Here is a 144,179-nt window from a genome sequence, read left to right on the forward strand (position 1 = left end):
GTAAAATAATAAGACATTCTTGCTAAATATGGCATGGGTTGTTTCAGGCCCAATTTAATTTCTGATTACTCTGCAGATGCTCACTTGAAAAAATCAGAATGCCGTTATTGATAATGATATTCTGTCCTGTGATAAAATGTTACCTTAGGCAAAAATAAACTGAATTACCATGCAGCTGCCAGCAGGGACAGCTTAATCTCTGCTCTCAGCAGCATTGCCCGCAGCATAAAACCCAAACTCCTGAGCTTGGAATTCAAGGATCTTTGTAGTGAAATCACAACCTAAATTTCTGATTGGGCTCCTGCTTTTCCTCTCCATTCACCCCATGCCCATTGGCACACCTCCATGGCTGTGCCGACGTCCTGTGTAGTCCAGAGCACTCCTTACCCGAGCCCCAATCCCCTGCCCGGGTCACAAAGCCACAATGCAGCTCTAGCATAGCAGACAGTGCCCCAGTCCTGAAGTCAGAAGGACTGCTCTGCCATTGTCCAACTTTAAGGGCCTGACCTGAGGTTATCCCCAAGGTCATTGAAGCTCTCATCTTGGGGTGATTTTCTGAAAAATAGGGTAATCATCATAATTCACCCCAGAGAGTTATGATAAAGATTAAGTAAGGCATGGAAACAGTCACAAAACGTACATTTTCTAAAACCACAAACTGCTTTGCAGGTGTGCTTCAAAACCGACCCTTCTTTTTCACCTTCAAGGCCATTTTCTTGAAAACAGGGGGCCAAATCTTGTCCATGTGTTTAGTCAAAGCACTGATAAGAGTGTCTGGTATGTAATAAAGCTCAATACGTGCTGAGTGGATTCATCAGAGAAAGTGAACTTTTAGGGGAAACAAGAGGAAAGGAGGCTCTCATGAGAGTAGACAGCTGACTTCTCCAGATTCTTACCCCTTCTGTCTCCCCTTCCTCCTCTTATTTCTCTTTCCTCTTTTTGCCTTGTCTCTCTGACCTCTTTCTCTCCTCCACTAAGAGAATAATAAAAGAAGGCTGACTCCTCACCACTATGTCCCCCTTCCTCAGAGAGGCCTTCACTGGTGCCACCTATGGGTCTCATTTTTATAAGCTCAGTGCCCAGCACAATGCCCAGCACACAGAAGGCACAACCCAAACACGTAAACCAATGAGTCCAATGCCAACACACGTGAGGCCGTGCCTTTCTCTGGTAACCTGGCAGGCATCTTTCTCTGCAGAGACTCGGCCCTCAGAACCTCCCTAACTGAGCACTCCAGGCAGTCACTGCTGTCCAGCAGAAATAACATGGAAATAAAACCAATTTCCCATCTCTGTGACAGCAACTGTTGATTTAATTGCAGTAATTGTCACTAAGGGTTGAATGACCAAGAGGTTTAAGGAAGGCGAGGGATGCAGAAAGGACGTTAACATCTGTATTTCAGAAGAAACGTTTCTTGTTTTCCATTTAGTAGAAATAAAAGATGGGAAATAGCATGTACTCTGTGGTAAGTACATCATTATTCTGCATAAGCTTCATAATCCCAGGATGTAAAATCCAATTTTACAGATGAAGAATGGAGATTGAGGTTAACTACCTGAGCCAATCAAAAACTACCAGCAAATGATGCAACGGGCATTTGACTCAAATCTGTTTAGCCCCGAGCAATTGCTGATTACAGATAAAAACTAGTCAAGAGACAAAGTTGAAAAGGAGGCTCCTTATCAGGTGTTGTTACAAACAATGATATGGTCTGCCCTTTCTTGGAGACACTGCCCTATCCTTGTTTGGCGTAGCTCCATCAGGGACACTAATCCATCTGTTTGCTTCTCTAACCATCTGGCATTACCTAGGGGACATGCTTTTCTTGCCATTTTACCACAAATGACTGTGTGATGGAGTCGCAGGAACTAAGAATCACAGACTGATCACAGGACGGGTACTTTAGAAGCTGTGAGAAGCCCAAGGGGTATGGAATCTTTGTCTAATGTATAACCATCTTGCAGACATAGGCATAAAGCCAATATGAAGGCTTAAAAGGTACCCAGTGGGCAAGGATCAAGAATGCCTTTCTATTCAATGCTCAGAGCGTCACTGATTCCTTTACCTAGGAAAGGCCCACCCAGCCAGCTGGTTTAGACCTAATGTTGGGGCTGACAAGTATTAGTTCAGAGAATGAATGTGTGTCTGACATTCCATGGCTAACTGTCCAACTGTTCTGAAGCCTCTTCTCTCCTGCCACCTCCACAGAACCTGGAAATGCCGATACCCCTTGGCCTAACCTCCCTTTCATGGGTGACCTTGTGATCTAGTACTAGCCACTGAGACATAAAAGGAAGTAGACAGATTTCCTTCCCTGATGAAAGGGAAGAAGGGCTTCCACAGGTGGACCCTTTCTACTCCTTTCCACTTTGTACAAGGGCATGAGGTCTGGGGCTACAGTCGCCATTTGTGACCATGAAGCAACAAGCCTGAAGATGAAACACAACATGCAAAAGATGGCAAGGCATTAAGATAAGAAAATCCTACTGACCAGCCATGATGGGGAGGCAGGGCCATGTGCCCATATCAGGCCCTATGCTTGGTACTGGTAGGATCAGAGTGAGGAAGACAGAGACTCTATTTTCTTGAATTCTTACTTCTCAGGAGGATTTGAGCGTGGTCCAATACTGAACCATCAGAGATGCTGAAAGGCTGAGCACAAAGCACTGAAGCGTGCAACTACTTCCTATATGTGAGATGTTTAACACATCACAGAGACTGGGACCTTGGCTTGGTCTAACCCAGGGTCTAGAAACACAACCAAGAAGTTGAGGCTTTCTCTAGAGGTACTAGATTTATGCAGAGGCAGGAACAAGAGCAATGTCATCGTCAAGTACCATATACACCTCGAATACTGTAGAAACTGCAGATACGCCTGAATACAGTGTTGTATACATTCCTTTGCAAGTAGGGGTCAGACTCATGCAGCAGTTGGGTTCTCCTGGCCCTGTCAGCAGCAGGGGAAACAGAAGCAAACTTGCTTACCATAACTTAAAAATCAGTGTCGGCGTGGGACTGGCGTATTCTAATATGCTGTTCTGTTGCTGAGCAAAAGTCTGCCTGAAAAATATTGACTGGAAGAGAAAAGTCTCTCTTATGTTACCAGAGTAAAAAGGAAACATGAGAGAAGTAGGACATGACTTTTGGCTCACTGAACACCATCTATGGCTACTGAAGGATCAGAAAGCTTTTTTTATACTCTCAACTATTTTGTTTATCTTCTGTATCTTTTTAAAGTTTTTTATAATTAAAAAAAAAAAAGCTTTACTTTCTTTTCTAATTACAAAGGTATACATGCAATGTCCCCTCAGGGACTGGCCTCACTCATAGACAGTGGAGAGCAACGTGATCCAGATGAGGTGATGAGTAGGAATAATATTCTGGTGGCAGCATAAGGGTTGGCTTAGGGCAGTCCAGTCCAGGTAGTTCAAGAAGAGAGGAATTTATCAGAGGAAGTATGCTACAAGGGCTATAGAAACCAGAGGGAAGTTACGTAAAGAAGATCCCAGACACCAGGAAGCTGCCACAAACCTGTACAGTGCCCACATGCCTGCACTCACTGATTGGAGACAGCTGGAGACACCAATTCCCACTCCTGCCGCCTCTGGAGCCACCCAAACTGCTGGGACGCAGTCAACTGTGGTGGCCTGAAACTGCCATTCCAGGAGACGAACAGAATGGCTCCTTTGCCAGCTAATCTCCCACCAGTGTCTCCAGCCAGCTGACAAGCGTGTTTGAGGAATGTGGTTTCTAGGCATCCTCCCCCTGCCTCACAGAGAAAAGCACGGAGGACACGGACGGATCTGAATGCCAAATCTTGCAAAAGAGGGGACCCGGGAGAGTGTTAAAAGCCGGGATATGGTTCTCCCTGGAGGAAGGAGGCTGCTGTTGTACTGTGTCCTCTCCAAGGCAGTCTAGCATAGTGATTCAGGGCATAAACTTTGTGTCCTCATATGCAAAGTGGGAAATAACACCTACCTCAAAGGATTGTTATGAGGGTTAAATAGGTCACTGTAGGTAAAGTATTTAGGACAGTGCCTGGAGTATAGTTCCATTCAATAAAGGATAGCTATTGTCATGTTACTTTCACTCTGATTTCAATTTTGCCATCTGTAAAGAAAACTTAAGAAGGAGGGGGTTAAATCATCTTCGCTGCTCTCTAACCAACCGGAGGAAAGGGGAACTAATAGTTACACTCAATCTGATCCTGATGCAGGGCTGGAGTTTGGAGACGCAGAGAAAAATAATATCCCTGCCTTCAAAGAGCTCACGGTTTGATGAGAAGGCAGAAGAAAATCACTGATTCAAGTTAAAATGTGCACAGTGGTAGAATGTATACAGGGAAAGGTCTAGAAGAGTACAGAGATGGGTATTGTAGCATAATGGAAAGATTTATACAGACTCCACTTTAAACCCAAAATTATTCTCTTGTGACGCTGGGCAATTCACTTAGTCATCCCTGCCTCAGTTTCCTTGTCTGTAAAAGTGGAGATAATGAAAGAACTTCCCTCACTAAGCCATTGTGAACATTAAGGGAGCTGTACATACAGCTGTAGTACCTAGCACAGAAATGCGTTCAAAAGTGATCATTATTATGATTCCCACGGTCCACGAGAAGTGTACAAGGGTTCAGGCACAAGTCCTGAACTAAAGAAATGGAAATGGAAGGAGGAAAGGGCGTCTAAAGAGGGACTCATCCTTATAGGATCGCGTGATTATTGTGTATAAAGTTAGAGAAACTGGCGAGGCACCCACCCCAGGTGGCGCGCTGGCGCTCTGCCTCGGCGTCCTCGTTGCCCGTGGCAACCGGCAGTCCATCGCTCTGGCCCGGTAGGCCCTGCGCAGGGGCAGCAAGATGGCTGTGAGCTCCTGGTCCTCAGAGCTGGGGTTCGGCAGCGAGAAGGCGCTGCAGGCGGCCGCTGTCTCCACGGGCCCCTCCCTGGAATTATGCACCTTCCCCTCCACCCTGGGCTCCTCGGTCGCGGCTGTCGCCCTGAAGCAGCTCTTTGTTGTCGGTGAGAGGCCCGTGGGCTCCCGGAGGGACGTCATCTCGGAGGTGGCGCCTAGGCGGCATTAAGCGGGAACCTTCGTGGGGACCCTCCTCCCAGAACTCAGGGCATCCCTGGTAGGGCAGAACCTTCTCCAGCTCCTTGGGGGAGAGGGGGGCGAAAGAGTGGGACCCAGGGCTCAGCTCTGTGGCTTGGCCCAACTCACACTAGTAGCTGGTGACAAATTGCGGACAAATCCCTGGACTCCCAGGCCACTGCTGTTTGCCTGTGATTGGAGTGCCCACCTGCATTTAGAGTATGTATTTAATTTCATCTTGTCCCTTCTTGCCTTTTCTTTGCAAGTTAATTTCCTCCAACACTTTGGCATGGCAAACTGGAGGATTTAACAGGTAAATAAGAAAGGAAGAAACACCTGTTGCATTAGGCAAGGAATTGTGCATTAGGCACAAATACTTTTTCTGCTAATAATTTCTTGACGCTCAGAAAGTTTGTCATAGGAAAAAAATTCATTATGCTTTCTTGCCCTGAGTGTGAGTCGTAAAGTGTGTAGCTCTCCAGCCCATTTGCAAGTGGGACTACGCTTGTGCTTATTCATTCCATAGAAAAAAGGAAAAGAGACAGCAGGCAATCCCTGTCCCTCCCTAGCACACACTTGCTTGGAAACTCAGTAACTGATTTTTCACTTGGTTTGAGAGCTTAGTTCATTAAGAGAATCCAAGTTTTCAGGAACTGAGGGCAGAAATTGCTATTTACTCTTCTGAGAGTTGAGGATGGCCACTCAGGGCATGGACTCTGGAGTCACACCATTTGTGTCTGAATCCAGACCTCTTATAAGTGATGGGCTCTGTGACCTTGCGCACATGACATGACCTCAAAAGTCTTAGATTTCTCACCTCTGAGATGGGAATCATCATGAAGTTATAAGAATCAACTTAGATTATACATACATGTGAAACATTAAACACATCAAACTCATCCCACACATGTGGATACAGGCCTGGAATCCATTTAGACAGAATCTGTATAATGGAATGGTGACAGAGCCAAGGTGAGTAGAGCTTCCTCTGTTCTCTCTCCTCTTCCTTTTATATTTTATTTTTCCTTCCTTCTTCCCATTCTGCATGTATCTTGTCTTCCTTTGCCTACCAACATTTTCCAAGCCTCTTTTCCCATGTGATTTCAACTTACAGTGTGTGAGAGAAAAGGCGCTATCTTTCATATGTCAATGAATGAAAAGGGTTAGAAACTCTATCTACCTCACACCTACCAGTTTTACAAATACTCTCATCCCATGATTAAAATATTGGCATGGAAGTGAAAATGACATAATGAATTTTTAAAGAATTAAATAAGTGTTGTTTTGTAAAAGATTACGTTTAGGATATACGTATACAAATTTATATGAAGACATTCTTAAACCTACACTATGGGCGTGTTATATTTATCCCTTTTATAAATATATATGGAATTTTTTTGTCTTGTCCTATACAGATTCCTTCTTTCTACCATAAGTGTTACAAAAATAGAATCTTAAGAGGAGTTTGTCCTCAAGAAACATAAAGTATATACCTAAATTAGTACACTGTAAAATAAGAAATAACAAGTACAAAAGAGATTCATATGATGTACTATAGAAATTCAAAGATAGAAGATGTAATTTTCAGCTGAGTAAGATTTGAGTTGGATGTTAAAGGTTAAACAGGATTTGGGTAGATAAATAAGAGATCTTAATTTTCTAATTTTTTTTTTAGAACAATCACTGCAAAGTGACTACTTTAAATGCAATGAAGAAGCTAAGACCTTTCTTAAGGACATTGCTATTGCTGTTAAGAAATTGGTATTGTATTATCTATAAGAGCTACTTTTTCAATCTTTCACTTATTTCTTCATCAAACTTTAATTTAGCACCAGCTCTGTTCAACATACTTCAGTAGATGAATAGGGAAAATATTTGCCCTGAATGAAAATATCTCTCAGTTTCCTAAGCATTTGCACCAGTATGGATCAGTAGTGGATTGGTGCCCGACTTCCCATGCAGAGCACTGAATTAAGGACCTGTGCTATGGATGAGGGCAAGACAGCTCAAGAGAAGAGACCCTGCTGATAACAGGGCTCAGTTAAGGGGTGGGCCACATGGGCAAATGCTTGTGACATCAATATGTGAGCATTGCTTAAAACCAGCAAACAGCCTCTGGGATAAACTGCATGCATAGTGCCAATTTCCTCAGGTCTCCATAAGCAATTCCTCACAAAACTGGTGAAAGATTACTTGGCACCTACTCCACTGACACACAGTGCTTTTCAGTGAAAAGAAATGGGTTCTCTTTCAGTTATACTAACTTGGCCCCATCAAAGAAATACTTAAATAATTTCCTCTTGAAGTGTCACAGAAGTGTCTCTGTTTGGCCCTGGTCCTGAGTGATGTTTCAGAATGGCAATGTCTCCTCATTTGATTTAAAAATATTGAATAAGAATCTACTACCTATCAAATATCTAAAAATGTAGAAATATGGCTATAAAGTTAATGAGCTTGAGTCTACAGACTGCTGAGAAAAGTTAATCTTATTACTTTATAATTATATTTTTATGTAATTATATATAGTTCTGTAGGTATACTACAGAATTATAGTTTATAATCCCAGTTAAGTACATATATGTAAACACTGAGAGTTTGTGTGTGTTGTACTGCACTGTGGTCCTGTGGAAACCCTTTCCTCTGTTTCGTTCTTTTAGTTATGTCTTTCTCCAGGATTTGAAGTGTTCAAAATAATTATTGTGGCTTATTAAAGTATCTAGTATGTCTCCATTTAATATCTGAGCTGTGAAATCTCTTAAATAGAGATAAATCCTCCCATTTTTTAAAGTAACAGATTTTCACTATTATAGAAGCATTGCGTGTTTGTTTATTCTGGAAAATTTAGAAAAAAATAGACAAGCAAAAGGAAGAATGTAAAAACCAACATGATCCCACCCTAAAACAATCACGATTGACTCTTTGTTGAATGTCTTGACTACTTTCAGGATATAGATGATTCCTGTATTGAATTTTATTTTTTACAGAAAAGTGGTCTTACTAAATATACAATTATGCAACCTGCTTTTTTATTATTCATAAAATACAATGGCAGTTTCTCAGGTCATAAAGTAACTATAGCCATTATGACCGTTTATTTTAGAGGTGATTTATCTGTTCTTTCCACTAGCAGATTTTTCAATGTGTTTTCCTTTTTGAAACTAGCCCCATATATATATATATATCTCCAAACAAATAGGCAGGGAGATATTTTTAGGTAGGTATAAGAAGACCACTGTTCTTTTTATACCTAAGCATAGTTTTATAGGCATTTTCCATTTTTAAATTAAGTAGCTTCCTTTCCTTCTCTTTTTTTTTTTTTTTTTTTTTTGCCTCTTGGCATGTGGGATCTTAGTTCCCTGACCGGGGATCAAACCCGCACCCCTGCAGTGGAAGCACAGTATCTTAACCACTGGATCACCAGGGAAGTCCCAAGAAGCTTCCTTTCTCAATGTCACCCTTTTGTTGGAGTCTTTCCTTTTAAATTTATTGAAACTGCATACAAGGGACACGCACACATAGCGAAAGATAATTTCTGAGTAGAAGAAAATCAGCAGAAATTAAAAGATAAATTAACAATGACACATTAAAAACTCATTGAAGAACAATTATTTTTCCCACTTGCTATTCCAAATAAAAATAATGGCAAAAGGTACTTACTGAAAAGCAAATTTTGATCTCTGAAAACATTTACAGGGCCTTGTTTAGGAAATCAATCTTATTATTTTAATGTCTTAACTTTTTAACTATGTGATTTACATTTTCAGGAAGAAATGAGAAAATCCACAATTGATCTTCTGGAAATTGAAAGCATGGAACTCAGCAGACTATATTTTCTACTGGAAACTCTTCCCACTAGTGTTAGCAGAGAATTCGAAGGTACTGTGAGGTTATCAACTGTAGAAATTTAGTTTATCTTATAAGAAAATAGAGCCTAGTACTTGTAACAAGATGAGTTTAATAGTTATTTCATATCAAAAAATAGCCAGAAAGAGTATACAACACAAATATAGTGAGATCCATAATAAGTTTCCCTTACTTTTTAAGTGGAAATAATATATATGACTTGAATTTATATAATTATTGTAAATAGACTAAAGACAATATTGGTCCTTTTGTGACTGGCTTATTTCACCTGGCATGTCTTTGGGGTTAATCCATGTTGTAGCATGTGCCAGAATTTCCTTTCCTTTTAAGGCTGAACAATATTCCATTGTGTGTATATACCATGTTTTGTTTATCCATTCATCCATCAATGGACCCTTGCATTGTTTCCACCTTTTGGCTGTTGTAAATAATGCTGTTACAAAATAATAATAATAACAATGAAATAGTAAATAATAATGCTATTACAAACATGGGTGTGGAAATAGCTATTCAAGGCTCTGCTTCCAATTCTTTTGGGTATAAATGCAGAAGGGAATTGCTGGATTGTATGGTAATATAGTAATTTTATGTTTAATTTTTTGAGAAGCTCCCATACTGTTTTCCACAGTGGCTTCACCATTTTACCACCCCTTGCACAATGCACAAGCATTCCAATTTCTCTACATTCTTGCCAGCACTTGATATTTTCTGTTTTTGTTTTGTTTTAAATAACAGCCATCCTAATGGATAAGAATTGGTATCTCATTGTGGTTTGCACTTCCCTAATAATTAGTGATGAGCATTTTTAGTTGAGCATAATTAGTTAAGCATTTTTCATGTGCTTATTGGCCATTGGTATATCTTCTTTGGAGGAATGTCTGTTCAGACCCTTTGCCCATCTTTTAATCAGGTTGTTTGTTTCATTGTGGGAATTCTTTATATATTCTGGATGTTAACCCCTTATCAGATATATGATTTGCAAGTATTTTTTCCCATTCCATGGGTTACCTTATCACTCTTGTTAATAATGACTTTTGTTGCACAGAAGTTTTTAATTTTGACATAGCCCAGTTTATCTATATTTTCATTTGTTGTCTGTGCTTTTTGTGTCGTATCCAATAAATTATGGCTAAATCCAACATTATGAAGGTTTCTCCTAAGAGTTTTATAGTTTTAGCTCTGACATTTAGGTCTTTGATCCATTTTGAGTTAAATTTTGTATTTGGTGTAAGGTCAGGCTCCAACTTTATTTTTCCAGCTGCCAGGAGTGTTGGCTGAGGCTCACAGCTCAGTTCCTCTACAGGAATTGCCCTAGGCAAAAGAGAAAAGCTTCACTTGAAGTTAGACTCCCTCCCCAACTGCTGCCCACATTCAGTGATTGGTCACCAAGAGAGTACAAAGGTCTGCCTCCCTCGCTCCATGTGGAATAACTCTGAAGTGTCATCACAGCTCCAGCTCATCATTATTTAAACACTCCACCCTTGCCCAACCCTTATGTCCTCAGAGGAGATGTTCCTCAGAGCTTTACACACAAATTTTAAGATTTGTTTCCCAGGGAGCTCAACCTAAAACAGTTGTCTAAATTTAAAAAAAAACAAAACATTTTTAAAGTAGATGTTCCCTTGCAGCTCCAAGTCTACGTTCATTGTCTGCTCTGTCATAAGGGTGCTGGGGTGCTGTAAATTTCCCCTTTTGCCAGCTGGTGCAATGTTAAGCTTTGTCAGTACAGAGCACTGAAGGGTTACGGGAGGAAAAAGGGGTTGTGTTCCTGTTTTAGTGTGCTCAGCTTGGCCGACTCTTGCAGTGCAGATAGCTTCTGCCAGCAGTGTGCAACAGTCCTTGGTGTCCAGAAGCTCCCTCCAGTATCCCCTGAGTGGCTTCATGGTAGATTGCTCCCTGTGAGGCAGGTACCCTGGCACCGTTTAGGTGGTTTTGCAGTGAGTTCTGAAGTACAGCAGTTCCCTGTGGACCAGTCCCCCCAGTGCCCCCAGAAGCCATATTTCTAGTAAGTTCTGCCAGCGGAACATTTCACGAACTTCTTTGCCATCCAATGAGCCACAGACCTCTTCAATGAGGTCTAGATCTCAGGTCTGGAGGTGCTGCTTCCTACAGCCCCTGTAGGGCTGCTCCTTGTACCTAGTATTCCTAAAGTCTTCAGAGTTCTCTTTACTTTCTTAGTATTCGTCCCCTCATTACTCTACTTCTCTGCTACAGTTAATAATTCTTTATATTAAAATTTCCCTATTCAATATAAGATTTCTATCTCCCCACTAGACCCTGAGTGACATAGTTAGTTATAAAAGAATTTGCACAGTGTCAGTCTAGTTTGGCAGGGAAAATACAACAGACTCCTACATGCAGATAAAAAATAAGACTTAATCTGTGCTCAAGGCAGAATTAAGAATGTTTTTGTTTTATTTTCTTTGGTTGCCTTTTTTTTTTTTACTGTCCAGATTGGGTTACTTTTATAAGCAGGAAAAATATTTTAGAAGGAAAAAGAAATACCATGCTAGCTTGTAAGGTCCTTGATACACACTGAGTACTTAGCCAAGTAAATTTAATTGACCTTGTGTTTTAAAGCTTTTCAGCTTGAAGTATGGTCCTTGGGTCAGTAGCGTCAGCATCACCTGGGAGCTTGTTACAAAATGCAGAATCTCTAGGTCCACCTCTGACCTACTACATCAAAATCTGTATTTCAACAATATCCCCAGGTGATACATATGCATATTCAAGACAAAGTTTGAAAAGCCCTGCTACAATGAGCAATTTAACTTGCAGCCTACAAAAAAAGAATCCAACTCTCTCAGGGGAGCTACCAGCCAGTTTCTAGGGAATTTGTTGCATAGAAATGGACGGCCCAGTATCCATTTCTAAACAGCAGTGTTCAAAAATTCATGCATTTTAACCATGTATCTATCAAGCGCTGAGGTAATCCTTTGAAGTCTTATGTGATTACACTGATTTGTTATTTATTAATGAGTAATTAGTTCTTTAACACACTGGGTTCCCTTGAAAGCACAGCCAGAAGCAATGGCTTTTGCACTATTATTTTATTAGGACATACAATCCAAAGAGGAGGAGGGTGGGATAAGGAACCAAAGCAGGGAGAATGGAGAGCTAATATGGCGTGCAATATGATGTTGACTGCTGCTGACGGCAGGTAGTTGAGTGTGAGAATACACCCTCAAGACAGTGTTACCTCTTCTCAGGAACACCTAAGCAGTGGCTCCTGTCTACCATTGGTCCGATGCTTGCCACACCTCCCAAACTTTCAGTTACACATGCATGGGGGGTGTGAGTGTCTAAAGAAGTCCCATGGTAGAGGTAACAAGGAAGTCCTAGACAGGTGAGAAGTGGATAGGACAGGCAGGAATCAGGTGCTATCAGACTGCACCGCCTGAAATTGTGCAGAGCTCATAGAAAGCTGGTCACCGACCATAGCAGCGGCTGAAATAAGGGAAATAATTGATAGGTAAGATTGAGAGGGTCCAAAGGGGGTGTTTAAGAGGTGTCTGATCCAGGAACATAATTAGAAGAATATTTCAAAGAAAGACAATTTATTATTTGAAAAGTCAGTATCTACAATTGTGCAGTTCTCAAATAACTGAATAACGTTTCTTCCGCTTACTTTTAAGAATGTGTCAGGGATGCCCGAAGATTAAATCTTGTTGAGATAAATCAATTACACATGAAAATTACGAGGATAAATGATGAAATAGAGTTTCTGAAGAAGAAAATACTTGATCTGAAAAAAATTAATAAAGCTCTGGGGTAGGTTTTTTCAGGGGGTTTTTTGTTGGTTTTGTTTTTTTTTTTTTTTAGTATTTGAGGGAGTCAGGGGCTGGGGCTAAAGTGGGAAATCTTTCCTAAGGGATTGTCCTCTGGTCCGAACTGGTGCAGGGCAAGTTAAGAGGTGGAGATCACTTATAGAAGATGACTGGGCTGATGAGGGGTGTGTGATGGCTGCAGAGAGCTGGGAAGAGAGCAGAAACTCTTCTACCACCGCAGCCAGGAGACCTGTAAAATTTCAGAGGGAATTCAGCTTCCCAGCAGCAACTACTGTGTGTCAATCACACAGTGCCTCGCTCCCCACCTCCAAAGGTAGAAACACACAGTGGTTTTCATTTCATCTTTAGTAAAATTAAGTTTACAAACCTCAACCACCAAAGCAAGAAAATTTTCTGGGTATTGTGTTGCAAATATAATATCAAACCTGATATATTGTAGCTAGCTTAGTTCCTTAAAGACATTCAGTTATAATCTACTGGAGGGTTGAAAATGGGATTGGCTCTAGATTTTATCTTCACTTAAATGAGAGCTGACACCTGTTAGTTTCTTTTCTTTATTCCTCAGCTGTGTTGTTAGCACTTCCCCCTCTGTGGAAGAAGTGCTTTTCTCCATCTATAAAATGGAGATTACAAACCTTGACTTAGCCCACTGAAGAAGAGATATTCTGAAAGAAAAAAAAACAAATAAAACCCTGAAGAATAACTCAGTGCTACAAGTAAATTCTCAAAAGTAATTCTCAAACTTTCAGTTTGTTGGAGTAAGAAATACTCAAAGAGCCCTCATTATAGTGAAAAAATCTTCTTGGGAAGCTAAAAGAATCAGAAGGTTGCTTGGTGCACAAGATATCAAAGCATCAGGAATTAGGTGGGGACCTCAAGGCCCAGGGACAGGTTCCCAAAGTAGGCCCTCAGAACACCTATTCTGGGAGATGCTCCATGAAAAAGAAAGTTCATGACCATGTAAGTTTGAGAAAGACTGCATACTCTAACTCCTCTTAGGGATTCACAGTGCAGATTTGTGCATGGGGCATGCTAGCCACAATCAAAACTAGACTATCAATTTCTAAACTAATAACAAGGGAAGATAATATCCAGGCTGGAATACTCATATCAACTGACCAGCACCATCACACCCCTATAGACCAGTGATTCTTAAACTTGAGTGTACATCAGAATCACCTGGAACGCTTGTTAAATTACTGGGACCTCCACCCCAGATTTCTGATTTAGTAGATCTGGGCAACGGGGGTAAGAATTTGAATTTCTAACAAGTTCCTAGTTGCTGCTGATGCTGCTGGTCCTGACCACACTTTGAGAATCACTGCTCTAGAGAAATCTTTATGGAAAGTCAAATTACAAATGAACATAATGTGGGTTGCCTGATGAGCTAGCGTCATCAAGCTACAATCACTTGTTGCATCCATTTTTCAAAGAAAGATGTATATCAAGGTGCCCACACTCTCTGACAAGTGATCCTCTCCTGGACACTCCTCAAAAACTGGACACAGTCCTCAGAAACTGGGGATGGGGATTTCCTTGGGTCCTACATTCTGTTTCTGAGCGCTTTCCCAACCCAGCACAATACACCTAGTCAGGTGTATTAATTTGACTTGTTTTGTTTTGCTTTGCTTCCTTAAGGCCACTCAATCCTTAGTTTGCTTCATTCTTAGAAGGCTTCCTCTATTAAACCTACAAAGCACCCATTATCTGGCCCCATCTAGCCTGAGCTTCTCTCAATTGCCTTTTCTGTGGTAGAGTTGACTTCTGGAAAATAAACTTACCAACAACCTGTTTCCACTTTCCTGAGCCTTTCACACAGTCCGCCTGAGCTGGAGTGTTTAGCCTTGGAGATTAGAAAAAGAAAAAAGTCATTACATTGCAGGAGCTTTGAAAAACGGAAAATAGAGAAATGTCACCAATTGTCCTTCCTCCAAATCTTTTATTGTTAGCCCTGGGGTAGATGTTTCTCACTGTCTTAAGGTGGGTGTGGCCAGCAATGGATATGTGAGGTTAATGTCTCCTCTTGAACTCAGATTTGGCTACAGCTGTGAGAGGATAAGTGGGTTCAAATTAGATTTCAAACGCCCTCTGAGCAGTGAAGACAGACTCAGATCCCTCCTCCCCAACTCCTTTCCATCAGAGGAGGATTAGCTTTCTTCTCCTGGGCCTTCTCTGCAGGGCAATGGCATCAGAAGGTAGCTGGAAGAGTGGTGGGATGTTTATCTTTCCTTGGCTTAAACTACATATCTCAGGATGATAAGGTAGCTATGGCAATGCTACATATCAAACCATTTGTCCAGCCAGATTCCATTCACCTGTTCAAAACTGGTTTTGAATCATTGTATGTTTTAACCCAAAATATCCCATAGTTACTACCTGGTGTGTGAGAGTGGGTGGGGTGAGGCAGGACCACAAGACACTTTTGCAGTGATAAAGAGTTGCAAGGTTGACACTTGTGTTTCCTTCTGTCCTTCATCGCAACCAACTTTAGACAATCACAAATTCAACTCTAAAATAAGTATTCGTTAAATTTCCCTCTTTATGGTGGTTCATCTCATCAAGCTGACTTTAAATTTCTTCCTGGAAAGCCATCCTTTTCATGCCAAGAACGATTCTTTTTCTCCTAGTGAACAGCAAGAGAAACTAGCGAGGCATTATGAAAATGTTGTCCTGTCACTCAACCATGTGATGAAAGAAAAAGCCACTACTACTGTTTACATCAATGAGACTTATACCAAAATTAACTCAGAGAAGAAAGAACTAGAATTGCAAAAACAATATATTCAAGAAGTAGAGGAGCAAATGGAAAAAGAAAAAGCAGAATATTTGGGAAAAAAACAAAAGTTGAGTCAAGAGGTAAGTGGCATGATTTATTTTTTTAAAAAATACAGAATTGAGGGCAGGAAATGAAAAATAACTTATTTGTCCTTGATGCTAGCAAGCATGCCCGTGGTATCTTCTGCAGGAATAGAGCAGAGGCTCAAGGACACTGGAGCCTGTGGGGAAGATGTCTGATTGTGTAGCGGCATCTGAGTTCATGGGAAAGAATATGAATGACAGGAGTGGTAACACTGGGGTGGCCCCTTGCTTCTATGCAGCACTGTAGGTACTAGGAATTTGCTTCTGTGTCACTTGGTTGTCTCTGCAGACAGGATGAGTGAGTTCAGATCTGCCGGAACTGATGCCGAAACCCGAACTCTGTGCACCGTCACCACATTGAGTCTCAGAGAGAGTTTTGGGTGAAGTAGAAAAGGATAGCTTTGCCGAGAAAGGGGGGCCACAGCGGGTTAATGCCCTCAAAACTGTGTGTCCCCAGCCTGGGTGGGTGGGTTGTGAGGGGAAGGGTTGCTGATAAGGATCAGGGCGCGTGTGGGGCCTGCATCCCTTCAACCCAGAGATCATCTGGAGTCTGGTGGTCTGGTGATGGCTTCTGCAGTTGTCAAGGTTATCGAACTGTGACCTTCTCTCTGGAATGAAGAGCGCTTCAACAGGTAGTTAGCTTCTTCCATTTGGTGTGGGTTTTAATGCTGTAGAAGAGCTCAGAGATATTGTTATGTGTGTCCCTTGAGGAGGAGCCAGGACCCTGCCCCAAGGCTACACTATCGTTTCCTCACTGCTCCTCCCTTGTCTCTGGATCCCCTCCCTTCCCTGATTAGCAACTGTTTAAACCTGCTCTTTGGAACTCAGGGAAGGTCATGGAGGCTGACTAAAGCGTATTTCCTACAAACAAGAAACAGGGGACAGGGAAAGACTTTTGTGCCCAGGAGCCCCAGAGTGTACTGCTTGGTTTCAGAACTTGTGCCTCTTACTGAATGAATCCAAGAGGAGAGGCCTGCAGAGGGTCTAGGCAGAGCCAAGGGCCCTGTCGACTGAAAAAAAAAAAAAAAAAAAAGTGCAACCTAGAAGTTGTGAATTATGTTGTATTTGAGGACCTTACTGAGGACTGTAGCCTGGGAAGGCAGCCTCTCAGATAGTTCTGAGGAAGTGTTCCAAAGAGGTAATGGAGGAGCCAGGATATGTAGAAGTTTTTGCCGGGGGAAAAAACAGATAGTCCAACATCAAAAGATTATTGCTAATCACAAAAAGACAGGCATCTCAAGGTAATGATTTTAGTGCTTTTCTGTGTATGGGAAGATGCAAGCGTCTGGGCTCATTGAAAGCATTCCTTTGATAGCATCTTAACTACCTAGGTCAGTATCCTGTTTTTCTCCATCCTGAAGCCCCTCAGGGCACACCATCAGGCTGAGGCTGCAGAGTGGCTGATGGCTTGATGGTGAGTAACATTCGTTGTTTACTGAAATGGCAGGCCACATTTTTTTGTCCACAGCCCCAACAGAGAAGGGTATTTTGAGACCAGCAATTTTGTGAGGGTCAGTGGAGATAGCTACTACATCCTGAATTCTAAATAATTCACCCTCAGAATGGCTTCTGATTGATTCCTCTTTGTTCTGCTTCCGGTTGCCCCAGGGGAAGCAGGGCTATCTCCGTGCTAGGTGTTCCTAGCAGCAGCTTTCTTTTCCTCCATGCAGTGAGGGCCTAGCCCAGGATGGAAATTGCTGTTGAGCTCCTGGTGCTGCCCTCTGCATCATGGGAACTGGCATAACTATAATGCAGGAAATTGGACCTGGGCTTGCAACCCTGCTATATTAAATATGCATAAAGATATATATATGTAGAAAGAAAGAAAGAAAAGAACATTTATTAAATTGCGCTTCTTGAGTCTTAATTAAAATTTAGTAGAATACAATCTGGCAGTGATCAACATTTTGATGCAAGAGAGAGAAATATCACTCCCTGGGAAGTGCAGGCCCCTGGGACAGACTGCCAAGTGAGGGTGCTTGGCTTCGCAAAGAAAAGAATTCAAGAGTGAGACAAAGTAAAGGGAAAGCAAGTTTATTTAGCGAGATACACATTCCTTAGGCAGAATGCCGACCTGTCTCAGAAAGCTAGAGTGGCCTCAGGGTGTGCGGGTGGTTAGTTTTTATGGGCTGCGTAATTTTATACGATAACAAGTAGGAGGAATATTCTATTGCAATATTTTGGGGAAGGGGGTGAGGATTTCCAGGAATTGGGCCACTTCCCTCTTTCTGGTCTTTTATGGTCAGCCTGGGAACTGTCACGGTGCCTGTGGGTATGTCATTTAGCATATGCTAATGTATTACAATGAGTGTATAATGAGGCTTAAGGTCTACTGGAAGTCTTCCACCATCCTGGGCCTATTGATTCTAACAAGTTTTTTTTGTTTTTGTTTTTTTTTTTTTGGCTGCATTGGGTCTTTGTTGCTACGCTCGGGGCTTTCTCTAGTTGTGGTGAGCAGGGGCTACTCTTCATTGCAGTGCGTGTGCTTCTCATTGCCGTGGTTTCTCTTGTTGTGGAGCACAGGCTCTAAGGGCTCGGGTTTCAGTAGTTGTGGCATGTGGGCTCAGTAGTTGTGGTGCACGGATTTAGTTGCTCCGCGGCACGTGGGATCTTCCCGGACCAGGGCTCGAACCAGTGTCCCCTGCGTTGGCAGGGGAAGCCCCTAACCAGTTTTTAGAGTATCCTGTTTTTCTCCAATGGCTTTGTCCCCTTCCTCATTCTTTTAATGGTTTTGCCCTGCCCTCTCCCTTTGTCTCAGTTTGGTTCTTGGGATGATTGGTTTCATGATAAGACTATTCATAAGTTCCAGTCATGTCTGAGAGTCTCTATCCTTTAAAGTGCCCCTGTCTTCAGAAACAGTTTTACACTAAAACCATGGATTATTTTTCTTAAGTATAGACAGTTCAGCCCTAGTCATCCTCAGAACAGTCACTTTGTGAAGTCGCTGGCAAAGAGTCCCTTGGGCAGTCTGCAGCCACTAAACAGAATTTGTAAAAGCTGAGTTCCCTGGACCTTTTCCAGGGATGAAGGCAGCTGTTAGCCTGCATTGCAGTTAGTGGAGTCAACTGAAATTCCTGACTCTTATCGGTGGACTAGACCTTGCTTGGATTTTTTGTTATTGCAATGAAATAGAGTCAGGACAACAAGGACCTAAAGGGGTTTTCCTGTTTTCATTCTCTACCCACAACAATGATGAGAGGACTTCATTTCACCCACTGTTTCCAGCCCTCTGCTGGACTTTCTCTATGAGCAGTCTGGAAGCCCCACACTGGAGGGGTTCACTGAAGTTATAGGGGCAGAAAGTGGGATGTGTCTGCATGGACACAGGGGAGGGACGATGTGCAGGGCAGTGTAGGTTAGGAGTGGGGAGAGCCTTGTCCCTTTTCTTTACTTCCCCAGGAGCTGAAACAATGGTCAGTAGTGGCATGGGATCTGAGCTTTCCCCACCAAAAGGAAGGCTCCACCAGGCAGGGATTTTGTCTGGCTTTTTTCATTGCTAAATTCTAGCATCAGGATCAGTGCCTCTCGCATGTTGTAGGCACTCTATAATATTACTATATTGAATGATTGAGTTTCTAACTTCATTTTAAGCTAAAGGGAAGTTTCTATCCTCCCAACCCCTTCCTATTCTTTAATATAAATGTTAAAAGGAAGGAAGCCCAGAGGGGCTTCAAATTGAGAATTTGAGAACATGATAGGTTCTCCTTCCTTCTGTGAATAGTGTTTCTCAGGGATCCACAAACTTTTTCTGAAAGGGGCCAGAGAGTAATAGGGCTTTGTGGACCATATACAGTCCCTGTCACAACTACTCAACTCTGCTGTTTTAGCACAGAGAAGCCAAGAGCACTACCTAAATAAATGAACGTGGCTTCACAAAAACAGGTGCAGGCTGGATTTGGCCTACAGGTAGTAGTTTGCCTACCCCTGGTCTATCTCCCTGGAAAAGGGTTAGGATACTTTCAGATGCAAATAGCAGAAGCCCTGACTCAAACTGACTTAAATAGTAAGGACATTTCTTATCTTACACAGTAGGAATTCCCAAGGTAGGGCAGACTGCAGGACTAGCTAATTCAGTAGCTCATCCGTCCTCCATCTTTCATCTTAAGGCTGGTTTCCCTCTTCATCACAAGATGGCTGCCAGTGACAACTGGACTATGTTTCCTTTCTCAAGTAGAAAGAAGAAAACCTTTCCCAACCAAGGATATAAGTTTCTTGCTATGTCTGATCCGGCCAGGTTAAGACAGTGCCTACCCCAGAACAATAGTGGATCCTAAGGGAAAACGTGTACTAGTGGGCTAGACCAACTGGGGGTGGATATTAAGGACTCAACCACCAATGATCACTAAATGCACATCATATGCCATAGTAACAGCCTGTTAATTCCCTTTGTTTCCAATGAGAAAGGAAAAGCTGTTTACAGCTGTCAGAGTCTTCAAAACGTAAGTTCCCTTCTAACACAAAAGAGTTTTTGCTAATATTATTTCTATAATTGCAAGACCCAAGACCTTGGGAGAAGGCTTAAGCCAAAGTATGAGCACAGAATTTCAATTTTCAACAAAATTTATTATCACCAAGTTTCATTTTAATGCACCTGTGCCCTAGCGCAGAGATAACTGATAATGATCACATTCATTCAGAGTAACCACTTTGGGTGAATTGGCTGGTGGCTTTGATGGAAAGCCACACAAACATGTTTTCATAACTCTTTAATACAGTGTTAAATATACTTTCTCTGGCCTTACTATTCAGTTACCTTTTTCTTCATAATTCATTTTGCCAGACAAATCCATGATGTGTCTGATTTTGATAAGGTGACTCATTTCATTGGATCTGACAGGTAATCACAATATGTTTAATCATAGGAAAACTGTTATTTATCCTGTCAGTGAAAATAATCAATAATCAATCTGTAACAAGAATAGAAAAGTTTTTTATTTGAGCCAAACTAAGGACTAGCTCAGAAGCCATCTTCCCAGATTACTCTGAGAAGCTGCTCCAGAGAAGCATGGTTTTCAGTATAGTTTTTTTTTTTTTTTTTTGCGGTACACGGGCCTCTCACTGTTGTGGCCTCTCCCGTTGCGGAGCACAGGCTCTGGACACGCAGGCTCAGCGGCCATGGCTCATGGGCCTAGCCGCTCCACGTTCCTATATCTCAATATGTGAAAATTTCTTTTATCAATCCCCAACAGGTCAGTGACCCCCTCAATGGGTCCTTTGCCCAGTGTTGCAAATGCCAATCAAACGAAACTGGGTTCAAAATCAGAAACTCGAGTCATTGATCAAGGAGTGGAGAAGGGAGAGCTTGTGCTCTAAAAGCACCATCTCCCTGAAGGGAGGGGAATAAGGGAATTTTAAGGATTAGGAGGCGGTGGTCATCAGGGCTCTAGGAAGGGGGCAGAGATTTACAGAGGCAGCCAGAGCAGCTAGGGCATGCACAGTCTTCCATGATTCCTTGCACAGGGCATGAATTGTGCCTAGCAGAGTATAAATGCCCCCTTTGGGCAGAGACCTTAACATGGTAATGAAGCAAAGGTAACTTTCTGACACCTCTAGGCCTCATCTGCACAGGCAGAGCACTCCTGTGGTCAAGTCACAGTCAGTTCAGGGCATTTGACCACTGAATATCTCTTAAGACACAGCTGCAAAACATTTCTACCAAACACTGGGCACTTTTGAAACAAGCCCAGGTAAATGGAGATAAGGATCCTTTAGCTCTCAGGGGCTGGTATGGGTGACAAAATGGTAAGTTGTTTAGGATTGTGAGCTGCCCTATCTTCAGTGATTTTGTTTTTGGTCTGTTTTACTTCTCATGAAATAACGTGAATTTAGATTTCCAAACAATTCTTAATTCCTTCCTTTGACTCTTCTGATGTGCTTAGCGCACAGTAAATCTGGTAACAATTGCTATGATGTTTTACTAGTAAATTTTACAATGGCAGTTGCTTTTATAATTTGCTGTTAATGATCATTGTTGCATTGTTCCTCTAAATTTACTAGTTCAACATTTTATAATTACAGTTTGATCCTTGTGATTTATTATTTTTCCTCTGATGCTTCAAACTAAGCAAACCTGTTTTTTTTTTTAATTTGATAATATACTTAGATTGAATATGGTATACTTAAATATGAATTAGGTTGACAAAATTTAAAAAAAGATTTCCTAAACTGTGTTGTCCTCTTAAGCTTCTTGATTTGTTTATTATGTTTGTCACTACAGATTGATGAATATAAAAAACTCTGTGAACTAAAGAGAAAGGAGACTTACAAAAAGAAGAAAGAATTGGATAGATTAAGGCTTAAAATGACAAAAATGAGAGAAACCCTTACTACCAGCACAGTGGTAAGAAAGAATAAACTGTTTCTTCAAGCCCGACCCCAAGCACCTCAATATACGCTGCCTTGAATACAACTAATAGCAGGTGGTTTAAAAAAGGAGCTGATATTAATTAATCTTCATGCCATTCAGGGGAGAATGTTTTTGGCATGTTAATCTTTTCTGACATTTAAAGTGTCACAGGGCAATTGTGTTTTCTTCTTCTTTTTTTTTTTTTTTTTTTTTTTTTTGCGGTACGCGGGCCTCTCACTGCCACGGCCTCTCCCGTTGCGGAGCACAGGCTCCAGACAAGCAGGCTCAGCGGCCATGGCTCACGGGCCCAGCCACTCCGCGGCACGCGGGATCTTCCCGGACCGGGGCACGAACCCGCGTCCCCTGCATCGGCAGGCGGACTCTCAACCACTGCGCCACCAGGGAAGCCCTGTGTTTTCTTCTTTAGGAATATGATGGAATAAAGGAAGTTTGGAATGCTTAGGTACACATTGCATTTAATGGGCCAAAATACTGTAAAAATGTTTTTTAAAAAATACATACAGAACTGACCAAATGGATATAGAATCCTATGTAATGTTTATGTGAGATTGCTTTATTTTACATAACAAAGTGAATAAACATGGGCAGATTCCTTAATTCTGAATGTGTGATAATAAAACAGAATTTAGGCTCTCCATTTATATTGACTACATTAATATGGAAAGGAGACTATTTGTCTCTTCGAGTTAGAAAATACTTCAGAGCTCTGTACTTCTATTTTTCTTTTGTTGTTGTTGTTGCTAATTTTTTTAAAATTTTATTTATTTTTTCTTTTTCTCCTTCCCTCCCACCCTCCCTATCGCACCCCTCCAGGCGGTCACAAAGCACCGAGCTGATCTCCCTGTGCTATGCGGCTGCTTCCCACTAGCTATCTACCTTACGTTTGGTAGTGTATATATGTCCATGCCTCTCTCTCGCTTTGTCACAGTTTACCCTTCCCCCTCCCCATATCCTGAAGTCCATTCTCTAGTAAGTCTGTGTCTTTATTCCTGTTTCACCCCTAGGTTTTTCATGACATTTTTTTTTCTTAAATTCCATATATATACGTGTTAGCATATGGTATTTGTCTCTCTCTTTCTGACTTACTTCACTCTGTATGACAGACTCTAGGTCTATCCACCTCATTACAAATAGCTCAATTTCGTTTCTTTTTATGGCTGAGTAATATTCCATTGTATATATGTGCCACATCTTCTTTATTCATTCCTCCGATGATGGACACTTAGGTTGTTTCCATCTCCGGGCTATTGTAAATAGAGCTGCAATGAACATTTTGGTACATGACTCTTTCTGAATTATGGTTTTCTCAGGGTATATGCCCAGTAGTGGGATTGCTGGGACACATGGTAGTTCTATTTGTAGTTTTTTAAGGAACCTCCATACTGTTCTCCACAGTGGCTGTATCAATTTACATTCCCACCAACAGTGTAAGAGGATTCCCTTTTCTCCACATCCTCTCCAGCATTTATTGTTTATAGATTTTTTGATGATGGCCATTCTGACTGGTGTGAGATGATATCTCATTGTAGTTTTGATTTGCATTTCTCTAATGATTAATGATGTTGAGCATTCTTTCATGTGTTTGTTGGCAGTCTGTATATCTTCTTTGGAGAAATGTCTATTTAGGTCTTCTGCCCATTTTTGGATTGGGTTGTTTGTTTTTTTGTTATTAAGCTGCATGAGCTGCTTATAAATTTTGGAGATTAATCCTTTGTCAGTTGCTTCATTTGCAAATATTTTCTCCCATTCTGAGGGTTGTCTTTTGGTCTTGTTTATGGTTTCCTTTGCTGCGCAAAAGCTTTTAAGTTTCATTAGGTCCCGTTTGTTTATGTTTGTTTTTATTTCCATTTCTCGAGGAGGTGGGTCAAAAAGGACCTTGCTGTGATTTATGTCATAGAGTGTTCTGCCTATGTTTTCCTCTAAGAGTTTGATAGTTTCTGGCCTTACATTTAGGTCTTTAATCCATTTTGAGCTTATTTTTGTGTATGGTGTTAGGGAGTGATCTAATCTCATACTTTTACATGTACCTGTCCAGTTTTCCCAGCACCACTTATTGAAGAGGCTGTCCTTTCTCCACTGTACATTCCTGCCTCCTTTATCAAAGATAAGGTGACCATATGTGTGTGGGTTTATCTCTGGGCTTTCTATCCTGTTCCATTGATCTATCTTTCTGTTTCTGTGACAGTACCATACTGTCTTCATTACTGTAGCTTTGTAGTATAGTCTGAAGTCAGGAAGCCTGATTCCTCCAGCTCCGTTTTTCTTTCTCAAGACTGCTTTGGCTATTCGGGGTCTTTTGTGTTTCCATAAAAATTGTGAAATTTTTTGTTCTAGTTCTGTGAAAAATGCCAGTGGTAGTTTGATAGGGATTGCACTGAATCTGTAGATTGCTTTAGGTAGTAGAGTCATTTTCACAATGTTGATTCTCCCAATCCAAGAACATGGTATATTTCTCCATCTGTTTGTATCATCTTTAATTTCTTTCATCAGTGTCTTATAATTTGCTGCAAACAGGTCTTTTGTCTCCTTAGGTAGGTTTATTCCTAGATATTTTGTTCTTTTTGTTGTAACGGTAAATGGGAGTGTTTTCTTGATTTCACTTTCAGATTTTTCATCCGTAGTGTATAGGAATGCCAGAGATTTCTGTGCATTAATTTTGTATCCTGCTACTTTACCAAATTCATTGATTAGCTCTAGTAGTTTTCTGGTAGCATCTTTAGGATTCTCTATGTATAGTATCATGTCATCCGCAAATAGTGACAGCTTTACTTCTTCTTTTCCAATTTGGATTCCTTTTATTTCCTTTTCTTCTCTGATTGCTGTGGCTAAAACTTCCAAAACTATGTTAAATAAGAGTGGTGAGAGTGGGCAACCTTGTCTTGTTCCTGATCTTAGTGGAAGTGGTTTCAGTTTTTCACCACTGAGGATGATGTTGGCTGTGGGTTTGTCATATATGACCTTTATTATGTTGAGGAAAGTTCCCTCTATGCCTACTTTCTGCAGGGTTTTTATCATAAATGGGTGTTGAATTTTGTCAGAAGCTTTCTCTGCGTCTATTGAGATGATCATATGGTTTTTCTCCTTCAGTTTGTTAATATGGTGTATCACGTTGATTGATTTACATATATTGAAGAATCCTTCCATTTCTGGAATAAACCCCACTTGATCCTGGTGTATGATCCATTTAATGTGCTGTTGGATTCTGTTTGCTAGTATTTTGTTGAGGATTTTTGCATCTATGTTCATCAGTGATATTGGCCTGTAGTTTTCTTTCTTTGTGACATCCTTGTCTGGTTTTGGTATCAGGGTGATGGTGGCCTCGCAGAATGAGTTGGGGAGTGTTCCTCCCTCTGCTATATTTTGGAAGAGTTTGAGAAGGATAGGTGTTAGCTCTTCTCTAAGTGTTTGATAGAATTCACCTGTGAAGCCATCTGGTCCTGGGCTTTTGCTTGTTGGAAGATTTTTAATCACAGTTTCCATTTCAGTGCTTGTGATTGTTCTGTTCATATTTTCTATTTCTTCCTGATTCAGTCTTGGCAGGTTGTGCCTTTCTAAGAATTTGTCCATTTCTTCCAGGTTGTCCATTTTATTGGCATAAAGTTGCTTGTAGCAATCTCTCATGATCTTTTGTATTTCTGCAGTGTCAGTTGTTACTTCTCCTTTTTCATTTCTAATTCTATTGATTTCAGTCTTCTCCCTTTTTTTCTTGATGAGTCTGGCTAATGATTTATCAATTTTGTTTATCCTTTCAAAGAACCAGCTTTTAGTTTTATTGATCTTTGCTATCGTTTCCTTCATTTCTCTTTCATTTATTTCTGATCTGATTTTTATGATTTCTTTCCTTCCGCTAACCTTGGGGTTTTTTTTGTTCTTTCTCTAATTGCTTTAGGTGCAAGGTTAGCTTGTTTATTCGAGATGTTTCCTGTTTCTTAAGGTAGGATTGTATTGCTATAAACTTCCCTCTTAGAACTGCTTTTGCTGCATCCCATAGATTTTGAGTTGGCGTTTCTCCATTGTCGTTTGTCTCTAGGTATTTTTTGATTTCCTCTTTGATTTCTTCAGTGATCACTTCATTATTAAGTAGTGTATTGTTTAGCCTCCATGTATTTGTATGTTTTACAGATCTTTTCCTGTAATTGACATCTAGTCTCATAGTGTTGTGGTCGGAAAAGATACTTGATACGATTTCAATTTTCTTAAGTTTACCAAGGCTTGATTTGTGACCCAAGATATGATCTATCCTGGAGAATGTTCCATGAGCACTTGAGAAAAATGTGTATTCTGTTGTTTTTGGATGGAATGTCCTATAAATATCAATTAAGTCCATCTTGTTTAATGTATCATTTAAAGCTTGTGTTTCCTTATTTATTTTCATTTTGGATGATCTGTCCATTGGTGAAAGTGGGGTGTTAAAGTCCCCTACTATGAATGTGTTACTGTCGATTTTCCCTTTTATGGCTGTTAGTAATTGCCTTATGTATTGAGGTGCTCCTATGTTGGGTGCATAAATATTTACAATTGTTATATCTTCTTCTTGGATCGATCCGTTGATCATTATGTAGTGTCCTTCTTTGTCTCTTCTAATAGTCTTTATTTTAAAGTCTATTTTGTCTGATATGAGAATTGCTACTCTAGCTTTCTTTTGGTTTCCATTTGCATGAAATACCTTTCTCCATCCCCTTACTTTCAGTCTGTATGTGTCTCTAGGTTTGAAGTGGGTCTCTTGTAGACAGCATATATAAGGGTCTTGTTTTTGTATCCATTCAGCCAATCTGTGTCTTTTGGTGGGAGCATTTAGTCCATTTACATTTAAGGTAATTATTGATATATATGTTCCCATTCCCATTTTCTTAATTGTTTTGGATTCGTTATTGTAGGTCTTTTCCTTCTCTTGTGTTTCTTGCCTAGAGAAGTTCCTTTAGCAGTTGTTGTAGAGCTGGTTTGGTGGTGCTGAACTCTCTCAGCTTTTGTTTTTCTGTAAAGGTTTTAATTTCTCCATCAAATCTGAATGAGATCCTTGCTGGGTAGAGTAATCTTGGTTGCAGGTTTTTCTCCTTCATCACTTTCAATATGTCCTGCCAGTCCCTTCTGGCTTGCAGAGTTTCTGCTGAAAGATCAGCTGTTAACCTTATGGGGATTCCCTTGTGTGTTATTTGTTGTTTTTCCCTTGCTGCTTTTAATATGCTTTCTTTGTATTTAGTTTTTGACAGTTTGATTAATATGTGTCTTGGCGTATTTCTCCTTGGATTTATCCTGTATGGGACTCTCTGTGCTTCCTGGACTTGATTAACTATTTTCTTTCCCATATTAGGGAAGTTTTCAACTATAATCTCTTCAAATATTTTCTCAGTCCCTTTCTTTTTCTCTTCTTCTTCTGGAACCCCTATAATTCGAATGTTGGTGCGTTTAATGTTGTTCCAGAGGTCTCTGAGACTGTCCTCAGTTCTTTTCATTCTTTTTTCTTTATTCTGCTCTGCATTAGTTATTTCCCTTATTTTATTTTCCAGGTCACTTATACGTTCTTCTGCCTCAGTTATTCTGCTATTGATCCCATCTAGAGTATTTTTCATTTCATTTATTGTGTTGTTCATCATTGTTTGTTTCATCTTTATTTCTTCTAGATTCTTGTTAAATGTTTCTTGCATTTTGTCTATTCTATTTCCAAGATTTTGGATCATCTTTCCTATCATTATTCTGAATTCTTTTTCAGGTAGACTGCCTATTTCCTCTTCATTTGTTAGGTCTGGTGGGTTTTTATCTTGCTCCTTCATCTGCTGTGTGTTTTTCTGTCTTTTCATTTTGCTTCTCTTACTGTGTTTGGGGTCTCCTTTTTGCAGGCTGAAGGTTCGTAGTTCCTGTTGTTTTTAGTGTCTGTCCCCAGTGGCTAAGGTTGGTTCAGTGGGTTGTGTAGGCTTCCTGGTGGAGGGTACTAGTGCCTGTGTTCTGGTGGATGAGGCTGGATCTTGTCTTTCTGGTGGGCAGGTCCACATCTGGTGGTGTGTTTTGGGGTGTCTGTAGACTTATTATGATTTTGGGCAGCCTCCCTGCTAATGCGTGGGGTTGTGTTCCTGTCTTGCTAGTTGTTTGGCATAGGATGTCCAGCACTGTAGCTTGCTGGTCGTTGAGTGAAGCTGGGTTCTGGTGTTGAGATGGAGATCTCTGGGAGCTTTTCGCCGTTTGCTATTATGTGCAGCTGGGAGGCCTCTTGTGGACCAGTGTCCTGAAGTTGGCTCTCCCACCTCAGAGGCACAGCACTAACTCCTGGCTGCAGCACCAAGAGCCTTTCATCCACAGGGCTCCTTAATTTGGGATGATTCGTTGTCTATTCATGTATTCCACAGATGCAGGGTACATCAAGTTGATTGTGGAGCTTTAATCCGCTGCTTCTGAGGCTGCTGGGAGAGATTTCCCTTTCTCTTCTTTGTTCTCACAGCTCCCAGGGGCTCAGCTTTGGATTTGGCCCCACCTGTGCATGTAGGTCGCTGGAGGGCGTCTGTTCTTTGCTCAGACAGGACGGGATTAAAGGAGCCGCTGATTCTTGGCTCTGGCTCACTCAGGCTGGGGGGAGGGGGGGGTTAGGGAGGGTCACGGAGTGCAGGGCGAGCCTGCGGCGGTAGAGGCCGGAGTGACGTTGCACCAGCCTGAGGCGTGCCGTGCGTTCTCCCGCGAGAGTTGTCCCTGGATCCCGGGACCCTGGCAGTGGCGGGCTGCACAGGCTCCCCGGAAGGGGGGTGTGGATAGTGACCTGTGTTCGCACACAGGCTTCTTGGTGGCGGCAGTAGCGGCCTTAGCGTCTCATGCCCGTCTCTGGGGTCCGCACTTTTAGCCGCGGCTCCCGCCCGTCTCTGGAGCTCCTTTAAGCAGTGCCCTTAAATCCCCTCTTCTCGCGCACCAGGAAGTAAAGAGGGAAGAAAAAGTCTCTTGCCTCTTCGGCAGGTCCAGACTTTTCCCCGGACTCCCTCCTGGCCAGCCGTGGCACACTAACCCCCTGCAGGCTGTGTTCACGCCGCCAACCCCAGTCCTCTCCCTGCGCTCCGAATGAAGCCCGATCCTCAGCTCCCAGCCCCGCTCACAGCTCCCTCCCGCTGGTGCAGGACCCGTCCCTATCCTTTTGTCTCTGTTTATTTTTTTCTTTTGCCCTACCCAGGTACGTGGGGGGTTTCTTGCCTTTGGGGAGGTCTGAGGTCTTCTGCCAGCGTTCAGAAGGTGTTCTGTAGGAGTTGTTCCACGTGTAGATGTGTGTACTTCTATTTTTAAAAGTTAACAACATCGATTGAAAGCCAGTATTGTGATAAATATTTTGTGAGGATTACCCTCATTTTAAAGATAAGAAAACTGAAGCTTATGCAGTGACTATAATTGAAGAGGTTAATGTTAATACTACTTCTATGTTAATTAAAACAGAAACACCTGTTAATCTATCACAGTTGAATTAATGAGTCTAGCGTATTTCTTCTATTTGTGTTGAGAATTACATGTAAAACTATATGGGGCAACAGTAATACTAAAACATCGCATTGCTTATCAGTCTTCAGTTAATTCCATTATATCAATACTATTTATAGTGTGATGTTGACCATTATAGTTACAATATATCTATTATGACATCCAATTACAAAACATTAGTAAAATCAAAAACTTCCCCCAGATATGTGCGTTTAAAAAGGTGATTATCTGTTTCTTCATATATCAACATAGTAAGGAAGCATGAGTCAGGCTAGGCTCAAAGGAGAACACAGGGATTGTATAAAACAGATCTTATCGGCACGCCTAAGCTCATATTCCCAGTTGGGGCCTCATAAATTATGCCAAGCACACCACCTGGTTTGGAAAAATGAAGTATATGTTCCTTAACCTGTTCTTCAAAGATCTCTAAAGACAAATAAGTCAAGGCTTGAGGTGGCAGGGGTAAACTCAGCTCCAGTGACATTCTCTACCTCCCCCCAATCCAGCGCCCCACCCCACCCTACCAGTGGAGAATTGTGTTTAAAGCACAAACTTCAGTATCACAGAGACCTGGGTTCAAGTCTTGGCTTTACCAACCCGAAGTTTCCTCACCTATAATATGGTGGTAATAATATTGCCTATTTCAAAGGGCTTTTGTGGAGATAGAATGAGGTCATGCCTATAAGGCTTTTAGCTGAGTGTTTTGTATTTGGTAAAGTTTGTTGTTGTTATTGCCTGAGATTAGAAAACAACATTTTGGCTATGGACTTGAGACTACAGGGAATTTCAGGTTCATCTTCATGTGGTGCTTTTAGTTTAGAAAACTCTGCAGTCAGGTCAAACTGGTGTGATGGTGGCAGAAAAGAATAATGATGTGTGATTCTCAGGGTGCCCTACATGTCCAGGGCAGGGAGGATCGAGGGCTAGAGGTTATGGATGTCAGGCAGGACGGGCCTTCAGTGTATAGTCACTAATCCTGATTATTGGTCAGAGTTCTTTGGACATTCTGCTAATTTTTGATGGCATATCTAGGATTTCAGACTCCTGTTAACTCTGGAACTACTTATAGCCCACAAGTTCAGTCATATGAGTGCTTTAGAGGAAAAAAAAATAGTTTGGGGAGCTTTCACCCACCTGTCTCACCTGACATGACTGAAAGCACCTCTATACCTCCAACAGGTGTTTTTCTGACCCCACACTGATGTGCAGGGTTAGGTGGCTCTAAATAATCTGTCCATGGTAGCTCTATGCTAGAGAGCAAAGGAATTTGTTTGATCAGCTTTTCTCTCAGCTCCACTTTCCCTCACAAGCTGAAATGCAGACCCAAGCTCTGATAAGTTTGCTTTCCCTTTTCTTTATTCCAAAACTGTGTTGTAAAAATATGTTCACTATGAATTTTCTCCATCCGTATTTCCTTTTTAATCATGCTAACATTTTTTCATAGTACCCAATTTTTCCATTTCTAAATTACCGATTAAATATTAAGAAAAAAATCTTTGCAACATGGACATAGCTATCAACTAAGGCAGAAGACCCAATTTGTTTTGACTTTTCTTTTTATAATACTCATTCTAGTATCCTGGAATAACATTTTGAAAATAATTATGAAAATGTATATTTAATTTTTTTAAATGGTAGTTAAGATGAATTCATGTCTTGAAAACTGTTTTTATAGTTTTCACATTGCTATAATTGGTTTCTCTCCCTCCCAAATTTTCTTTTCTGATGAATTCAGGATTATTTCTGTCTCAGTTTGTTTTATAAAGAAACAAGCAGTTTAATGATTGCTTTATATATATATATTTTTTAATTAATTAATTAATTAATTTACTTTTGGCTGCGTTGGGTCCTCGTTTCTGTGCGAGGGCTTTCTCCAGTTGCGGTGAGCGGGGGCCACTCTTCATCGTGGTGCGCGGGCCTCTGACTATCGCGGCCTCTTGCTGCGGAACACAGGCTCCAGACGCGCAGGCTCAGTAGTTGTGGCTCACGGGTCCATCCGCTCCGCGGCACGTGGGATCTTCCCAGACCAGGGCTCGAACCCATGTCCCTTGCATCGGCAGGCAGATTCTCAACCACTGCGCCACCAGTGAAGCCCCTGATTGCTTTTTATTTTAACTAAAGGACACCCCCAGTGTAAAAGTTGAATGGATGATACATGAATATTTAGTGAATTGGACTTCTGTCATGAATCACTTGATGATGATTGAATGCCCCAATTTTACTGAATTTTCAACAGGTTCTTAGTGATCACAATTTAGAGATATCACAACTACAAGAATCAATAAGACATTGGGAACAACAGGTTGAAGACATGAAGAAATCCTGTAAGATCCTGGAGGATAAAATGTAAGTATAATACTTTATCTTTACAGAAGCACTTCTAGATGTTATGTTCCTTTCATTAAAAAAATATTTATTTAATAGTAGATGAAAATTATTCTCTTATTTTACTAAAAGTTGTGTGATTGTCAGCTTTATAGAATCACCTCTTCATTTTGAAATTAAACAGTCTTTCAGATGATCAAGAGAAAAAAATTGAGGATGATGTGGTTAGTTTAGGAAAAGGGAGGGAATTTGGGGTGTGTACTATCCTTATTTCAGTTCCTTACTCCCTACAAATATGCGCCTGGAGGAAGGCACTGTCATAGGGCTACAACTCACCTAACCATGCTGCTACAGTTGTTGTTCTTAGTCAAGGGGGACTTGCAGCACTTATTGAGAAAATACAGGGAGGCCTCAAGGCAAAAACTTTTACCATGGAACTGAAACCAGAAACATAAGGAAATATTCCATCTGTCTCAAGGCCTAGTGTTTGCTTCCTTCTGCGATTCTCTCTTTATCTACATGCTGTGTTCTCTTCCTGGTGAGTCCGTGGCTAAGCATGGCCATTCCAAACCCTCTGAGTTTACCTGTCACAGATCCATCTATCTTTAGAGATTGATCAACAGATTCTCTCCCAGGAGAATTCCCAGATTTCCAATCGAAAGCTGTTTGGCTCAGCTCTGGATAGCAAGGTGGGGTCTTTTAATATAAACATGGCTTCTGGGCTTACCCCCAGGGTTTACTGACAGTTTAAAAGACAAATTATGGTCTGAGCAGATTCCACAAAAGACAAGTAATTCCACATGTGGGATCCTGTTACAATATGGCTCATTTCTACATAGATTTGAATGTATTGGGATTAAAATTATGTCTTCTAAAATAACAACTGCACAGCACAATTCTGCTCTATCATCAGCAGTCCATAAAATATGCAATAATCCTTATACTCAGTACCAGATTTAAAATTGGAAAGCTCAAGTAATACAACAATTAAAAATTAGAATAAAAAATCTTTTTCTTTGAAAGTGATTCGATAATTTTAGTTGATATCTATTTCTTAAAAACTAGGCAAAGAATCATAGTGGAAAATATAGATTAGCTCTTATTTCTAGGAATTATGATTAAAAGCCTTGAAACACTGATAAAGTTTTATTTATAAGCAGACTTCATGTTAGCTAACTGGTTTTAAATGTATGTTCAAGATAAAAATGGGGATTCATTGATCTTTCATTTTGAATGGCTCATCTTTTTTTTTTTCAGTCCCAGCCTTTCAAGGGTTTTCATGTGGAATCTCACTGAGGAAAAGTTCTTTTGATTAATTTGGTGATTGAGGATATAAGTTTCCCCCCCCCTTTTATTAATAAAACTTTACTTTTTCTTCTTTATAACTTGGCAAATTAAAAGAAAATTCTCTGTATTTTTATTTTCTCACTTAGTTCCTTTTCTCTATCTTTGGAGGTAGGGAGAGGCAGCTCAGTTCTTGTTTGGTGGATTTGAAGAATCAAACAGTGTTGTTTTATAATATTCTATAAGATTCTTTAAGAATAAATTATACAAGAAACTAAATAATTTATATAACTCATCTTCCTATTAATCTATTAGTCTTAATTTCCCCCATCCCACCCACCATGAAATCGTTAACTTGCAAGCTCATTATCTATTTTGAGGTCAAAATATTGAGGGAAAGCAAAAATTACTCAACTCCAAGTTTAAATTCTATATGTGGACAGTTAAGGGTACCTCAAATTCTTCACAGATCCACAGGAGGCATTGCTAGTTTAATCCTTCTTCTTTGCTATTATTGATATCCAGCATGATGTATTTGCATAATAAAGGCAAATCAGTGCCTATCTTTCTAAATTGCTATGACTTTTTTCGTCATTCAGCTGGTTATCAACACGTGGGAAGTGGGGAATTGGAAGCTAAATATTGTATATAAATGACATCCAATTTGTGACCCAAAGTATATACTTGCCATTATAGTGCAAGAGGCTATAAAAATTATAGATGCTTTTTAAAAAGGACTGACATGGTTTCAAAATTGTCAAGGTTACCAAATATTTTCATCCTGCCAAATTTTAGTAATTTGATCTATTCCTCAAAGTTTTTAAATTCTTTATAGAATTTGACACAGATGTTCACTTCCATCTTCTTGATATACTTTCTTCACTTGGCTTCCCAAACATCACATTCTCTTATTTCATTTACTACACTGCTTCTTCTCAGGACCCTTTACTTGTTCCAGTTCTTCTTTTTGTCTCTAAATTTTGGAGTTCTCAGCCCTTCACTGTTCTCTGTTCTCTACTCATACTCTCCATATGTGATTTCATTCAGTCTCATACTTTCTGTACCCCAGTGACTTCCATATCTATATATCCAGCCCTGACCTCTAACTGCATATAGTCTACAGCTTATTTGACCTTTCCACTTGGAGGATATCTCAAATATACATGTCCTAAACAGAATTCTTAATTTCCCATCTCCTTGAAATAGCTCTTTCTTTAGTCTTCCATATCACTATTTACCTAGTTACTCCAGCCAAAAAACTAGGAGTCATCCACCATTCCTGTTTTCCTTACTACCTAACCCAGCTAACCAACTAACCTAACCCTAACCCAACTCTAACTCCAGCCAAATCCAAAGCATGCCCTGTTGCCTTCATCTTTAAAATATATCCTGAGTCCAGCTGTTTCGCACCAGCTTCACCACTACAACCTTAATCTGAGCCACCATTATCTCTTCTGGACCACTGCCATAGACTTCTACATAGTCTATCTTCCTATACTATTGTCTTTCTCTACTAAGTAGCCAGAGTCATTTTTACAAGATGTGAATCAGTTCATGTCACTCCTTTCCTTAAAAAATCCTCCCCTGGTTCCCTTCAAAATAAAATCTGAACTTCTGCCTTGTTCTCAAGACCCTATATGATCTGGGCTGTGTCTAACTCTCCAGTCTTTTCACACTCCTGTCTTCATCAAATATTCAATACACCAAGCTTGTTCCTATCTCAGGATATTATCACCTACTGTTCCTTCTATATGAAAAGCTGTTCCTTAAGATCTTCAAATATCTGGCTCCTTCTCATCCATCAGGTCTTTCACAAGTTATCCCAAGAGGTGTTCCCTAATCACCTGTCTATAGTACCATCCTCACTCTCAGGATTTCCCTATCCTTTACCCTACTTTGTGATCTTTGGAGCATTTAACACTATCTGAAATATATGTATATTTTTTGATAACTTTCTTATATTCTGTCTACTCCACTAGAGTGTAATTTCCATGAGGGTAGAGACTTTGTGCTGTATCTCCCAGAGTGTAGGTGTTCAAAAATTGCTTCTTACATTAATATATAAATAAATGAAATATTAATCCATCAATCCAAAAGAGTAAAAATTTTGTTTATTTTAATGAATTGTAAATAAATATATTGTATAGGGAGATGGAGACTGGAAGTTTCTGATGTCATAAGTAAATGTGGCTTTGCTGGAAAACATGTCCTAATAGGAATTTATTTGGCTTCCTTTGTTCATAGGCTTTTCTTTAGGAATAACAAGGAAAAACTGGATGATGCATCTAATTTTGAAAAAAATGAATTATTGCTGAAGATAAAACAGGTAGGAAGACAGAAATGATGGCTTTAAGATTATAATTAATTTTTAGTTAACATTTTAAGTATATGTGAAAAATGTGAAATTTTCCAAAAGTAGCATTTTCATTAACTAATAATAATCATGATCATTCACAGTAATTGATTTAAAGATTTGATCAGAAAACTGGAAGAGAATAGTGAAAATCACCTAAGCTGAGCAGAAAAAAGAATTTTTAAAAAATGAGGATAGTTTAAGAGACCTCTGGGACAACATCAGTGTATTAATATTCACATTATAGGGGTCCCAGAAAGAAGAGAGAGAGAAAGGGGCAGAGAACATAATTGAAGAAATAATAGCTGAAAACTTCCCTAACCTGAGAAAGAAAACAGATATCTAAGTCCAAGAAGCATAGAGATTCCCAAACAAGATGAACCCAAAGAGGACCACACCAAGACACATTGTAATTAAAATGGAAAAAATTAAAGATAAAGAATCTTAAAAGCAGCAAAGGAAAGGTGACTGGCTGTGTACAAGGGAACTCCAATAAAACTATCAGCTGACTTTTTAGCAGAAACTTTTTAGGTCAGAAAAAAGTGGCATGATATATTTAAAGTGATGAAAAGAAAAAAACCTACAACCAATACTCTACCTGGCAAGGCTATCATTCAGATATCAATGAGAGATAAAGAGTTTTACAGACAAGCAAAAGCTAAAAGAATTCAGTAGTACTAAACCTACTTTACAAGAAACATAAAAGGGACTTCTCTAAATGGAAAAGAAAAGACCACAACTAGAAATATGAAAATTATGAAAGGAAAAATCTCATTGGTAAAGGCAAACATAGAGTAAAGGTCAACCACTTATAAAAGCTAGTGGGAATCTCAAAAGACAAAAGTAGTAAAATCATCTATATCCACAATAAGTAGTTAAGGGATACAAAAAACAAAAAGATGGACAATGTGATATCAAAAACATTAAATGTGGTGGAGGTACATAAAAATGCAGGGTTGTTAGAATGTGTTCAAACTTAAGATAACCAACTTAATCACATATATATAAAAGTTGTTATATATATACTTCATGGTAACTACAGACCAAAAATTTATAATAGATGCACACAAATAAGAGAGAAATGAATCCAAACATAACAGTAAAGATAGTAATCAAATCACAAAGGAAAAGAACAAAAGAAGAAGAAATGAACAAAAAAACTACCAAAACAACCAGAAAACAGCCAACAAAATGTTAATAAGTACATATCTATTAATAATTGCTTTAAATGTAAATGGACTAAATACTCCAATCAAAAGACATAGAGTGGCTGACAGATTTAAAAAAAGAAAAACTCTCTATATTTGCTGTCTATAAGGGACTAGCTTCAGATCTAAGACACACACAGACTGAAAGGGCATGAAACAGGTGTTCAGTGCAAATGGAAACAAAAAGAAAGCTGGGATAGCAATGCTTATATCAGACAAATAGACTTTAGAGCAAAGACTGTAACGAGAGACAAAGAAGGATATTATAGACTGAGAAATGGATCAATCCAACAAGAAATAACAATTTTAAACATATATGCACCCAACATAGAAGCACCTAAATACATAAAGCAAATATTAACAAATATAAAGGGTGAAATTGATGGTAACATAATAATAGGGGATTTTAACACCTCACATCAATGGACAGATCATCCAGACAGAATATCAATAAGGAAACAATGGCTTTAAGTGACACATTAGACCAATGGAATCAACAGATATATAGAGAGAGAACGTTCCTTCCGAAAGCAGCAGAATACACATTATTTTCAAGTGCACATGGAACATTCTCTAAGGTAGATCATATGCTAGGACACAAACAAGAGTCTACAAGTTTAAGAAATTGAAATCATATCAAGCATCTTTTCTGACCACAGTGTATAAGACTAGAAATCAACTACTGAAACCAAACCAAAACAAAACCCTGCAAAAAACACAAACACATGGAAGCTAAACAATATGCTACTAAACAACCAATGGGTCACTGAAGAAATCAGAGAGGAAATTTAAAAATACCTGGAGACAAATGCAAATGGAAACACAATGATTCAAAATATATGGGACACAGCAAAAACAGTTCTAAGAGGGAAGTTTATAGTGATACAGGCCTACTTCAGAAAGAAGGAAGATCTCAAACAACCTAACCTTACATCTAAAGGAACTAGAAAAATAAGAACAAACAAAACAAAGTAAGAGGAAAAAAATAATAAGGACCAGAGCAGAAATAAATGAAATAGAGACTTAAAAATAAAACAATAGAAAAGATCAATGAAACTAAGAGATTGTTCTTTGAAAAGATAAGCAAAATTGATAAACTTTTATTTAGACTAATCAAGAAGAAAAGAGAGAGGGCCCAAATCAATAAAATCACAAGTGAAGTTCCAACCTACACCACAGGAATACAAAGGATCATAAGAGATTACTACAAACAATAATATGTCAATAAAATGGAAAACCTAGAAGTGAATAAATTCCTAGAAATGTACAATTTCCCAAGACTGAATCAGGAAGAAATATAAAATATGAACAGACCAATTACCAGTAATGAAAATGAATCAGAAAAAAAAAAACTTTCAATGAAGAAAGTCCAGGATTGGACAGGTTCACAGGTAAATTCTACCAAACATTTAAACAAGAGTTAATGCTTATCCTTCTTAAACTCTTCCCCCAAAATTTAAGAACCCGTTTTATGAGTCCAGCATCACCCTGATACCAAAACCGGACAAAGACACCACAAAAAAGAGAATATTACAGGCCAAAATTACTGATGAGCATAGTTGCAAAAATCCTCAACAAATATTAACACACTGGGGCTTCCCTGGTGACACAGTGGTTGAGAGTCTGCCTGCCGATGCAGGGGGCAGGGGTTCGTGCCCTGGTCCGGGAGGATCCAACGTGCCGCGGAGCAGCTGGGCACATGCGCCATGGCCACTGAGCCTGCACATCTGGAGCCTGTGCTTCATAACGGGAGAGGCCACCACAGTGAGAGGCCCACATACTGCAAAAAAAAATATATATATATATATATTAGCACACTGAATTCAATAATACATTAACAGGATCATACACTATGCTCAAGCAAGATTTATCCCAGGGATGCAAGGATAGTTCAGTATCTGCAAATCAATCAATGTGATATACCACTTTAATAAATTGAAAATAAAAATCATATGATTGGGACTTCCCGGGTGGTGCAGTGGTTAAGAATCCGCCTGCCAGTGCAGGGGACATGGGTGCAAGGCCTGGTCTGGGAAAATCCCACATGCCACAGAGCAACTAAGCCAATGTGCCACAATTACTGAGCCTGCGCTCTAGAGCCTGCGAGCCACAACTACTGAGGCCATGTGCCACAACTACTGAAGCCTGAGCGCCTAGAGCCTGTGCTCCACAACAAGAGAAGCCAGTGCAATGAGAAGCCTGTGCACTGCAATGAAGAGTAGCCCCTGCTCACCACAACTAGAGAGAGCCCACACACAGCAACAAAGACCCAGTGCAGCCAAAAATAAATAAATAAACAATAAATAAATAAAATTTTTTAAAAATATGATTATTTTGGTAGATCAGAAAAAGCTTTTGACAAAATTCAGCACCCATTTATGAAAAAAAACTCAATAAAGTGGGTGTAGAGGGAACATACCTCAACATAATAGAGGCCATATACAACAAGCTTATAGCTAAAATCATACTCAAAGGTCAAAAGTTGAAAGTATTTCTTCTACAATCAAGAACAAGATAAGGCTGCCCACTGTCACCCCTTTTATTCAACATAGTATTAGAAATCCTAGCCACAGTCTTTTTCAGACAAGAAAAAGAATCCCAGTGGAAAAGGAAGAAGTAAAACTGTCAGTGTTTACAGATGACATGATACTATACATAGAAAATCCCAAAGCCACCACCAAAACAAAAAACCACTAGAGGTCATCAGTGAATTCAGTAAAGTTGCAGGATACAAAATTAATATACAGAAATCTGTTGCATTTCTATACACTAATGACAAACTATCAGAAAGAGGAATTAAGGAAACAATTCCATTTATAATTGATTCAAAAGAATAAAATATCTAAGAATAAATCTAAGGAGGTAAAAGACCTGTACTTGGAAAACTATAAGACAGTAATGAAAAAATTGAATATGACACAAATGGAAAGATATATATTTTACCATTGGGAGAATTAAAATTGTTAAAATAACCATATTCCCCAAGACAATCTACAGATTCAATCCAATCCCTATTAAAATTCCAGTGACATTTTTCACAAAATTAGAACAAATAATTCTAAAATTTTTACCAAAACACAAAATACCCTGAATAGCCAAAACAATCTTGAGGAAGAAGAACAAAGCTGGAGGTATTACACTTTCTGATTTCAAACTATACTACAAAGCTACAGTAATGAAAATGGTATGGTACTGGCACAGAAACAGACACATAGATCATGGAACAGAATAGAGAGCACAGAACTAAATCTGCATATATAGTTTATTAATCTATGACAAAGAAGGCAAGAATATACAATGGGGAAAAGATAGCCTTTCTAATAAATAATGTTGGGAAAACTGCATAGCTACATGCAAAAGAATCAGATTGGACTACTTCCTCACATCATATACAAAAATCAACTCAAAATGGGTTAAAGACTTAGATGTAAAACCTGAAATCATAAAACTCATAGAAGAAAACATAGGCAGTACACTCTTTGACAACAGTCTTAGTGATTTTTATTGGGTATGTCTCCTCAGGCAATAGAAACAAAAGCAAAAATAAACAAATGGGACTACATCAAACTAAAAGGCTTTTGCACAGCAAAGAAAAGTATTAACAAAACGAAAAGACAGCCTACTGAATGGGAGAAAATATTGGCAAACAATATATCTGACATGGGGTTAATATTCAAAATATGCAAAGAACTCATACAACTCAACATCTAAAAAACAACCTGATTAAACAATGAGCAGAGGATCTGAATACACATATTTCCAAAGACATACAGATGGCAAACAAGCACATGAAAAGATTCTCAGCATCACCAATCATCAAGGAAATGCAAATCAAATCCACAATGAGATATCACCTCACACCTGTCAGAATGGCTATCGTCAAAAAGACCACAAATAAGTGTTGGATAAAAACTGAACTCTTCCTGACATCCAGTCTTAATTCTCATGAGTTATAGGAGGCAAGTTCAACAATGACACAAAATTCTATTCTAACTTTAACTTTTATTATGAAATATTACACATGTACAGAACAGAATATTTACTGTAAGTGTACAGTCTTCATGTACATATCTATCTTTTGATAAATGTAGTTTATTAATTTTAATGAAGTATAGTTTACCAATCTTTTCCTTTTTGGCTTATGCTTTTCATGTCCTATGTCTTGAGGATATTCTCCTACGTGATCTTGTAGAAGCTTTAGTGTTTGCTTTTTCACGTTAAGTACTGCGAGCCGTCTGGAATGTGTGTGTGTGTGTGTGTGTGTGTGTGTGTGTGTGTGTGTGTTCTGTGAAATGGTAGTCCAGAGTCATACTTTCACATAAGGTTGTCCAATTAACTAGCACTGTTAAATGAAAAGATAGTACTTTCCTCCACTATATTTCAGTGGCACTTTTGTCATAAATCAACTGTGGATCATAAATATATTATAAATATATGTGTGAATCTGTAGCATCTATTTTATTCATTTGGACTTAATCTCTTCTCACATTAAAACCATGCACTCTTAATTAGTAGCTTTAAAATAAGCCTTTATAGTTAGTAGTAAAAATCCTTTAACTTTGTTCTTCTACAAGATTGCTTCCATTATTCTTGGCCCTTTGAATTTCAGTCTGTCAAGTCCTGCCCAAAAGCCTGTTTGGATTTTGATTGGGGTTGAATTAAATCTATAGATCAATTTGGGGAGGATTTTATGTTTTAACAATATTGAAGTTTGCAATCCGTGAACACAGCATGTCTTTCATTTATCTTAGGTCTTTTTTGTTCCCTTTGACCTAGTTATTCAATTTCACTATGATATGTCCAAGTTTTTCTTTTTATTTATCCTGCTTGGGATTTATTGGGCATCTTAAATCTGTGAGTTGCTGTATTTTGTAAGTTCTGCAAAATTCTTAGCCATTATCTGTTCACATATTTCTTTTGTCCCATGCTTTTTCCTGTTTTTCTGAGACTCCAGTTATATGAACACACTTATGTGTACTAATAAAATATCCTGTCTGTATCTTACTCGCTCTTCTCTATTTTCTACTTTTTGTCTACCCCTGCTGCATTCTGGGCAGAATGGTCTTATTTCAATTCTTAATTTTGGTTGTTGTATTTTTCAACTGGTAATTTTCAAATCTGCTTTGTTGCTCTTTATTTTTTCCAATTCCTTGCCAAATTTTTCAAGCATGTCTAGTATTCTTTGATCATAATAAATACAGTATTTTTATATTTCAGTGTCTATTTCCAATACCTGGTATTTTTGTAGGACTGGTTCTGTCATCTATTGTTTCTGCCAATTTTTGTTCATGCTGTCTTGCTTCCTTCTGTTGGAAAACTGTACACTGGACATTGTACTTCAAAAAAGGTGTTTGTAGAAACAATTTGAGGTCTAGGATGACAGTGTATTTCTCAGGAACAGATTTCATTCACTTCTGTCAGATACCTGGGATGTTAACAGTCCCAAACCTCCTTAATCCACCTTTAGGTTCCTTGGTGATCTAAGTCAGGCTGGACCATAGCTTGTTAGCTTCTAATTCACTCTACTTCAGAGGGTGAAGCTCTCTGGAATCCCAGACTAATGTGGCAGGAGGTTTATAAGGCTGGATAAGCTCTAAGTGTTGACTTTTGTCCCCCTTGTCATGTAAGAGAACCAAATCTCAGATTCCAAGTGGCTTCTTCTATATCAGTAAATGTCCTCAGAGTAAAAGGAGTTTTCAGTGCTAGGTTTACCAGTCTGGATTCTTGCTTTCTTGTAGAATTAGGCTCACTAATTCCTCATTATCTTGTTAGTTCTGCAACACTTTTTTAAAAATAAATTTATTTATTTTATTTATTTATTTTTGGCTACGTTGGGTCTTTGTTGCTATGCGCGGGCTTTCTCTAGTTGTGGCGAGTGAGGGCTACTCTTCATTGTGGTGTGCAGGCTTCTCATTGCAGTGGCTTCTCTTGTTGCGGAGCACGGGCTTTAGGCACACGGGCTTCAGTAGTTGTGGAAGGTGGGCTCAGTGGTTGTGGCTCGTGGGCTCTAGAGTGCAGGCTCAGTAGTTGTGGCGCAAGTGCTTGGTTGCTCTGCGGCGTGTGGGATCTTCCCGGACCAGGGCTCAAACCCATGTTCCCTGCATTGGCAGGCGGATTCTTAACCATTGCACCACCAGGGAAGCCCCTCTGCAACACTTTTAAGAACTCTTTTCATCCGTCTATTTTAGTGATCCTTAGCCCACCATTCCTACCTAACCTAATTTTCTTACCTCATTTGAAGCAATTCAGTAGAGACATCCAAGCACAAAGTTCTCACCTCATTCAGAGCACTAATGGGTACTATCTTTTGTCCTTGAATAGAAATATTTAACAAAAGTTAAACATGATATCCAGTCAAAGAGGTTTTGATCAAGAGTTCCTATGGATGTTACATTTTCTTTTCCCTGGTGTAGTTTATCTTCTGGGAAAAGGACATACAGATCTTGTTGAATGATCCCAGTTTATTAATCCCAATTCTTATTTTAATATAAATTATTACTTTATGGTTTACTACTTTACTATGGTTTATTACTTTACTTTATGGCATCAGTGTTTACTACCTTTCTACACATTTGTCATAATTTATAGAAGAGGCCCCAAAATGTACAGTTACATATTTGATATAGAATTAGATCACTCAACATTTAAGGCATAGTAATTGTATGTTAAATAATATACCCAGTGCTCTAGAGAGTTGCCCACCAAAAGAGCCGTGAAACAAATCCTCTACTTCAATTCCTTTTTTTTCTAGATGGCTGAAAAGCTACACAAATGTCATTTCGCGAACAAAGATCTACAAGAGAAACTGCATACTGTTTCGAGACAATATAAGATTGTCCTAAATGAGGAGGATAAAGTTTGTATGCAGAAACAGATAATTTATTCTGAGTATGTTTCTATCCATAGTCCATACATGACTCAACATGCTTTAGTTTAGTTTACTTCTCCACTTAAGCTTATCCTAGTTTAAAATCTATTGATAACAATGAAGTGTTCTTTACCCAATTGTAAATACACTCCTCATGTGCCTCTATATATACTGAATAATGCTTTCCTCATATGGGTCAGGTCAAATCCATAAATGCCAAATCTATTATTTTTACTTCTAAATCAGATTCTTGAAAGAATAATCATGCTTTTACCCCATGAGACTGCCTAGAGAAACTGTGAGATCTACCTTCATCAGAAACTGGCTTTGCACCTACATTTCCTTTCTCAGAAAAAGGTTTTGTCATTGACACAATCCCCTAACCCAGAGACTGGGAAATTATTCAAGGAAACCCCTATCTTTTACTAGGACTCCATTCAAGCACCAAGGCTTGTCAATTCCACCTCCCAAATATTTCTCAAAAATATCCTATCCACCTCTCCAACTCCACTCTTCTCACCCCTTTTAGCTTCTTTGGTTTGGCTTGCCTCTCATAAGTTCTTCCCACTTTCTGTTTTACCACTCCTAACTTATCCACCTCCCTCTCACCACAATGATCCTTCTGGAACGCCCCTCTGAGGTCATTCCTTTTTATCAGTCACTGCATTGTTGTCAGCTGGGTACAAATCCCTTTGTCCCACTGAACTATGAACAGATCAGAGCAGTTGCTCTGTCTCACTCAGCACTGTATCTTCAGGATCTTGTCCATTGCTTAGCAGGTAGTGGGCTTTCACCAGTGTTTTCCTAATGAGTATTACAGGATGACATCTTGCAAGTATGAGTTCTGTAAGTAGTAATACATTACTACGCTCAAAGTTAAATCACATGGAAGTGTAATTACGGTGTCCAGGCCCACTTATGTGAAGCTGAATTTATGGTCACTGTGGCAGCATTTAGGATGCAGAGAGTTATTGCAATCATTTTGTATCATCCAGTTGAATAGCCTACTAATAGTATTCTTCAGGCAAAAACTTTCCTCAGATCCATACTAAGTTATCAGTTTGAATCACAAAATGTGCTGATGACAAATAATTGTAACAATAAAACATTTACTACTGTTGTTGGTTTTTGTCTTCTTCAGCTTGGGCTACCATAACAAATTACCATAGACCAGGAGGCTTAAACAAGAGAAATTGATTTCTCATAGGTCTGGAGGCTGGACATCTGAGATCAGGGTGCCAGCATGGTCAGGTTCTGGTGAGAGCTCTCTTCCTGACTTGCAGATGGCCAACCACCTTCTTGCTATGTCCTCACAGAAGGGAAAGAGAGAGAGAGAGAGAGAGAGCGAGAGAGAGAGAGCTGTCTGGTGTCTCTGCTTATGAGGGCACTAATCTCACCATGAGGACTCCATCCTCATGACCTCATATAAATCTAATCACCTCCCAAAGGCCCCATCTTCAAATACTATCTCACTGGGGCCTAGGGCTTCAGCATATGAATTTGTGGGGGGACACAATTCAGTCCGTAGCAGTTTTGAAGAAGATGAGACACTTAGATAAAGTACTTCCTGTTACAGGCACATTCCTATCAATGTCTAGAGATTTGAACAAAATCATAAACTTCCCATTATTCTCTCTGTAAGTTAGAGATGAAAAATAACCACTCTTTACCAAATGCCTCGTGAGTGCCACCCACTGGCGTTGTCACTTCACATCTCGTTTAATCCTTAAAACCAGTGAGATAGGTATTGTGATCCCCACTTTATGGATGGGGAAACTGAGGCTCATCCACAGGTGAAGTCTCTTTTCAAGGTCACACTACTAGGAAGAGGTAGACCACTATCCAAAGTCGGTCTGATTGATTCCTTCACCTTTTACAAAATAACATAACAGAACTGATAAATTCATTAAAAGAGACACACCCACTCAGCATGATAAAATACTATAGAATTGTTCTTGTACTTTTATGGTTACTATTGCAGTTAATGTTCCTTTCATGGCTTAGAGGTTTTCATAAATTTAGCCACCACTAGCAAAAAGACTTTGTTTCTATTTTTACTAATTTATTTGATAAACAGTTCATGAACTAAACTTTCCAAACTACTTTTTAAATTCTTGTTTGTGGTTGCATATTTTCTTATGCTGAGGAGTTAAAAATGATTATTTCAACCTTAAATATATGATTACTCTGTTTTTTCATGGTAGAAATCAGAAACAACTGGCATTTATATCTCAGAAAGAAAACGTCCTATCAAAAAGAAAAGTAGACATCAAAAATATGGAAGAAGGACTTATCAGACTCAATGAGCTTCATCAGTATGTTTGTTGCCTTTGAAAATTTTAATCTTCATTCCTCTACATTTATCTTTTTAATAAATGGTAGCAACAAATCTATGCCAATTTCTAATATACTATAGAAAAGGAGGTTCATAATTGACTCTCTCTCTTTTACAGTCCAGAAAAGTCATCACCATCGAATCTTTCACTGAAAGGAGAGACAGGCACTGAGTTGTACATAAGCTGTGTTTAATACCTCCGTTACAGCCTTCACATTCCCCTCCATCCCAGATTCACAAGCAAATCTTCCATCCTTAGTTACCACTTATCCCTAATTCAAGAATATTTATTGGCTTTCTAAATTATACATGGCAGCAAATCAGAACTCAGTCTAGAACCCAGAGTTCCTCACCTATTTGTTGACCTTAACCCTTCCTATGTCACAGTGTTATTTCCCTTCATGTCCTCTGTATGCAGCAAGTTTGCCTTAGTCACAAGAGTCCTGACTTGCTGCTCCTTTCCTCTGTTTCTTTGCATATGATGATGTCCTTTCCTTGGTGAGATTGCACCTCCATTCTGGCAATCCATGTTCCTCCCTCTATTAAACATTATCCTCTAATAACCTTTCCTCAACTGCCTCGCCAAAATCCGTTCTTCCCTATCCTTGGCTTCAATACTTGCAAAATCAGTTTACACTTGCAAAATTTGTAATTGTCTTTCCATTAGTCTGCCAATAAAATCTGTTGTTTCACAAGGTTTGTTTTGTCTCCCAATTAGATGGTAGCCTTATTGTGCATGTGAATTATACATACAGTCTACTATACATTTTAACAGCTCCCACAAATGCAAAATCCAATATATTTTTCTTGTTTTTAGAACAACAAAGGAAGTATATCGGAAACAAATAAAAGCCCTGAACGATAACCTGGAAAGAAAAAATCAGAGATGGTAAAAAAAGAAAATTCATTTATATTATAAGTAGTATATGTTATCTTTTTAAAATTTAATTTTATTTATTTATATTTTTATACAGCAGGTCCTTATTAGTTATGTATTTTATACATATTACTGTATTTATTTCAATCCCAATCTCCTAATTCATCCCACCCCCTGCACGCCCCCTCAGCTTTCCCCCCTTGGTGTCCATACGTTTATTCTTTACGTTTGTGTCTCACTTCTGCCTTGCAAACCAGTTCATCTGTACCGTTTTTCTAGATTTCACATATATATGTTAATATTCAATATTTGTTTTTCTCTTTCTGACTTACTTCACTCTGTATGACAGTCTCTAGGTCCATCCACATCTCTACAAATGACCCAGTTTCGTTCCTTATTATGACTAAGTAATATTCCATTGTGTATACGTTCCATATCTTCTTTATCCATTTGTCTGTCCATTGTACATATGTACCACATCTTCTTTATCCATTCGTCTGTTGATGGGCATTTAGGTTGCTTCCATGACCTGGCTATTGTAAATAGTGCTTCAATGAACATTGGGGTGCATGTGTCCTTTTGAATTATGGTTTTCTGTCGGTATATGCCCAGTAGTGGGATTGCTGGGTCATATGGTAATTCTATTTTCAGTTTTTTAAGGAACCTCCATACTGTTCTCCATAGTGGCTGTATCAATTTGCATTCCCACCAACAGACCAAGAGGGTTCCCTTTTCTCCACACCCTCTCCAGCATTTGTTGTTTGTAGATTTTCTGATGATGCCCATTCTAACTGGTGTGAGGTGATACCTCATTGTAGTTTTGATTTGCATTTCTCTAATAATTAGTTATGTTGAGCAGCTTTTCATGTGCTTCTTGGCCATCTGTATGTCTTCTTTGGAGAAATGTCTATTTAGGTCTTCTGCCCATTTTTGGATTGGGTTGTGTGTTTCTTTAATATTGAGCTGCATGAGCTGTTTATATAGTTTGGAGATTAATCTTTTGTCCATTGATTCATTTGCAAATATTTTCTCCCATTCTGAGAGTTGCCTTCTTGTCTTGTTTATAGTTTCCTTTGCTGTGCAAAAGCTTTGAAGTTTCATTAGGTCCCATTTGTTTATTTTTGGTTTTATTTCCATTACTCTAGGAGGTGGATCAAAAAAGATCTTGCTGTGATTTATGTCAAAGAGTGTTCTTCCTGGGGCTTCCCTGGTGGCGCAGTGGTTGAGAGTCTGCCTGCCGATGCAGGGGACACGGGTTCGTGCCCTGGTCCGGGAAGATCCCACATGCTGCGGAGCGGCTAGGCCCGTGAGCCATGGCCGCTGAGCCTGCGCGCCTGGAGCCTGTGCTCTACAATGGCCGCAACAGTGAGAGGCCCGTGTACTGTGAAAAAAAAAAAGAGTGTTCTTCCTGTTTTCCTCTAAGAGTTTTATAGTGTCCGGTCTTCCATTTAGGTCTTTAAGCCATTTTGAGTTTATTATTGTGTATGGTGTTAGGGAGTGTTATAATTTCATTCTTTCACATGTAGCTGTCCAGTTTTCCCAGCACCACTTATTTAAGAGACTGTCTTTTCTCCATTGTATATCCTTGCCTCCTTTGTCATAGATTAGCTGACCAGGTATTTGGGTTTATCTCTGGGTTTTCTATCCTGTTCCATTGATCTGTATTTTTGTTTTTGTGCCAGTACAATATTGTCTTGATTACTCTAGCTTTGTAGTATAGTCTGAAGACAAGGAGTCTGGTTCCTCCAGCTCCGTTTTTTTTCCCTCAGGATCGCTTTGGCTATTCAGGGCCTTTTGTGTCGCCATACAAATTTTAAGATTTTTTGTTCTAGTTCTGTAAAAAAAATGCCATTGCTAGTTTGCTAGGGATTGCATTGAATCTGTAGATTGCTTTGGGTAGTATAGTCATTTTCACAATATTGATTCTTCCAATCCAAGAGCATGGTATATCTCTCCATCTGTTTGTGTCATCTTTGATTTCTTTCATCAGTATCTTATAGTTTTCTGAGTACAGGTATTTTACTTCCTTAGGTAGGTTCATTCCTAAGTATTTTATTCTTTTTGTTGCAATGGTGAATGGTATTGTTTCCTTACTTTCTCTTTCTGATACCTTGTTGTTAGCATATAGGAATGCAAGAGATTTCTGTGCATTAATTCTGTGTCCTGCAACTTTACCAAATCCATTGATTAGCTCTAGTAGTTTTCTTGTGACATCTTTAGGATTCTCTATGTATAGTACCATGGCATCTGCAAACAGTGACAATTTTACTTCTTCTTTTCCAATTTGTATTCCTTTTATTTCTTTTTCTTCTCTGATTGCTGTGGCTAGGACTTCCAAAACTATGTTGAATAATAGTGATGAGAGTGGACATCCTTGTCTTGTCCCTGATCATAGAGGAAATGCTTTCAGTTTTTCACCAATGAGAATGATGTTTGCTGTGGGTTTGTTGTATATGGCCTTTATTATGTTGAGGTAGGTTCCCTCTATGCCCACTTTCTGGGGAGTTCTTATCACAAATGGGTGATGCATTTTGTCAAAAGCTTTTTCTGCATCTTTTGAGATGGTCATATGGTTTTTCTTCAGTTTGCTAATATGGTGTATCACACTGATTGATTTGCCTATATTGAAGAATCCTTGCATCCCTGGGATAATTCCCACTTGATCATGGTGTATGATCCTTTTAATGTGTTGTTGGATTCTGTTTGCTAGTATTTTCTTGAGGATTTTTGCATCTATATTCATCAGTGATATTGGTCTGTAATTTTCTTTTTTTGTAGTATCTTTGTCTGGTTTTGGTATCAGGGTGATAATGGCCTCGTAGAATTAATTTGGGAGTGTTCCTTCCTCTGCAGTTTTTTGGAAGAGTTTGAGACAGGTGGGTGTTAGCTCTTGTCTAAATGCTTTATAGAATTCACCTGTGAAGCCATCTGGTCCTGCCTGGGCTTTTGTTTGTTGTAAGATTTAAAATCACAGTTCCAGTTTCATTACTTGGTCTGTTCATATTTTCTATCTCTTCCTGGTTCAGTCTTGGAAGGTTATATCTTTATAAGAATTTCTTCCAGGTCATCCATTTTATTGGCATAGAGTTGCTCGTAGTAGTCTCTTAGGATGCTTTGTATTTCTGCGATGTCCGTTGTAACTTCTCCTTTTTCATTTCGAATTTTATTGATTTGAGTCCTCTCCTTTTTCTTGATGAGTCTGGCTAAAGGTTTATCAATTTTGTTTATCTTCTCAAAGAACCAGCTTTTAGTTTTATTGATCTTTGCTATTGTTTTCTTTGTCTCTATTTCATTTATTTCTGCTCTGATCTTTATAATTTCTTTCCTTCTACTAACTTTGGGTTTTGTTTGTTCTGCGTTCTTTAGTTCCTTTAGGTGTAAGGTTAGTTTGTTTATTTGAGATGTTTCTTGTTTCTTGAGGTAGGATTGTGTTGCTATAAACTTCCCTCTTAGAACTGCTTTTTCTGCATCCCATAGGTTTTGGATCATTGTGTTTTTGTTGTCATTTATCTCTAGGTATTTTTTATTTCCTCTTTGATTTCTTCAGTGATCCCTTGGTTATTTAGTAACGTATTATTTAGCCTCCATGTGTTTGTGTTCTTTATGTTTTTTTCCCTGTAATTGATTTTAATCTCATAACATTGTGGTCAGAAAAGATGCTTGATATGATTTCAATTTTCTTATATTTACTGAGGCTTGATTTGTGATCCAAGATGTGATCTATCCTGGAGAATGTCCTTTGTGCACTTGAGAAGAAAGTGTAATCTGCTGTTTTTGGATGGAATGTCCTATAAATATCAATGAAATCTCTCTGGTCTATTGTGTCATTTAAAGCTTCTGTTTCCTTATTAGTTTTCTGTCTGGATGATGTGTCCATGTTGTGTCCATTGGTGTAAGTGAGGTGTTAAAGTCCCCCACTATTACTGTGTTATCGTCAATTTCCTCTTTTATAGCTCTTAGCATGGCCTTATGTATTGAGGTGCTTCTATGTTGGTGCATATATATTTATAATTATTATGTTTTCTTGGATGGATCACTTGATCATTATGTAGTGTCCTTCCTTGTCTCTTGTAACATTCTTTATTTTAAAGTCTGTTTTATCTGATATGAGTATTGTTTCTCCAGCTTTCTTTTGACTTCCATTTGCATGGAATATCTTTTTCTATCCCCTCACTTTCAGTCTGTATGTGTCCCTAGGTCTGCAGCGGGCCTCTTGTAGACAGCATATATATGGGTCTTGTTTTTGTGTCCATTCAGCGAGCCTGTGTCTTTTGGTTGGAGCATTTAATCCATTCACATTTAAGGTAATTATTGATATGTATGTTCCTATTACCATTTTCTTAATTGTTTTGGGTTTATTTTTGTAGGTCTTTTTCTTCTCCCACTTAGAGAAGTTCCTTTAGCATTTGTTGTAGAGCTGGTTTGGTGGTGCTGAATTCTCTTAGCTTTTGCTTGTCTGTAAAGCTTTTGATTTCTCTATTGAATCTGAATGTGATACTTGCCAGGTAGATTAATCTTGGTTGTACGTTCTTCCCTTTCATCACTTTAAGTATATCATGCCACTCCCTTCTGGCTTGTAGAGTTTCTTCTGAGAAATCAGCTGTTAACCTTATGGGACTTCCCTTATATGTTATTTGTCCTTTATCCCTTGTTGCTTTTAATAGTTTTTCTTTGTCTTTAATTTCTGTCAGTTTGATTACTATGTGTCTCAGTGTGTTTCACTTGGGTTTATCCTGCCTGGGACTCTGTGCTTCCTGTACTTGGGTGGCTATTTCCTTTCCCATGTTAGGGAAGTTTTCGACTATAATCTCTTCAAATATTTTCTCAGGTCGTTTCTCTCTCTCTTCTCGTTCTGGGACCCCTGTAATGTGAATGTTGCATTTAATGTTGTCCCAGAGTTCTCTTAGGCTGTCTTTATTTCTTTTCATTCTTTTTTGTCTATTCTGTTCCGTGGCAGTGAATTCCACCATTCTGTCGTCCAGGTCACTTATCTGTTCTTCTGCCTCAGTTATTCTGCTATTGATTCCTTTTAGTGTATTTTTCATTTCAGTTATTGTATTGTTCATCTCTGTTTGTTTGTTCTTTAATTCTTCTAGGTGTTTTTTGTTTAATTCTTCTAAGTCTTTGTTAAACATTTCTTGCATCTTCTTGATCTTTGCCTCCATTCTTTTTCCAAGGTTCTGGATCATCTTCACTATCATTATTCTGAATTCTTTTTTTGGAAGGTTGCCTATCTCCACTTTGTTTAGTTGTTTTTCTGGGGTTTTATCTTGTTCCTTCATCTGGTGCATAGTCCTCTGCCTTTTCTTTTTTTTTTTTTTTTTTTTTTGCGGTATGTGGGCCTCTCACTGTTGTGGCCTCTCCCATTGCAGAGCACAGGCTCTGGATGCGCAGGCTCAGTGGCCATGGCTCACGGGCCCAGCCGTTCCGCAGCATGTGGGATCCTCCCAGACCGGGGCACGAACCCATGTCCCCTGCATCGGCAGGTGGACTCTCAACCACTGCGCCACCAGGGAAGCCCTGCCTTTTCATTTTGTCTGTCTTTCTGTGAATGTGGTTTTCGTTCCACAGGCTTCAGGATTGTAGTTCTTCTTGTTTCTGCTGTCTGTCATCTGGTGGAGAGGCTATCTAAGAGGCTTGTGCAAACTTCCTGATGGGAGGGACTGGTGGTGGGGAGAGCTGGTTGTTACTCTGATGGGCAGAGCTCAGTAAAACTTTAATCCCCTTGTCTGCTGTTGAGTGGGGCTGAGTTCCCTCCCTGTTGGTTGTTTGGCCTGAGGTGACCCAGCACCTGAGCCTGCAGGCTCTTTGGTTGGGCTAATGGTGGACTCTGGGAGGGCTCACACCAAGGAGTACTTCCTAGAACTTCTGCTGCCATTGTCCTTGTCCCTGCAGTGAGCCACATCCCCCCACCCACCTCTGGAGGAGACCCTCCAACACTAGCAGGTGGGTCTGGTTCAGTCTCCTATGGGGTCACTGCTCCTTTCCCCTGAGTCCTGATGTGCACACTTGTTTGTGTGTGCCCTTCAACAGTGTAGTCTCTGCTTCCTCCAGTCCTGTTGAAGTCCTGTAATCAAACCCCACTCGCCTTCAAAGTCGGATTCTCTAGGAATTCCTCCTCCCATTGCCATATCCCCAGGTTGGGAAGCCTGACGTGGGGCTCAGAACCTTCACTCCAGTGGGTGGACTTCTGTAGTATAAGTGTTCTCCAGTTTGTGAGTCACCCACCCAATGGTTATGGGATTTGATTTTATTTGATTGCGCCCCTCCTACTGTCTCATTGTGGCTTCTCGTTTGTCTTTGATGTGGGGTATCTTTTTTGGTGAGTTCCAGTGTCTTCCTGTTGATGATTGTTCAGCAGTTAGTTGTGATTCCGGTGCTCTCACAAGAGGGAGTGAGTGCATGTCCTTCTACTCTGCCATCTTGAACCAATCTCAGTATATGTTATCTTAATTAACAGTGCCCCAAAGTTGGAAGGATATCAGAGTGCTTGCTAGAGTCCAAGGAAATTATTTTCCTAAATTAAATTGTGAGTTTTCTTGGATCTAGATGTGTTTGTTAGTTTGATTTTTTTGGCATTGAACAGAAACAGAGTTTTTCATTCTAATCATGGCAAGTCACCAAAGAGTAAAATTGCCAAGATGTGCAATGCCTCTTTGCACCAGTAAGGAAGGTGATGTGCAGGGACAGAGGAGAGTGGTTAATTACACAGGCTCTACAGATGGACTGCTTTGTTTGCTCTGCCTCTTATTGGCTTTGTGACCGGGGCTAAGTTATTTAATAACCTCTCTGCTCCCATCCCTATAAAGTGAGGAATGATAGTAGCACCCGCCTTGTAAGGTTGTTGTGAATGGTAAATGAGATGATTGATGTACAGTATGTAGCTCAGTGCCTGACACCTAGAAAGCACTTGCAGAAACATAGCTATATTTTATTATTGTTGTCATTATTATAATATTATTTTTAAGACTCCAATTGTACATTTTTACTCTTCTCTAGTTATATAGCTTTTTTATGTTAAAGTGGAGAGAAAAATTTGAGAACCTAGAAGCTTGAAATTTCTTACTAGCACTTTGAGTAGTTTAGGTAATTCTTTTACTATTTCTGTCTGGGACTCTTCTTTTTCCAACACCCCTGAGCCTTCCGCATTTCTATCCTTTACCTAGAGGAGGCAAGCTCTAGGTAAATTGTGGTTTGTCCACTGTCCTGTTAGATGTACTGACACAACTTAATGTGAAGCAACTTGCAGAGATGGCATTGAGGCAGTTAATGTTTTGTCTTATTTTTTCAGCTAATATGTCTAGTCTACAACATCAATAGCATGAACAATTTTATATAATCATAGTAGGATTTGTTTTGTTTTGAATTCCTTCATCTTTTCAGTAAACTGTGATGTCAGTTTGATGATAATTCTTTTTGTTCTAATCTCTAGTATTATAACTCAGTGGAAAATAGCTTGTTTGCTAAAAAGCCATGCACGTTGGACCAACATGATAAGGGCTGAAATACAAGAAATTATAGATAAAATTCAGGATGCTGAACTTAGACGCAGTGAATTATTACAAGAGGTAAAGGAACTCAAGGAACTTAGTATTTACTCCCTATATTGCATGTTAGTAATTCTTCAATATTTCATTAAACCTTACCTTATTAAAAGGTATTTTGCTTTCTGCTGATTTCATGTTTAGAGTGAATTATGTAACTTTCTTGAGAAATGTAGACAATTGCTCTGTATTAACTATAGGAATTTAGCAAAGTAGCAATTCTGTCCAGAATATGCTTTTGAAGCATGTAACTGAAACTTGAAGATAGTGTTTAGGGAAACTATTTAAAAATAAGGAGACTAAACATCATTTATTTAGCTCCTATATTCATCCTGTGCCTACCCTCCATCCCCTACTATTCCCATTCCCCATTTCCTCAAGTCATTTATAGCTATTGTTTGGTGAAGAAATTAATCTCTGGAGGGAAAAAAAGATCCTCCTCAGTGGTTACTGAGAAATAATATAACCTGAAATCAGAGCCAAGTCTCATGCACAGAAATACTAATTTACCTGGCTGTTTGAAAATTTAATGCTGACTGCTACAAAACAAATGATAAATCCTCATTTATTTCCCCTAATTAGACCAGTTTTAGAGAAAATGAGATCAATGAGTTTTTGGCACAGATCGAACAACTTACATTAGAATTAAAACAAGAGGAAGAGGAATTTGTTGCCAAAGAAAAAAAGTTAATTCGAGAGTTGAGCAAGTATGAGGTAAATTTTATTTTACTTCTAAGAATAATTTTAGATGGTGATATGCAGGGGAGGGTGTATTTCATGCTATTTTAATCAGTTAGAAGTAAAGTAAATCTTTTAGTATAAACAAGACTACAATTAAATTATGAATCTTTCTTCTTTTTCTAAAAAAGAAGTAGAACAACAAGAAATATGTTTTCAGTTAAAAAAAAAATCACACACTCCAAGTTTTGTGGGAGTGCTGGCAAAATCCATGGAGACAGGTAGAGTGTTGGATAAAACCATGAAGAGCTGGAACAGGAGAGGCTGGAGAGAGTAATGAAGGGTGAGGGAGACCAAGAAGACCAATCTCAGAAGTCCTCCTTAAAGACAGGGCATGGCACTGACCTGGGAACTGCCAGGGGCTGACCTGAGGTAGAATAGAGCATGGATGATGGGGGAAGTGGAGAGAAAAGTCACTGCAAGGACCCAAGGGGCCCAGAGTGGCTAGGTCTCTGGAAACACAGCAGAAAACAAACCTTTTCAAGGTGATGGTGTTACCTTGATAGACAAGGCCATGTTTCTTGGAGACCGCCATTGGAAGAGTAGCTGAGGAGAAAAGAGAAGGTAGCAGAAGACTTCCTCAACTTGATTCAGTTTGAAGAGGGAAAAGAAGGCCTGACTAACCCAAAGAGAAGCTTTATTTGAAGGCAAGGGAGTAGGGAGTCCTTACATTTCAAAGTTTAGATCTTACCCTGGTCCAAGCCCACTCTTCCTCCCACCACACACACCCTGCCACATCCTGCAGAAACCCTCTGCAGATAACAAGTCCCAGAAAAAGCCAATTCTTTCTAATGTAAATAGCAAAAAAGAAGCAGATATGTCTTCCACACAAAAATACTATGAGAAAAACAAGTGAAGGGGCAATGAAACTTTCCATCAAATGAAGAGTGCTCAGAAAAATGGTGCTGGAACAGATGAAAACTGTGACTCAACATCCCTCCATGAATTCAGAAAAAAATAATTTCATAGAAGTGCCAAGGAAGATTAGCAATATGGAAATACAGGAACTTAGGGAAGAGACGTCAGAAGGGGATGGCCAGAAATAGGAAGAGGGGAAATGGGAACTGGCACAACTCAGGGAACAAACCAGGGAAAGAAAGCATCGCACAAACCTATACAAAATTAGAAGGAACAGAAGGAAGAAGCAAGGCGGAAAGCATTTCTCCATTGGTTGTAGCATGTGTGGGTACCCAGTATTTTTCTAGATGCTGAAAAACAGAAATTTTTTAAAAGGGGGGAAAGAAACAGAAGCCTTATGAAGCTTACATTCTAGTGGGGTGGGGGAGATTGAAAATAACAAGATAAACAGTAGAACATGTAATATATTCAGTGGTGATAAATGCTCTAGAGAAAATAAAACAGGGAAGTGGGATAGGGTGAGTGTGTGTAATGCGGTCTGTGTGCCATTTTAAACAGGGAATCAGAGAAGGGTACAGCGCCAAAGGCTATGAGGAAGTGTGATGTGCAGATATCTGGCGAAGGTGGCTGCAAGCAGAGGACATGCTAAGCACGCAGGTTCTGACGCAGAACTGTCCTATTTGCAGAATGACAAGGAGGCAGTGTGGCAGCAGCAGAGATGGGGGAGAGTGCTGGAGGTTCTAGGGACTCATCTTCCAGAAGCAGATGCTGACATGGAATTAGGAGTGCAAAGGTTTATTAGGGTGTAATGCCAATGAAAGGACTGGGCAGGGACCATTATGTAAACTGCAAACTCTCTGGGGAACTCCAGAGCAGGGATCGTCCATTAGAAGAGGCCTGCCTTGGGCAGAAATGGCTATACCCTTGTACCATCTCTTCGCTCACACAGTTAGTTGGAAGCCACCCCTCAAAGAGCATGGTCTTGGCTAGATAGCCAAGGCCACTCTGAAGGAGCCAACCACACTGGAGGCTGTCAGCTAACCACACTCCTTGCCACAGGACAGTGAATTCTTCCTTGAGGGTAGATCTAAAAGGGGCATCCCCAGGCTTGCCACACCTTGTGAGAACTTTGTCTTTCACTCTGCATGGGCTGGGAAGCCAGTAGTAGGTTCTGAGTGAAGATGATTTATTCTGAAATAATCTGATTTTCATTTAAATAGGATCACTCTAGCTGCTATGTTGGGCAGAATTTAGGAAAGCCCTGGTGGATGCAGGAAGACCAATCAGCAAGCTAGAGCAATACACCAAGTGGTTCAAGTAGCCTGAACCAGAATGATAACTGAGGAGGTGGCTGGAAGTAGTCAGCATCTCAGACGTTTTTTGAAATAGAGCTGATGGAGGTTACCAGTCGTACTTAATGGTAAACAAATGAAGGCAATCCTCTTAGAGTCAGGAATAAGACAAGGACACCATTTAACATTGCATTCAAGCTTATACAATGAAATTAGGCAAAATAAGTAAATTAGAAGTATAAGGCTGTAGATGAGAAAATTTCTGCAGACAGTCTGCTTGCCAGGCTGTGTGCTCCCTGCAGGACTCTGTCCACCTGTGCCTCATTTACACAAAGTCATAGACAGATGGCAGCCTGTGCGCCATTATTATAAATCCCTTTTCCCCTTGAAAATCATCATCAACAACCCTGGGCACATTGGAATCCCATTTCTGCCTTTAGTTCAGTGGCATGAGGAGCCCAAATTGGAGAGGAACCGCCCTCAGATTTTGGTTTATGGAACCATTATTGTACCCTTGATAGTATCATTCTTCTCACCAGTAGTAAGATCTCTGGACTGACAGAGCCAAATTAACAGGGAGGGGGAGCAAAATCATTAGGTTTAATAGTGAGAAGGCCCACTGCATTCCCAAGGAAAAGAGCCCTGTATATTAGTCACTGGTTCAGAATGTAAACTTCCAAATCTTGAGAGGTGTTTTCTTCTAGGCGGTGCTGTGACTAATTCTTGTGTAGACTTGGCTCCGATACCCAGGGGCCTCCACTACAATGTTCCTGTCAGAGCTTGCAAAGCCTTCTGCGTCACTCTGATCTAGCACTGACACATTGATCACAGTTGGATCTGCTGGGTCCTTCAGCCCTGTGTCTGGCAAGGTTCAGTCAGAGAAACAGAGCTACCAGGAAAGGGGTTTATTAGAGGATTTGACCTTCTGCCATTGTGGGAGCTCGTTATGTAGTCTAGTGAGTCTTTTAGCTTTACATCTGGAGCCGGGGCCCAAAGGCAGCAGGGCAGGCAGTTCGGAAGGAAAGATGGACCGGAAGTGGAGAAAGCAAGGTCAAACTGGAAGTCGCAGGATGAGCGGAACTCATGAGCTTGGACTGGTACCTGCATTGGCCACTCTCCTTTCCAAGGCTTCAACGCCCAAAAATTGTAGCAGAAGCCGGAGCCTTTCATCACTGGGCTACGTATGCACGTGGCTCAGAACTCAGGGAAGCTGAGGGAAGATTTGAATGATCGGAAGAAGCTGTGGGCCTGACAGGTCACCCAGCTCCAAGAAGCTGAGCCAGCAAACACCACCTTGCCTGAGCTGTGGCAGCATCTGATACCCAAACCCTCACTCCTAGCATGAAAGAAGAGCGTGGTTTCTTGTCAGGGTGCTGCCGGCAGCTTCAGCCTTGTGCAGGCAATGGGAATGAATTAATGCATTCACATGCCTCCTTATCCCCCCAGGCCATTCTTTTTTACCAAATATAGTATAGATATGCGTTTCTTAATACTGCAGTCTGGAGAATTTACTCCTGATTCTGCATAGCAATATTTTTATATTACGGTGTTTTATGTATGTTTTTGTCTTTCTGTATCATTCATAAGGATTCTAATGGTAATTTGGAATGGGACAGCATATCACTGTATTAATTAGGGTGCGAGCAAGGTGCTCTATCAAAGAGATGCCAAAATGCAGTGAACATAAGCAAGATGTGTACTAAAGGGTTAACAATCCTCTATCCTTTACTAGGAAATTGACCTCGGCTTAACTTTCTGGCTCTTCCCCTTGTAGCCTGATAAAGGTGGATTATCAGTTGTATTATCAGGCAACATTGCTTATATAGAACAACCCTTTATTAGTATGCTGCATCTTGACCAGGAGAATAACTAGCGGGAAACCAGAGCATTGGGCTTTCCTGGATTTGGTGCCTCTTTTAAATGGGCATGTCCCTTGTATAGACCTAGAAGGTATGCCCAAGAGATGTTGGTTCCAATTTAAACATGGGGCTTCTAGACCAGGGAGTCCTTCACATCTACCCCTGTGGATCTCCTTCTCTGGCACTAACTTACCACTTTGGTGGGGTCAATGGAAACTAGCCTCTGGTAGGCTATGTTGTGAGGGCATCTCCCGCTGGGGGAGCATGTCTGGCATTGCTCTGCTGGCCCTCAGGGTTTCCTTTAAATTACGTGTGTATGCAACTTAGATAAAAATAAAAAATAAAAATAAAAGTTTTTAAGAGTAAACTGGGTCAGTTATGGCCAGTTTAAATCTTTGAGTCTGAGTATCTATTTAAGACAGATACTCAGATACTTCTGACATGGTCATTACAGAAGAGAGATGTTTATTTCTCTTTCCCGGTATAGGCTGAAGGGAAGGGGTGGAGGGCTGGAAGGGTAGCTCTGCCACCCTCGGCATGAGACTAACATCTGTGGGTCCAAGTGGCAGCTTCCATTCTCATCCTCTTCCAGCCAGGAGAAGGAGGAAGGACCTAAGGGGCACATACCCCTTCCTGTTGAGGGGCACACCCCACCTCTGCTCACAAACTCATTGGTCACACCCACCTGCAAGGGAAGCTGAGAACTCACTCTAGTTGGCAGCCATATGCTCAGCTAAAACTCAAAGAGTCCTGATATCGAAGGACAGGAGAGTGGATAGTAAATGTCAGTTGACTGTCTTTGCCTTAGTCACTATTTTAAATCCACCCGGACTTTCTAAGAGAGATTCAACTATATTCCACTTGAAACTAAATAAAACCTGAGTTTGAATAAATAAGCAGGCATTTTCATGTTTTACTTTCGGCACTCTTAACCCATTTATTGTAGTATCATATCCACTTACTTCTACCCCCTTCCCATTTCTTACTAACATCCACATTTCTTAGAGCTGGTATATATTTTGTTTTTCTGCCTGGGTTTTTTTTTTTTCCATAAAATATCAATCAAGAGAAAGTTTCTCAAATATGTTTTTGGGGTACACATTAGGTGGCAGTAATAGAACCATAGCAGTACAGCTATAGAACTGACAGGATCTTTGGAGAGCCCAGTGAATTTAATCTCCTAACAGTATAGATTGCCAGAGAGTCAGTGAGTCAGCCAACAAATATTTATTAAATATCTAGTATGTGCCAGATACCTTTCTATGCACCTTAGGATAAGAGGAGTCCAGGACAGACAGAACTTTTCCCACCAAAGAACTTACCTTCTACTCTAGAATGCTGTGTGAATTCTCCAAAATCATACCTCACGATCAGCTTTACTGTCTTTAAAGCAAAGATTCGCTGAGGAAACACAAATTAACAAAGACAAGGAAGGTGAACTAGTCGAGTGTCTTCCACAGCTTCAGGTGGCAGAAGAAGAATACACGGACAAAAACAGACAGTTTGAAAATCTCATTGATATTCTTACAGGTACATATGAAGCACTTAGTAATTGAACTCAAGCCCAGGTAAGGATTTCACTGTTGTCTGCTAACACAAAGTGGATCACAAGCCAGTGGTGAAATTCTCCCAACTTCTCCCATCACCTTTAACTCTCTATTCTCTAGTTTTTGCCTCTTCTATTAATTTCCTCTTCTCTGCACCACAATCTTACTGTTAACTCTTGTCAAATTCCTCCTTTTCTCTTTTAAAACTGTTTAAAATTAAGAAGTAGTAGCAACTGTATTATATGGTTTCTCTCTGTACTTGCTAAAGGTAGAACCAACTCCTTTATCTCCTGCCATGTGGAAAATTTTTTGTTTCTTAACATGAATTTACAGCTTGACTTTAATCATTTTCTAGCTATGACTTTAATCATTTATAAGGTATGTACTCCTTAGACTTTTTTCACTAATCTGCCCCTAAGGCAGAGATAGATAAGAGCTTGTCTCAGATCTGGGGGCTTCATAGAGAAGATGAAATGTGTCTGAAAGTATGCATATTTTGCATTTTATTACATGGCACACCATGTGTGTGTTTAATATAGAAAATAATTATTTTCTCCACAAAAATTGGATGTGGTCAGCTAACCCTGAACCCCAAATTTCACAGATCCAGAACCATCCCTAGAGGTGTGAGTCTTGTTTTGAATTTGGGGAGTAAAGGATCATTATCCAAGGATTTAGGTTATTAAGAAGGACAACTTCTAGAACTTCTATCTTCTAGATGATGGAAGAAGTGCCACTGGAATCAGGCCAGGACCAAAATTACAGAAAATGTGCACATTTTTTACTGGAATGGGAGTAAAAAATGTGCATTGTGGTGGGACTGACCAGCTGGCAAAGATGAATATGGGGATAGGAATTAAAGCAGTGTGTCAAAACAGGGTAGTCATATGGAAACCCAATATGGTCAAGTGTGAAATAAACAGATATTCAAAGTGAATAGTGGTAATTTTCAAGGAAGGTGGATTTTTAAGAATATTATAAGAAAAAGTACCTGGGTCTGGTTCCCATTCCTCAGTTGATTTTCCACTTTTGCCACATTTTCATTTAGTCAACTCAGTTAGGTTTTCTTGTTTTTTTACCACTTTTACCAAGACTTGCAACATATATGTACTCCATTCCCAATTTTCTACTCCCCCACCCTTCCTTCATCCCTTCTTGCACTGGGTGGAGGATATAAGAAACACAATGAGTATAAAAATAGGCAATATATTGCGGTATATTGCAAGAACTGATTCTCTTAAGTCAAAGAAGAGGGATAAAATACTGAAGAAAGTAGAGAAAAGAGAGGAAGGCAGGAGAAAAGAAGGAAAGGGGACATAAGAGCAATGTGCTTCAGAGAGTAGGAAAGTATACTTCACCTGCCAGGAGTGAGACTTATAGAGGGTAGAATATAAAGGCTCAGTACACATAAAGAATAATGTTGTGACTTGTGATTAAATATGATGGATAAAACACATGCATCTATCTTTGCTCCCTAATAAAACTTCATAAAATATGTGCAAAAGATTTATTTAAAGATATAAACCCACAAGTACAAAGAGACTGGCAGAGAAGACATCAACAGATAATAAATAACAGCAAATTGTTGGAAGGTGTAATTGGATAGAGGTATTAGCAGAAAAAGAAGTTTAACTAGCAAGTGCTCACAGAGGAGCATAGCATGAGGACAAGAAGTTCTCTCCTCAGGACCAGGGAAGTCTTGGACATTGGAGGACAGGGATACTGTGAAGCCCGAGATGAGTCATGGGGCTGAAGATTTGCTGGAAGTCTTTATGGCGAGCAGTTAGACCCCCAGGTCAAATATCCTCTTCTGTGCCACTGACTGACTATTCCTCCACAATGCCAGCAGAGAAATTGGGCAAGAGGGTTCTAAACTTCAGGATATCAGATATGGCTGAGCGCAGAAAACAGGTGCTGTTCTGAGACCCCCTTCCACTGCTCAGCTTGATGAAGGCTGCCAGCCAGTTGTGTTATAACTCTTCTGTGATCCCTTCCCCACCCTGAAGATGGTTGGATTCTTCCCTAAGGACACTGAACAGTTTCAAAGAGCTCCACAGAATCTAACATTAGAGAGCCCCCCAACAAAATGGGTGATCACTTCTGATCACTGTACAGTGAAGTCCACCCAGGAACCAAACCTTTTAGTCCCTCCCCCTTATGTAGGATTAGATAGTCAAAGATCACCAGACATCTCAGGAAAAACTCCAGCATGAATGACATAAACTAAAGCAGATAGAAAAACAGAACTTGGTGGAAACATAAACACAAATAACATAAGAATACTTTTAAAGATAAATTCTCAGGGAGTATATATTCTCTGTATATTATTATATATAATACATATATATTCTCTGTATATTGCTTAGAATATATGTTCTCTCTAGTATAGAGAATATATCTTAAAGTATATTCTTAGAGAAATAAGATATTGCATTTATGAAAAAGAACAAGATGCTTAAAAGAAAGAACAAAGAACAAAAAAGAGCTCTTAAAAATAAAAAATATAGCAACTAAAATTTTAGAATTCAATAGGATTATAAGAAAAGTTAAGGAAATCTCTCCAAAAATAGAACAAAAAATAAGGAGATAACAGGATAAAATGGTAAGGAAATTATAAAACTGTTCTGAGGTGTCAAATATCTGACTAACAGGAAGGCCAGAAAAAGAGGTCAGAAAATGGGAAGTATAAAGTTATCAATGAAATATTACAAACATATTTCTCAGAACTGGAGAATATGAACTTCCTATTTTAAAGGGCCTTAAAGGGCCTGTCAATCCCCAGTACAATATATGAAAGAAAAGACATTAAGCTACATCACTGTTGGATTTCAGGAGAAAAATAAAAAAGAGAAGATCCTAAAAAGCTTCTAGAGAGAAAAAGCAGATCTCACACAAGTCTGAGAATGGTCTCAGACTTCTTTACATCAATATCATAATAGAATTTAGAAGACATCGCCCTCAAAATTTTGAGAGAAAATAATTTCCAACGCTAGATACCCATCCAAACTACCAGTCAAGTATAGATTTAGAATAGAGATATAATTAGACATACAAGATCTCATTTACTCTGTCTCAGGAAGCTACATAAAATTTGCTTCAACAAACAGAGGAAATAAATCAAGAGAAAAAAAAAGGTATGCGATTCAGAAAGCAGGAGGTCCAACATGAGAGAGATGCAGAGGGAAGTCCCAGGAGGTCAGCTTTGCGGCAGGACTAAAGAAAAATGTACAGAAGGTAGTGGGAGAGGGTAGAGAAAGGGAACTGATGGATTACGTAACGTGTTTGACCACGTGGGAAGTAATGTTCAGAAAGATTTTACAATTCTGTTATAGATTTTGATATGAATTAATGACATGTACATGGAAAACTAAGCAATTCTTTTAAAAAGTGAGGTAATTTTTACCTCCAGGAAAAATAAGAAACTATAGAAGAAAGGAAGTGTAATCATACTACACTGTTTGTCTCATCAGTGAATAATATTTACATTGTCATAATGATCCAAACAGTTAAAATTCATTTAAACAAAATCCACAACTTCACGAGGAGGTTGAGGGAGGGAACATGGAGCTGCGGGTGTGGGCGGGAGGTGTAGGGATGGGGGTAAGTGGGCTGTGTCCTCTACTATGTTAGGAAGCGAGCAGAAGAAGTTAAGAAAGAAAAAAGTTTCTTAAAGAAAAAATTTTAAGAAAAAAATTTTTAAGAAAATATAAGAGGAAAAAGTTAAAATGGGTTAAAAATGGTTGATTCTGAAGAGTCAAACACAGGGGTGGATGCAGCATTGGGGAGTGCCTGACTTCCAGTGTTTGTTATAAGCCTTATCATAGTGTATGGCTTCTAAAACCAGGCATATGTCTTGTTTTGATTATTGTCTTTTAATTAAAGAACATTGTAGGTGGTTATTTTTTCCTCTCTCTCTTTTTTATAGCACAAAAGCAGGAGCAGAATTTACTGAATGATCACATTTCTCAATTGTCAAGAGACTTTTTAAGATACCTTGACAACACGGTAAAGAGTCAATGTATTCATTCTTTTTTCTTTTATTAGAATATTGGTATATACAGACAGTGATACTTACCTAGCACATTAGAGTTTTCAAGAAATTCACATTTTTTAAACTTACTCTGTTAATATCAATGTTTTGAAAGTTTTAGTCACAACATACACATATGTATATAGGTATATACATATACACACATATATATACGTGTGTGTGTGTTTGTATGTAGAGAGAGAGCAACTTCAGAAGCAATGAACATGTAACCTGGGACTTCCCCAGTGGTCCAGTGGTTAAGAATCCACCTTCCAATGCCAGGGGCACAGGTTCGATCCCTGGTCAGGGAATAAGATCCCAAATGCCGTGCCGCGTGGCCGAAATTTCAAAAAACAAAACAAAACAAAAAACTGGAAAATCACTGGGGAGGATTCAGTTTCCTTATTTAAAAGGTAGAGATTAGAGTATGCTTCCTAAGGTTCTTTTCAGATCTATTATTCTGGTAAACTCCTATGAAGACAAGGATAAGTGGGCCAAAGTTGTGGGTGTGGAGGGGGTGAATGAGATGGGAGCAGGTGAATAGATGCTTACTACCTTTTCAAATTTTATAATCAATACTTAATGATAAACATATGTATGTGGAGTTGGTTAATTAAAAATAAAATGTATTCTTTGAGAGTCACTGATCTCAAAAGTAACTTTCAGTGCATTATGGAAATAGAAACATATGAAGGGGAAAATTACAAGTAAGTATACTATATATATAATTCTATATTCTTTATAGGATGCTGCTAGGGATGATTATACAATGTACAAAGATTATGTGATTTATAGCAGTATAATAATAGAAAACTGCTTAGAGAATTCAGTAGAGAAAACTGTAGAGAACTCTGAAAAATCCATAAAGTAATATTCTTCTTCTTTTGAGAAATATTAAGTCCTCACTGAAAGAGTCTCAATAAATTCCACTCCCTGCTTCCCCATTTTTGCCAGGTAATTGTTCATATGTCAAAGTATATTCTGTTTTGTGAAATTGTCTCAACAACTTAACTTTGGCTCTTAACTTGGGATCCATAGACTCGTTTCCCAGAGTCCGTTCGCTTTGGAGTTTATATAAAGTTTTTCAAGGGAAGGTGTCCATAACCTCTGCTGATGGTCAAGGAGTTACAGTTGACCCTTTAACAACATAGGTTTGAATTCTGTGGGTCCATTTATATGCAGATTTTTTTCAGTGAATGAGTACTACAGTACTACGCGGTCTGTGGTTGGTTCAATCAGCGGATGTGAAACTGGGGATACAGAGGACCAATTGTAAAGTTACACGCAGATTTTTGAGTGGAGGGGGTTTGTGCCCCTCACCCCTGCGTTGTTCAAGGGTCAGTTGTAATTAGAACCCCTCTCTGAATGTGGTCCAGGCAAACTAATACACTGGGGCCCTGCTAGTTGAACTCTATACAATAACTGTGGGTTTTATGTTTGAGCAGAATAAAGTGAAGCAAGAATTAAAACAATTAAGAGATCACGAAAGCCATAAAATCAAAGCTCATTTTGAAGTTCTCAAGCACTTAGAAAATGAAATCTACGTACATGACCTAAAAACAGATGATTTGCTCTTGGAAAATAAAAGATTAAAAGAGGTAAGTTCAAGTGCACTTCACTTTGCACAATGGTCTTGGTTGATTGTCTACATCTGCACTAGTTAGAAGAGAAAAGGAGAGAATAACTCTTAAAACTTTTTAAGTGAAACTTAAAGTACACATAGAAAAGCGCCCAGATCATAAGTGCACAGCTTAATGAATACACTGGGTAACCAACACTTAGATCAAGAAACAAAGCATCAACAGAATCCAGATATCTTCCATTGTGCCTTCCTGTCACTAACCTCCTAACAAGGGTAATGCTATACTGACTTCTAATACCATAGGCGAGTTTTGCCTGTTTTTGAACATTCTATGTATGAAATGATACAATATGCACTCTTTTGCCCAACATTATGTTTTTGAGGTTCATTCTTATTACTGAGTGAAGGTATGATTCATTCATTCCTTAGTTCTGTATTGTATGTATGTACTGTATTCCATTGTATGACTAATACTACAGTTTATTTATACAGCCTACTGTTGATGGGGGTTTAGAGAGTTTCTAATTTGGACTATTACAAAGAGTGTTGCTATGAACATTCTACTACATGTTTTTTAGTGAATAAAATTACATATTTCTTTTGGGTAAACATCTCAAGTGTAATTCTCGAGCCATAGGGAGGCATATGGTCCACTTTAGTGCTCAGTGCCAGTCTCCCAAAGACGTTTCACAGCTGCCACTGCCAGCAGTAGTGTATGAGAGCGCAGTTGTTCCTCGTTCTCTATGAAACTCGGCCTTTGTCAATTTAATCATTCTGGAGGGTGTATAGAGGTGTCCCTTGGTGGTATTAATTTGCATTTTCCTGATGATTAATGAAGCATCTATTCATACGTTGTTGGCCACTTGGATACCCTCTTTGTGAAGTACCTGTCCAGGTCTTGTGCCCATTTAAAAAGTTAGGTCGTCTGTTTCATATTGATTGCAGCTTTTTGTAAAGCAACGGAATTTGTTCATCCAACAAATTGGGGTTCATCCAACCCCTAAAATTAAGGTCTCAATCTCAAATGATTAAATTTTACTTATTTATACTTGAGTTACTTACTTGAATAAGTTACTTATTTGAATCTGTCACTCACTGGTAACCCTGTGTGACTTTGGGCAGATCACTTAACTTGTGAGCTTCATTTTTCTCCCCTTAAAATGGGAATAACTCCTAAATTCATAGTGTGAAGGTGACTTCTTTGTAAACTGAAAGTGCAAAAGAAATGCAATTAAAAAAATATTTTTTTCTGGTAAACCTTATTGACCTCAAAGGTCAGGATCTGTATCAATGTATTTCAAGAGTTTTGCACAATGCCTCACATGTAAAAGGAATCCAGTCCCATTTGATGCTCACAATAACCTGGATAATATATGTGGATATTACATTATATCCCTTTTATAGATTAGGAACTGAGTCTCTTCGGGTTTTTTTTGAATTTTTAATAACCGGAAAAATAAAAACAGTCCTACAGCGGTAAGACGCTAAGGGGATAATCTCTTTACCTCTTTGAGCAATTTTTTTTTCCATTGATTAAATGGCAACAATTTCCCCACTAATGTCATGTGTTTTTTGGTAGAATTAAAATGGCGGAAGAGGTACTAATGTACTTTGAAAAGGTAGATGTGCTCTGCAGAGCCCAGGTACCATGAGCAAGAACCTGCACACATCTGACACATCTTCATTCTAGCCCTTGAAACAACCTTGTAAGAAATTTCATCCACCTGTGAAATATTCCACCAGGCTGTCTTCTATCAAGATGATGTAGATTATTTATTAATCTAACTGGAATTTGCATTGCTGTTTTGGCAATGGGTGAGCAAATGGATGGCTGACTATGTTAAAGACCGATTCTAAAAGTTCTGTTTGTGGATTCAAGGTCCACCTACTAGCCCCTGGATGACCCTATTCGTTTATCTTATTCACTTACCACTCTTTGTTTTAATGATCGCATCCCTTCATTCAACAAACATTTTAAGCATCAGTGAGTCCCAAACTCTAGGGAAGGCACAGTGAATACAAATATGAGTAAGACACGGTCCCAAGCCCTTAGAAAGCTCGCAGTCTAACTGGGGAGATGAGTATACAAATGGAATTACAATTTGGTTGTTAAGTGTGACAGTCTACACAGGGTGCATATACAGAGTCACCCAGAGCAAGAGCACCTAATCACACCGCGGGAGGAGCTCCAGGAAAAAGTCTGACAGGGTGTCATTAGCATACAGGTAGGCTTTACACCTGGGAGATGGTGAAATTCCTCAGGGATAGTGAATGAGAACAGTGAGGTGTGAACAGAGTTCTGGAGAAAGACAGCTTTTAAAGAGTCAACAGAAGAGGAGACCAAAAAGGGGGACTGAGAGAGGAAAGTTGGAGAGTTACGAGAGGCCTGCTGAACTAGGCAAGTCTACGAATAGTGATCTGTGTTCAAAGAGAGCAAGAATGATGACTTGGACCTGGCTTAAGGTGACTTGCACTTTGGTTTACTACAAAACCTTCCAGCAAGCCATGCAAAGACTGCCACAAGATCAAGGCTGCATGAGAGACCCTCTGAAACATGCTTATAAACACAGTCCTCTGGAACAGTTCCATGTCTACTTCTCCAACGGTACCAGACACTATTTCTAAGATTTTTATCAGTAGTTTCTAGTATTTGACTATTTCTCTCTTGAAACTGGGCCAGTGCCAACATTATATCCCAAAGCCCATACTTTCAGAGTTCCCAGAGACTATAGAGGTCCTGAGCATTGGGTGGTCAGAACAGAAAGCCATGACTTTAACACTCAAACCACTGCTACCACTGCCACCCAATGCAATGAAACATCCAACTGGAGTGAGCAATTCCATAGGCTCTCCTGACTTGATCTCTGTGAGGTCTTATGAACGCCTCCAGTGAGGCGTCAGTGCTGCCTGGTAACATGTACTGAACACACATTTTGCAAAAAAAAAACTCATTTTTTTTTTCCTGTGAAGACAGTGTGTTTAGGCAGAATACCTTTTAATTCGTTTTTGTGGCAAATTCAGAATACCATGTTTACTTGGCTGTTGAAATGCTTACCAGGAAGTAATGTCCTTTACCTCCCTCACCAGAATGTAAGCTTAACAAGGGCTATGTTCGCCACTGTTACCCTTGTACCTAGAATGGTAGGTCGCACAGAGGAGGAATCAATAAATGTTTGCTAAGTGACTGCATGGATAATTAACTGAACGGCTTAAAGCAAACACATGCCTTTAATTTCCAGTATATTGCATACATAAAGAACAGCACAGAGCAACACAGAAAGGGAGCAGAAGACCTCATGTGCACCTCAAGTGACCTGTCATCTCAGCTGACAGCTCTTCAGAGTAAGTAATGTGTCATGAATGACCTTTACATATAAAAAATAAAGTTTTGTTTAAATCAGTTTTACTGGTTTGCATATAATAAAATGCACCCATCTTAAGTTCAATGTGTTTTGACAAATGTACATACCACTAGAATGACTAGTACCACAAGAAAGATATAGAACATTTTCATCATTGAAAAACGTCCCCCGTGTCCCTTTGTGGTTGATTTCCCACCCTACCTCCAATCCCTAGAAACCATTGAGGTGCCTTCTGTCCCTAAGGATTAGATATAAATGGAATGATAGAGCATGCACTCTTTTGTACCTGGCTCCTTTCGCTCAGCAAACTGTTTTTTAAGATCCATCCATGTTGTTGCATATACCATCATTGGCTCTTTTTTACAGCTGTATAGTAGTGTTCCATTAAATGGATATACCATGTTTTGTTTATCCATTCGCTAGATGAAGGACATTTGGATTGCTTCCAGTTTGGGGTTGCTATTTGTTTATAAGTGTTTTTGAGGGTATTTGTTTTCATTTCTCTTGGGTAAATACAAAGGAGGGAATCGCTGGGTTACACCGTTAGTGTAACAGGTTTAACTTTATAAGAAATGGCCAGTTTGCCAAAGTAGTTGTACAAATTTATCATCCCACTATCAATGGGATACTCCACATCCTCACCAACAATTAAAATTGTCAAAACACTTAAAATTGTTAACATTTTAGCCATTTACTAGGCATGTAATGATATTTCCTCTTTTTTTTTTTTTTGGCGGTACGTGGGCCTCTCACTGCTGTGGCCTCTCCCGTTGCGGAGCACAGGCTCCGGACGCGCAGGCTCAGCGGCCATGGCTCACGGGCCCAGCCGCTCTGCGGCACGTGGGATCTTCCCGGACCGGGACACGAACCTGGTCCTCTGTATCGGCAGGCGGACCCTCAACCACTGTGCCACCAGGGAAGCCCCATGATATTTCCTCTTAATTAAGTTTTCCTGTTGACTAAGGTTGTTAAGTACCTTTTCATATGCTTTTTGGCCACTTAGACATCATTTTTTGTGAAGTGTCGTGAACAAATTATCTATTACAGCATGACGTTACAAATTACTTTGCTCACAGATTGTCAATTTGGTTAGAACTTAGTGGAGGCAACTCCTGTCTGTTCTACATGACATCGGTTGGGGCAACTTGATGGCTGGGGGGGTAATTCAGCAGCTGGGGACTGGAATCATCTGAAGATCCACTCACTCACACTTCCGGTGTCGATGCTGGCTCTCAGATGAATTCAGGGGAGACTGTTAACCAGAACACCTCCATGTGGCCACTCCATGCATGTAGCTGCTTGGCCTGCTGTGTTCCAAAAGTTAGCATCCCAAGAAAACAAAGTGGAAGTTCATGGCGTTGCTGTGACTTGACCTTGGGAGTCAGAGTACCACTTCCACAATGTCCTAATGGTTGAGGCAGTCACCAGGCAAAAGGGGAGGGGACAGAGACATCACTACTAATGGGAAGAGTGTCAGCATAATGTTGGGGGAAGAGCATTTGAGATGAAATGTACTGTGGAGCCGTCCCTGGAAAATACAACCTGCCACGTGTCTGTCCACATCTTTTGCATATTGCTTTGTGTTCTTTATGTTTCTTATTGAGTTAAAATCGTTATATAGTCTGGAAATGAGTCCTTTTTCAGTCTGAGGCTTGACTTTTCATTTTCTTAATGGTGTCTCAGAAAAGAAGTTAAAAATCTTCTTTTGAACAAAAACTGCTTTATCTAGTTTGTCTTTTAGGGTTAGTATTTCCTGTGTCCTGTCGAATACATTTTTTTTTCAACTTTTTATTAAGAAAAATTTAAAACTTACTGAAAAGTAGCACATAGAATAATGAATCACATGTGCTCATGTCTAATACATTTTTGCCTAAGCCAAGTTCTCAAAGATTTTTCCCTACGTTATCTCTGAGTTTTTAGTTTAGCTTTTATGTCTAGATCCCTGATTCATTTCAAGTTAACTTTTTCATATGGTATGAGGTAAGGGTTGAAATGTCATGGTTTTCTCTTATGCGTATTCAATTGTGCCAGCACAATTTTTGAAAAAAACTCTCCTTTTAGCACTGTATTACTCAAACGATGTTTTTAAAAAACCAGTTTTATGAGTCTGTTCCTTTATTCTAAATATCTAACTGTACACCAGTGTCACACTGTCCTGGTTACTGTAGCTTCATATTCAGTCTGGGAATCATGTAATGCAAGTTCTCCACATTTGTGCTTCTCTGTTAGAATTATTTTGGCTATTTTAGATCTTTTGATTTCCATATAAGTTTTAGAATCAGCTTATTAATCTATACACACCACACACACATACCCCTGCTGGGATCTTAATTGGGTTTGTGTTGAACCTGTAAATCAATTTGGGGAGAATTGACATCTTAACAAAATGAAGATTTACAATCCAAGAACACAGTATATATCTCCATTTATTTAGAACTTCTTTAATTTTTCTCAGCAAGATTTTGCAGCTCTTCATATTGTTTTAGAGGTCCTCAAGACAGTCACCATTCTTGGTGATTAGCTGGAAGGATTCACAGGACTCAGAAGTTGTTATATTTTATAGTTATTTTCTATTACAGTGAAGGGTACTGAGTAAAATCAGCAAAGGGCAAAAGGGCTTGGAGGAAACCAGGTGCAAGCTTGCAGGCATCCTCTCCCAGTGGAGTTGCAAAGATGCACTTAATTCCCCCAGCAATGACGTGTGACACATGCAAAATGGTGCTAGGCAGGGGAGCTCACAGGGGCTTGGATGTCCAGGGTGTTTATTGGAGGGGGTCAGTCACATAGACATGCAGTGCCTGTGTGAATGACCTCAGTGACTCAAGCAGCTACCGAGATGCTCAGGTGGTATTTCTCCTTTACGCCATTAGTATGGGAAATTGCATTGATTGATTTTGGAATGTCAAACCAATCTTCCACTCCAGGGATAAAACGTTACCACTTGTTCAAAACCTATTATTGTTTTCGTATATTGCTGGATTTGATTTGCTAATCTTTGAGCAGATTTCTGTATCTGTGTGAGACTGCCTTGCTCTGCTCACACCCCCAGCAGAGAGCCCAGTGGTCATAGCGCTCACATTTCTCCCCCTTCTTTCAGGTGTCACAGTTCTGTACTGCGCACTCTCCAGTATCTGAAAACTGGAGATTGAAACAAATATACTTGTGTTATACATTTAGTCCCATTTTCTCCTTGTTTTAAGTGGGAGGGCAAGTGTTGTTCTGACATTTTGGAAGTAGGAATTTTTAGATAAAAATAATTTTTGAAAAACAAATAGCGTTACTTGAATAAAAATGTTCAAATTATTTCACTAACTTTTGCATTTTAAAAATCTTTAATTTAGCACAATATTCGGATTTGTGGACTGGATTTTGGACTACACTTAAGGTGAGCTTTTTTGTGTTGCCTCCATAAGTATCATATTTCTAAGATATTCACCTACCTAATAAGTGTGTGTGTAAGGAAAGAGGTCAGGATTTGCGGGGAGTGACAGAGCTGGTGTGATCATCATATCCTGAAATGTATCCTTTGTGCTGTTAAAAAACAAATTTCAACTGAGTAAATTTTAAAGATCTTACTGGCTTTATTCAACACTTCATGAATCAGGCATCATTTAAGCTAGCAGACAGGAAGGAGCCCTGAGGAGCTGTACAAATGAAAGACTTTTATAGTCAGAAGGGATCAGGAACAAGGAAGTTATTCCAGGCAAAAAAGGCAGGTTGGCTGTTGCAAGGTCACTTTCCTGTCAGGGATGGCAGGGGTCTACTAGGCAAATTACCTGACTAGTACTGGTCAGGTAGATTCCTGATTGACTGGTTTAAGATTCCGTTTCTGAGAGAGCTGAAACTGTAATTAAGTCTCGCAGTTTGGTGACATGGGGTTTAGTGTAAGTGACTCCATTTTGGGCCTGTTGTCTTGTTTTTAAGAGTACCAAACATCACTATGAAATCTTAATCCTTTGGGAAGCTGTCTTCCCACTCTGCCACTTCAGTTAAAGTGGGAATGGGGGAATTACAATTTTTTTTTTCAAGTACAAACTGAACACAGATCATTTTAGGACAAAGTTGTCAATTCTGAACTCCATCTCTCCTCCATGTTTTACCAGCCATTCACCATCTGCAACCCTCCCCCCTTTAGAGGGAGGTAGGCTGTAGTTTAAATCCTGGTTCTGCTACTTTCTACGTATTGGAAGTTTACATGTGATCCTTGTTTAACCCTTAAAACAGTGGCTAAGGGAAGTGTTAGTAGTGCCTTTTTTAGATGAAGCTACAGAGGCTCAGAGAGTTTACGTGACTTGCCGAAGACCAAACAGTTGATGAACTTATGGGGATTTAAAGCTCAGATCCAGCCTGATTCCAAAGTTCTTTCTCTTAAGCTTTAAGCCATGCTGAATCTCCTCTGCAATTCTGTGCTGCTCTTAAGATGGGCTGGCTTTTTTATACCACCACCACTACCCTACCCAGTTAAAATTTGGAGTTCAGTGAGTACTCTGTTAAATCTTCTCGTTTGCTAATCCACTTTTCTGAGATCCTTTACAGAACCTTGTGAATTTGCTGTCTACAGACACTTATTTTACATGACTAGTACCAATTTTACCTATGTATTTTTGTCTTGTGCATGACTCACTTATACAAAATATGTTTTTATTTATTTTGTTGCAATTTATATTCACATACCCCCAAATGCTACTTTTTAAAGGAATTGGTAGAGAGTGGTAATGAGACCTTGCAAGAAATAAAAAATCTGATAGAGAAGCTGTATGGAAGACAAGAAAAAATTGAGCAAATCAGTATTTGGCTTCAAGAGGACATTGAAGAGATGCGTTTTCTTATGGAACAGGAATCGCAGACGGACCTTCTCAGTAAGTAACACCTCAAGAGCTTTGGGTAACAAAGACCTTTCTGCTATTCTACTGTAGCTGGTGACATCTAAAATAGCAAAAAAAAAAAAAAAAAAAAAGAATACCTATCAATAATTTAGTTATCCCCAGTAATCCATTCTCAATAATGTCACATATGTTCAATGCATGTTGATTCTCATTTGTGGGGTTGAATATGGTAATGCAGCAGTGTTGGGCAAGTCTCCCTTCCATCTGAGTGAATCTCCTAAATAACTGAATCTCAACTTCTTTCTGATTTTTTAAAACATTTTCCTCCCCAAATCTTTTTAAACTCTTTTACATACTTCCTTGTCTTCTTAAACAGAAGATATTGAACATCATTTTCCCTTTTCTTCCCGAGCTGAGTTTAGCATTAAAAACAGCAACAGCATTAAAGACAGCAATAGTTGCTGTTTTCTAGTGATGCCTTCTGGGGCTTCTGAGATGATAACACATCCTATGCAACACGATTGACTCATGAGCAAGCAACCCGGGCTCTCCAGAGGAATATCATCCTCAATCCCTAGTCTAGTGTCATGTTAGACACAAGGGCTACAGAACTCCTTCCAGATCAGGGCTGCAGTTAGAAGTGAAGGTGAATCCTCACACAGTACAGCCCAGAGGTCCCAGGGCCGGAATCCCTTGGGAAGGTGGGATGGTGGAGGTAGAAGGGGCTGGTGAGAAGGAAGGAGAATAGAGCGTAGGGGAGAGATGGAGTGGTGAAATGAAAATAATGTCATCTGGCAAGTGTACAGATCTGTTCGAGGTTATTAAGGTTTAAAAGCATCATCATTAGAAAAGCAATATTAAAGGTGGGTTGTAGAAAATTTACAAATAAGATGAAATAAAAGTAAAATGAGAGAAAGTGGTACAACTAAAACCATCTCAATATTTGGTAAAAACCAATATTCTGAGGGTATTGCTTGACAAAAGAAATAATGTTTTAGCAACCAATAAGGAATTTTGTGGGTGAACCTTCTTATCAACCTAAAAGCTGTCTTGGTGGTCCTGCTCCAGGTTGGTGATACCTATTATGTCTTAGTGCATAAGGGTCCCTGGTGAATCTTGCTTAACTCTGCATTTTCTTTGCTAGGTCAGGCCATCCCTAGCAACTGTAGAGCAAGCAGAATTTTAAGAGCCAAGTCATCTCTAGGTGTCAATTGCACTGTTTTCACACGAGCAAATCTTCCATTTTTGTCTGAAACCTGATGGAATCTTTGCATTGGAGCAAAAAAATAGACTATATTGAAAAGCTAAACCCATGGAATAACTAATACCATATTCCCTTTTTCATTTATTTTGAGTACTGTCTTATTGATAACCTATGGAATGTGGAGGATTGCAGCATGGAAAAAATTGCAGGGCACCCAAACGAGAACAAGCTGAGGCATAAAGCTTGGTAGAACAAGGGAGTCAGTGCCACCATCGCTTGTTTTTGCCAGAGATTCAGAGGCAGGTGCGGGAGTGAGAGAGGTTTAGTGTGGGGAAAAAAGGGAAGGTTTCAGGTGTGTCCCGATTGGAGGTTGTTTGCATGGGGAGGCTGGTAACAGGCTGACTAGAAGGAGGACAGCCTATGTGATTGATTAGTAAGCATACTTGGCTTTTCTCTGGTTGGTCCCAAGTTAGAAGAAGGGTCATAATAGAGGGAAGTTCGTGGTCATTGATCAAGTTATGACTGTTCTGGGCTCATTACATACATGGTCATTGCATGGGTCTATTGTCATGTATGGTGTGGCCATTGTTGGTTTGTATATTCAGTCTCAGCACGGATCTTAATTTTTACTTCCATTTTCAACTTAAAGTATCATGTTCAGAAAAGAGTAATAGTCGCTTTGAGTGAAAACCAACCCAAATAAAATATAAATAATAGGCCAATTCAGCATGTGCCATTCATTTTTATTTCATCCAAATGGTACAATCATTTAATTAAAATTTAAGTTCATTTGATAGGCAGTCCGTATATACGACTCTTAATTAAACCGTTCTTATTCTAGACAACTGGAACAAGTTCCAGTTAATATTTATTATGAAGTATCGCAAGTATGGAAAGTATTGGCTTGGCCAAAAATTTCGTTCGGGTTTTTCTGTAATGCTGCCCCCTCCTGTTTTTATAGGGCTCAGAGCTAAGAATGGTTTTTATATTTTCAAATAGTTGGGAAAAAATCAAAAGGATAATACTTCCTGGTGCCAGAAAATTATATGAAATTCAAATTCCTATATTTGTAGATAAAGTTTTATTGAACCCCAGCCATGCTCATACAGTCACACATTACATATGGCTGCTTTTGTGCTACAATGGCAGACACTGACAGGGACCATGTGGCTCGCCACACCTAAATTATCTATTACGGAAAAGATTTGCCAAACCCTGAGCTAGAGTATTGCATCTTCTCCTTTGATCACTCATGGAGTGGGTGAGATTTTTTTGGCAACATGGCAAACCCTAAGGATCCTAGGCCATGCAATGATGAACATGTTCTGTTACACAGTGACCAATTCCGGAAAAAATTAAAATATTCTTTTTGTTGTTGGAAATGAAAAGAATATCACTTAATTTTATAAGAAAAAACACATATTTCTACTGAAAATATTTTCAGTCAATAGATTACTGATTGGAGGAATTTCAATTTAAAATGTCAGTACTGTTTGCAGCCACTGAAATGTTCCTAACTGGGCATAGTGATACTTGAAATTCCTCCTGTTTTTAAGGTTTCATCCATGTTTCACTATTAACACTAAACTGAATTCCACAAGTATTTACTGAATGCCTATTCTGTGCCAAGTACCATGTTAGGCTCTGGGGTTACAGTGGTGAATGAAAACAGGTATAATCCCTGCCCAAATGGAATTCACAGTCTAGTACAGAAGCCGGCAAATGTTAAAAGGCCATAATATTTTTTGGCTTTGTCACCCATAAGGTCTCTGTAGCAACTACTCAGGTCTGCCATTGTAGCAGAATTGTCCCTGTAGTTTGCCCACCCCTGACACAGTGGGAGAACCAAGTATTACGCAAATGTATGTAAAACCTCTTGTCATAGGAATTTTACAGGTGGGGTATGAGAGCTATGAGAGAACCTTAGAGGGAGAGAGACTTGACCTAGTTAAGGAATCGGGAGAGGTCTCTGGGGAACTGGAAATGGAGCTGAGACGTAAAGGAGGATTTCTGGATTCCCTTACTCCACTTGTTTCTGCTCCTGGAGCACTGGCACCACATGGGCTTTGGAGGAAGGTGGACCTGGGATCAAATCTCAGCTCTGCTTCTTACAGGTTATTTAACTTCCACTCTTCAGTTGCCCTGGTTAAATATGAATGCTAACTAACAGGAATAATAAATAATGCCTCAGACACAAATTAGGCACTGAGATCCCTGAAATCTTCTGCCCTCCTGAGGAGATAAAAGTCACCCTGGCTCCTTGAATTACTTGAACATCTCTGAGGCACCTCTCAGCTCTTGGATATTTCGCGTTGAAAGTATTCTGTCACTGATGGACTTCTAGAGAAGCCCTTGATCTCTTCCAGCTTAACAGCCCTCTCCTGCCCTCTTCTGGCCACAATGTGTCACTGTGGCCCTGCAGGTCCTGGTGCTCTCCTTCAGGGTCACCGCACTATCTGTATTAGCATACTGAATACCTTTGAGCCCTGTACTAGAGCACATGCCCAGTTACTGAGTCGAACAAAACCAGTCCCTGAAACTGGTCATACACTGTGAGAAGCAGACAAGTGAAGAGATGATTAGAATATGGTGGATTCCTTCTAGTGAGTGGCTATGGAGGGTAAAGAGGCACCTCTCAATCTCTGGGGGCGTTGGGAATATACAGGGATGTCTTCCTGAAGGAGCAGCTGACATAAGCTGGCCAGGAACAGTAATAGCGTGGCTGAGTGGAGATCTGCTGGGGGTACCAGTTGGCAAGAGTGGGGGATAGGCTTGGCCGAATGTGAAATGCCAGACTTCATCCTGAAAACTAAAATCGTTACTTTTTGCTTTAACGTTCTTTCTTGTAAATTAAAGGTAAATAAGTTAATTCTTGGTGTATACCTAAACCAAATAGTAACTGTGTACAGATTATTTGTAAAGAAGTATTAAAAATAATTGTTTTAAAATTCCAAAAATCCCTGAATATTATACCACGTACTATAACTTAGGTTACAGATAAACACTTTGTGTGCTAATCAAATATTTTAACTTGATATGTGCTCTACAGAAGACATTTTTAGGCCAAGAGATATTTTTTTTTTTTTTTTTTTTTTTTTTTTTGCTGTATGTGGGCCTCTCACTGTTGTGGCCTCTCCCGTTGCGGAGCACAGGCTCCGGACGCACAGGCTCAGTGGCCATGGCTCACGGGGCCAGCCGCTCTGCGGCATGTGGGATCTTCCCGGACCGGGGCACGAACCCACGTCCCCTGCATCGGCAGGCGGACTCTCAACCACTGCGCCACCAGGGAAGCCCGAGATATTTTTAAAGATCAAAAAATTCGTGTAACTCTCTGTTAAAGTTATCTTTTTGTTATTGTGATGAAAAGGACTTGATATAATCTGTTTTGATCATTTAATTCTGGAAAAGAACCTAATTATTGAAGCAGAATCAAAATTTCAGTATGAAATACTTAAAAAAATCATTCCCTCAGAAATTTTCAAAGGATCTCTTCGAAAAATTAAGATCTGAACTAGGAAGAGAGTTTAGGCCATGGTTTTCAAACATTAGAGTCACCTGGAGGAAGTTTTAAAAATCCCTCTGCTCAGCCAGACCAATTCACCCTGAATCTCTGGGGTGAGACCCCAGTGTGTTTTTAGACCTCTCTCCAGCTGGCTCCATTGGGCAGCCAAGTCTTGAAAACTATCGGTTTGAGACAAATATATAACAATGTAATTGTTATATATTTATCAGTTGACCCAAATTAAGAAAATATTTTAACTTTTATATTACCTATCCAGTGCTAGTTAGCAAAGTAATTACTATACACTGTAGCAGCCAGAGTAGTAATACAGTACAAGGATCTAAAACAAAACAAAGCCGAGCTAGAAAAAGGGTTGTTTTTGTGTATTTTTAATGACCATTTTAACAAATTATTTAGTAACATTAGGAACCACAGTTGCTATGAATTGTTCTAGTCTTGTTCTTAAGGAAGCAAATTAAAAATGCAAATATGTATTATTTCCGAAATTCTTTGCATTTGAGGACTTGTAATCATATTGCACAATTTCTCCTTTTGCATACACACTTTTCTGCTAGAAGAGGACATTGGAGAGGAAAATAATTATTAAAATGACTCCAAATGTACTGCGACAAAAAGATAGTCCTGGTAATCAGATGCATGATCCCTCAGCACCATCCCCTACCCCACCCCCGCCCATTATACAATCGTCCAATTGAGGATTCTTGGGGCAATTTAAAATTGTAACTACATAAACCTATATAAGATACATACAGACTTTTTACATTTTATTTATTCCTACAGAAAATAAGAAGAAGCAGAGTCCTATCAAAAGAATACGTCTCCCAGTGGTTGAATGTACTATGAAAAAAAATCAACAAAGAAAAACTAACAAAATAACTTAAAGTATACAACTGCTGTGAATTTCAAAGGTACGAAACTACAGAAAAAGTGAGTGCATTTTCTTTTATATTTTTCAACTGTCAATGGAAGTCTTAAAAGTTTGAGATTTAACAAACTCACGCAACCCTCGCCAAGGAGCAGAAAAAGGAAATAACCTTCTAAAAATACAAATGGATAAACATGGTCAGATTATTAAGTGCAAAAATCTTATGTTGCTCCCAATCATGAGCCTCCTGAAGACTTCAGAGCATAAAAATCACAGCACACGTGTTACCAGCCAACCACAGGGAAACTTTGTGTACTGTATATATTCTGTATTTTGTTACGTCTAGGAAGCCAGCAATTGAGATACCACCATGTGACAAAAATTGTGTCTCAGGATTCATAAAATATGGCACGTGCATATATCCTTCCAAAATGAGATATGGGGGAAGGAAGTATATTTATTCATTTGGGAAAGAGACACTAATCTTACTACTTAACATTTTGAATAATTTCCACAGTTAGTGTGGCAAATACAATGAAATGCCAGATATTTGAGAGTTTTTTTGTAGTTAAGCATTTTATTATCATTTTTCTTTACAGGAACAGGAATAACCTGAAGATGTCTTCAACCAAACTACCTAAAACAAAAGACCTCTTATATAAATTAGGCTCTAGTTTTGTAATAGATCAAAATACTGTATTGGTGAAAATAAATAGATAACAGAAAACAACACACTTGATTTCCATGTTTGCTATCAGACCCCACAAATACGTTTGACTTTATAATTCAGTATACTTGAAACACTGAAACACGACAGGCATGCACAAGTATGCCAATGCTAAGGATTCCAGATGATACTTGTTACAGTTTTTCTTAATAAAAGTGGGAACAACACATTGCTAGGTACACAGAAACATGATTTTGCACAAAAGAGCTAAACTGTTGCAAGAGGCAAGTGCTTCCTAATAGGTTTCTAGTGTAATATAACCGTGTGCTCTAAGTGTATGGTGTGTTCTACTACATAATGGAGAATTATGGGATTTTGTATTTTCCATCAAACCACAAAATCTGTTAAGTCAAAAAAAGAAAACAAGCAACGACCCCTCCCATAACATTAGGTGTACTGACAATCATATTCCCATGTATGACAGAAGAGTACTAATACATTTTTTTCTTTCTTTACTTCCTTTTATTAAGAACACTTCTTAGGGTTTTTTGGCATTTTACATTCAGTGTCCATTGGCTCCTTCTGAGAGTATCCGTGAAGGTTCGGTAAATTTTGCGGTGAACAAGTAAAAAAGGGCTGGTGTGGGTACCAGTGCCAAAAGGGGTAGATCTTGCTCGAGTTTATCCACTCTGGAAATGGAGATTATTCCATAGGCATGAAGTAACCAGTGGCTGAAGAGAACAATGAGTCTTTTCTTTCTGACCAGAAGATCATAGCAGTTCTACATAATTTTATAAAAGAAAGAAAAGAGAAATACAGATTATTGGGCTGAATTGGCTAGATAAGTTATTACATTTTACTGTAAAACATATTATTGTCACACAAAATCATAACCTCAGAATCACAGGGACCTAAGAAATCACCCAGTCTTGCTACTACACTTCACAGATGAGGAAACTGAGGCTTCCTACATTCAGCACTCAGCGGCAGCACCAAGACGGGAGCCCACGTCTCTAAGTTCTGGTCTACACTACCATTCGACCCTGGAAACACTACTGCTTCTTCTGAAAGATCTGAACTGGAAGGGGAACGCCACTTTATGTGCCTTCTTCCTGCCCTGATCCACAGCAGCTGAGTCTACCAGTGCGAAGGAGGAGGTACATACACCCAACTTCCTTAACTCCAGCATTCCTAGAGTCTGCTGCCTGGATACTTAGAAGGGAGCAGAAATGACATGTGACTACTCTGATTTCCCTTGTATCTTTAATACTGCTCTACAATATACAGAAATTGGAAGGACCAAATTATTATAAAAGTAATATCTAAATGTGCTAATGAACACACACTAAAATGTAATTTGCAACTGGTTACTTAGCAGCCTTCCCTCATTAAATGCTCATCGGCTCACCTAGAGCTTGACTGTCTTTTCCTGACTTGAATCCCTATTTCAGATTCATGTACAGAGTGCTAACTGAAGTACATGAATGTTTTATATATGGGGGATTCCCAGCAGCAGAGAAACAAATATGATTCAAGCTAATCGAACTTTCCATAGTAACTATGGATAATAAACAAAAATTCAAAACCTTCATTTTATTCAAATAGCCAATAATTCCCCCCCCCCACATTTCCCTAGAGTTGATAAAAGTGCCAAAACTAATTTGCTTATCTTTAATTATACTGCAAAGTTGATTAAAGATTACCAAGGAGAAATGGGAGTAGAACACAAACGGAAGCATCTGAAAAATCACCGTAAAAATACTGTCTAGTTCCTCTACTGCTAGTCTGCCTAAGTCACTATGATTTCTTTCTCATTCTTTCACTCATGTAACAGAAACAGGAGCTTCAAGAGCAACCACTCCAAAATAGTTAACAACTTTCTCTGGGGTGAACTTTTTTATGTTAAGAATTATAAGAGAGCACATATCAACTGTAGTGGGCGGTTGAAAACAGTGCATAGGCACTAGATTAGCAAGCATAGGATGGAAGAGTACTAAGACATGTTACACTTTTATTCCTTTAGAGTTTACTCTCTAAGGGTTCTAACAGTGGCCTTCCACTGAAATATTAAAAAGTAAGAGGCACAAAAAGGATATCTCAAGATAGGAACAGCATCGGAACTAATGTGAGCGTTAATAACATTTCCAAATCACCAAAGTATTACAGATATTAGAGGGCAAAAGTAGACATCCGTAATCAAGAAAATAAAATTAGGGACAAAACATAGAAGGGTATGGAATGTACACTGTAATTATTGACGACTGTTAGTGTTTACTGCAAAAAAAAAAAAAAAGGCTAGAATTAGTTCTATATAAAATAAAGCATTTTTATGTTTCCTTCAAAATAGTGTTAATAAGGTTCAACATTTCAATAATTATACATTTTCTATGTGGATAAACGATGTGAAATGAGTTTTTTCTCTAACAGTTTTTCTCTAACAAGCAAATATTGTCTAGTATACAACTTTTCATGAACTCATGAGCCAAAAGCCACTGAGTGGCATCGTTTAGCCAAGGTCAGCTGTAACATATCATATGCACTATTCTCCTATTCAGTTGTCAAATCTATAAAAAAAAAAAAGTCTTTAACAAAGGAAAAAAGATGTCCTACCTCTATTTCGGAAGCCGACATGTACACAGCCAGAGTAACCAAAGATAATACTAATATAATGTATGGGAAGGCATAGTCTGAAAGACAAACATTGGTATTATGCTGAAAATTAAATTTTCTGAATAAACCATCAAAAAATTCAAACAGTATAATTCTTTCCATAGACAAAAACCTTCTCAACCAGTCTTGGGAGAGAGTGAAGCCCTAATGCTCTAAGGCAGGGGTCAGCAAACTTTTTCTGTAAAGGGCCAGATAGTGAGTACTTTTGGCTTCGTGGGCCACGCAGTTTATGTCTCGGTCACCTAAGTCCGCAGTTGTAGTGGGAAAGCAGCCAGATCATACAGAAAATGGATGTGTCTGTGTTCCAGTAAAACTTACTTTATAAGTTTGTAAGCTATAACTTATTTATAAGTTATTCAGACAATAAAATTCAAATTTCATATAATTGTCACATGTCAAGAAATACTACTCTTCTTTTGATTTTTTTCCCCAACAGTTAAAAAATGTAAAACTATCATTGGCCCAGCTTTGAAGACGCCTGCCTGAAGGCTTCCACTGCTGTAGAGAATTAACTTCTCTCCTATGCGTCTCGCATGATACTAGTTATGTATCAAACTTGGGAGAACTGGCAAAATAATTACTCAATTTTCTCTGTTTTGTGGTCCAGATGGGGAACTTCAGTTGAGAAAGGCTATATATAAGAGTAATTCAGCTTTAATTAAAAGGTCATATACCAATAAACCTCAAAGGCTAAATGGATCATTCAGTGCTCTTAATGTCAAATTTCTAGACAGTTCTACTTCAAATACAGTACAGTAAAATAATACTTTAAGTGAAATTTTTTTCTTAAAAATACCACCTCTTAAAATGTTCTAAATTTATAGCTCACTAAAACAAATGGACAAATTGAGAAAGATACCTTGAATTATTTTTATACAATTATTTTAAAACGATTAACTTCAGTTACTAAAACTATTAATCATTCTACGATACAATGCAGTGGAACCTATCTGGAACATTTTCAAATGTTAATTAAGGATATGGCAGCCCGAATCTCTGAATTATCTATGCAGGTCTGATTCCAATTACTAAATAACTGACAATGATTAGGTCCTAACCAGCCATTCAAAAGAATCAAAATTAACTTATAAATAGCTAAACAATGTTGCCAATGATAGTAAGAACTGGTAGAGAAAGAACTGGTAGTAAAAAGGAGAAAGAGGAAATTTCCAACAAGCCCCAAACTTGTGGGGAGTAGAGGGAGGTTCTGGGCTCAAAGCAGGATTTAGAGTGATTCTTACTCTAGGGTCTAAAACAATGTAATATTTTGAGCAACTAGGTCTGGCTGGGGGTAGTGCCTGGAAATCTTCATTTTAGTTCTGCTGGTGGTTCAGAGGAAGATCACACTTAAAAACTGGCTTCAATAATACTTCCAAGCAGGTAAAAGCTTGTCACTGACATCTTCCTAATTACTCCAGTGTCTCTCTCCCTAGACCCTGGTATCTTGAGCTACCAGAAGCCTCTTGGTGCTCTACTTTGCTCAGACTTGCTATATTCCCTTGTCATGGACTAAATGTTTGTGACCCCACCCCCCAAATTCTTATGTTGAAATCCTAACACTCAAAGTGATGCTGTTAGTAGGTGGAGGGGCCTTTGGGGTGGATTAGGTCATGAGGGTGGAGCCCTCATGAATGGGATTTGTGCCCTTATAAAAGAAACCTCAAAGACCTCTTCCCTCTTCTGCTATGTGAGGACACTGAAAGAAGACAGCCATCAATGAACCAAGAAATGAGTCCTCACCAGACTCCAAATCTGCTGGTGCCTTTTTTCAACACCATAAAATTATGAGTTGGTATGATACCCTCTGTGACTAATCTCAGCTGATTGCACAAGTTTATACTTAGTGCAAATAAACAATAACTCCTTGATCCTCCTATGAATGTGCTTTGAGTGGAGGCTTGTTAACAAAACGATCCAAAGACTTTCAGTGTGGGAAAAGGCATTTTCCATATAGGCAGCTACAACATAGAAAGTAACACTGTCTGGCAGTCTCCTTAGGTTAACTTTCCAAACCTTTCCCTGCTTTCCACAGCTTTTCCCTTTTCCCCATTTCATAACCAAGAGGTTCTATACAATAGTACCAGTGGCAGTCTAGGACACAGGGATTTGAGGGCTGGCAATGCTTAAATCTTTAAGCCTAGTCAGCTCTCCCAAGCTTGTCTAGGATAAATGACTACCTGTGCTCTTTTGAATATTCCATGAATACCTAAAACTGAATTCACTTCTCACCAACCTATTTGCTTATTCTAACATTCATTATTCATACATTCACTAGTTACTAAGTCAGAAAGCTCCTTTATCGTATTCTCCTCCCACTTCCTCAACCCCTATATTTAATTAGTTACCTAGCTTAGTTAATTCTGTCTTTGAAATAGTTCTTCTTTCACAATGTTTCTCTGCTTTAGGTCAGACAGTCAGGCCCGGCTTATGGCTGTCATCTCTTAACTGATCCCCCAGGTTCTCTTCCCTGCCAATCCATCTTCCACACTGCTACCAAGTTATCTTTCTAAAATGCAAATCTAGTCATGTCACTCTTCCTCCTGAAATCCTTTTAAGAGCAGGTCTCTAGTCCCTAGAGCAAGAATAGCAACCTCAAATGCCTACAGAGGTCATCCAGGAGAATGACTGAAGTGGGCCAAGTCTAAGAAAATAGGAAACGGTAGGAGCTAGGAAAAACTAGATTTTCAAACACTCTGCAGGCCAAAAGAAACAATACATCTGTAAAACCAGAATATGAGGGATAACAGACTCCTGACTAGTCTCCAATTTCTTCTTCCCGTGGCCTTATCCTCAGCTCTACCCTCCTAACTTTGAATCAAATTCATTACTAAGCTACATTACTTGCACAGTGATGCCATCTTGCCCAGTTCCTTCAGGCCAGAAGCTTGCCCCCTGCACCCAGGCAGGCTCCATATAAAGATGGTATCCAACATCCTTGCAATGTTCAACATCACACGTTCAAAAAGTCCCTATGTTCTCTCAGCTACTTATAGCTTTCCTAGTAGTATATGAGCTCTTTAACACCAACTTTCTCTCATTCTTCTTTCGAGTCACAGATCAGTCTAAATGGTTGCTGAATAAATGAATGGATATATTAAAAATATATATTGAGGATTTTTTACTATATCTAAAAGTCTTTCATAAAGGAATTTAGAAAACTAAGACTTAATGGTAAACAGTATATATTATCATGAGTAATTTCCATCTATGACATGTAAAAACCATCTATTATATCAAGAGTAATTTCCATCTATTATATGTTTTTTAATTTATACTCAGGTTTTAAAAATCTTCCTATTGACGTTGTGAGCTTCAAATACAAAGTATTCTCTAAACAGAAATCAGTTTGGATAAAGAATGAGGATATGTTTTAGCAAAAATATATACTATGGTTTATTTTCAAGAATAAAAAACAGAAACCAAACTACAGAAAAAGGTCCACAATTATACTCTGAGAAAATATTGTTTATCACATATAGTAAATATATTTCATGGACTTTACCCAACGAACTTACATAAAAGGCCTCCACCAACTGCCTGAAGCACGGTTAAAATTGGGAAGAAGTAAAGTGCAGCATAAATACTTTTAAACCGATCAGATTTCCCCAACCCACAGGCAATCTTCTTTACCAGAAGAGGTCGGAGCAGCATCATTAATGCCAAGCAGAATGCATAATAGATAAATACAATGGTGTATCTGGAAAATAAAATAAAAAATTATAACATCAAAAATATGTTTTAAAATGTATTTTTATCATTGATCATTTTAAAATCAAAGATCCTGAAAAAGGCTTAAAAAGTCTATCCATCGAATATTCAGATTGGTGGAGGGTTCACCAAAAAGACTCTCATAATACCACTGCAAAGTGTATGCTGAGTCCTTTCCGGTAGACAGTTTGGAAATGTGTATCAAAAATCCTAAAATGTTTATATCCTTTAATTCAAAAATTGTACTTGTAGAAATTTATCAAAGGGAAACAATCGGGTATACACAAAAACCTGGTGAACAAGCATTTTTATTGAATCACACAATAAAGAAAACTCAGGAAGAAAATAAATATTCAACAATAGGAAGTTGGTTAAATTTTAGAGTACATTTATGCTGGAATACTATGCAGACATTAAAAATCCAGTGATGAAAGAAATGTTAACAACAAAAGCAACTGTGCCTCATACATTAAGTGACAAGAACAGGCTACAAAACGGCATGTGCATAGAATAACCTTAATATTCTTTAAAAAAGAATAAAAAAATAAAAATAAAAAGTGCAGCTGGAAAGACATTTTTAGCAGTGATCATCTTAAGAAATGGAATTACGGATTATTTTATTTGGGGTATGCCTTTTCTGTTTTCCAAATATCCTATAATGTAATTTTTACAACCAGAAAAAAAGTTGCAAAAAGATCTCTATCAGCAGACTATAGTTTCTAACTCCTTATTGTGAATATTTATATTTCTATGCACATAGTTCTAACTTCCTTTCCATGAGGATTTTCAAATTATTTTTTTTTTTTTTTTTTTTTTTTGTGGTATGCGGGCCTCTCACTGTTGTGGCCTCTCCGGTTGCAGAGCACAGGCTCCGGACGCGCAGGCTCAGCGGCCATGGCTCACAGACCTAGCCGCTCCGCGCATGTGGGATCCTCCTGAACCGGGGCACAAACCCGTGTCACCTGCATTGGCAGGCGGACTCTCAACCACTGCGCCACCAGGGAAGCCCTCAAATTATTTTCTTTTACTATCTTATACACAAACCCTCTCCCTTGCAGGGGGGAGTCAAGGGAAGCACGGGAGTTGTTTCAAATAACTGACCACATGCCTCTTCTCCACACAGCTTAATGATACCGGGTCGCTGTGCTCTCATGATGCTTTTAGGTCCAGCACTGTACCGTACTGCATTATTTCAAGCCTCTCTTCTTGGATGATGAGTTTTGTCTTCTTAGGCTACCTCTTACCAATATCAAAACAAAATAAAATCTGTCTATTCCTTCAGCTTGTAGTTCCTTAAGAGCTCCAAAAAGACTATTATTTTAATCAGAAGGAAACCATCATGTGCTACCTGTCCTAAAGAACGAGGAAACTAGCTTTTGGAAGGAGATACCTGTTTCCTGCCCCTGCTCTCCACCAGAAGACCTCACCCTCTACCTCCCCGCCCCCATCCATGCCCCTCATATGCACATAGGATAAATCTGACAAGCTAAAGCTAAGTTTTGTTACAACAGTAATTACTGCTCATTGTCAATAACTCAGAGTTTTAGTAAACATTACCTTTTGCAGTAAGTTTCTAATGATAGAAGCTTGCATGTTTTTCCATATCTTATCTAACTAATTTCCCCTCGAAACTATAATTATCAGTAAAAGTATTCTGATATTTTTCAATTTGTAAGGAATTTATATATACCAATGGAGAAGATATCCTCCACTAGTCAATGTAATAGTGTTCCAAAGGTTTCTGTTAATATTGCGCCATTACTTTTTGTTGACTTACAAAAGAAAAAAATCATTGACTTTGGTAGTCCTACAGCTTTCAGAAATGTTTAGCCCCAGTCTAGCCACATATGTAAGTTTAAATGGTTATGTAAAGTAACATGTATGAATTCAAATGCTAGTATTATAAAATCTTCTCATACTTTTAATAAAACATTGTTTTGTATAATTAGTAAAACAAGGCAGACAGTCCATTCCACAGTGACTATTGGTAAAGCTGCTAAGAAAAAAAAAATACCTACTTAATTCAAAGATGGTGAACAGATGGAAAATGTCCTAATCAATGAAGTTGTGTGATGAGTCTGACTGAGTGCTGTGACAAGGCTCTGAGGCTACACCCAACTCAGCAGGACAAGTGCTGTAATAAATTAGAAGTGGCTGTTATGACTGCAGAATGAGGGCTGCGAGTACCTATTTGCCATCTCTGTTCTCATATTTTTTGACTCTCCTACTACAGGATTTACAGATATTATAAAAAACACTATAGATGTGAAGAGCAGTAAATCAGTCTGATTTTGTTTTAAATAAGATGGTTATACATCTTATTTAAATATAATATCTGATTCAGTAATTAACTTCTCTATATAGGACCAGGTTAAGTTCTGCAAGTCCCCAGGACAATATGTGACAAGAGAATAATCAAAGCTGAGGGTTATAGCTCTATGAAATCAACAAAGAAGATAGTATCAGTCTTTTAGATACAATTTATATATATAACTATGTCTGGTTGTCTCTGTATATAAATAATTTGCAGGACTTAAAAGGTAGGCAAGTGGAAAAGATTTTTATAGCTCTATATTTGGATCTCGTTTTTTGTTTTGTTGTTGCTTTTTTTTTCTACTTTTTTTTGGATCTCGTTTTTTGCAAAGTATCTTTTTACATACGTGCATGTTTGTTTTTGATACTTAGTACTATTAAGAATTGCACAAAAAGTATGATTTTGTTGAGCATATTACATAATGGTAACTTGCTACAACTATGAGAATACAAATACTAGACTCTTCTATTATACATTTACTGAGAAAAACACATCAGAATGAACACTAATTCACAGAAATTCTAAAAACGTAGGCCAGTGTAATATTATACAGAATCTTATGAATTTGATATTTAAAAAAAAAAAAAAGAACATGAAGCCAAGCACTCTAATAATAATGCCAGCTACTTATACGTGCTTCCTGTATGTAAGGCATTTATTTAAGTCAACTTACAAGGTATCATTATTCCCATTTTTACCAACAGGAAAGCCGAGGTTAAGAGGCTCTTAACATGTTCAAGTTAACAGCTGACAGACCTGGGATTCAAACTCAAGCCTGTTTTTAGCTCCAAAGCCTATACTACTTCCTGTATGTCAGATATTGCTTCTCTGTTGTATAAGAAAAAGGTTTTCCTTATAATTCCCTTTTTAAGAAACAGATATAGCTTATTTTAGAAGTGCTCAGACATACTTCAACATCAACACAAAAATAGTTTCACTTCTATTATACTAAGATGTATTTCTATTTCCTCTTCTCAGACTATGTATCACATAAAAGAAGAAAATCATTTCTGTATATCTCCCCCAGTGCCTAGGAGCCATTTCGCAAGGCTCAATCTGCTTACATGAATGAAATCTATAATCATCATTTTTAAAAAAATGATCCTACGTCTAAATAAATACTTACAGTGGGTAGACAGCTTCATGAGTACAGTGCACTGTGGTAACATAATCTGGACTTGGGTTGTAAAGCATGGTGTACCAATCAGAAAGCATCAATACTCGACATGAATGGATATAAAGCACACCGACTGGATCGCTCACAAGTAAGGTGATGATAGCTGCCATAGTGCATTCAAATAATGCAGTGATGTGTTGGAAAAGGGCACTGGAACTAGTAAAACAAAAGAAGCACAATCACCAGAAAATTCTCAGCATGTTAAGTGGCTTTTAATAAAACCTGTGTATGCTTCAAAATATGTATTCTAAAAAGAAGTTTTAACTGATAAATCCTGAAACAAAAAAATCTTCTAAATAGGTAAGTAAAGCCAAGCACATATGAAAACTACTTGAGAAGGATTTAACCTTGTTTACTAAAAAGGGATAAATACTCATCCCAGATAACACTGTGCCAATATTGTCTAAATGTGTAGAAGAGCAGAAATTAGATCTACCTTTATCTTCAGTAACTCGCCAAATTATTAAAAATGTCTTGAAGTTATCTATGCATCATTTTCAATTATCTTAAACATTAAAAGTACATAAAAGATTATATGTAATACATATTAGTTATAAAATATAATAAACAATGTAAGCTCACCACCTAACCCAATAACTAAAACATTAACAACTCGTATCTACCTGTTCCTCCCCATTCCACATTCCTGTCTCTCCCCTAGAAATAACCATTATACTAAATGTTCTTTATCAGTTATTCTAAACAGTTTTTATTCCAACTGTATTTATACTTCAAAACCACTATTTAGTTTTGCTTATTTTTCAACATGATAAAGTGAGGTAAGCTTTCTGAGATTTTTCTTTCCACTCAAAATTACATTTCCAAGATTCATTCATGGTTTTGCTTATAGCTGAAGTTCAGTCGTTTTCATTGCTGTATAATATTCCATTGTGTGATCTTTCCATTATTTATCCATTCTGCTTCATTAGTAAAATGTATTGCAAATGTCTTCCTCTCAGTTTGTGGGTTGAATTTTCATTTTCTTTGTGATGTCTTTTTATGAATAGATGTTTTAAATTTTAATATAGTTGCCTTTATCAATTTTTAAATTTCTGGTTAGCAGATTCTCACACTAAGAAAAATATTATCCTATACTTTCTTCTAAAAGTTTTAAGGTTTTGCTTTTCATGTTTCAATCTTTAACTCAGAAGAGATTTCTGTGTCTAAGTTAGTATATAACTTTAGCTTTTCCCATTTGGATATCCAACTGTCCCAGCAACAGCATTTTCTTGAATAGTTACTCTGTTCTCCCCACTAAGTTGCCATGCCACTTCTGCCATATAAAGTCTCCTATATAACCGGCCTGTTTCTAGGTTCTCTATTTTGTTCCTGGGGTCCATTTATCTATCCCTGAGACAACAGAATATGACAATAATTCTTGATATTACATACATTCTTTTACTTTTTCAGTGGTCTTGGTCATTCTTGGGCCTTTGAACTTCCATATAAATTAGAGAATTAGCTTGTCAAGTTCCACAGTATAAATCCAATGTAGCTTAGCTACCTTGGTCTTGGCTACCTCACAGTACTGTGATTCTGTAAATGAAATATAGGGAGGTAATTGATTTTATATACTTAGCTTACAGCCAGCCTCTTCACTAAACTCTCATTATTTATGATTGCTTCTCTATAGATGCTTTTGAGTTTTCGATTTGAACAATGTTTCAGTTACCTATCACTGCACAGCAAACTACCCTAAAACTCAATGGCTTGAAACAACCACCAGTGATTATTTCTCACTGTTCTGTGGTTTGACTGGGCTCATCTGAAAGAATGAAAAACAAATTCACAGAATTGCTTCCTAGGAAGCAAAACACATCCCAAGCAGAATAAATAAAAAGAAATTCACATTATAATTAAGCTGAAGAATACCAAAGATAAAAGAGCAGCTGGTCAGCAGCCCCCATGTGCTCACAGCTGACAGCCAGCACCTACTCCAGCATATGAGTTACTCATTTTGAACACCACAGCCCAGTCCAGCCTCTAGGTGGGTGCATCCCAACCCAACATCACGTGGAACAGGAAGGACTACCCAGTTGCTATTGGCAGTTAACCTCTGGCCACCCTCCCAACCCTACTGCCTGGTTTGTCACTCTGGCCCCAGCTCAGGGTGGGTTTGCTTGTTTTCTGTAAAAGAGTTCTCGGAGATCCCCCCTTATTCCTGTGAGGCCAGCAATGTCTTAAACAGTATGTCTCTTCCAGACTTTAGTTATTTCATGCAGGAGGGTGACCTGGAGCTCCTAATTAGCCCATGGTGTTGGAAGCAGAACTCCTGTGCCATTTTACACAGATGAAGACACAAAATATGTAAGTAAACGTGTACACTTTCATATTATATAATCCAATCTTTTGCTTCCCTACAGAATTCATATTTTTAGAGGCAAAATCCCAACCTCATTATTTCTTGCCATGACTTTAGCAACCTTTTTACTGGCTTCCTCTTCTCATCATGCTCCCTTTCAATCCATCTGCAGTCAACTACGTAATCTTTACAAAATGGAATCTGCTTTTAAAACTCCTCTTATTAAACTACCTCAGTGGATCCCATCTGCCTTTCAGGAAAAATACTTCCTACCAGCCTTACCTCCCACACCTCCTGCCCTTACGAAATTACTTTGTTTCCTCACTGCTCCATTCATCTCAGCATGCTTCATGCTCCACCTGAAAACACGTCACCTACCTGGCAAATGGTGTATCCTTCAAGATCAGCTCTGGGGTTGTCCCCCAGGTCTTAGGAGTATTTCCTAAGACTCCCCCAGCCCCAAACCTCTTTATATCTTGGTCTCATTTAGTCCCTATTTCTCATAGCACCCTCAGCTCTCATTTCTTGGTTATGCTGTGCTCTTTCTTGGCTCTAGACTTTTGCACATCTTTTTCCTACTGTCTGACTCTTTCCTCAATTCCTCTCTCAAAAACTACTCATTTTTCAAAGTTCAACTTAAAGTCAGTTTTTTCTGTGACACCACCCTATTTTGAGAGGACAGAACTGACTTCTTCCCTCTTTAAGCTAGCCTTAAACCTCTGTACACACCTCTCCTATAGACCCTCACATACACTGTGATGGTTTGTCTACCTCATCCACTGGACTGTGAGCACCCACATCTTCATCATCTCTGAATCCCACAACCTAGCACAGCACCTGGCACATTGCAAACATCCCTAAAGACTGTTGCATGAATACATCTGGAAAGCTATAAATTACATAAAAACAAATTACAGAAGAAGCGCAGCTTCTGGCTTCATTACATAAAAACATGTAAGTTCTGCCTATCTCTGCCCTGGCCTCAAAGAAAAACAAATTTAATACTAAACTTTGGGGAAAGCAAGCAGGCCAGAAAGGGAAGTTCTGACTAGTGTCTAGCCCATGCATTCTCAATGGGCACTTTTTATATATAAAGCACATGTATACATACACTATATAAACCAATAAACAATATATCTGCAATATTAAAATTTTATGGGTAGGTGGAATTGGGGGAAAAAAGGTATCTAAAACGCTTCTTTAAGGAGGAAAGAATGAAAAAAATGTCGAGAAACATGAATCTAGCCTCAAACAGCTAGGCCTCTGCTTCCTTGATTTTAAGTGCAATGTCTCAGGAAAATGCAAGAGATAGTCCTTGTCTTCCTTGCTACCAATTTCCTAGGCAAAGCATAGATATGCAACCTCCTTTTTAAACCCACCTCCTTTCCTGCCTAAGCACTGATCACACCTCTGCTTTACCCCCAAACCAAGGCTCTACCCTCTGCTCTAAAATTCTCTCTCAAAACATATCTGATGTTTTAGTTCAAATGCATTTGGTGAGGTACATCCATTAAACCCACCTCTTCTCCACTCTGGGCTGAGAAGTTCCAAATGGGCAGTTATTCTGTTTTAGCTCTGTTAATCACATCTCTTTTCTAGCCCTCATCTCTCATCATTCTATAACAGAAATTAAAAGCAGGATGAAAGCTGCTTTAAAAAATTTTTTTAATAGAGTCTTCTGAAAAAGTAATGAATGCTCTTCCAACGTAAATAATCACTGCGGACTTATTAGGTAGATCCAGAAAAGTACTGATTCTACTTCCACCTGACCTTCTCTTCACTTCCGTTCCTACCACTGGCCATCACTATTTCTTGGACAACAGCTTTCTAATATGTCTCACCACTAATCTGCCCTCCACAGAAGTTATCTTCCTAAAACATACATCCAAGATGCTGTTTCTCTAAACCCAAACCTTCACCAATAAATCATTCACTCGGCAAATACTAAGCGAGTATCTACCATGTGCCAGCGGCTGTGCTGGTCTCTGGAGATTTCATAGAGAACAACAGCGATGGCCACTGCCCTCATGGAGCCTATGGTCAGGGGTGGGAAATAACATTAAATGAGGAGACAAACATAACTACAGATTGTGTTGACTGCTAAATACAAAGCAAAAACAACAACAAAATGAGAGTGCTATTAAAAAAGAAAAATAACAGGTACAGACCTACATTAGATTGGGTCAGGGGAGGCCTCTCCGAGTAGGTGTAATTTAACCTGAGATCTGAAGGAAGAAAAGGCAGCTAGGTAAAAAGTTGCAGGGAGAAGAGAGTATTTCAGGTAGAGAAGAGTTTGGGGAAAGGGACAAGACTTAAAGCAGGAAAGATGCTGAGATGTCAGAGGAACCAACAGCCAGGATGGCTGAAATGTACTACAGTAGAATATGGTTCCTCATTCCCAGTGGGATGAGGTTCACAACATCACCAAAAACTTTCACATTCTGGCCTCAACCCCCTTTCCCACCTTCCTTTTTATCACCTTTCTCTCATATGCAATCCACACTTTGAACACCCAACTACTTCCATTCCCACTCACAAGAGATCACGTTTCATACCTCCCCGCCAGTGTTCATGCTGTTGCCTCTGCCTAAAATGTTCCTTTTTTGAAGTGTTTCGGATGCCACCAGGCACAATTTATCTCTTCCATTCTTTGTGATTCCAGAGCATTTTGTTTATAAAGCTTTTATATACTTTTTGTTATATACTTTTAAGACTGATTTGTATTATAATTAGTTATGTATACATTTGTCTTCTCTACAAGAGTATGACTATAAACCACATCAGTTATTTTTGTATCTCCTTCCCTGATCTTTTCAACATAAAACACAATGCTCAGTAAATTTTTTGGATTTGTTTTAGTATGAGTTTTCATAATTAGCTTGCAGCTATAGCATTTTAACTACATTATACTAGATTACTAGTATTAAGTTGCAAAGTATTTGTTTTAGAACAATAAACAGTTTGTAATCATAGCCAAGTCTTTGTAGAAAACCAATGAAGATAATTAAGAAATAAAAATATAACTAAAATACTCCCTCAGCATCACTCAGAGTGAAACAGACAAAGGATATTTCCCTTAATATTTACTGAGGCATGCCCTAGCATTAAGTTTCCTTGCCACAGTCAAAAGTAATCAGAAGATAAAGGAAAAACAAGTTTGTCACTTTTACAAAAACAGAAGTATAATTACTTGATAAGGTCTTCTAAATGATAGCTATTCCAACATCAGTCCACCCAGATACATTCATAGAAAGTGCTAACCTCTTTTTCCCTGAGTACCATTCAATGAAGAACCAATGTAAAACAAGAGGAAGCATAGCCATAAATCCAAGATAGAGCCAATCATAAAGTTCTGGAGACTCTGTGCAAGGCTGACAATACTTCTGTGCATTTGTTCTCTGTCCTCTTGGACACACCTATGATATATAAGAACAGTATTTTATATACAGTTATTATCCTAGAACATTAACACCTCCAAAAAATCATTCACTAAGACGTCACATTTCAGTTTAAACATCTGTTTACATGTGCATCTTTTAAAAATAAAAGATAAAGCGTAAGTAAAATAAAAAGCAATCTACATTGCATTTGCTATACCTGTATAAGGTTATTAAAGGACTCTATTAAGTTACTAAAATAGTTGACTAATATTACACGAAAAACCTAGTTATTAACACCATATAAAAATTGCAGAGAAATGCTCTGGAGTTGTAATGCTAAATTATTGTCCAAATCACTTTTCTATATTAATAAAAAGTAATTAGAAATTATTATAAAACTATCAAATTAGAAAACTTAGTAACTGTGACCGTCAAGATGTATTATAGATATATAATCAATATGACAACACAAATAAGGATTTTATTAATGCCTCCATATTCTTTTACAAGTTGAATACATTGAAGAAGTTATTCTACATGTGACAAGATTTCAGAAGCAAAAAGATTTTACAAATGAAATAACATACAAATGTTAAGACTTACCCCACATTCTCCATATATTTCAGTTGAGCCATTTTTAAATAACAGGGTCTTCCCACAATACAGTCCAAGGCATGCTGGTTGAATATCGACAGCTTTTTAAAAACAAATGCCAGTATAGTAACATCTTTTGTGATTATAAAAAATAAGGTAATAAGAGCTGAAACATTTGGCAGAAATATCTCAACACACTTTCAATTAAAAAATATGTATTAGACAAAAGTCTTGATACATTTATTTAAAGGTTTCCTTTTACACTGTGACATTACTGAAGGTTACATGGAACCTTATTGCTAATACTGTTCCTTAAGATTAAGGTCCTCAACCAGCAGAGCGGACTTTAAGCCCACAACTCAAAGCCTAACCTGGTACGTCTCCAGTGGCTCTAACAAGCCATTCCCCTTGATTAGATGGTCTAGCCTTTTGAATTTCCTTTTTTTTTTTTTTTTTAACTAGAGGACTAAGAGAGGATTTGCCCAGTCAGGACATTAAGTGCGAACATACACACAAAATCTATTATCACCTTCCTTCATGACAGAACACCCTTTAATACCAGAAAAGCAGAGAGGACATAAGTTCAGAATAAAGGGAAGGTCTTTAAAGTAAATACATTCACCTTACAAGAAGCTTGTAAATTATCCTAACTTTGGTCATTTTTGTAGAGGACAAGTGAAGATTTCATCAAGGCTGTCACTGGGCCTCTGACCAATACTTAGGAACCACTGCATTAGAATCAACCCTCTGATCTCAAGGCTTGGACGACATAAAAAGCAGCTCTTTTTAACCAAAAAACTCAGGGCCTACAGATTGTCTTTGACCTCATCTACAGGGAGAAACTATCGAACTAGTTTTTTTCATCAGTGACATCTGATTCCCTTCAATCATTGACTCATTCCTTCAGTAAACATGCATTAAGTGTCTGATTCCACTGGTGAAGGGCCCCTGAAGATTCACGGAGGAACATGACAGAGTCCCTACCCTCAAAGAACCTACAGCCTTGTGTGGAATAAATCCAAAACAACTGTGGCCAAATGTGAATTAACTTGGGAAATTATGCATTCTATGGCTATTCTTGAACAATCATTTCCCAAATTCTTCATGAATTCACAATCTAGAGACTGCCTGATCCACAATACTCTTTCTTCTTTCAAATTCAAGTAGACTTTTTTCTTTCTCCTTGTGCTTAAGAGAAAAATAGAAATGGCGCTGACTAAAATGCCTCAAGTTTAATATTTTCACTTTTATCAAATTTCTGACTTTTTAAAAAACCCATGGGCTTCTTTACCTTACTTGGCACTTATTTTTAAACCAGTTGTAATCACAATGTTCTAAACTAATAGACGGAAACGAGTTGTTTCAGATTTTTTGAGAAGGCAGAAGGTAAAGAATTGGAAACCTTCTATACCGGTTTTGCATCTAGCAGATGCATAGTAAATACATTTGAGTGTAAATATTCTAAAATTTCTCAAAATCCAAGGCCTGAAAACCGGTATGATAAACTGAACGCAACAGCTTACCGTCGACCAAAAACACCCTAGCTCCCACTGCACGCTCACTTTCCCCTTTGATTTCCTTTAGTAAAGGAGGTCTAGATTTTTTGCTTTTTTGCAACCGTCATGCCCCTTTGTGAAAGGCCCCCCAAACTTAACGTTTGATGCTGAAGCAGGACACAACCGTTAAGCAGCAATTAGCTTCTGCTTCCTTTCCTGTTTTCCTGCACTTACGCCCGCGCTTTAAATTGTCAAGTCAACTCTCAGGAATGTTAAACAAAGGGACCGAAACAAAGGGACTGAGGTGACATTCTGAACAAACAACAAAGGCCTGTCCTTTTCCCCCAGTACGCAGCCGGCGTCCCCTCTGCAGTCGGTCTCCTCGCTGCAGCTTGTCTGGAGCAGAGACTACCCCTATCCCACCTCGGCCCGGCCAAGAGCTGCTGGGAGCAAGGGACAAGGATTCGCCGCTATCCAGAGGCCACCCGCTGTGGCCAAGCCCAGAGCTGGGAGCGTAGGGAAGAAGCAGAGACTAGGATAAATGCTTCCCGGGACCTCGGCAATCACTCACCCATCGGCAGCTTGTAGGTTTCCTTGGCGAGGTTCCTGGATCAGCCGACCCGGCCGCAGCGCCCGGACATCCGGGCCAAAGCCGCCTCGACGGCTCCGCCTCCTGGTAACCCGGGCGACCGCCCCGAAGCCCCGCCCCGCCTCGGGCTTCCGGGTCTCGGCTCGAAGGCCCCGCCTTTCAGGTGGCGCTGCGGCCTGGCCCTCTGGCAGGGAGGAGGCGGTTGGACAGGCGGCTGGAAGCGCGAGCGGCCGTGCGGTGGTTGATTCCCCATCTGGACTCAGACGATGGCGAGCCCGCCTGCTGTGCCCCGGCTGCCTCCTCATGACCCGAGGACGCCGGCTCTGTCGGTGGTGGACATGCACACGGGCGGCGAGCCTCTGCGCATCGTGTTGGCTGGGTGTCCGGAGGTGGTCGGCCCCACGCTGCTGGCCAAGCAGCGCTACATGCGCCAGCACCTCGACCACGTGCGGCGACGGCTCATGTTCGAGCCCCGGGGGCACCGGGACATGTACGGGGCTGTGCTGGTGCCGAGCGAGCTGCCTGACGCGCACCTGGGCGTCCTGTTCCTGCACAACGAGGGCTACAGTTCCATGTGCGGCCACGCGGTGCTGGCTCTGGGCCGGTTCGCGCTCGACTTCGGGCTGGTGCCAGCGCCCCCCGCCGGCGCCCGCGAGGCCCTGGTCAACATCCACTGCCCGTGCGGGCTGGTAGCCGCCTTCGTGGAGTGCGAGGGCGGCCGCAGTGGCGGCCCGGTGCGCTTCCACAGCGTCCCGGCCTTCGCGCTGGCCACAGGTAACCGGTGGGACCCTTCTGACCCTGCCGCCCAGGACCCAACTAATTACACTGTCTCTCTAGGCTGGAACCCACGCACCGCAACTAACTTACCCCACAAAGCCTTTACAATCAGTAAAAACGTAATTCTAAATAACTGCAAGTGTGTGTCAGCACCTTGCCCTTGCGAATTTGTGTGGTGCATGCAATTTGATTACCCCGCAGATCTATCCGTCTTTGGTTTGGGGAGAGTCTTGAGGGGTACAGAATTCCGTGCTTCCCATACTCAGCGACTCATTCTCCACTCGTCAGGCATTCCTAGAGATTTCACAGTTGGGTAAGACAAGGTCCACTAGGGTCAAGGAAAGTGCAAAGAACCGGAGCTCCAGGCTGGCTAGAATATGATTGCTAGACACATTATTACACCCTGACAAGTTAGTAAACACGTTACTAAAAGTCATCTGTAAAAATTGCCTTACCCACTTATTGGGGGAAGAATTAAATATTTTCGAGAAGATACAGATGTTGCTGGTCTAATTCTTTAAGAACAGGTACAGACATTGCCTGGGTCCAAATCCTGACACACCCTTAAAGCTATGCAAACTTAGTCAAATTACTAACGCCCTCCGTGTCCATTGTATCTTCATTTGTTATCTCATTGAGGTTTTTTTGAGGATTTAATGAGTATGCAAGGTACTTAGAATTAAAAAAAAAAATCTTCCTAGACAGAAAGACTGCAGAATATATAGGGTTGCTAGTTATAGTTCTCTAGGTGTGCAGAGTCTTTAAAAGGCTTTGGTGGGTTCTCTAGTACAGAGCCTGTATGTCATGTAAAACAGAGTGTCTGTAACTATTCATCCTTACAAAGAGGGAGATTGCTACAAATTCCATCAACAAAGGCTGAATTCTATCAAGATGCTTTAGTAGAAAAAAAAAAAAAAGATGCTTTAGTAGTCTGACTGGAAGTGAGCTGGGAGCTAATTTAGTCAACCCAGCAATAGGGTTATCATTCCTTTTCTTCAAAGTCTTCCAGCTGTGCAAATCATTCTGTTAATTTGATCTTGATCCTCCTCGTGGATTTGGGTTCAAGTTTAGCCTGATTATAAATGTTATGAATGATGCAGTAATAGCCCAGGTGTTTGAGAGTCTTAGAATACCTCAGGCAGCCAAAACACACAAGTTGATAAAGAATGCCACTGGGCAAACTGATGCCAGTTTCCCAGAAAGAATGGTGTCATGTCCGGATTGGGAGGGAACTTGAGGGAGACAGGAATGTATGTTAGGATTGCATCTTTAAAAAGCTCAGCAGTTAACTAGCTTGGCTACCTGATTTCCCCTTAGGCCACCCCAGCAGCAGATTAGAAGCACTCTAGATTTTGTGGAAAATGACAGCTGGCAGCAGGATCACCAACTACGTACATCATAGCTTGGGGTTGGTTAGGGCAGGGGCAGCCAACCCCACAAGCACAGTAGTTCCTGAAAGCATCACTGTGTGACCATACTGTAATCAGTGGGCATTAATGGTCACTTTGAGCCATTAAGAAAATGAAATCCTTAAATTCTCTACTTTGAAAATTGCATAAAAGGCAGATGGATAGTGTCCAAGATCACGGCTCAGCCCCTCCCCATCTCTGTGACCTTGTGGAAGGGATTCCATGCCTCAACGTCATCTATAAAATGAGGATGATAACAGTCCCTACCTCAGGATTGCTGAGTTCATCTCCACTCCACCCAGCTAAAATGAAGACTCTTTAGTTTTATTCACTGTATTTAAGTGCTAGAACAGTACACAGTCAATGAATATTTGTTGTGTAAATAAATGAAATTCAGAGAAGAATATGCTGATTGGCAAATGTAAATATCTGTCCTCTTAAGAGCCCTGTTCCAGTTGGAAGTTAAACTTTTGGCTTTAATATTAACATTTATTGTATTCCTAAACTGTGCCCACTATTCCCCACACATTATCACATGGAATTCTCAAAACAATCCCTTTAGGAAGGAAACAGCAATTCCATTTTACGCATGAGGACTTCAAAGCCACACTTAGCTTTCCCCATTCTGGCAGTCTCACATTTCCGTCTATTTCCTGAGTCTCCTTTCATTAAACCTGCTTTTCATATTGCATCAGCATCAAGATAAAGACATTTTTGATTCACTTTTGCTCTTAAGTTCCACAGGTGTGTTTTACTCCTTTGATTATAAACTTGCTCTGTTTTGACACATCATGTGTTAAAAGGGTCCTGTGGTTCTACTCTAACTGGTAGCCCCCTGGTATCTTTGTATGACTCACTGTGCAAACTCAGGAATACAAGAACTATTTTATTTTTCACAACTTAATTTCTGAATTTGAGACCCCTCTCTGCCCTGTTGGTTGACTTAGCTTCATCCTTCCACAGGCTGGCCCCTTTTTTGATAATCTGCATGAGAGGCACCTACATTTTCCTTCATAGTTTCCACACATTCATGTCCCAGAATTTCCTCTCTCTCTGCCTCTATGATGTTTTCTAGAAAAGATCTTCAGAATAGTTAACAAAATATGTATGTATGATTTAGGAAAAACATGGCATTCATGTTCTAAAACTTATACAAACCTCATTAACTTAAAAATAGAAAGATGTACTGAGCTAAAGGTCTATTATTAATTACGTGATGCATACTCATTTTGAAAATGGATTTTTGCTCCATTCCTTTTTACGATAGGAAGAAGTACCCCCACCCCAACCCCCAGAAATACACATATATTTAAAATGCTGTTAATTTTATTTTATGTTATTGCTGAAATACTAAAACAAACTTATTTTCAAACACATCTTTTTTAGATCTCCTAGTGGATGTTCCCGGTCATGGAAAGGTGGTGGTGGACATTGCATATGGTGGCGCGTTTTATGCGTTTGTTAGTGCTGAAAAGTTAGGACTTGATGTTTGTTCCACAAAGACAAGAGACCTCATGGATGCAGCAAGTGCAGTGACAGAAGCAGTGAAAGCTCAGGTCAGTACAGATGCTGCTATCGTAGCAGATACCCTCCTCTGTGACATGGAGGGAATATAAATGACATGTCTATACAGAAAATTAAATATCTCTGAGTTCAAATTATCAGTAGTACTAAGAATAGGGTACTGGTTATAATCTTAGACTCTAGAGCACGACTACCTGGGAGTTGTAGTTTTGCTACTTGTAGCTTTTATAACCTTGAACAAGTTACATAACTTCCATGTGCCTCAGTTTTCCTAGCTGTAAATGGAAATTATGAAATACTTGCTTCATAGGGAGTTGTAAGAATAAGTCAATGTGTGTAAAGGACTTAGAATAGTGCCTAGTCATAGTAAATGTTCAATAAATGGTAACTATTATGAACTTTAATAATACATAATAATATTATAATTTGTGGTTACTTAAGCATAGAAAATGTATTATATAATATTCCACTAATTTGAAATGCTTTGATATATGTGGTCATTCTGCAAACCTTGAAAATAATGAATGTAAAATATAGCTTATAAAATAGATTTCATTAAATCTGATCAGAGTTTCTCTTATTTCACAGAGAACATTAATTCCTAGTTAGTGAATTTTTCCTACATTGCTAAGAAGTTACTTAAATAACCACTCAAGTAACTCTAGTTTGGCTTGGGAAAACTATTGTTATAAAATCAGTTTAGATAATAAATAATTCTAGAATATTCTTTCCTTTCTAGCACAAGTGTGCCTTTTTACCTAATTGGGACCTATATATAAAACTCAACTTTACCTAATTGGGATCTATATATAAAACTCATATACATATTTAAATGTTTTAGCATATGAGAATTTATCATTCTAAGTAAAAAATAACTTAGGAACGATAGAATCTAATATACTTCTACTAATTATTTATGGGCCTATTTAACATATCTGAGGCTTTATTTTAACATAATAACTTAAATAACAAAATGAATATATACCATATCCCTGTTCTAAATTATCATTTTTCCAGGACTGTCAATACCAACAGGTAGAATTATTTTATCACAGTAACTTCTGAAACTCTGAATTTACATCCATTTTCTGTTCTAGTAAGCAGACAGCTAATAGTTTAACAGTTTGACACAAAATAATTTGACCTTATTTTTAATAAAATCAAGAGAAAAAGGCATTGTTTTCTTAATAAAAGGAGTAATTTTGAAGTTCTCAAAGCTAGAACTTCTCACCAAGGTGGCAAGGGGTGGACTTTGAGGGAGGAAGGATTCTGAAAAAAATATGAGTAGTTCTGTCGGTGGTGAAGCAGGCAGTAGGACTACTTTGTGAGTTGCTGATTATTCATACTGCTAATGCAGATTTAGGCAAAGGCCATTTGCCGGGGGGAGGGAGCTAAAGTAAATATAAAATAAATTCATCTTTGTCCTTTTAGCAAACATTTACCAAGGACTTATTGTATGTCGGACACCATGCTAGATGCTGGAGACCCAGAGGAAGAACAAACCCCACAACTTTCAAGGAGCTCAGTCTAGTGGGGGAAGCATCCCTGTGGGCAGTGTGATGTACTGGTGCTATTGTGGAGGTGGTGCATAGGGGCTTTAAGAGGTCAGAGAACAAAGATCCAATATACAGGCCTCTTTAACTGGGTTATAGATGGACTCTTTGGATTTTAAGAATCCAAATCTCTTCAACTGCTTTAAATGACAGGTAAGTGGTAGTGGAATATACTAACTGTAAGGATACAATGGAACTGAGGTTATAGTAATCTCAGCCAAGCTACCAGGCATTACAGGAATCCAGAAGTTAAACAACCAGACCTCCCAAGTTCAGGAAGCATCGCACATTTGGACCTGACCAAGCTTTACCACTGACGTGACCTAGCTCCCCTGCCAGTGCCTGCTTCTCTCTGTGTGTACCTGCTGCTTTTTATGATACTGACTTCATCCTTTCTAAGTCTTTTTTGACCCATCCAATTGTTTCTCTTACCTAACAGCTTCTGCATCCTTATACTTTTTGCTTGCTTATGGCCTCTGACAGTTCTTGTATCTATCAGTGGTATTAATTTCAGCTCTAGATACTCACTGCTTGATTTTTCTACATTATCCCCTTCAAGTTCCTGAGGGTGAGAGTAGGATTGCCTTAACTCCTCCTGCTTGAGCAGCCATGGCTGGCCTGTGAATTGACCATCCTGGGGTCAATGCTGGGGTCAGCGGTTCAAAGAGTATGTGTTTCGGGAGGTATGTGTATAAAATAGGACTGTTCCTTTAGTAGAGGCTATGTGCAGGCCGACTTCCTTAGAAAGGGCTCAAAGTATAAAAATCATAACTTCCAACGAAACTATCTTTATTCATCTAGAGAAAGACATAATTTCTAGTATTTAGTGCTGTGACCCAAAAAATATTTTTTAAATGATAAAGATGAAAAAATTATGTCTGAGTACCCCATATATGTTATTTAAAAGATAAGTTTGAATGAAAATATTTATTTTATGTGTGGTTGATAATTATTTTATTTACAGTTTAAAATTAATCATCCTGACAGCGAAGACCTTGCCTTTCTATATGGAACTATATTAACAGATGGAAAAGATGCTTATAGTGAGGAACCAACCACCAACATCTGTGTGTTTGCAGATGAACAGGTATTAAAACTGGAATTTTTAGGCACACAGCCAGGTAATATGGAACTAGAACACTGTGAACACTCTCATCTTCATTTATTCTGCAACAGGTTGACAGAAGTCCTACCGGCTCAGGAGTGACAGCCCGAATTGCCCTACAGTATCACAAAGGGCTTCTAGAACTGAACCAGACCAGAGCCTTTAAAAGCAGTGCAACCCGCTCAGTATTCACAGGAAAGGCTGTGAGGGTGAGTAGTACCTTTAGCTTCTCATTTGTAAGTATGTTACTTTTGAGACTGTGGAGACCTAAGGTGGGTGTTAGATAAGTTTCTTCACTTAGCTCTTAGAAGAGAATTTTAAGACAGGCCTGAAAAAACTTCCGTTCAGCTAGGATATTGGTTTTCAAAGTGTGGAAAGGACCTTGGGGTCCTATCCAGGGGTCCACAAAATCAAAGATATATTCATAATAATACTGAGACGTTGCTTCCTTTTCACTTTCATTCTCTCACAAATGTACAGTGGAGTTCTCCAGGAGCTACATGATGGGTGATATCCCAACTGATTGAATGCAGAAACAAATATGAGAATCTAGCTGCCTTTTGTTATGCCAGACATTAAAGAGATTTGCAAAAATGTAAAAAATGCCATTTTTTTTTGTTTTGGCAGATATAGTTATTTTCACAAAAATTTGTTTATGACAAAATGTAATTGGTTTATTATTTTTAAATGCATTAATGAACAAATATCTTTTTTTTGAATTTTAGAATTTTATTTACTGTTTTTATATAGCAGGTTCTTAACAAATATCTTTAATTCCCAATATAGCAAATATTAATTGATATAACTGAAATAAACAAAAACTCTTTGAGGTCCTAAAATCTTTTTAAATTGAAGTATAGTTGATTTACAATATTGTGTTAGTTTCAGGTATACAACATAGTGATTCAGTATTTTTGCAGATTATATTCCATGGTAGGTTATTATGAGATGTTGGGTATAATTCCCTGTGCTATACAGTATATCCTTGTTGCTTATCTGTTTTATGGATAGTAGTTTGTATCTGTTAATCCCATACCCCTAATTTGTCCTTACACTCTTTCCTTTCCCCTTTGGTAAGCACAAGTTTGTTTTCTATATCTGTGAGTACATTTCTGTTTCGCATATACATTTATTTGTATTATTTTTTAGATTCTACAAATAAGTGATATCATATAGTATTTGTGTTTCTCTGACTTTCACTAAGCACAATATTCTCTCCATCCATGTTAATAAGAATAATGGCATCCATAATAATGGCATTATTTCACTGTTTTTTATGGCTGAGTAATATTCCATTGTGTGTGTGTGTGTGATGGACACTTGGGTTGCTTTCCCATCTTGGCTCTTGTAAATAGTGCTGCTATGAACATTGGGGTGCGTGCATGTTTTTGCATTAGTGTTTTCATTTTTTCAGATATATGCCCAGGAGTAGAATTGCTGGATCATATGGTAGTTCTATTTTTAATTTTTTGAGGAACCTCCATATTGTCTTCCATAGTGGCTGCACAAACTTACATCCCTACCAACAGTATAGGAGGGTCCCCTTTTCTCCACATCCTCACCAACATTTGTTAATTCGTAGACTTTTTGATGACAGCCATGTTGATTGGTGTGAGGTGGTACCTCATTGTGGTTTTGATTTGCATTTCTCTAACAATTTCATGTGCCTGTTAGCCATTTGTATGTCTTCTTTGGAAAAATGTCTATTCAAGTCTTCTGCCTATTTTTTTAAAAATATTTTTTGATGTGGATTATTTTTTAAGTCTTTATTGAGTTTGTTACAATATTGCTTCTGTTTTATGTTTTGGTTTATTGGCCCTGAGGCATGTGGGATCTTAGCTCCCCAACCAGGGGTCAAACCCACACCCCCTGTATTGGAAGGCAAAGTCTTAACCACTGGATGACCAGGGAAGTTGCTTCTGCCCATTTTTTGATTGGATTGTTTGGGTTTTTTGATATTGAATTGTATGAGCTATTTGTACATTTTGGAAATTAAGCCCTTGTTGGTCACATCATTTGCAAGTATTTTCTCCCATTCCATAGGTTGTCTATTTGTTTTATTGATGGTTTCCTTTGCTGTGCAAAAGCCTTTAAGTTTAATTAGGCCCCATTTGTTTATTTTTGCTTTTATTTCTTTTGCCTTAGGAGACAGATCCAAGAAAATATTGCTACTACTTATGTCAAAGAGTGCCTATGTTCTCTTCTTCCAGATTTCCCAGCGCTACTTATTGAAGAGACTGTCTTTTCTCCATTGTATATTCTTGCCTCCTTTGTCGTGTGTTGACTATAGGTGTGTGGCTTTGTTTCTGGGCTCTCTATTATGTTCCATTGATTTGTCTGTTTTTGTGCCAATACCATGCTGTTTTGATTACTATAGCTTTGTAGTATAGTCCAAAGTCTGGGAGGGTTATACCTCCAGCTTCATTCTTTTTTCTCAGGATTGGGGGCTTTTATGGTTCCATATATATTTTAGGATTCTTTGTTCTGGTTCCGTGAAAAATGGCCTGGGTATTTTGATAGAGGTTGCATTAAATCTGTAGATTGCTTTGGGTAGTATGGCCATTTTAATAATATTATTTCTTCCAATCCAAGAGCATGGAATATCTTTTCATTTGTTTAAATCATCTTCAGTTTCCTTCATCAGTGTTTTATAGTTTTCAGCATATAGGTCTTTCACCTCCTTGGTTAAGTTTATTCCTAGGTATTATTTTTTTGACCTGATTTTAAATGGGATTGTTTTTTACTTTCTGATATTTCATTATTGGTGTATAGAAACGTGACCGATTTTTGTATATTAATCTTGTATCCTGCAACCTTGGTGAATTTATTTATTAGTTCTAATAGTTTTAGAGTGGAGACTTTAGGGTTCACTATATAGAGTATCATGCCATCTGCAAATAGTGACAGTTTTACCTCTTCTTTTCCAATATGGATAACTTTATTTCTTTTTCTTGTCTGATTGCTATGGCTAGGATTTCCAATACTAGGTTAAATAGAAGTGGTGAAAGTGGGCATCCTTGTCTAGTTCCTAAATTTAGTGGGAAGGCTTTCAGCTTTTCACCATTGAGTATTATACTAGCTGTGGGTTTGTCATAAATGGCCCTTATTATGTTGAGATATGTTCTTGCTATACCCACTTTGATGAGAGTTTTTAATCATGAATGGATGTTGAATTTTGTTGAATGCTTTTTCTGCATCTGTTGAGATGATTATGTGGTTTTTGTCTTTCCTTTTGTTAATGTAGTATATATCACATTGATCGATTTGTATATGTTGAACCATCCTTGTGACCCTGGTATAAATCCAGCTTGATCATGGTGTATGATCCTTTTTATGCATTCTTGGATTTGGTTTGCTAATATTTTGTGGAGGATTTTTGCATCTATATTCATCAAAGATATTGGCCTGTAAATTTCTTTTTTAAGTGTCTTTGTCTGGTTTTGGTATCAGGGTAATGGTGGGTGAGGTCCTCAAATCTTAGGGTATAAAGGGATCCTGAGACCAAAATGTTTGAGAACCATTAAATTAGGGTTTGGATTTTTTTTGTTTTTATTCTATAGGAATGTTCCATTTTATATAATAAGATGTGAAAGTCCTGAAAGGTTGTGGAAAGTATTTTTGTAATGGAATCAAATTGTAAATGAGCTAACAGCTAATTAATGAATTTACTCATAGTAGTAAGTAAAATCTACTGTAGTATGATTAAATTGCATCTAATAAATGAATCTACTCACAAAGAGTCCTTTAATATAGCAGATAACTTATCCTAATAAAGAGTTTTATATCCTAATGTAGCTGTTTTTAAAGTTTGTTCTTTTCTGTATATGGAATTTGCTTTAACTTAGGGATTCATATATAATACGCTGATCTTATGGGATACGAAACCATTTATGTTATATGCAAAAACTTGGAATACGTTATCTTCAAGTCTGAGACTCAAGACAAAATAATAATCGACATTTATTGGGTGCTTGACTATGTGTCAATTTCCAAGCTAAGCACTTCACATATACCATCTCTTTTAATTGTCCCAAGAGTCCTCTGAGGTCAGTAATGTTATCATCCTTTTTTCACAAGTGATAAAGTGGAGAATTAGAGTTTAGATAATTTGCCAGAGGTCAAACAGACAGGTAACAGAGCCAGGCTATGCATGTGGGTCCCTCTGAGCAGAGCCTGTACTGTTAACCACCATATTTTCTTGCTCTTAGGCAAACATTTGATGCAGATGGGCAGTTTCACCCACATGAGAGTGAACTCAACTCTCAACCACGCACTAATGATGTCTCCCAAAGCTTCATCCCTACCATGCTTACCTGTGCCTCTCTCCTGAGTCTGACACTGTCCACTAAACTCATCTCAAGATGATTGTCCCAGAGATATCTCAAACTCAACTTGTTTACAAGTTCTTCCTTCCTAAATGTGTTCTTCCTGTCTCATTCCCCATCTCAGCTAATGGTGGCGCCAGCTTCACTTCCAAGCTAGAAACTATGGTCATATTTAACTCATCTCTATTCCTCACCTCCTACGTACATCAGTCCCCAGGTCTATCAATTCCGCCTCCAAAGTATCTCTATATTTTGTTCTCCATTCTCTAAAAACTGCCCTCCTGTCTCTAGATTTAATTGATGAATTAAGGTTCCTCTTAACAGATTGCTGGGTTTCTAGTCTCTCTCCTCTCCAATTTGTTCCCTACTTTACAGCTAAACTAAATCAAAAACACAAATCCAGTCACTTACCTTAAAAACCTCCCATTGCCTATATGATTAACTCTTGGGTTCTCTTTAAAATGATAAAAATTGAGAATACAACTTTTAGGCTAGATAAACTATGAGGGCAGTATCTTGATATTCTCCTTTCACCTTCTTTTTTCAGGAAGTAAAATATGGTGATTTTAAAGCTGTTATAGTGGAAGTATCTGGACAAGCCCATTACACAGGTACAGCAAGCTTTATAGTAGAAGATGATGACCCACTGAGGGATGGATTTCTTCTCAAATGACTTATATGACTTTTAAGGGCTTTCTTTAAATTGTTATCATAAGTAAATTTTCTCTGAATTACGAGGAAAACTGTATCCAAATGGTACATGTAAGCCAACTAACATTCTTCTTAAAATAATACACTGTGGTTAAATATAAGGTCATTATTCCTCATATTTATACATGTGTATTGGTATATTGCTTATAGAATACAAAATGCAGAATACTTTTCTAATTAACATATCAGGTAAAATTAAAACCTTAGTTCTTGCTACTTTTAAATATTCCTCTGTGGTAATTACTATAATGTTCTGTTTTAAATGCTCTTTGAATAATAGCTTCAATTGTAGCCCTCACAGCAATGAGTCTTACAAGTTCATTATTTTAGTCTTCCAGTTTTTGAGTAAAATAATGCCCTCTCTCTAAGCAGCACGCAAGGGAGACAGCTTATTATAAAGTCCTCAACACTTAGCAGTCATAAACTGGGAAGGAATGGGGTGGTCACCTTCTTTAGGTGAGAGTTGTAGCTGCTGCAGGGATGTCCTCTGTGCTGCAGAGCCCAGCTCCTATACCTGTAAACTCGTGAGAGAAGATCAAGAATCAGGCTTTTGATATATCATCTTTAAGGCTCTTTTGATATATCTTTAAGGCTCTTTTGATATATCTTTAAGGCTCTTATACTGCATTACTGAAGTATAGGTACACAGTAGGAGTCAATCAATAAATCTCTACAGTGGGGCAAGTCACATACTCTACCAGCTACATGCCAGGTAATTTAAAACATGAAGGACATGTTAACTATTGGCATTCTTGCTAGTTAATTGTGAACCTGTTAAAAAATAAAATTTGATCATTATCAGTCATTATAAAATGAAGTATTAAAAATTATTCACCATGTGATTTTCTCAATATTCAGTAGACATTTTTCCTGGTGGGTGGGGGGTATTTTCTCAGTTTATTTTAGATTCATTGTTTTGACCTTAATTTGTGTTCTGAACTCTGTCAGTCTTGAATCAGTAGACTCTTTTTTGAGGTAAGTAATAGTATTTCTTTTTTAGAGCATACAGTGAAGTAATTCATTCATTTCAACTGGCTGTATCATCCAGCAAGTCTGTGTAGACCCAGTTATTAGGTCTCTGATTGAATTACCTGACCAAAAGGAAGGCTATAAAGTTAATGTTCTTGATTTCCTTATTGAATACACAAAAACTAATGTTTTCCATTCATTATCTCTTAAAATCTGTGGTAAAAAATTCACTTACCTCCAAAAAATAACACTAAATATGACCAAGAAATTTTCTACAGATCAGGGAGATTTGCTGTACTTTATTTTAATAGAAATAGAACCACTATTTGCTCTCTAAATTTCACAAGTCACATTAATTTGAAGACACATAGATTGTTTAGAAGTTCATAGAATTTTGTAATGTGCACACACATCTCCCCTGATCTAACGAGGTACACTGTGAAATTTGATTATTATTCTATGGCTACCGAGGGTGGGGAGTATTTTATCACTGACATTCTTTAGAATTGTTAGCACGTGGTGATAACAAAAATGTGGACTGACATTTAGTCAGTTTTATTATTGTTTCAAAATTCTCTACAGACAGTGCACCCCCTGATCAACTGCACCCAGGCCGGCACTCCCTCTGCCCACCCATGGTATGCCACTGCTTTTGTCTCATTCATGAATATGAGAGGAATGCAAGCCAGAAGTGTCAACTAACTCCCTCAGGTCGCATTTAAGGCTGTCAGTCTAGGGCTTCTGACCCCAAGTCCGGTATTTTCCTGCTACACTTCCTCTGCCTCTAAGACAGGACAGCCAGAACTTGTTCTATGATAATACTTTAACAAAAATATTATGTTTGTTGAACATTGAAAAATAGATACTGCCTAAATCTTCCCAAATTCTAATCCAAACCAGAGCCAAACCCTTGCAATAATATTCATTCCTTCTGTATTTCACCGTGTCTCCTGTGGAGTCAAAACCACTAGGGAAATCAGCTGCTGTTCCTCTCACCTCCAAGTGTCTAATCAGTCACTAAGTCCTATTGATTCTACCTTCTGAATACTGCTCACATCTATCCCTTCCCATCCTTGCTAAGGATCTTGTCTCATCACTAACCTCTTTCAAGCAACCTCCTTCCCCTCATTGGTTCCTTCCTCTAAGGTCTTACCGAGTATCATCATAAGCAAAATGAAACAAACACCCCTTGTCCACCTTCCCTCTTCAGCCTGCTGTCTGTCACCCCTGTTTCCTTCCCTTTGCAGTCAAGCTCCTAGATTCCTTACTGTCTTCTCATTGGGTACATTTTCTCATCTTCCATTTGCTACTCAACTATTGCAATCTGGTTTCGACCTCATTACTCATTGGAAACTATGCTTGATCTAACGGCCAGATTTAATGGTCACCCAAGGGTTTATGCAATCCATGGTGGATGCTGCTCCTTGCTTCTTGCAGGCAAGTGTGGTACATTTTAGAGCACCAACCTCTACTCCCTTGGTGCAGAGCTCAGACACAGAGCCATCTGCTGAGGTTCTCAAGACCATAGGTTAGTACTCAGGCCCCATTAGTACCCATCGGGTGCTGCAGTTGTGTGGGCCCAGGTCCATCTCCTCTTCACCATGCACTTGCAAATCTTTGCTCCAGGTCCTCTAGACTCTGTAAGAGTTGGGGCACCCTCCTCTTCGTCCCTCAAATTCCACAATTTCCATACCATCCCTCCTTAGGACAGTGCCTCTCGTACTTCAGTGTAGGTGTGAATTACCCAGGGATCTTAGAATGCAGACTCTCATTTCCTAGGCATGGGGTGGGGCATTTCTAACAAGTTCCCAGCTGATGCTGGTACTGCTGGTAGGAGGACTGCAGTTTTAACCAATCGATTTTAATTCCCTGTTTGGGCCCAGGCTTTACAGGTGAGTCTCCCCTACCTGGAAACTTCTCCTCTTAGCTCTGAGCTACATAAGAAGCCTGCTACCTCCCTACCTGGAGGTAAAGAATAGAGCTGACCTCATCATCACCGCAACTTTTCTGAGAAGAGGCTGGAAACTTACATTCTCCTCTTTTCTGAAAAGCAAAAGTAAGACAAAGCACCCCGAAACACAGGACAGCTGATTTCTCAGTTGGCCAAATATGCCTCATCAAATACATCACTCACGTGCTTAGCTTCTCTCCCTTTACCTGCTTCTTAATTTTTGCTACTCCCTAGCATTCCACCTATGGTCCCTTTCTCTCTTCACTCAGTACTCTGTTCCTAAGTCATATTCATGCCCACGTTTTTCTCTCTTGCAGAGAGGCTGACATCTCCCAAGTCTCTAAATCCTAAGCTCCAGAGCCATACTGCAGATTCACTACTTGGTGGACAAAGCAGACTCATCTGCCCCTAGAATGTGCCCCTTCTCCCATATTCCCTAATTTGACCAATGGTACCACCATCCATCGAGCCAGGAACTTGGGATCTATCCTTGGCTCCTTTTTCATGCTCTTTTGTCCTGTCTGTTGATGCTCTGAGGTGGATGTCTGTGGATTTGGCCGGCATCATTCCTTTCCCCTTCTTTTATCAACAACACTCTCCTTTTCCTTTGGGAAACCATCCATCCCCTGCACATAGCCTTGATGGGGCTGCCAGACAAGGGGTACTCCAATCAGACTGTCTCCTCTAAGACCTGGGATCTTGAGAGAAATGACATAAGGTCTGAAAAATGGTTGAAGCAGACTTATTCCTATAGAGCCCTAAAGAGATCACCCTCAGTTCCTTTCTGCTGTCTCTACCTGTAGAGCTGCCCTGACTTGTCTTGTTCTTGGGGTTGGCTGTTAGACTATCCTTTTGAACTCCCCCTATCCTTCCAGTAAATTTTGCTTTTGCTTAAATGAGACAGTGCCCTCAATGTATTGTTTAGATCCAAAGACTCTAATCCATATACTGCCTCCTTCTTCACTGTAAATGCCTTAGTTCAGACTCTTTCATTTCTCCCCTGGGCTATTATAATGCCTTTTCTTTTTTCTTTTCCAAATCTATTTATTCATTTATTTTTATTCATCTATTTTTGGCTGTGTTGGGTCTTCACCACTGCAAGCGGGCTTTCTCTAGCTGCGAGGAGTGGGGGCCACTCTTCGTTGTGGTGCGCAGGCTTCTCATTGCGCTGGCTTCTCGTTGCAGAGCACAGGCGCTAGGTGTGCAGGCCTCAGCAGTTGTGGCACGCGGGCTCAGCAGCTGTGGCTCGTGGGCTCCAGAGCACAGGCTCAGTAGTTGTGGTGCACGGGCTTAGTTGCTCCACAGCATGTGGGATCCTCCCGGACCAGGGCTCGAACCCGTGTCCCCTGCAATGGCAGGCGGACTCCCAACCACTGTGCCGCCAGGGAAGTCCCACAATGCCTTTTCTTAACTGGTCTCCCAGTTGCCAGATTCTCTTCCTACAGTCCTTATATTTTTAAACAACATTTATGACATTGTAATATATTTGTGTTTGCCTAAAACTGTAAGGTCTTTGGGCTAGGATCCTTATTTGTTGTTTCTGAAAACCTAAATAAACTAATCTGTTATATATTTTTGGCTTAGTTCAGTGGTTTTCAGCTGAGGTTGCCCCCCCGCCCCGTCCCCCTGAACATTTGGCAATGTCTGAAGACATTTTTAGTTGTCACTACTGCCATCTCGTGGGTAGAGGCTAGGGTTACTGTTAAATCTCCTACAGTGCCTAGGATAGCCTCCACAACAGAGAATTACCTGGCTCAAAATGTCAATAATGCTGAGACCGAGAAACCCAGTCTTATTTACCACCTTAAATGAACTTTACTTATACTGTAAGTTTCCAGTAGGATATTTTTCCTCACTAAAATAAGTGCCCAAAACACTAATGTTGATTCTAAGACCTGAAAATATACTAGTCATTCTTGAGATCAGTGTTTCTCAAACGAGCATCAGAATCACTTGCAGGGCTCGTGGCTGGGCTCCATCCCCAGAGTTTCAGATTCAGTAGATTTGGGGTGTGGCCTGAGAATCTGCATTTCTAACAAGTTCCCAGGTCATGCTGATGCTGCTGGTCCAGGGTCCACACTTTGCAGACCACTGCTTTAGAGAACCCAAGGGTTTATCACACTTTCCCTCATTAGAGGCCATGCCCAGAAACTTGAGATGCAGCTTCCCTGGGCAGGCAGGCCCTTCCTGTTCCTGTATCTTCCCACCAGATACCTGGAGCTGCATCTGTGGCGACTGCTTGGCTGGCAGCACCTTAAACTCAAAACATACCACATTCCAGAGAACTGATCAAGGCTGCCAGCAGGGCAAGGAACCAGTGACTCTCCCCTCTTCCCTGACACGTGTGAGAGAGTAATGGTCCTGGGGTCCAGATCCTTGAAAACAAGGTGACATCCTGCCTCCAGGATCCATATCCTAGCTCCTCAAAGCACCTGTATCAGAATCACCTTTGGGGTTTAGATTCATGGGCCCATCAGTACTCCTGGGAGTCAGCCAGCCATTGTGCATTTTAATAAGCTTACTACATCAGTGGTTCTCAAAGTGTGGTCCTTGGACCAGCAATATCATCACCACCCAGCAACTTGTTAGAAATGCAAATTCTCGGACAAAACCCCAGATCTACTGAATCTGGACATCTGGGGTTGGGCCCAGTGAACTGTGTTTTAACAAGCCCTAGATGATTCTGTTGCATGCTCAAGTTTGAGAACACCTGGTTTAAGTTTTTCTGCTCCCTCAAGTTTAAGATCTCCGAATTTAGATTGTTTTCCACTTCAGGTTCTAGATTCCTTTCCTACCTGTAGATGCCAGAAACACTCACAGGAAGCAAAGCAACCCCCCTCGCCCCCCGCCTCTCTGTAGGACATGTGTATCCAAGAGAGCTTGAGAGTGAACCCTTGTTGAATTTGGCCATCTGTGTGAGGACCAGTCCCGCTTTATCTGATCTGGCTGGGCAGTGGTCCCTGAGGGGGTCGACCTGGCACTCTCTGAAGCCCACCTCCCTGGCCGCATAACCTCGGGTAGAGGTGACATCCTGGACCGGCTTTTCTGAGGGTACTCGGCCGGCGTCCCGCCCCGCGCTCTCGCCTAAACACGCGGTTCCCTTGGCAACGCCTGGAACGCACGTAAAAAGCTCCGCGGGTCGCGGGCTACGGTCAACCCTCCGGCCGAGCGCAACTCCAGGCAGAGGCCCCTAACCCCCGGCCCCGAGCCACCTCGGGCTTACGGGCGCCTCCCCCGGTGCGGGATGAGCAGACCTGCGGCCGCCGCGGGCCCCGTGGAGAAGCAGCCGCTGCCGCCGGTGCGCCCAACAGTGAGCACAAACTTGTAGGGCAGCCCACACCCCGGCGCCCCATGCACGGCCGGCACGCCTGGCCGGACTTCCTCTGCGGCGACGGCGGCGGCCGTGCTCTCCATCAGCACCGCGTCGGCCGCGGCGCTAGGGAACCAGAGCGGCGGGAACGTGGGCGACAGCACTGGCGCCTCGGCTGGCGGCGGCTTCGGCGGGCACGGCGCGGCGGGGAGGCCACCGCTGGGCCCTGCGGCGGCGCCGCTGCTATCTCAGGGGGCGGCGGGGACGGCCCAGGCGCTCGTCCTCCTCCTCATCTTCCTGCTGTCTAGCCTGGGCAACTGCGCGGTGATAGGGGTGATCGTGAAGCACCGGTAGCTCCTCACCCTCACGGACGCGTTCATCCTGTCCCTGTCTCTGTCGGATCTGCTCACGGCGCTGCTCTGCCTGCCAGCCGCCTTCCTGGACCTCTTCACGCCGCCCGAGGGCCCGGCGCCTGCCGCCGCCGCCGCGGGGCCCTGGCGCCGCCAGCCATTTCTTAGCTCGTGCTTCGGCATCGTGTCCACGCTCAGCGTAGCCCTCATCTCGCTGGACCGCTACTGCGCCATCGTGCGGCCGACGCGGGAGAAGATCGGGCGCCGCCGCGCGCTGCAGCTGCTGGCCGGCCCCTGGCTGGCGGCGCTGTGCTTCTCCTTGCCCTGGAAGCTGCTCCGTGCTACCTGGGAGTCCCCGGCGGCGCAGAGCTTCCACGGCTGTATGTACCGGACGTCCCCGGACCCCGCGCAACTGGGCGAGGCCTACAGTGTTGGGTTGGTGGTGGCTTGCCACCTGCTGCCCTTCCTGCTCATGTGCTTCTACCACTACCACGTCTGCAGGACCGTGCGCCTGTCGGACTTGCGCGTGCGGCCCCTGACCACCTACGCGCGCGTGCTGCGCTTCTTCAGCGACGTGCGCACGGCCACCACAGTGCTCTTCATGATTGTCTTCGTCATTTGCTGCTGGGGGCCCTACTGCTTCCTGGTGCTGCTGACCGCAGCCCGGCAGGCCCAAGCCACGCAGGCTCCCTCCCTCCTTAACGTGGTGGCCATATGGCTGACCTGGGCCAATGGGGCCATCAACCCTGTCATCTATGCCATTCGCAACCCAAACATTTCGATGCTCCTAGGGCGCAACCGGGAAGAGGGCTACCGGACTAGGAACATGGACGTTTTCCTGCCCAACCAGGGCCTGGCTCTGCCGGCTAGAAGCCGCAATCCCCTTCGAAACCGCTATAGCAACCACCTGGGGGCCTGTAGCAGGATGTCCTCTTCCAGCCCGACCAGCGTGGTGGGAGGGGACGTGGCCATGTGGGCTCGCAAAAATCCAGTTGTGCTTTTCTGCCCGGAGGGGCCACCAGATCCTGCGACAGCAGCAGCTAAACAGCCTAAATCCGAAGCCAGGGATAGCAGCCTCCAAGAAGGGTTGGAATGCACAGCTTGTGAAGGCAAATTTTCACCCGCTTCGATGAACAATACAGGATCCCGGAGAGAATCGTGTGTTTCATAAAGCCAAACATTTACAAAAGAGACAGAGGGGGAGGCTTACCACTTCCCCCAAACAACATACAAAACAGTGTCCTTTCCTTCAGAAGCGCTGAAAGGAATGTAAAGTGCAAAACTTAAAACGATGTTTAACCACACAACCAAGCATTGTGAACTGTAAGTGCCAAAAATGACAAAAATAAAATTCACAATTACTGAAAAGCTCATATTACAGGAATCACACTGGGAAACAAACAAAAAAATTCATTGAACGCAACTGGTTCATATACATAGACTTTCAGGAAAGAATGAAGACCTTAAGAATTGTTCGAAGGCCCCTCTAAATCACCAGCATTCAGCAGAACTTCAGATTTCTAGAACTTGCACCTCTGACACATGTCTTGGGTGCTTAGGTTAGGAGTCGAAAATTTTTATCCTTACACACTTTGGTGCATTCCCTCCCCACCCCCACCCCCATAATCTTTGTGAGAAATTTTAAATTCATATCCCGTTTAAAACTATTTTAGGATTTTGAAAAATGGTTTATTACTAAAAGTGGTTTATTACTATAAAATCCAACCATTTGAGGGGCAAAGAGAAGTATGAACGTAAAGAAATGTGGCTATTTTTTAAAGTATTTCAAGATTATACTTAGAAATTAATGTCCCCCATCTAATCCCCAAAATTATCTGCCTTGGAAGCTTTGAGACTTAAACCTTACTCTAACCTGCTACTTTTGTTTCTAATGATTTAGGGGTGCCACTCTCAGAAAGCTTTCACATTCTTAAAAAATAATTTTCATAGTAGAAAATCTTTGCATTTGAGGTAAATTGATTTTTGGATGAAGCCAAAAATGTAATTTGAAGTCAAGTTGATTGAATTTTGTGAGTAGTGCATATATACATATATGAGAGCTCTATAAAAGTAATAAGCTTGGCTATCCTAGGTAGCTTGCATCTAACCGAAGATGATTCCAAAGAGAAATTCAAAAAATATTTTGAGAAGTGGATGCATTCTTGGAATAAGCATAAAGCTCTCCAGGAAAATCATGTTCCTCTACATTTGGAAGTTTGGGTACATTTGTTTAAAAAAAATAGTTGCTTGGGCTTCCCTGGTGGCGCAGTGGTTGAGAGTCCACCTGCCGATGCAGGGGACACGGGTTCGTGCCCCGGTCCGGGAAGATCCCACATGTCGCCGAGCGGCTGGGCCCGTGAGCCATGGCCGCTGAGCCTGCGCGTCCGGAGCCTGTGCTCCGCAACGGGAGAAGCCACAACAGTGAGAGGCCCACATACCGAAATAAATAAATAAATAAATAAAAAATAAAAAAATTGTTGCTTAATAGACATGACATATAAAATAATGTGGTCTTTATTTGAAAGGAGAATGGCTATGGGATTATTATATGTAATAGAGTGCTCATAACTTAGGGGTAAAGTCAGAGAGGTACTTTAATCGAGCCAGAAATATCTTCAGAAAGGTGCAAAACAAAGATGCTGTTTAAAAATATTTGAAAGCACAATTCGGGATTTGTGTGGGTGAAATTTCTCACATTAAATGCCACTGTACATAGAATCATTTACTCAGAATTTTACAAGATGTTTTTGTGTTTTCTTCCTCTTTCCTTTCTTCCATCTTGCCCCTCTTTTCTTCAGTATTTCACAGCCTTAATTGAATAAGTACTTTAAACTAGATATGAAACCTCTGCTCTCATATAAAGATTTTAATGTGAAATGGCCACCTTTTTTTCTTGTAAAGTATTTAAAGATCTTCATTAGTATTTAATTTTTTGTGTGTGACAGAAGGGTGTATGTCATTATTTTGTAATCAAAGATGGAAATATATGATTTTTTTTTATACAGCAAGTTCTTATTAGTCATCCATTTTACCCACAGCCGTGTATACATGTCAATCCCAATCTCCCAATTCGTCCCACTCCCACCCCCACCCCCTGCCACTTTCCCCCCTTGGTGTCCATACATTTGTTCTCTACATCTGTGTCTCAATTTCTGCCCTGCAAACTGGTTCATCTCTACCATTTTTCTAGGTTCCATATATATGCGTTAATATACGATATTTGTTTTTCTCTTTCTGACTTATTTCACTCTGTATGACAGTCTCTAGATCCATCCACGTCTCTACAAATGACCAAATTTCGTCCCTTTTATGGCTGAGTAATATTGCATTGTATATATGTACCACATCTTCTTTATCCATTCATCTGTCGATGGGCATATAGGTTGCTACCATGTCCTGGCTATTGTAAATAGAGCTGCAATGAACATGTTGGTACATGACTCTTCTTGAATTATGGGTTTCTCAGTCTATATGCCCAGTAGTGGGATTGCTGGATCACGTGGTAGTTCTATTTGTAGTTTTTTAAGGAACCTCCATACTGTTCTCCATAGTGGCTGTATCAATTTTCATCCCCACCAACAGTGCAAGAGGGTTCCCTTTTCTCCACACCCTCTCCAGCATTTGTTGTTTGTAGATTTTCTGATGATGCCCATTCTAACTGGTGTGAGGTGATACCTCATTGTAGTTTTGATTTGCATTTCTCTAATAATTAGTGATGTTGAGCAGCTTTTCATGTGCTTCTTGGCCATCTGTATATATATGATTCTTGTCAGAGCTAAAGATGTTTTAATTTTTTCCCTTTCTCAAGACATCACACCATCAGAAGTTTATGAATTATCTTTATATATCTTCCTACACTGAGTGTAGTACAGAGTAGATGAGATCATGTCTCCTCTTTAGCACTTATTATAAAACATTTACAGACAGTGCAGCTGAACTCACGGTGAACAGATATCCTGTTAAAGGCAAAAAAGTTGTGTATTTTTCACATTTTGAGAAAATGGAAGTCATGTCTGATATTTAGGGGAAAATGATAAAGTCTTCCAATTCCAAAAGGTATCATAGCACAGAAATTCAGCAACTGTGAATAGAGGCAGAAAAAGAGTTAGAGATCTTAGAGGAAGGAGGCAAGCATGTTGCAAGATAGGGTATTGTCTGAGAAGAAGAATTGAAGGAAGACATCTAAAAAAACCGTAACATGAAATAAACCTGCTTCGTGAGTGAGGGGGAAATCCATGAGATTGGGAGTGACAAGGTGGTGGCATGAAGGACTGTAGGCAGAAAAATGAATCCCCACCCTAACTCTTGGTAGGCAGGCATAGGAAGTTTTAGGAAGGGGGTGGCTTGGGAAGGAGATTGTTCTGTTAGTGGTTCTAAGAATAATGGTGGGTAAGAATGTGAGGGGAGAGAGAGAAAGTAGCTAGTAAGTTACTGAACAATTTACAGTGTTGTGTTTGTCTTTAAATTTGAGGCTATACAACTGGTCAGTGATAGAACTAGGACTTGAACCTCAGAACCCCATATTCCCTTCTCTACCCTCTGTTGCCCCCATAAAGATCAATAGATAGAGAAACTAAGGATGAGAAGTTGTGGTACTATCATCATCATCATCACCACCACCATCAACATCATCACCATCTACTGGTTTTATTTCGTACTTTATGTAGAACAACTTCCTGGGCACTAAGGCTACTAACGGGTAGAAATCACATTACCTGCCTTAAGAGGGCATACAGACTAATTGAAGACTTTGTGTTTTATAAAAATGGGCCATAATCAGGACTCTTTAGTTTACCTGTAAGGAAGAAAAGGTGCAGCATTTTCAGAAGCGGTTAGCAAAGAAGAGATGGATTTGGAAGCAAAAGACATGCAGATAAAGGCCGGGAACCAATCTGGGCCAGTTGTAAATACTTAGAGACAAAAATTAGCGCCTTGAATAAAAGATGTGAAAGAATGACTCAAATAAATATGACTTAGACCTTTCCTCATGGCTTTGTGGGAAAAGGAAAAGAGAGGCTGTGCAACATTGGGATGTATCAAATATTGTTTAGACATAAAGGCCAGAATGTAATCCTTCATATCTCATTCTGCTCCCAGCTTGAGTATTTCATTTAAATTACAATAACAAGTCATACTCAGCATAGTACATACATTAGCTCATTTAATCCTCAAAGCAACCCTCTAAGTAGTGGGTGGGTGAGGGGATGCTATTACTATCACACCACCCATTTTACAGATGAAAAAACTGAAGCAGGGCTTCCCTGGTGGCGCAGTGGTTGAGAGTCCGCCTGCCGATGCAGGGGACACGGGTTCGTGCCCTGGTCCGGGAAGATCCCACATGCCGCAGAGTGGCTGGGCCCGTGAGCCATGGCCACTAAGCCTGCGCGTCCGGAGCCTGCGCTCCGCAACGGGAGAGGCCACAACAGTGAGAGGCCCGCGTACCGCAAAAAAAAAAACCTGAAGCACATAGGGACTACGTGATTTGTCTAAGATCACACAGGAAGTAAGTTCTAGATGTAAGATTTGTCCCTAGCAGACTGGTGCCAGAAGTCTCATCTTAACCACTGCACGGTACTGCTTCTCTAATTTGTGAAAGCTAATGGGAAACCTGAAAAAGAGCCTGGGAAGATAAAAACAACTATCAAAGGGATGGGAAATAGATATCATAAAACTTAAAAGAAAGGATTTGTTTAATTTGGAGAACAGCTATATAAGATGTGTGTTTTAAAAATATATGAAGAGATTTTGAGCAGTTATTTTCTCATATAAATCCCAGCCCTGGAAGACTCCAATCATTGGCCTTCTCCATTCCTGCTCCAGGGTGGCTGAGCACAGCTGGAGAAAATTAGAGTCAGATCAATTAGTACCATCTACACCTAGAATCCATAGCCTCGCCCTACCCTTCCACCCTGCCCGGCAGTCTGAACCTCTTCTCTTGTCAGCTCACTCTTTCTGCCCATTTTAGTGACCCCTCAAACTTTCAACCAATTCTCCCCTTTTGGAAGATCACTTTTGCTCCTACTTCACAAAGAAAATAGAAGCCATCAGATACATATACCCTCATATTTTAGCCATCAAATGTAACAAACTAAACTGAATTTATACCAGTTCTCAGCTCTGTCTTTCTAATAGTAAAGAAGCTGGTCCCCTCACCAGCCTCAGGACCCTCATGCTATCAATTATCTCCTTTCTGTGGTATCCTTAGCCTTTCCTGCTGAACCAAGTCCTTCCCATGAGCTCTTAAGCATTCTTACTTAAAAGGAGAAAACAAAGCCTCTCCGATTTATTCATCCCTTTTCTCTCCCTGAGCTCCCGCCCTTCCACTAAACTTGTCAAAAGAATTGCCTACACTTTATCAGATCTAGATCCTGGTCCATAATGTTCATGGTGCAAGAAAGTCACTTATGCAACTCAATTTTCCCCCAATCCCCTATTCTGCCAGATGGCAGAAACTTAAGATGGGCTTATTTAGCTCCAAGGCCCAGGTGAGCGTCAGTCTTCAGTGGTCATCTGTCTGTACTGAGGTACCCATCGATCTGTCTCTGGTCACATCCACAGCGGGCTGTATGAGTTATCCCCACTCAGTCTGAGAGGACCCAGGCCTAACTTAGACAGCTTTAGAGCCCTTCTTTGGACACAGAAAGATTATTACTCCATCTCAGCACCAATGGAGGGCTGTGGCAACCCCTATAATGCTGTCTCATTATTTTCTCATATAAATCCCAGCCCTGGATGACCCCAGTCATTGGCCTTCTCCATTCCTGCTCCAGGGTGGCTGAGCACAGCTGGAGAAAATTAGGCACCTCAGGCTGTTTTTTAAATTAGTTTTTAATTTTTTTTTTGCGGTTCGCAGGCCTCTCACTGCTGTGGCCTCTCCCGTTGCAGAGCGCAGGCTCCGGACACGCAGGCTCAGCGGCCATTGCTCACGGGCCCAGCCGCTCCACGGCATGTGGGATCTTCCCGGACCGGGGCACGAACCCATGTCCCCTGCATCAGCAGGCGGACTCTCAACCACTGCGCCACCAGGGAAGCCCCAGTTTTTAATATTTTGGATTACTTGAAAATTTTTAGTATTGTTGGGTCAGTAAATCAAAATAATACATAAAAGTATATGTTGGGGGTTCTACTTATGGAATGGCAATGAGGAGCTCTATGACCTGCTCCCCAGTGAGACAAGTGTAGCTGGTGAAAATTACTTAAAAAGCAACCATTTGAAGCGTCTGGAAATTGTAAGAGTAAAACCATGCATAATGGTTGGTCAAATTCATTTCATCTGTCTTCACTAATCAAGGTCATTTTAAGACTCCAAGCAGCACATGGCCTAAACAATAAGATGTCTGCCTGAGTTATTTTCCAAGAACTTGGAGTCAGCTGCATCTAGTTTGAGCTGGGCTGGTTAAGACTGGATAGGATTGCCAGCCCTCCAACTGGGCAGGCATGAATGTCCTCTCTGTGACCTTCTGACGTCAGAGGGCTGAAAACTCCACCCTCCGATGGTGCTAAGCGCCTCCACGTTTGAACTGCAGAGGCCTGTAGTTAGTTACACCTGCGCAGAAGGACAGATACGGCACCTTTTTCCAATCACCTTTCCCTACACTCCCCACGCCTCAGACCGCCCTGGTATCCCATAAATACCCGTGTCCTTGCCTTTGGGGAGGTGGGTTTGAGATTTGTTCTTCCGCGTCCTTGCTTGACGGCCATGAGAATAAACCCTCTGCTACACAGCTCAGTGTCTCAGCGTTCCACTTGCTGTGCGTTGGGCAAGATGAACCTGGTTCAGTAACAAGAGCATACAGCAAATGAAGAAATAGTTATGCAAGAAAGTCTGCGATAACTCAGTAAGAACAGCAAGAGTGGGTAGAATTTGAATTATAACCAGTTTCTTCTCTCAGCTCTTTGTGACAGAAACTCCACTTCAGGTGAGTACAGCCAAGAACCCAGGGATCCCTCCTTCCCCAGTTCCCAGTCCAGCACTGTGGTGCTTCCTGGGAGGAGCAGGTACCGAGAACTTCTCATCTTTCCAGCTACATGTTGCAGAGACTAAATCCCAGGTGATTGCGGCCATAGAGATTGGGAGTTCTCTTCTTCCGCCTGGTCCCCATTCACAGGGTGGGTGCTTAACCTCAGTGCAGCATGCTGGGAATACTGGGACTGTGATTGCCCCCACCCAGCTTGTTGTAGGGCACAGCCTCCAAGCTAGGAAAGACTAAGAAGCTGAGAAGATTAGAGGCTACTGTCCCCACCACTGCCTTGCTCCTAAAGTGGGGTATTACTCCAAAAGAGGCAGGCACCCCAAAGAAGAAGACCACTCTCTTCCCCCAGCCTCAGAGCAGTGGTCAGGTGTTTTGATCAGTGGTGTGGACAGGCCTTTAAACGGAGAGTCCTGAAGGTTCTCCCTAAGGAACTATATTTGAAACAGAGTGTGGGGAATTTCAAATCTAAGGGCATTTTTAGAAACAGTACATTTTTGTGTAAACAAAATTTGGGGGCCTGATATCTTTTTTTTTTTTTTTTTTTTTTTTTTGCGGTACTCGGGCCTCTCACTGTCGTGGCCTCTCCCGTTGCGGAGCACAGGCTCCGGACGCGCAGGCTCAGCGGCCATGACTCACGGGCCCAGCCGCTCCGCGGCATGTAGGATCTTCCCAGACCGGGGCACAAACCCGTGTCCCCTGCATCGGCAGGCAGACTCCCAACCACTGCACCACCAGGGAAGCCCTTGATATCTTCTTGAGAGATACAAACTAAACCGTAGGTCAGCTAGTTTACCAGAGAGAATCAGGGAAAAACATGTAAAAAATATATCATTTGTTGATTTCACTTCTCCCAAAGTAGTTTATAGAAATATTCACAAATATGGGCAGAGATTTAGGGATGATTATCACTGTGTTATCACTGAGAATAATCAACACCCAATGATAAATGGTTAAATAAATGAAACGTTTATACAAAGAAATTTTATGTTGTCATTGTGAACTGCTTTGTACACATTTTAATAAGTTGGGAAAATCCTCATAATTTTAACTTAAGCAAAATTGTGAACTGAATGTTCAGTGTAACACCTCCTTTTTTAATGAATGCACACACGTAGAAAAAGACTAGACGTAAATATATCAGTGTTAACAGTGGTGATATCATTGTTCCATAGTTGTGGTCATACTTGTACTAGTTTCATAGGGATGCCATTAAACAAAGTACCACAAGCTAGGTGGCTTAAAACAACAGAGACTTATTGTCTCCTAGTTCCTGGAAGCTAGAAGCCTGAAACCAAGGTGTTGGCAGGGCTGTGTGCCCTCTGATGCCTGTAGAGGGAACAATCCCTTGCCTCTTCCCAGCTTCTGGTGGTTTGCTGGCACTCTGGCATTCGCTGGCTTGCAGCTGCATCCGTCTAATCCTGTTTTCAAATGGCATTCTACTTGTATGTCTGATATAACATCATCTTCCCACTGTGTTAATCTATGTGCTCAAGCTACCCTCTTAAAAGAACACCAATCGTATTGCATTAGCGCCCACCCAAATGACCTAATCTTAACATGATTACATCTGAAAAGACTCTATAAGGTGATGTTTACAGGTACCAAGGGTTAGGCCTTCAACACATCTTTTTAGGGGGACACAGTTCAACCCACAACAGTACTGTACTACATTTTCCAAATCTCCTGCAATACTTACATACTCATTATCAGGAGTGGCTAAGGGATCCAGCTTAGGGGTCATACTAACCTGATGTAAAGCGAACCTCCACCACTTAACAGCTGTTTGACAGTGAGCAAGTTAACCTCACAATATTTCCATTTCCCCATGTGTAAAAGAAGGAGAATAATAATACCTACTTTAGAGGATAGGATATATGATGCATTTAACATTGTGCCTGATCCTTAGCCAGGCACTTACTGTGAATATTTACTATTGTGGCTGAAAGAAAAATAATAGACTAATGCTACATAGAAATAGAATGAGGATTGAAAAGAAGCAATTAGAAGGTAATTAGTGGCTGTAATGAGCTGTTTTAGGAGCCATGCTGTAACAGACACCAGGTACCTTAGTGATTAGGAACTGAGAAATTGAAGGTAGCAAATAGAGGCCAGTCTCTTATGGACTTGGGCTATAGAAAGCAGAGGAAGACAACTAGAGGAAACAATGGAATTAAGTATGTTTTATATTACTAGGGATAAGTAGCACGTATTTAAAAATAAAGGGAAGTATTGGGGTTGGCCAAAAAGTTCGTTTGTCTTTTTTCCGTAGATGGCTCTAGTAGCACTTAGTTGTCTTTAACTTCATTCGAAACAGTTTTGTTAGATTGTGTTGTGACAGCTGTCATATCAGTGTGCATTTAAAAAAAGCTTACCAGCACTGGTGAATTTTTGTGTAGCTGTTTTAATATTGAAGATGGAAGAAAAGCAACATTTTTGGCACATTATGCTTTATTATTTCAAGAGAGGTTAAAAATGCAACTGAAATGCAAAAAAAGATTTGTGCAGTGTATGGAGAAGGTGCTGACTGATAGAATGTGTCAAAAGTGGTTTGCCACATTTCGTGGTGGAGGCTTCTCACTGGACGATGCTCCACGGTCGGGTAGAGCAGTTGAAGTTGATAGTGATCAAATCGAGACATTAATTGAGGACAATCAACGTTATACCACGCAGGAGATAGCTGACATACTCAAAATATCCAAATCAAGCGTTGAAAGTCATTTGCACCAGCTTGGTTATGTTCATCGCTTTGATGTTTGGGCTCCACATAAGTTAAGTGAAAAAAAAAACCTTGACTGTATTTCCGCATGCGATTCTCTACTGAATCGTAATGAAAATGTTCCGTTTTTAAAACAAATTGCGATGGGCGATGAAAAGTGGATACTGTACAATAATGTGGAACAGAAGAGATCGTGGAGCAAGCGAAATGAACCACCACCAACCACACCAAAGGTCAGTCTTTATCCAAAGAAAGTGTTTTTGTGTATATGGTGGGATTGGAAGGGAATCCTCTATTATGAGCTCCTTCCAGAAAACCAAACGATTAATTCCAACAAATACTGCTCCCAGTTAGACCAGCTGAAAGCAGCACTTGATGAAAAGCGTCTGGAATTAGCCAAATCTTCCATCAGGATAATGCAAGACCGCATGTTTCTTTGATGACCAGGCAAAAGTTGTTACAGCTTGGCTGGGAAGTTCCGATTCATCCACTGTATTCACCAGACATTGCACCTTTAGATTTCCATTTATTTCAGTCTTTACAAAATTCTCTTAATGGAAAAAATTTAATTTCCTGGAAGACTGTAAAAGGTACCTGGAACAGTTCCTTTCTCAAAAAGGTAAAAAGTTTTGGGAAGATGGAATTATGATGAAGTTGCCTAAAAAATGGCAGAAGGTAGTAGGACAAAATGATGAATTCTTTATTGAACAAAGTTCAAGATGTCTTTTATTTTTACTTAAAAACCGAAGGTACTTTGCGGCCAACCCAATATATGGATTAAAAAATGAAGATAAAATAGCAGTGAAAGTTGAAGTCAGGCATTGAGAGGGGTAGGTAGTCAATCTTCTGGATAATACAAGTGTTTAATATACTATCTAAAAATTTGAGTATCAAGTATTTTAAGGCATATTTTTGTCTTATCATTTTTTAAACTGAAAGCTTACCACCCTTAAAAAAAAAAGATTTAACTATTTTAGGCAGTTTTATGTTCACAGTAAAATTGAGAGACAGGTAGAGAGATTTCCTGTATACCTCTTATCGCCACATGTTTGGAGCCTCCTCCATTATCTGTATCCTCCACCAGATTTGTTACAATCAATGAACCTACATTCATAACTCATAGTCATTCAAAGTCCACAGTTTATATTAGGGTTCACTCTTGGTGTTGTACATTCTGTGGGTTTGGACAAGTATATCTTGACATGTATTCATCATTATAGTATCCTACAGAGTAGTTTCACTGCCCTAAAAATCCTGTGCTCCACCTATTCATCCCCCAACCACCAACCTCTGGCAAGCAGTGCCTTTTTACTGTCCCTGTGCTTTTGTCTTTTCAAGAATGTCATATAGTTGGAATCATACAGTATGTAGCTTTTTCAGATTAACTTCTTTCACTTAGCAATATGCATTTAGGGTTCCTCCACGTCTTTTCATGGCCTTATACGCTCATTTATTTTTTGCACTGAATAATATTCCATTGTCTGGATGTACCATGGTTTATTTTTCCATTCACCTACTAGAAGACATCTTGGTTGCTTCTATATTTTGTAAATAATGAATAAAGCTGCTATAAGCATCCATGAGCAGTTTTTTAATGTGCACATAAGTTTCCAACTCATTTGGGTAAATACCAAGGAGCAAGACTGCTGAATTGTACGTTTAGAGTACATTTAGTTTAGTGAGAAACTGCCAAACTCTCTTCCAAAAACCATGTTTCATTTTGTATTCCCACCAGCAATGAATGAGAGTTCCAGTTGCTCCACATCTTCATCACCGTCGGCATTTGGTGTCGTCAGTGTTTGCGGTTTTGGCCATTCTAATAGGTATGTACTTGTGTCTCATTGTTTTAATTTGCTTTTCCCTGATGACCAATGATGTATAGCATCTTTTCATATACGTATTTGCCATCTGGTTATCTCCTTTGTGTCCAGGTCTTTGGCCCATTTTCTGAAGTGGGTTGTTCATTTTCTTATTGACTTTTAAAAGTTCTTTGTATATTTTGGATAACAGCCTTTAATCAGATGTGTCTTTGCAAATATTTTCTCCTAGGTTGTGGTTCGTCTCTTGATCTTTTCAACATTTTAAAAACGCATTAATCTAACAGTTTTAAGGCTATGATGAAAAGATAGAGTTGCTATTATCATTAGGAATATTACCCTCTCCTAAGGGACATTTTAGAAATTGGGGGGGGGGGGATTTTTGGTGTCATAATGTCACTGGCATTTATTGAGTGCTAAATGTCCTACAAAACATATGAGAATACTGCCTGAGTCAGAGTTGTCCCACATCCCATACAATTATCAAATATCCCACCAAACATTGAAATAGCTGACATCTATGAATCATTATGTAATTTTAGAACGTTAATCCATTCTTCATAGAAATAGTTTTTAAACATGGTTTTATATACCCTGAAAAGTTTATTTAAATACAACTCTTTTATACATAAAAAAATGTGTATTCGTTTTAGATTTTTATCAAGCAGTATTCACCATTTTAAAAAGTTTCATCACAATTTGCTACATTTCTTGAGATAATGGGTCATGAAGAAAGCACTCTTGTATCTGTCTACACTTGTAGCTCTTGTAATCACTGATTCTACATTTAGGTTTAAGCATCTAACTACTTCACTGTTTACTTTGCAATAAACTACTTGCCACACAATAATAGATGAATGCTTGACAATTTGCCAAGAGAAAAATCTGGTACAAAAGGGTACATACTATACGACCCCATATGAAGTTCTAAAATAGGAAAAATATATAGTAGAAAGAAATAGAATTTCTAGTTCTGAGAGTTCCCACATGTTCATTCACTATGTCCACCTTTTCCTTTAAGCCCTGAATCATATTTATAACAGGTGTTTTTAAAGTTCTTATCTGGTATTTCAAACATCTGGGCTATACAAATTACTGCTTCTCCTGGATTATGGTTGGTATTTCCTTTTTTTTCCTTGTCTAGTTATCTTAGATTATATATTTTACATTGACACAGTGCATTGTAGACAATGGATTTTGTGTTTTCCTTTAAAGGACATTTTACTTAAATTACCAGTGGGTCCTTTAGATCCTTTCAGACTTGGTTTTAAATCTTTGAGTCACTCTAGTTTTGGCCTTAGTCCCAGGATATGACTCTTGTTTGGGGGGCATGATTTTCATTGCCAAGTTATAGTCTCTCTATTGTCTTAAATGAATGTCCAATGTTCTCCATGAAGTCTCTCCACTCTGGTTGGACTATAACTCCATCACCCAGTCCAGTATGATTTCAGGTATCTGTATTCATTCATCTCCTAGTTTTACCATAGTCACCCTCTCCTAGGGCTCATGGCAATTTTTTTTCTATATATTTACACCCCAGTTCTGTAACAAAGATCTATGGGAGAACCCCCAGGCAGACTTCTGTCTCCCTCCATCACATAAACTCCTTTTTCTCTAGTACTCTGGCCTGCAAATTCCAGTTTGTTCAGCTGCCTTGAACTCTGATCTCTACATTCTCAGCTTGGGAAGACCACCGTTCTCTACCTGGGCTCCATGTCCCAGTGCTAAAGTCTGAAAAATAGCCCTAGGCAGAAAGATTGAATACTTTATATAATACCTATGCATATAGGGCACTAAGCATGATGCCTGCCCAGAGAAAATGGTCAATAAATGCTATTTTTATTATGAAATCTATATTTAGTAAAATATAGCTACAAATTTCATTTTAGAAAAAATCTGTTATTAAAATATTTCGAGGGCTTCCTTGGTGGCTCAGTGGTTGAGAATCCGCCTGCCAGTGCAGGGGCCACAGGTTCAATCCCTGATCTGGGAAGATCCCTCATGCTGCAGAGCAGCTAAGCCCATACGCTACAACTACTGATCCCGTGCTCTAGAGCCCATGAGCCACAACTACTGAGCCTACGAGCCACAACTATGGATCCCACGTGCCACAACTACTGAAGCCCATGCGCCTAGAGCCTGTGCTCTGCAACAAGAGAAGCCACCACAATGAGAAGCCCGTGAACCGCAATGAAGAGTAGCCCCCACTAGCCACAACCAGAGAAAAACCCGCGTGCAGCAACAAAGACCCAATGCAGCCAGAAACAATAACTAAATAAATTTTAAAAAATACTTCAAGTGATCTCATTTTTGGAAAACGAACTTGCATTGATAGCTGAAAAGATATTTATTAAAAATACGACTAAAATTTTTTACCAAACTGTGATTATAGTGGTCTTCAGGTAAAGACATAATGGGATAAATTATTATAATGTATTTTTTAAATAAATGATAAAAAAACACAAAAGAGCACTGTTAGTGGTCTGTGAAGAGAGGGGGCAGGTCCCTCCACTTGGCCTTGGACGGAGTAAAATCATTTACCCATTTTTCATTGCAGTGGACCCTCGGGTTTTTGGGACTATTGGCTGGAAGTACTGTCTTCTCTGCCCAGTAGCCTCTGAGTGAGGCCTGGGTTACTGGCCTGGGCTCCTGAAAATATACCACCATAGGAGTACTTCTAAATTGTGTGTTTGAGTAGTTTAACTGAATTTTTCCCAGTTTTTTTTTTAAACTGTAAGCCAGTCTTATCTTTTTTTTTTCTTTTTCTTTTTTTTTTTGTGGTACGCGGGCCTCTCACTGTTGTGGCCTCTCCCGTTGCGGAGCGCAGGCTCCGGACGCGCATGGCTCACGGGCCCAGCCGCTCCGCGGCATGTGGGATCTTCCCGGACCGGGGCACGAACCCGTGTCCCCTGCATCGGCAGGCGGACTCTCAACCACTGTGCCACCAGGGAAGCCCCAGTCTTATCTTTTAATCATACTGTTAGTACTCACTTGGATTCAGATAATTTTTTTATATCAATACCCTGTTTTATCCTCTCCACATGAGTAAAGGAATAGAGGATAATCATATATCTTTACACCCTTGTCCCTGGGTGTTCTTCCTTCAGCTGGATCTCCCTGTATCATTGGTCAAGAAAGCACAAGCCACCAGAATCTAACAATTGTTATCATGTTTATTCAGGAAGTTTAGCTGGCTGATCTAGATGGCTAGCATCTCTCTCCCAAAGCATTGGGCTTTGTTAAATAAGGCTGCCTTTCCTCTCAGAGGAATATGCTGTCTAGTCAAAAGCAGAGAAATATCTCTACTAGATTAAGGCAAAACACACACCTGACTAATATGTTCTCAAGGATCCCACTGTGTGGGCTACTTTAAAAGTCAACAATTGTCAGTCACCTTGTTGTTTTCTCTACAGAGAACCTAACAATCAATTTAACTAAAAAATTACTGTTAACTCTGCTTGACCTTTAGCTACAAGGACTATAGACAAACCAAAGGCGAGATGGCAGAGTTCACCATTCCCTAGTAGTCATTCAATGCCTGCAGATCTCTGCATGTCAGGGGTTCACAGGCAAATACATATTTTCTTGGGAGCACTACTGTATATGCTTCCACTGCGAGTGAGGAAAAAATTAAAATAACATTTTACCTGTGATTTGAAAGACTGAAGTACTATTAACTCACCACAAGGGGGCTCCATTATGAAGTACAACAACTTTCAAAGAGGAAAATACCAACCATTTTAAAAGCGGCACATCACACTGCATTTAAATGCTTTAACATTCTTGTTGATCATGGTTTGGTTCTCATAAAAATAATGTATCATCTTGGTGCTATGCAGATTTAAGGCAAATGTATCATGTGTTAGATCCATAATTTAAATTGAGGTGAGTGCATAGAATAAGACAGTCTTTTTGTGGGACAGAGAAAGTTAAAGGGTGGTAATAATAAAAAATTTAAAAACAATTTCCTCATGCTTCAGTTATTACATTTCATCCAGCAGTTGTCACAAAGGTTCAGCTTTCGCTTTCTAAGTCAAATAAGAAAGATTATTAACCTTTGGCTAAAATTCTTTCCCTTTATATTACCTGTTTGGTAGCACCTGGGGCCATGATGTTAATTTTTATTTATTTGTTTCTAAAAGGTTTTGTTTTTTTAACATCTTTATTGGAGTATAATTGCTTTACATGGTTGTGTTAGTTCCTGCTGTATAACAAAGTGAATCAGCTATATGTATACATATATATCCCCATATCTCCTCCCTCTTGCGTCTCCCTCCCACCCTCCCTATCCCACCCCTCTAGGTGGTCACAAAGTACTGAGCTGATCTCCCTGTGCTATGTAGCTGCTTCCCACTAGCTATCTATCTTACATTTGGTAGTGTATATATGTCAATGCCACTCTCACTTCGTCTCAGCTTACCCTTCCCTCTCACTGTGTCCTCAAGTCCATTCTCTACGTCTGCATCTTTATTCCTGTCCTGCCCCTAGGTTCTTCAGAACCATTTTATTTTTTGGATTCCACATCTATGAGTTAGCATGCTGTATTTGTTTTTCTCTTTCTGACTTACTTCACTCTGTATGACGGACTCTAGGTCCATCCACCTCACTACAAGTAACTCAATTTCATTTCTTTTTATGGCTGAGTAATATTCCATTGTATATATGTGCCACATCTTCTTTATCCATTCATCTGTCGATGGACGCTTAGATTGCTTCCATGTTCTGGCTATTGTAAATAGAGCTGCAATGAACATTGTGGTACATGACTCTTTTTGAATTTGGTTTTCTCAGGGTATATGCCCAGTAGTGGGATTGCTGGGGCATATGGTAGTTCTAGTTTTAGTTTTTTAAGGAGCCTCCATACTGTTTTCCATAGTGGCTGTATCAATTTACATTCCCACCAACAGTGCAAGAGGGTTTGCTTTTCTCCACACCCTCTCCAGCATTTATTGTTTGTAGAATTTTTGATGATGGCCATTCTCACTGGTGTGAGGTGATACCTCATTGTAGTTTTGATTTGCATTTCTCTAATGATTAGTGTTATTGAGCATCCTTTCATGTGTTTGTTAGCAATCTGTATATCTTCTTTGGAGAAATGTCTCTTTAGGTCTTCTGCCCATTTTTGGATTGGGTTGTTTGTTTTTTGGATATTGAGCTGCATAAGCTGCTTGTAAATTTTGGAGGTTAATCCTTTGTCAGTTGCTTCATTTGCAAGTATTTTCTCCCATTCTGAGGGTTGTCTTTTGGTCTTGTTTATGGTTTCCTTTGCTGTGCAAAAGTTTTTAACTTTCATTAGGTCGCATTTGTTTATTTTTATTTCCATTTCTCTAGGAGGTGGATCAAAAAGGATCTTGCTGTGATTTATGTCATAGAGTGTTCTGCCTATGTTTTCCTCTAAGAGTTTTACAGTGTCTAGCCTTATATTTAAGTCTTTAATCCATTTTGAGTTTATTTTTGTGTATGGTGTTAGGGAGTGTTCTAATTTCATTCTTTTACATGTAGCTCTCCATTTTTACCAGCACCGCTTATTGAAGAGGCTGTCTTTTATCTATTGTATATTCTTGACTCCTTTATCAAAGATAAAGTGACCATATGTGTGTGGGTTTATCTCTGGGCTTTCTATCCTGTTCCATTGATCTATATTTCTGTCTTTGTGCCAGTACCATACTGAGTTGATTACTATAGCTTTGTAGTATAGTCTGAAGTCAGGGAGCCTGATTCCTCCAGCTCTGTTTTTCTTTCTCAGTATTGCTTTGGCTATTAGGGGTCTTTTATGTTTCCATACAAATTGTGAAATTTTTTGTTCTAATTCTGTGAAAAATGCCATTGGTATTTTGATAGAGATTACACTGAATCTGTAGATTGCTTTGTGTAGTATAGTCATTTTCACAATGTTGATTCTTCCAATCCAAGAACATGGTATATCTCTCCATCTGTTTGTATCATCTTTAATTCTTTCATCAGTGTCTTATAGTTTTCTGCATACAGATCTTTTGTCTCCTTAGGTAGCTTTATTTCAAGGTATTTTATTCTTTTTGTTACAGTGGTAAATGGAAGTGTTTCCTTAATTTCTCTTTCAGTTTTTTCATCATTATTGTGTAGGAATGCAAGAGATTTCTTTGCATTAATGTTGTATCCTGCTACTCTACCAAATTCATTGATGAACTCTAGTAGTCCTCTGGTGACATCTTTAGGATTCTCTATATGTAGGATCATGTCATCTGCAAACAGCGACAGCTTTACTTCTCCTTTTCCAATTTGGATTCCTTTTATTTCATTTTCTTCTCTGATTGCTGTGGCTGAAATTTCCAAAACGATGTTGACTAACAGTAGTGAGAGTGGACAACCTTGTCTTGCTCCTGATGTTAGAGGAAATGGTTTCATTTTTTCACCATTGAGAACAATGTCATATATGGGCTTTAGTATGTTGAGGTAAGTTCCCTCTATGCCTACTTTCTGCAGGGTTTTTTATCATAAACCGTTGTTGAATTTCATCAAAAGCTTTTTCTGCATCTGTTGAGATGATCACGTGGATTTTATCCTTCAATTTGTTTACTTGGTTTATCACATTGATTGATTTACGTATATTGAAGAATCCTTGCATTCCTGGGATAAACACCATTTGATCATGGTATATGATCCTTTTAATGTGCTGTTGGATTCTGTTTGCTAGTGTATTGTTGAGGATTTTTGCATCTCTGTTCATCAGTGATATTGGCCTGTAGTTTTCTTTCTTTGTGACATCTTTGTCTGGTTTTGGTATCAGGGTGATGGTGGCCTTGTAGGATGAGTTTGGGAGTGTTCCTTCCTCTGCTATATTTTGGAAGAGTTAGAGAAGGATAGGTGTTAGCTCTACTCTAAATGTTTGATAGAATTCACCTGTGAATCCATCCTGTTCTGGGCTTTTGTTTGTCAGAAGATTTTTAATCACAGTGTCATTTTCAGTGCTTGTGATTGGTCTGTTAATATTTTGTCTGTCTTCCTGGTTCAGTCTCGAAAGGTTGTGCTTTTCTAAGAATTTGTCCATTTCTTCCAGGCTGTCCATATTATTGGCATATAGTTGCTTATAGTAATCTCTCATGATCCTTTGTATTTCTTCAGTGTCAGTTGTTACTTCTCCTTTTTCATTTCTAATTCTGTTGATTTGAGCCTTCTCCCTTTTTTTCTTGATGAGTCTGGCTAATGGTCTATCAATTTTGTTTATCTTCTCAAAGAACCAGCTTTTAGTTTTATTGATCTTTGCTATTGTTTCCTTCATTTCTTTTTCATTTATTTCTGATCTGATCTTTATGATTTCTTTCCTTCTGCTAATTTGGGTTTTTTTTGTTCTTTCTCTATTTGCTTTAGATGTAAGGTTAGGTTGTTTATTTGAGATGTTTCTTTTTGCTTGAGGTAGGATTGTATTGCTATAATCTTCCCTCTTAGAACTGCTTTTGCTGCATCCCATAGGTTGTGGGTCATTGTGTTTTCATTGTCATTTGTTTCTATGTATTTTTTGATTTCCTCTTTGATTTCTTCAGTGATCTCTTGGTTAGTTAGTAGCATATTGTTTAGCTTTCATGTCTTTGTATTTTTTTGCAAGAAAAAATACTGTAAAAACTACAAACACATGAAGGCTGTTTTTCATGTAATTGATATCTAGTCTCATAGTATTGTGGTCAGAAAAGATACTTGATATGATTTCAATTTCCTTAAATTACCAAGGCTTGATTTGTGAACCAAGGTATGATCTATCCTGAAGAATGTTCCATGAGCACTTGAGCAGAAAGTGTATTCTGTTGTTTTTGGATGGAATGTCCTATAAATATCAATTAAGTCCCTCTTGTTTAATGTATCATTTAAAGCTTGTGTTTCCTCTTTTATTTTCATTTTGGATGATCTGTCCATTGGTGAAAGTGGGGTGTTAAAGTCCCCTACTATGATTATGTTACTGTCAATTTCCCCTTTTATGGCAGTTAGCATTTGCCTTATGTATTGAAGTGCTCCTATGTTGGGTGCATAAATATTTACAATTGTTATATCTTCTTCTTGGATTGATCCGTTGATCATTATGTAGTGTCCTTCTTTGTCTCTTGTAAGAGTCTTTATTTTAAAGTCTATTTTGTCTGATAGGAGAATTGCTACTCCAGCTTTCTTCTGATTTCCATTTGCATGGAATATCTTTTTCCATCCCCTCACTTTCAGTCCGTATGTATCCCTAGGTATGAAGAGGGTCTCTTGTAGACAGCATATATACAGGTCTTGTTTTTGTATCCATTCAGCCAGTCTATGTCTTTTGGTTAGAGCACTTAATCCAGTTGAATTTAAGGTAGTTATCGATATGTATGTTCCTATTCCCAGTTTCTTAATTGTTTGGGGTTTGTAATTGTAGGTCTTTTCCTTCTCTTGTGTTTCCTGCCTAGAGAATTTCCTTTAGCATTTCTTGTTAAGCTGGTTTGATGGTGCTGAATTCTCTTAGCTTTTGTTTGTCTGTAAAAGTTTGAATTTCTCTGTTGAATCTGAATGAGTTCCTTGCTGGGTAGAGTAATCTTGGTTGTAGTTTCTTCCCTTTCATCACTTTAAATATGTCCTGCCAGTCCCTTCTGGCTTACAGAGTTTCTGCTGAAAGATCAGCTGTTAACCTTATGGGGGTTCCCTTGCATGTTATTTGTTGCTTTTCCCTTGCTGCTTTTTTTTAAAATTAATTAATTAATTAATTTTTGGCCATGTTGGGTCTTTGTCACTGTGCGAGGGCTTTCTCTAGTTGTGGCGAGCGGTGGCTGCTCTTCGTTGTGGTGCGCGGGCTTCTCATTGTGGTGGCTTCTCTTCTTGTGGAGCACGGGCTCTAGGCATGCAGGCTTCAGTAGTTGTGGCACATGGGCTCAGTAGTTGTGGTGCACGGGCTTAGTTGCTCCGCGGCATGTGGGATCTTCCTGGACCAGGGCTCGGACCTGTGTCCCCTGAATTGGCAGGCGGATTCTTAACCACTGCACCACCAGGAAGCCCTCCCTTGCTGCTTTTAATATTTTTTCTTTGTATTTAATTTGTGAAAGTTTGATTAATATGTGTCTTGGCATGTTTCTCCTTGGATTTATCCTGTATGGGACTCTGTGCTTCCTGGACTTGATTGACTATTTCCTTTCCCATATTAGGGAAGTTTTCAACTATAATCGCTTCAAATATTTTCTCAGTCCCTTTCTTTTTCTATTCTTCTTCTGGGACCCCTATAATTCTAGAATGTTGTTGCATTTAATGTTGTCCCAGAGGTTTCTGAGACTGTCCTCAATTCTTTTCATTCTTTTTTCTTTATTCTGCTCTGCAGTAATTATTTCCACTATTTTATCTTCCAGGTCACTTATCTGTTCTTCTGCCTCAGTTAGTCTGCTATTGATTCCTGCTAGAGAATTTTAAATTTCATTTATTGTGTTGTTCATCACTGTTTGTTTGCTCTTTTGTTCTTCTAGGTCCTTGTTAAACGTTTCTTGTATTTTCTCCATTCTAGTTCCAAGATTTTGGATCATCTTTACTATCATTACTCTGAATTCTTTTTCAGGTAGACTGCCTATTTCCTCTTCATTTGTTTGGTCTGCTGGGTTTTTACCTTGCTCCTTCATCTGCTGCGTATTTCTCTGTCTTCTCATTTTGCTTAACTTACTGTGTTTGGGGTCTCCTTTTCACAGGCTGCAGGTCTGTGGTTCCCATTGTTTTTGGTGTCTGCCCCCAGTGGCTAAGGTTGGTTCGGTGGGTTGTGTAGGCTTCCTGGTGGAGGGGACTGGTGCCTGTGTTCTGGTGGATGATGCTGGATCTTTCTGGTGGGCAGGACTGCGTCCAGTGGTGTGTTTTGGGATGTCTGTGACCATATTATGATTTTAGGCAGCCTCTCTGCTAATGGGTGGAGTTGTGTTCCTGTCTTGTTAGTTGTTTGGCATGGGGTGTCCAGCACTGGAGCTTGCTGGTAATTGAGTGGAGCTGGGTCTTAGCGTTGAGATGGAGATCTCTGGGAGAGCTCTCACTGATTGATATTACATAGGGCCAGGGGGTGTCTGGTGATCCAATGTCCTGAACTTGGCTCTCCCACCTCAGAGGCTCAGGCCTGACACTCGGCCGGAACCCCAAGACCCTGTCAGCTACATGGCTTTTGGGAAGTCTGAGGTCTTCTGCCAGCGTTCGGTAGGTGTTCTGTAGGAGTTGTTCCACGTGTAGATGTACTTTTGATGTATTTGTGGGGAGGAAGGTGATCTCCACATCTTACTCCTCTGCCATCTTGAAGGTCCTCCCTCTAAAATGTTTTTGTCTAGCTAGGCTGCCCTTTTCCAGACCTTTGGTTAAAGAAAGCAGGCTTTTGTTGGGGCTCGTTTTACCTACACCCATTGGCCGTTTTGGGTTGCCAGTTTCTTCAGTAGCCAGTCTTTTTAGATTGGAGAAGGCAGTTTCTGCCTAGCTCTAGCTTGAGTTCACCTATGAAGAACATAGTCTGCTATGAGGCAATAGTGGGAAGCCTGATGGGAGAACCCAGATCACAGTGCTACATGGCAGAAGCCTTCAAACCCAGGTCTGACTGCATCTCACGCTCCTTGTAGCTTTCAAGGCTTTCCTTCAAGCCTCTGTCCTGAGAGTGCCGGGCAGGGACTGTCCAGGCCTCCTCATTTTCCCATGGATGCTCTTGGAGGTGGTATATGGCTGCCCTAGAATCCCTGAACTTTGTTTTCCTCTCTGATGTGACTAAATTACTGAACACACTTCAGGCATCCATGGCAGGAGTGCCGCCTGGGAAGTCCATAGTGTTATTTCAGTATCACTCTTTAAAATGGAAGCAGTGAATACTTCTTATTGGATGATGTGAGGTCTTAAAATATTGGTAATAACATTTCTAAATGGCCAAAAATTTAGTTGAAATATTTAATAGGAAATACAGACTAAATACATAGCTATTTATATAATTAAGACCTTTATCGACATGATGTTAAAACTAAATGTATGATTTAACATCATACAGTGTTGCAACTTTCTTTTGCCTCCTAATTCTCTGAAAAAAGAACTTAGAATAAATATGACTAGTGCTATGAAAGTTCAAATCATTTATTTAATAAATGGTTAAGGCATTTATTTCATAACATGTGTTGATAAAATGTCAGGGCAACTGAGAGACAAATTTCTTTAGATGGAAAATAGAATGAGGCTTATAACTTGGGAGTTTTAGTCTTCTAAGACCTTACCCTCTAGAGGGAGGTGTTGGATCTAGCTAGCATTACTGAGTGCCTCCATTAGGTCCTTTGCTTACATCGCTTATTTCATATTTGTGGGCCAGTTGTTACTATTCCCATTCCACAGATGAGAAGACTGAGATTCAAAGAAACAATTTAGTCAGGATCACATAGGCAGCTAAACAGCAACTAGAATTGGAGGTACTGGTATTGGAACCCCAGCAGGGGTCTGGGGTGGGTAGGGATGCAGTTTGGGAATCTGAGTACAGAGGAGGCAGGTTGATGTGAAATGAGCATAGAGTCTAATCATCTGCGTGCTCTCAAATGTGTGATTTATCTCGGTTAGCATGCCTCCCTTGTCCTCCTCGGGCTCTCTGCTGCCAGATGGAGCTTGAATTTTTTTTTTTTAATTTGAATTTCAGCATCAATATTATATTTGAAATGTAAGAGTAAAATTGACTTCTGTGATAACTTCTGAAATGATGACTGGGTGCCCAGGCAACCAACTGCGGAACGTCAGGTCCCTCTTCCTAAAGGTCTGGACTGTGCCTGGCTGGCTCTGATAATACAGTGAACCTAGTGGCTATGTCTCAGGGCAGCCGGAGCCAAGTGTTCAGGAACTAACAGACTCATGGGTGCCCCCTGTGTACCTGGAGGAACCTGGTTTCCTTGGAGATGCTCAGGCTACGTGATTAACTCCACCCCTTGCCTCCGCCATCAGGCCACCCAGCCTGCCGCCTACAGTGGTATAAACCTTTGTGGCTGGGGAGACCCTCTGGTCTTCCCCACAGGAAGGACAGGAGGCTGCAATAAAGCTTGCTTCTATTGCTTTTAACTTGTAGGCAGACCCACCTCTTTAGAGGAAAGAGAAGATTCCCCTAGTTCTTTGGAAATGGAAAGTGAGTCTTACAGTCTTATGTTACGGCTAAAACAGATTATCCTCAGATTATCCACACAAACTGCCTCTCGGAACTGGGATCGGTCAGATTCTCTTAGTGATCATGCACAATCAGACAAGGGCTGGATGGGAATGCTTTTCGATTGTGGATTCTTTCTCTTAATTACATGAGACCCACAACAGGACAACACCTCCCTTAAACATTAAAAAAAAAACATTAAATAAAATCATGTCAGTTCAGGCCTTCCTGAATTTGGTGAAAATGTAGCACAGGAGAGGAAGAATAGAAAATGTGGTCATGTGTAAAGGCTCTGTTCTCTTGTTGTTACTGAACATTGAGTGTCTCCTAAACTTTTTCCTGTGACATACTTTGAAGGAAGAAGAAGGGTAGGGAGGGGAAGAAATCTCTTCCTAAAAGAGAGATAAAGAGAAGAAAGAGAGGCTGAGGAGGGAGGGAAGGGGATAACAAGTTCTTTAAAAAGGAAAGAGGGAAAGAGAAGTTGGCTGCAATTATAGGGTGTCAGATGAGCAACAAAAACATTAGTTTGAAATATTTACTGAGCATCTACTATGTGCCAGGCTCTCAGACCCTGGTTGAAAGCAGGCGAACAGACAGTTGTTTTGTCTTACAGAGTACGTAGATTGAAGGAAGCACAAAATCTATTAAAGTAAATTAGGTTGCTAATAAGTTCTTAGTTCATTCTATTTTACCCTATTTCCTTTCATCCCCCATAAGTTTATCCATAAACCTAAGTAAATAGAAATGAACTACTCTGGACTATTAAAATATAGCATTGCCTTAAAATTTTTTTCCAAGTTAACTTTTTCTTTTTGCTTTCCTAATTGGGGTAATGTTTTTGTATTACTGCATGTCTACATATTTTAAAGGAGCTGATAAAAATATATTCATTCCCATGTAGTCTACTTGATCAGCCTATTTGCCAAAATTTTCCTGAGGAATGTGTAGGGGTAAAAAGAGTCAAGAGTAGATTTTGTTTTAAATCAATAATTGGAATAGATGTGAGACAAAAATAATCTGAAATTAAGCACAGTGCTGGATTTAGCTTGAAGTAGATAACAGTCTATCAAAAAAAAGAGAAGAAATCAGGGACTTCCCTGGTGGCACAGTGGTTAAGAATCCACCTGCCAATGCAGGGGACACGGGTTTGATCCCTGGTCAGGGAAGATCCCACATGCCGCGGAGCAACTAAGCCTGTGCGCCACAACTACTGAGCCTGCGCTCTAGAGCCCGCGTACCACAACTACTGAAGCCCACGTGCCTAGAACCCATGCTCTGCAACAAGAGAAGCCACTGCAATGAGAAGCCCGTGCACCGCAACGAAGGGTAGCCCGCACCTGCAGCAACTAGAGAGAAAGCCCGTGCACAGCAACAAGGACTCAATGCAGCCAAAAATAAATTAATAAATTTATTTAAAAAAGAAATCAAATACGCTTGTGTACCACAGCCTTTAAGTCAATAACAGAGGTAAACTTGAGCTCAATGCTGTTATAAGTTCTATATAGCGTCCAGACTGGTTCTTTGCTTTGGTGCCAAAAAGACTGATCCACTTTGTATCTACAGCTTACCTTTTAAATGATCAAACTGTAGGTGAGATAGACAAATATTTAACAACCATTATGGCATGGACACAGATACTGGCTATACACCTTAAAATCTACTTTTGGGTGCATCCTGGTGGAATGAATATCCACCCTAATTATGGGGAAACTGATAGGTAGTTCACATGGAATGAAATTCCCTCCTTGGTCCATTTAAAAATTAAGCTACTCCTTTGGAAGAAAGCTACTATGACCGGCTTTGTCCTCAAATAGCATAACTGACATGGGAAAAGAAAAGATGTTTCTCCTGAAGATATTCTCCATTTTTGGAGAACTTCTCAACCTTTCTAAAATAATGTTGGCATTCTGGTTGTCAACACTATGTAGCAAAGATATAGAGGATGCAATTTGAAAGCACATGTCTGTTTAGTATACATTGAAACATCAATAGCCATACTGTGAGACACGTGTAGAAAGGAATCAAAGGGTGGAGTCTTTTTAAGTGCTGGCTTCCCGGATGGGCGAACCTAGCTATGCTTTTCAACTACGTTGTAGGCACCACAGGTCCAGCAGGAGGCAGCACTGCTGTTACACAACGGGGAAGGAAAGAGAAACTGTTTCATGTGGTCTCCTGGGTATCATTTAGTATTCTCCTGCCTAACTTGGCAGTAAACAAGTGCCTTGAGGAGAGCATAGTGAACAAGGGTTTGGATCACACAGTAATGAGGGTCTGGGTCATCTGAGCAGGTAAGCCACCTAGACTAGCAGAAGTTCTAGCCAAGGGTGAGGGGAATTTGGGATGTGTAGTAGAGAAGGGAGATGCTGAATATTCATTGCAGCTCTGAGATCAACTGCTGTAGTGGGATCATCCCACTAACGTTTTTCCTGTAAGTTTCCCAAGGGAAAGAGACCAACCAGAATCCCAAGGATGCTGTACCCCTATGGAACAAATGCTTTATACAAAGCGACTGAACCCAGGCAGTGGTAGGGGTGAACACTGGTAGATGCTGTGATACCCTGTCCAGATACCCCCTTCTGGACCAAGTCACTCATTTTCTGAGCTGGCAGACGTATTACCTGTTGATGGCTCATAGCTAATCTCTCCCTAAGATGAAAGGAATTCCTTCACCCAAGGATATGCCCACTCCCAGGGGTAGCCATATCCAATGACTGGTCAATGTCAGGGTACAAAAATCCAGGCCTCTTATCTTTTTTTTTTTTTTTTTTTTGTGCGGTACGCGGGCCTCTCACTGCTGTGGCCT

At 39.8% G+C, this 144,179-nt stretch overlaps 4 protein-coding genes across 5 annotated transcripts; 3 read left to right on the forward strand and 1 right to left on the reverse strand.

The window, feature by feature from the left end:
• The first annotated feature begins 4,843 nt into the window (after positions 1-4,843).
• CCDC175 (coiled-coil domain containing 175) lies at positions 4,844-74,338 on the forward strand. The gene is made up of 19 exons (XM_065871670.1): positions 4,844-5,015; positions 6,761-6,846; positions 8,850-8,961; positions 12,585-12,720; positions 15,365-15,593; positions 21,814-21,936; positions 31,646-31,755; positions 35,263-35,344; positions 43,331-43,467; positions 45,652-45,762; positions 46,600-46,671; positions 54,092-54,227; positions 54,786-54,917; positions 60,342-60,480; positions 64,423-64,502; positions 65,973-66,125; positions 69,349-69,451; positions 72,813-72,856; positions 74,168-74,338. Exons 1-19 carry the CDS (start codon positions 4,856-4,858, stop codon positions 74,336-74,338), a joined length of 2,316 nt encoding a protein of 771 aa, XP_065727742.1. The 5' UTR covers positions 4,844-4,855.
• Positions 74,339-80,342: 6,004 nt separating this feature from the next.
• JKAMP (JNK1/MAPK8 associated membrane protein) lies at positions 80,343-98,840 on the reverse strand. Of its 2 annotated transcripts, none has more exons than XM_065871525.1 (7): positions 98,769-98,840; positions 96,711-96,784; positions 95,989-96,143; positions 90,375-90,581; positions 86,742-86,923; positions 83,167-83,243; positions 80,343-81,337 (listed from the first exon to the last, which is right to left on the reverse strand). In XM_065871525.1, the coding sequence occupies exons 1-7, from the start codon at positions 98,770-98,772 to the stop codon at positions 81,119-81,121; spliced, it is 918 nt and encodes a 305-aa protein (XP_065727597.1). In that variant the 5' UTR covers positions 98,773-98,840; the 3' UTR covers positions 80,343-81,118. The 2 variants fall into 2 exon arrangements, with proteins under 2 accessions (XP_065727597.1, XP_065727596.1); XM_065871524.1 differs by having other exon boundaries at positions 96,711-96,802; positions 98,769-98,793.
• Positions 98,841-98,966: 126 nt separating this feature from the next.
• On the forward strand, positions 98,967-110,486 carry L3HYPDH (trans-L-3-hydroxyproline dehydratase). The gene is made up of 5 exons (XM_065872329.1): positions 98,967-99,560; positions 102,359-102,528; positions 105,014-105,136; positions 105,226-105,363; positions 110,027-110,486. Exons 1-5 carry the CDS (start codon positions 99,053-99,055, stop codon positions 110,150-110,152), a joined length of 1,065 nt encoding a protein of 354 aa, XP_065728401.1. The 5' UTR covers positions 98,967-99,052; the 3' UTR covers positions 110,153-110,486.
• Positions 110,487-116,354: 5,868 nt separating this feature from the next.
• GPR135 (G protein-coupled receptor 135) lies at positions 116,355-117,941 on the forward strand. The gene is given in 1 exon segment (XM_065871671.1): positions 116,355-117,941. A coding segment is annotated over 1 exon segment (1,587 nt).
• Positions 117,942-144,179: the final 26,238 nt, after the last annotated feature.

This window comes from Phocoena phocoena, chromosome 2 (genome assembly GCF_963924675.1).
Source record: "Phocoena phocoena chromosome 2, mPhoPho1.1, whole genome shotgun sequence".
Classification (NCBI taxonomy): domain Eukaryota; kingdom Metazoa; phylum Chordata; class Mammalia; order Artiodactyla; family Phocoenidae; genus Phocoena; species Phocoena phocoena.

Bases quoted from the DNA above. Each gene is read 5' to 3' on its own strand.
- CCDC175 (XM_065871670.1), top strand. From the start codon at position 4,856: ATGGCTGTGAGCTCCTGGTCCTCAGAGCTGGGGTTCGGCAGCGAGAAG. The intron at 54,918-60,341 runs GTAAATTTTATT...CTGTCTTTAAAG, and splicing joins GAGAGTTGAGCAAGTATGAG to CAAAGATTCGCTGAGGAAAC. The intron at 69,452-72,812 runs GTAAGTAATGTG...TCTTTAATTTAG, and splicing joins TCAGCTGACAGCTCTTCAGA to CACAATATTCGGATTTGTGG.
- JKAMP (XM_065871524.1), bottom strand. The intron at 90,582-95,988 runs GTTAGCACTTTC...TTGTTTTACTAG, and splicing joins TGGTACTCAGGGAAAAAGAG to TTCCAGTGCCCTTTTCCAAC. The intron at 86,924-90,374 runs GTAAGTATTTAT...TTTATTTTCCAG, and splicing joins CATGAAGCTGTCTACCCACT to ATACACCATTGTATTTATCT.
- L3HYPDH (XM_065872329.1), top strand. From the start codon at position 99,053: ATGGCGAGCCCGCCTGCTGTGCCCCGGCTGCCTCCTCATGACCCGAGG. The intron at 102,529-105,013 runs GTCAGTACAGAT...TTTTATTTACAG, and splicing joins CAGAAGCAGTGAAAGCTCAG to TTTAAAATTAATCATCCTGA. The intron at 105,364-110,026 runs GTGAGTAGTACC...TTCTTTTTTCAG, and splicing joins TCACAGGAAAGGCTGTGAGG to GAAGTAAAATATGGTGATTT.